Source organism: Cuculus canorus, chromosome 3 (genome assembly GCF_017976375.1).
Source record: "Cuculus canorus isolate bCucCan1 chromosome 3, bCucCan1.pri, whole genome shotgun sequence".
NCBI classification, from domain to species: domain Eukaryota; kingdom Metazoa; phylum Chordata; class Aves; order Cuculiformes; family Cuculidae; genus Cuculus; species Cuculus canorus.
Window position 1 is genome coordinate 95,525,533 of NC_071403.1, and position 103,401 is coordinate 95,628,933.

General features: G+C 44.0%; 3 protein-coding genes across 6 annotated transcripts; 1 reads left to right on the forward strand and 2 right to left on the reverse strand.

Annotated features, from left to right (window-relative positions):
* Positions 1-3,553: 3,553 nt before the first annotated feature.
* On the forward strand, positions 3,554-19,604 carry ANGEL2 (angel homolog 2). Of its 2 annotated transcripts, XM_054062029.1 has the most exons (9): positions 3,554-3,669; positions 5,119-5,552; positions 7,697-7,950; positions 10,402-10,471; positions 11,863-12,284; positions 13,151-13,277; positions 13,943-14,003; positions 15,878-16,041; positions 18,927-19,597. In XM_054062029.1, the coding sequence occupies exons 2-9, from the start codon at positions 5,126-5,128 to the stop codon at positions 19,079-19,081; spliced, it is 1,680 nt and encodes a 559-aa protein (XP_053918004.1). In that variant the 5' UTR covers positions 3,554-3,669; positions 5,119-5,125; the 3' UTR covers positions 19,082-19,597. The 2 variants fall into 2 exon arrangements, with proteins under 2 accessions (XP_053918004.1, XP_053918003.1); XM_054062028.1 differs by lacking the exon at positions 3,554-3,669 and adding an exon at positions 4,135-4,264 and having other exon boundaries at positions 15,878-19,604.
* Positions 19,604-68,730, reverse strand: VASH2 (vasohibin 2). Of its 2 annotated transcripts, XM_054062032.1 has the most exons (8): positions 64,615-68,730; positions 62,434-62,515; positions 52,599-52,687; positions 50,353-50,409; positions 40,878-40,952; positions 31,539-31,920; positions 29,511-29,626; positions 19,604-24,027 (listed from the first exon to the last, which is right to left on the reverse strand). In XM_054062032.1, exons 1-8 carry the CDS (start codon positions 64,632-64,634, stop codon positions 23,958-23,960), a joined length of 891 nt encoding a protein of 296 aa, XP_053918007.1. In that variant the 5' UTR covers positions 64,635-68,730; the 3' UTR covers positions 19,604-23,957. The 2 variants fall into 2 exon arrangements, with proteins under 2 accessions (XP_053918007.1, XP_053918005.1); XM_054062030.1 differs by lacking the exons at positions 62,434-62,515; positions 64,615-68,730 and adding an exon at positions 57,988-58,390.
* Positions 68,731-72,946: 4,216 nt separating this feature from the next.
* FLVCR1 (FLVCR heme transporter 1) lies at positions 72,947-84,457 on the reverse strand. Of its 2 annotated transcripts, XM_054063405.1 has the most exons (11): positions 83,822-84,457; positions 80,248-80,392; positions 79,564-79,704; positions 79,189-79,256; positions 78,853-78,956; positions 77,592-77,702; positions 76,430-76,535; positions 76,098-76,209; positions 75,356-75,423; positions 74,704-74,821; positions 72,947-73,948 (listed from the first exon to the last, which is right to left on the reverse strand). In XM_054063405.1, exons 1-11 carry the CDS (start codon positions 84,437-84,439, stop codon positions 73,938-73,940), a joined length of 1,602 nt encoding a protein of 533 aa, XP_053919380.1. In that variant the 5' UTR covers positions 84,440-84,457; the 3' UTR covers positions 72,947-73,937. The 2 variants fall into 2 exon arrangements, with proteins under 2 accessions (XP_053919380.1, XP_009557806.2); XM_009559511.2 differs by lacking the exon at positions 74,704-74,821 and having other exon boundaries at positions 83,822-84,454.
* Between the last annotated feature and the right edge of the window lie 18,944 nt (positions 84,458-103,401).

Consider the following 103,401-nt stretch of genomic DNA (forward strand, 5'->3'; position numbering starts at 1 on the left):
TACTCTTAGCCTTACTTTGTTGCTAACAGGCTGCTTGGATGTGGCTGCCTTTGCTGGACACTGGAAGCTTTCATGGCGTGGATGAGGACAAGATGTGATGACCAAATCACCCAAGTACAACCCGGCAGCTGCACAACCCTGCTCTGCAATTGAGAGAGACCTGGACAAGCTGGAGGAGTGGGGCTTGTGGAAAATTCATGGGGTTCAATAAGTAAAGTGCAAAGTCCTCTACCTGGCTTGGGGCAACCCTCGGTATCATTACAGGCTGGGAGATGAAGAGATTGAGAGCAGCCCTGCGGAGAAGGACCTGGAGGATGCGAAGCTGAACATGAGCCAGCAATGTGTGCTTGCAGCCCAGAAGGCCAACCATATCCTTGGCTGCATCAAAAGAAGTGTGACCAGCAGGTCCAGGGAGGTGGTTTTGCCCCTCTACTCCGCTCTAGTGAAACCACACCTGGGATACTGCATCCAGCCTGGGGGTCCTCAGCACAGGAAAGACATGGAGCTGTTGGAGTGAGTGCAGAGGAGGGCTACTAAAATGGTCAAAAGCCTGGAACACCTGCCCTATGAAGAGAGGCTGAGAGAGTTGGGGTTGTTCAGCCTTGAGATGAGAAGGCTCCAGGGAAACTTTGTTACAGCCTTTCAATACTTAAAGAAGGCATTTAATAAAGATGGGGGGAAACTTTTTAGCAGGGCTTTTAGCAATAGGACAAGGGGTAATGGTTTTAAACTAAAAGAGGAGAGAGGTTTAGGCTAGATATTAGGAAGAAATTTTTCACGCTTAGGGTGGTGAATCATGGAAACAGGTTGCCCACAGATGTGGTAGATGCCCCATCCCTGGAGATGTTCCAGGCCAGGTTGGAGGGGGTTTTGACTAACATGATCTAGTTGAAGATATCCCTGCTTGCCGCAGGGGGGTTGGACTAGATGACCTTCATGGTCCCTTCTCAATGAGGCTGGAGGGGGTTTTGAGTAACCTGATCTAGTCGAAGATATCCCTGCTCACTGCAGGGGGAGGTTGGAATAGATGACCTTCATCGTCCCTTCCCACTCAAACCATTCCACAATTCTAACACATTCTGCTCCAGGTCAGCCATGAGGGGATGGCATGCAGCAGTGGCCATCCAGCCCCTGCCAAACAGAGTTGTCCTATGGCATTGACAAATCTATAATGAGGCCTTCTACCAGCAGAGCTCATACACCGCTTCCAGCATCTGCTGTGGGCTCTTCTAAGATATGCTGCCCTAAACCTTAGGGCCTATAATACAGAAATTTCTCATGTACTTTAAAGAGGAATGTGAACAGAAAGGCAGGTTTGATAGTTACTGAATCACCATGTTTGGTGTTTTGTGTTTTCTCCAAACTCTTTAAGCTGTACCTGGATTCTCCCTGCAGGTGGGCTCTCATGTGCACAAAGGTATGCAAAACGCCAGGGTGTGAAGTGCACAGCTTCGGTCCAGAGGAGCTCAGCTTTGAGCTGCAAGACGTTCTCCTTTCATGGGTTCATAAGATTACAGGTACCTTCCATTACTTGGCTGTAGTGGGATCTATATCACCATAAATCGATATGAATACAGATCATGCTTCAGATCACATGAACTGCTAAGATTAATTTTTTTAATCAGTGTTTTCATTCATTTAATAGCAGGTATTAAAAATATCAGCTTTACATTACCAGGTTATTAATACCTCTGCTCTCATGCAGTTGGTCACTTTGCTCTCCTGTTACATTGTGAAAAAAAAATAATAGAAAACAGATGGGCATTTTTTCCTTTGGTTGTAAACTGTATTCAAGAAGTGAAAACCTAAAGTGGATTTCACACATTGCCCAACTAGCACACACTTAACATCCCCTCATTATTCCAGTTTCAGTCTTCCCTACCACTCCTACGAAAACTTTAAAATTATTTTTTATTCAAGTCACTTGTATGAAACAAGTAGAAGGCATGCAGAGAAACAGCATTTTAGCTGATCACAGCTCCTGCACAGTGTCTGCACTGTTCAGCACTATTGTATTTCATATGCTTTGTGCTACGTTTCCTTACAGGAAATAGAGCCAGCATTTGCTCTGCCCTCAGAAGACCTCAAGAAAGCATTTTAAGTGCTTATCCAAGCAACATTGACAGAGACAGAGAGGATTGTTTATGCAGCTGGTAAGCTGCTGAGGGTCCATCATTGGCGCTCTGGCATCTGTGGGTCCGTCATCGGCTCCCCACATGTCTCCTACACGGCCCTCAGGCCAGCTCTCCTCAGCAGAGCATCTGCAGGTGCATTTTTACCTGGAAACATTAAGCACTGTCTCAGGTGAGTGGGCTTTGTTTTTCTGTAAACAGTTAACATGGTGCTGAAATGGCATCTTGAAACACACAGCAGCTCTTCCTTGAGATGCTGTAAACCCTAAAGGGACACAAGGTAACCCCAGAGAGAAGAGCACTTACGCAAACTACTGCATTAGCACAGTATTACATCTGTGCGGGAGAACCCAAAGGCTGAAACCATGCAGCCTGCAGTTGTTTTTTTGCTGTGCTCTGGAGCTGGTGCTGCCCTGCTGATACGAGAAGCAGTTACTATTACAAAAAGTGGAACAATTTTTATTTAAGCTAAGGTAGAGATAAGCTTCATCTAAGTGGAATCATAGAATAGTTTGGGTTGGAAGGCATCTTAAAGATCATCTAGTTCCAACCCCCTGCCATCGGGTTCCACTGTTCCACTAGATCAGGCTGCCCAAGGCCCCATCCAGCCTGGCCTTGAACACCTCCAGGGATGGGGCATCCACAACTTCCCTGGGCAACCTGTGCCAGTGCCTCATCACTCTCATCATGAAGAAATTCCTCCTTATACCCTGTCTAAATATGCCCCTCTCCAATTTATAGCCATCCCCCCTTGCCCTATCACTACAAGCCTTTGTGAACAATCCCAGCTTTCCTGTAGCCCCTTCAGATACTTGGAAGGTCGCTATAAGATCTCCTCTGTGCCTTTTCTTCTCCAGGCTGAACAACCCCAACTCCCTCAGCCTGTCCTCGTATGGGAGGTTCTCCAGCCCTCTGATCATCTTTGTAGCCTCCTCTGGACCCGTTCCGACAGCTCCATATACTTCTTATGTTGAGGATTACAATAAGTAATTGTATTTTTTTTCAATTTAGAATGCCCCTCTGGTAGCATGTTTTCTTTAAAATGGTGCTTTTTTCCAGACACTGATCATTCTTTGGAGGTGATAATATCTTGTGTGAAGTATAATATGTGCTGAACAGATGTCTCTTCTTATGTTACTGCCTCTGTTTGGAGTTTTTTCCTATCTCAAAGGCAAGGCCAGGCAGAGACCTGGAGCCAGCTCCAAATCACCAAGAGTTTTGTCTGTTGTGAATCTTATAATAACGATAAAATTAGACCTTGGAAAGTAATAGGCTATGCATAAGATTTCTGAGAAAATTTATCCATATGCACGTAAGTGGGAAATAGATACCCTGTCCCGGATGGAGACGGAGGTCGCTCGCTCCCTGGAGCCCGCCCCCGCGGTTCATTGGCGCGCGGCGGCACCTCCCCCGCCCCTCCCTCCCAGTCCCGGCGGGCGGAGCTGGCGCTGCCGCTGGGCTGCGGGGACCCCCGCCGGGGGCGCGGGCGCTGCGCACACGGGGGAGCGGAGCCCCGCGGGACGGGGCCGGCCGGCAGGTACCGGGGCTGGGGAAGCGGGGGGCGGATGGGCGGCAGCAGGCGGCCCTCCTCCTGCGCCCTCCCTGCCTCCTGCTTTACTTCCTGCCTTTCCCTCTTGCCTGCCTTCCATCCTGCCTTCTTTCCTTTCCCCGCCCCTCCTTCCTGCTTTCCTTCCGTTTTCCCCTTCCCTCCTCCTGCCTGCCTTTTCCTTTCTCCTCCACCTCCCTCCCTGCCTGTTTCCTCCCTCCCTGCCTGTTTCCTCCCTCCCTGCCTGTTTCCTCCCTCCCTGCCTGTTTCCTCCCTCCCTACCTTTTCCCTCAACTTCCTTCTTTCCTCCCTGCCTGCCTTTTCCCTCCCCTCCTTCCTCCCTCCCTCCCTCCCTCCCTCCCTCCCTCCCTTCCTCCCTCCCTTCCTTCCTCCCTTCTTTCCTCCCTTCCTTCCTCCCTCCCTCCCTCCCTTCCTCCCTAGGTGGTCATGCGGGAGTGCTGGGCGTTTAGTAAGGGGATCTTTCTCGGTCCTTTTCCCGAAACGCCAAGGCGCCGCTCCCTCTCGGCTCCATTACTCTGGAAAGCGCCGTTTCGAACAAGCCGGTGGTGCTGGAAGTTGTCCTTTGGTTTGTTGTCTAGTTAGAGTGGCAGCTGGGAGGTTCCTACCAGTTCTGCTCCAAACATACTAAGCTTTGATACCTTTCTTCTACAGGCCCACAAATACCCCTTCTTGCTTAAACAAACGAAGCCGAGGCAGATTGATGTTGCTCATCTTTCCTTCCTGCTTTTTTTGTTGAGAGTTAAATTTTGTTTATTTTTTCTGGAGGAAAAAGTAAAAAAAAAACCAAACAACCAAAACCAAACAAACAACAAAACAACCCAGCTTATTTTCATGGCTTTAATCACTAAGCTGCGGTTTGCTCACCTGGAAAACAAATAAGAATACAAAACTACTCTATAAGCTGGTGCTAGAGGTGTGAGAGTTGGTACCTGTGCTTCCCTGTCTTCTTGGCATTGTGGTTTGAGCCAAGTCAGTGGCTTTTTAAACAAATTTCTGACTGCTTGAAGGAAAGAGATTTTCTGATCCCTTTCAAAGAGTCTTATCATAAATTTAATGCAGCATGCAAAAATAACCTTTTGTAAAGGTCATTCCACAGAGTGCTTGAAAGATCTGATAGTTGAATTCAACAAGGCAGAAAATAAATAGTTACCCGGATGGATAAAGTTTGAAAACTAAATGGCATTTGTAAATCTGGAAGCGGGGAAAAAATGTATAAGTAAAGTCCCACTTTTGCATATCATTTTGATAAACGTTTAAATATCTTGTATGTGTCTAAAAGGATTTTAATATCTTGCATGTGTTAACTTGTAGGGAAAGAATAACTTTTGTAAGTCATGACTTATCGCTTGCATCCATAGTCTTCTAGAGACGAACGTAGTTGTGTGTAAGTAATGAAGCCTGTGGTTTTTTTTTTGGTAGACACTCCATGCTGCCCCGTCATGTGCAGAGGCTGGGCAGAGACTGCATCGCCCACTGGAATGGTTCTCAGATGCTTGCCTTGAACAGCCCAGTTCCCAGCTGTACGAGATGGGCCGGGCACTATCCTTGGGCCTCGTTTCCACTTCCTGTTCCAACTGACTTCTCAGTAAACTGTAGAATCCCTCCATTTTTTGGACCTTGGAGACAATTTCAGAACTGTAATTGGCAGCTTGATAACTTCGTGCAGAGTTCTTGCTTCCACCTACCTAACCCCAGTATGAAATCTGAGGGAGAAGAGCCATTGACAAAGAAGAGAAAACTCGGTGACCAGCATGATACTTTAACTCTTGAAGAAGGAACAAATGTCTCTAATCAAGAGGAAGCATCAGGTCTTTCTGTAGCACAGATTGAAGAAAAACGTTGCAGCAAGAAAGGTAAAAGATGCTCTTTGTTCATGTCCTTTCTTTATTTGTAATGCCAAACACCTCTAACTAGTTATAAGCAATATTGCCTGTACATTTTGAGTTACTGTTTTTCTTGGCACCTCTCGAGAAAACATCTGTCTTAAAAATGTGACAGTTTTGTAATGCCATTTAGTCTGTAAACTTATGTTTTGTGCTGACAATCAATCTGCCAGAATGAAGTTCACTGCGCTTGGCATTAGAACACAGGCAATTATGCGAGGGATTTCCCAGCTAGGGAGTCCTGAGCTTGGTGCAGATGACTCTGTGTTGAGATACCTGTTACCTCAGATCAGGTCTGTTAACTTGGGAACTCTTACAGTGAAAAGATTTAGCTAAGTTGCTGTAGGGCTGAGTTAGCAGTTACAGAGCTGTACTCCTTGTACCTACCTGAGCTCATAAGCCCTAGTGGACCTGAATTGCCTTCTTTCTGAGCCAGTTGAGTTACCGGCAACCTAGATAGTGAGAATTAATGGACTGAGGTTTAATGGTGTTTGCTTCCAGTGTGATCATATGGTTGTGTTTTTACATCTGTGTTCTACCACTGACATATTAGCAAGTTTTGTGTCAGACCATGACTGGCAAATGTGCTTATCCAGGTGAGTACAATAAGAAGTGCAAAGATGTGTATCTAACTCTGTAACAGCCTTTCACGAAGCTGGGAAGTGTCTGCTTCAGCTTATTACAGATATGATCTTCTACATAGCATCCAAATATCTCATTGAGTATTGTGGATATTTGCAGCTTTGTCTACTGTGAAACAGATAGAGGGGCACAGTCAAAATTGGCCCCGTCTTGCATAAATTACTTCCTTAACAAAATAAACTGGATGTTTAATTGTGGCTGAAAAGGATGGCAGATGCCATGAGCACCTCAAAGGCATTTTTGGATGCAAATATCCCATAAGGCTTGGAAACATCATATCCATCTTCAGGAGTTGAAGGATTGAAGTTTGCTTTGTGCCTTTATTGCCAAGTCCTTTCTCAGACCCCTTAGCAAGTACTTTTTGACATACCTTTGTCTCAGAGAGTAGTTAGCATTGTTGTCCTTCCTAGTTATTTTTATTACTGTCACCTTACAATATGCAAACAAAATACCTGCTGAGGAGCAATGTGGCCTCTGCAACTATAGAAACAGTACTTAAAGCCTTGCTGTACTCATTGCAAATACTAGTCCTGAATAATTTAGGCACAGTGATGAAATTTACTACCCAAACAAGGCGGATCCTAACAGCTACATCTGCAGACTGCCACTATTTGATAGCACACTTAACTGGACCTCAGCGTGCTCTCTGAGGAGCTGGGACATAGCTGAAGGGTGTCTTTGTTCATGAGTTTTGTAAGTGGAGAAATACGTGTCCAAAAAATAATCAGACACTTTATGATAGGCAAATATATTCTTATAAACTTCCATATAATAATACTAAAAATAAGTATGAAACTAGAAATGGCAAAAAATTAAAGTAAGCGTTTTTGGAAGCTCTTGGTAATTCTGAACCTTATTAATTTTTTTTAAATTTCTCAACCTCACTGAGGGAAATCAGCTTCATTATCTGTTTTGGGACCCCTGTAATGGACCCTATTGTAGCTTATGGCTGAGTTTATCAGACTGTACATAGGCTAGAGGTGAACCCCTGTTCCTAACTCTTTCTTAGTCACAAATATAGGGATTGGCAATATGTCTGTATGTTTCTGTAAGAGTGTATCCTAAACTGACATACCCCATCTTCACTGAGGAGATTGAAGCAGAACATAGCTTAAGACAATGTCAACAGATTGGATTTTGGCTGACCAGTTTGACAGCCTTTCCACAGGGAGCAGCTTGGTGTAGCCTTACTGCAGTGATCTCTTAGAACATGCCAGTGCGCTATTTTCAGTGCAGCTTGAAATCAGGGGCATATAATGGTTTTGTGCTGTGTTTTGAGGTTTTTGTTTTTTTACTGATGCTTACATGAAGTTCATCTTAAACATAGGATCTAAATCACTGCTAATCAAATGAGCTTCTTGAATTACTTAAGCTATTTGAAAGACAACTTGTTGTCAGTAGAATGATTTCTAGGAACAGTAAGATCATATGGTGCATTACATAACTTTTTCTGTTTCATGTGCTTTTAACAGGAATCGTCAAAAGACGCTGGGAGTATTTCTGTCAGCACAGTAGAACAATGAAGATCTTTGAAAATAAACAAACTGACCTAAGCAATACAGAAAGTGAGGCAAAATTTGATTTTACAGTCATGTCCTACAATATCCTCTCACAGAATTTGTTGGAAGATAACTCCCACCTGTACAAACACTGCAGGCAACGCTTGCTAATCTGGGCATACAGATTTCCCAACATTTTACAAGAAATCAAACAGCTGGATGCAGATGTGAGTGGAAAACAAAACGCAGATATTTCTTAAGAAATGATTAAGTGGAGTAGCAAATTCTTGCTGTTCTTTTTGATAAGTGGGCTGTCTGGGGTCATGCTTAACAATAGTTTTGATTTATGCTTAAGCAGTTAGTGTATTCTGTGTGATCTGAACTTACAGAGAAGGCAAATTCCACTGTCCATATCGCTCCTAGTTGTTTTTCTTGTCCATTAGTTCCTGGAATGGTCTTTTTGACATGTTTTTGATAGTCTGCTGAAACACTGAATTTTTTTATAATTGCAAAACCTTCTTTCTTGGCATAAATCTTTCACAATCTCTGCCTAGAGCAGACTTGAGTAGAATACTGTAAATAGGGCATCAAACATAAGAACTGTTATACTTGCATAGGCTGAAGGTCCACCTAGTCTAGTGTCATATTGGTAACAATAGCTAGTGGTAGGTGGTTAGAGTGAGGTATAGGGCAACTTCCTGCACAATCGTTTCAGCTTCTGGGCCTGTTCAGTTTGGGAAGCTCCAAAGCTGGAGGCTGTCTTTAATTCTGCTATAAATTAGTACGAAGGACGTGCAAGATTGAATAGTCGTTATTTGCAAATACTTAAGTTTTCATGACAAATTCTTGTGGAGGAAAAATATTGCGCATGCACGTGGGAAGGTCAAATTAAGGCAACCTCCAGGACCGGTGTTTTCTAACTTTCAGGTGCCTGACTTTTGACTTCGTACTTGTTTAGGTGGTAGCAACACAAAGTGTCTGTATATTCAGTGAATCAAAAATAATTTTCTGAAATTTGGCTGCTGATCCTTTAGAGCCATATATTAGACCAGGTAAGGGAGAACTTAATTGAATTTGCCTTCCAAACAAAGAATTGTGTTTTACTTCTTTATTGTATGAGGACTTGGGTGATGAGGCTACTGTGTGGATTTCTGTTTTCTTGAGATTAATGTCCCAGGTTGAGAGACAGATGCAGATGTTAGTAGTATCCCTGTGAGACTGATCCAAAAGTATTCATCTCAGGTGTTCATTTCTCTCTTCATCTGGTACTCTGCACCATTTTACTTCTGAACAATCTTGCTTTTCTTCTCTACTGAGATGTAACTCTCAAGTTCTGCTTATATCAGGGTCTGAAAAAATACCTTACTGTGTAGGGCTCTGCATTGATTGTGGGGTTCTGTTGTTTGGTTTTAAGGACACCTATCGCTTATTGTTAATCTTAATCAGGAAGTCAAGTCAGTAAACTTTTAGCTTAAGTCATTGTTTGGACCAGTAAAAGTTTGATGATGGAATCTATCCTATTCGTGTCAGAAAACAGTATCAGAAAAAATCAAAGTAGTTGTATTAGAGAAGCCACAGAAAAACTGCCTTGTACCATTTGAAAACTGCGGTCATGTTAGTATGTAGGCAGGAAGCTGGAAATCAAAATCCCCTTCAAGCTCTTCCTTTCTTTGTTATAAATTTATAAATAAATTTATACGTGTCTGTATGTATGTTACTGTACAGTGAGATACATTAGTGGGCTTTCTGGGATGAGCATTGGGCAGAGGGGCTCTGGTGAGAATCTGCCTGGCACTATTAGTGGTAACATACAGTTTTCCAGGATGGAAGGGTTGGAGCCTAAGCCAACTTCTCTAGGAAAGAGCAGTTCAGTGCAGGATACTTCCTGAAGTCTTCAGAGCCACAGTGCTTGGGTAAAGAGGTGACACCTTGTTATTGCATACACTGACTTGTGAGGAACAGCTGCTTGCTCACAGACCCTAGTTGATGCAGGTGCCCTTTATACAGAGGAAGTTCTTGCTAGAAGACATAGTCAATTCATTGTTTTGAACTGTAAAGTGAAGCAGAGACCTCAGAATATTGCTTGAGGTTTAGTTCTCCTTTGAGACCTTGAATGAGCTAGTGTCAACTGTGTAAGGGAAGCCTGTTATTGCGGTTCTGCAGGCAGTGCTAATTCATTACCGTTCAGGAACACAATATTTTAGTCAGAGTTCCAAGGTGGTTGTAAATCTGTGTGTTACTGCAGTGTGCAGGGAGAAGGCTTCAGACACTGAGAACTTTCTTAATGGAGAATTTTGAGGTTGGTCTTTAGTTCAGGTTATCATAATATGGAAACTTGTCCATGCTGTAGTCAGTGAAGTGTTCCCTTGGCCTTTTCATCCCACTGCTCTGGCATTTACCCCACTCCTAAACTGCTGAGAATGTAGTAGCAGGTCACTATTTTGATTAAATTTAATTTCACATCTGAAAATGTGTGTCTGTCTTAAGAAAGGGTGGAAGGAATTGGGCCCCCCTTCACAATCTTAAGGAACATTTTCTGTAGGAGTGTGAATCCTTTTGCGAGGGAAAAACCCTCTGAATTATTTCTTTAAATACATGTGTGGAATGGCCAGCAGAGATGTGATACAGTAATATTTGATGTACTTATAATATCCTTCAATTGTAAATTTTTGCCTTAGGTACTCTGTTTGCAAGAAGTCCAAGAAGACCACTATAGAACAGAGATCAAGTCAAGTTTGGAATCCCTGGGTATGATAAACTCTTACGATGAATACAATGTCATCTTCCCTGCCCCAGTGCTATTTTCCTAAGAGGATTCTTTTAGATTATAGAATCAAGTCTCCTGCCATCGCATGCAACAGTGTTGTGTACCCCCTTCTATAAATTTGAGTGCTCTCTTGAAACTGTTAATGACCATATTCCTGGTGGCCAGCTTTTCTAGGGTTTTTTTTTTTTCTGTCTTGAAACCTTCCAAATATCAGCACTATTTTATCCATGGCCAGTTTATATTGATTAGTTTTTATACTAGTACTGTCAGTCAGCCTAAATAGCACTGGTTTATCTCTGTCCCATGTGAATTTATGGCAAGGAACATGCTGCTAGAAGTGTGATTTCATGGCAATTTAAATTGATCTACCTCTTTAGCGCCCTAAGCCTCCTTCCAGTCCTAGGCCTCTGCTCTATTCCTGGCACTGGTACTTGTCTGATGCCAGAAGGAGCCAGTTCAAGGAGCAGCACTGGACTTTCTCTTCCTTTTTTCTTAGTTAGTTGGTATTAGTCTAGCTCTCAATTGAGTGTTTGTAAAGAAGGCAGTGTAGTGGCAGTACTGATTTAGATCCATTTGAAACATGAAACAACACTGTAAGGCAAGGCTCCTGTGGGCAACTGAGCTTCCTGCGGCTATTTACAAATGGCATGGGCTGGGCAGTGAAGCATTTTGAAGTGGTGAAACCTAGGTATTGTTTCAAGATCATTAGTTTTTTTCTTACAAAGACACGTCTCATTAGTTCTGCTTTTCACCTCTACACAAACTAACTTGGCAAATTACTATTTTCAGGTGGACTTGTTTTAGCTGTGATGCTGTCAGTTGATAAGTGTTTCAGTTTCCCTCTTGAAAGCTTGTCTCTTGCAGCTAACTGGATAATTACATAATTGTGTAAATACATTTGAAAGCTTTGTTCTCTGAATTGTTTTAGACAGTGATTTACGACTTGTGGTGATTATCGCTTTTGATTGGAATGCTTCAGTGGTATTATTCCTAAACTGTTGTGGTAGCATCCAGAAAAAAATGGAAAACGTAGGCCCACTTTCATGTGATTTGTGGGCTTTTTTGTTGTTTGGTTTGGCCTTTTTTCCACATGACGAGAGGTGGACATGCTTGGTATCTTAAACTATGTAGATGCTTGCACATTCCAGAAGGTACTAGGCCAGGTTTTCTGTAGTATCTAAACATAAAGTAGACAGGACAGAAAGTCTCATGTTCAGTTTTCCATGTGAGCTTCACAGTGTCTTTGGTACTTTAGACTGGGTGGTGACTGTCGTGTGAGAAAAATAGTGTGAGGTTTTTTCTTCTTTTTAAAAAAAAAAATAATCTCAATTTATACAATGGTATTTTATGGTTTTAATTGCCTTTCTTGCAGGGTATCACTGTGAGTATAAAATGAGGACAGGGAGAAAACCTGATGGCTGTGCTGTTTGCTTCAAAACTTCCAAATTTAGCCTGATTTCATCAAACCCAGTGGAATTTTTTCGCCGGGATATTCCGCTCTTGGACAGGGACAACGTTGGACTGGTGTTGCTTTTGCAGCCTATATTTCACTGTAAAACTAATGCTGCAATCTGTATAGCCAATACGCATTTGCTGTACAACCCAAGGCGAGGAGACATCAAACTGACTCAACTTGCAATGCTCCTGGCCGAGATTGCTAGTGTTGCCCCTCAAAAGGATGGCACCTTCTGTCCAATTATCATCTGTGGTGACTTCAATTCTGTTCCCGGTTCTCCACTGTACAGATTTATAAAGGAAGGAAAGTTAAACTATGAAGGACTTTCGATAGGGAAGGTAGGCTATGCTTTTCACTTCTCATGAAAAGTTTAATGCTGATGAAAGAGAAATCTTTGAGTGGTGCTAGCATGTCATAACTGTGATTATTTCTGTTGCAGTACCAATCATAGTGCCCTTTCGCAATCTGCAAAGTGAAAGTTACTGTGGAGGTGCTAAAATAAGATTGAGTATATTTACTGTGCCTTACAGAATATTCTGTCTGCCTCTAGTATTCTGAAATAGACTCACAAACTAATTGTTCTTGAAAGGTAGTTATCCACAGGATGATTGTATCCCAGTGTTAAAGTGTCACAGTCTTTAAACAGGATAAAATAACTGGTTTGGGTTAGGTGTTTTTTGTTTTAAGCTCTTGTATGTAGCTGCTGGATGTTTGGATTGCTATTTAATATAAAGTAAGTGGAGTACATACAGTGAAAAAGGGTTAAAAAATAGACCCACTGGTGTTTGTTGCGGATGGGTAATTATTTCAAGCTGTGCTTTGACTTGAAGAAGAATATGCATCATGGAGATAAAGTGTCTACTGGGGAGCTGCATATGCTCAGTCCTGTTATGTTGCTAGAAGTATTCTTGGTAGTCTCTCAGCTTAGTGTCACAGAAACTATCTTGAAAAGTTAGTTCAAGTTGAGTAGATGTGAAAAACTTGGTAAGAGTAAGCAAATGGGATTTATATAGGGATGTTACTATTTTTACAGATTTGACAAGCCATTATCGAAATTTATTTGAAGGAGCTGGGGCTTTTCTTTTCTTTAACCTTAGAGCTTTACAAAGATTGTCCTCTTATTTCAGGTTTGGTTTAGTTGGTTTTGTTTGTTTGTTTTAAAATCAGATTTCTGCCTGAAAAAAAGCTCATGTTGTCATTTTAGGTCTCTGGACAAGAACAGTTTCCAAGGGGACAAAGAATCTTATCTATTCCAATTTGGCCAAAAAAATTAGGTATTTCACAAAACTGTGTGTATGAAACAAAACAACAACAAAAAGAAGAAAATGCAGGTCAGTGTCTGGGTCGAAGCACTCTGTGGTCCTTCGAAAATGTCATTCAGGTGGCACTGAAAAACAGATATTCTGTTCTAGTGGAAGAAAAACAGTGAGTCTTGAGATTGCCAAACTTCCTTGTTTGGGCTCATTAGACTGTAAAGTTACTTCTTCACATAAGCATTTGCAAATTTGAATCTTTAGAAGGTAATAGTTAAAATTGCCACTCAGGAGCTGGTGCATAATATTTAAACTACTGTGTTTGCATCCTGAAAGCTGCTTGTGCTCTGACTGAGAAAAGAGAGGTGCAGGGAAGTAGCACATGTATGTAGCATGAACCTACATTCTGCTTCAGAGTTTATGTATTATAGTGTAGGCACTTCATGGAACAAGTGGGAAAAGCAAGCGATTCCTTGCTGAGTATTATTACATTTTTCATCCACTGTTTTTCCTTTGGCTGAAAACCCAATTTTAAATGAATGGGACATAATTTGAAAGAATCTTTGGAGGAGATATTGCTAATGGAACAGAAGAATTTAATCCAGCTTTGAATTGTATCTTGCCTGCTGCAGAAAACAAATGTGCTTACAGAAAAGCTACAGAATAAAGTATCTTTATCTCCTCAGTATTGGTCTTCCCTACATCCTGGTTTTAGATGTAAATTGAATGTCTTTATTTTGCAGGAGAAAAATTGGAAACAGCAAAACTGGACAAGAGCCAAGAGATTGTCGTAGCATCTGAAAAGTACGTGTTAGGGGAAAAAAATGGAAGCCTTTGACTAGTTCCTGGTGTTCGGGGGTTTGTTTTAGATTTAGACCAAACTTTTATCTGAATCCAGACGTGGATACAAGATACTCACCCAGCCCAGCCTGTCCATCTGGCAAAAAAAAAATATCTGCCATTTAAACAGGAAAAAGCTGATCAGAAAGCAGAAGACTAGAATTGGAAATAATGGAGTCTTTGTTCTTGTGGGAACTTGCAGATATTTTTTCAGAATGCAGAGGTGAGGCATTAGTGCTGTCTAGAGGATACTTTCTGTCTGCTTATTAAAAGAATGCTTTTGACAAGTTCTTGTCACTTGACATAAACAGGACGTCCTACTCTGTACTGATATTGTAAGAAAGCTGTGAACATCAGTCCAATTGCAGAGACTGTTTTTTTCAAGAGGAAAAAAAACCCAACAAAAATCTCTTTTTACAGTTTTCGAGCTACTGATTTATGGATGCTATTAAAAACCTATAATACAATGTGAAATTGGGATAAAGGAGAGAAATGAACTGGAAAGATCATAAAATCTTGTCAAGAGATCTGTGAGAGAATTTAAATTCTTGGGGTTCCTGAAGTTTGGAGTATTATGTATTTGGTAGTACAACTCTTACTTGGATCAAAACATTTGCTTGTAAAACTGAAGGAGGAAGTCACCACTAGACTGCCGAGAAGGAAAATGTAACTGGTTTTTGAAAAGCATATGAAGAAAGGCACGGAAAAAGGAAACTGCCCGAAGTGTAAATGTGTGAAATCAGGCTCCAAGTCTGCCATTTCTTATCAGAAATGAGATCTTAGTATCACTGCAGAAAGTTGTACTAAAACTCTTCATGATCAAAAAGCTAAGTAACGGCATTTCTGGGAAAAAAAAAAAAGGATAACAAGATAGGACGCCCTATTCCATGTAGTAAATCAATGGTATGCCATGTGCTGAATGCTGCTTGCAGGGTGTTCTGTCTCATCTTAAAAAGGATGTTGTGTAACAGAAGCAGAAATTGCTGCCCTTCTGTGTTTTACTAAGTGGTGCGTTTCTCTCTCCTCTAAATGAGACAGATGACATATTTGATTTTGTTTTATTTTGTTTTGCTTTTTAAAATCACTTGCTTTTTAACCAGAGCGTTTTGCAGCTCAGGTTTGAAATGCAGTTGTGCAAAGTGAGGCAGGTACAGTTGATGGTTGATTTGCAGAACTTACGGGAGCAAATAGCTGGGAGGGAGAGAAGAGTTGTTTTGCTGAAAGGTTTTGCAGTTTTGTTTTCATGATGAAAAAACAGGTGAGACAAGATGGGCTGAACTGGAGGAACAGACTGATAGATGATGGGGAGAGACAAAATGGGAGCCTGAGTGGAGGAATGAAGATTAGGCATAGCCTAATTTGAAAACACTTGATATCTTTCAATAAGGGGAGAGAAAAAAAAAACAAAACTAAAAGGGTGAATGTCTCTATATGCTGAAGGGCCTGGTTAGATGAGTTCATAGCCTGTTGCTTGCTTATAAGCTACTCTCGTAGATGCTTTTACCCATGTGTTGAGAAATTGCTAAATGAGGACATGTGAAACCTTACGAAGTGTAAATGGAGGTGAAAGCTATGTGTATTTAAAGTGTGAGTTAAGCCAGTTTTGATAGGCTTTTAGGTGTCTGCCTTCTGCTTGAAAAAGTTGCCTGGATTTTGTCTGCAGAGGTTTATGCCACTAACATAAAAGGCTGTAGGATTGATTGCATGAGAGAAACACTGGTTTGCATAGCTAGATAATTAATTTTGTTTGTAACCAGGAGCTATTTGGTATTTCTTCTTTCCTTACTCTTTCTAGGAAAGACAAGAAAATTAATTTATTTCCTTTCCTTCCTGTTTAGGTTGTCATCAAAACTGCAGCACTGTTTTAAATTGTCTTCAGTCTATTCTCATTACTTTCCTGAAACTGGGATACCAGAAGTAACAACTTGTCACTCTCGAAGTGCTGTCACTGTGGATTACATTTTCTATTCTGCAGCATGTGATGATACTGCTGTCCAGCCAGGTAAAGAAACCAACATTTAATTATTTTTCACAAATGCTAAATGAGAGCATTCAGATGCTGTTTTAAGGGAAATATGGTAATTTAATGTGCCTGAGGTACCTCAGTGGTTTGTGGTGGTGCTTTGAATGTCAGATATTATCTTAGAAACGTGCCTGGCCTTGTCGACTTGCCTCAGTTGGACTTGTAGTGCCACACAGGGTAAACATTTTCAACTCATGGAATATTCCTGTAGTTGCCATCTCACCATGGAGGCAAGAGCTGAGGCTACAGAAAAGCGGCAATGTAAGTAGCACCTCAGAAATGCAGCTGTCAGTAACCCGTGCAGGACCTGAATGACCAGACCTACAACAAAGCAGTATTTCCAGTCATCTGATCAACAAAATAGTGAACAGTAATTTATGATGTGCATTAAAACTAATAGATGTTTCTTAGAAAGTTGCTTTTCAGGTAGTCTTGATGTAACGTCTGTCAAGTAAATGACCTCTGTGGCCCTTGCTCTAGGAGCAGTCACTTGCACATGCCCAGTTGTCACTCTCTTGGTTGCAGTTGCAGCTAAAACTCACCAGATGGTGCAAGAAAGACATAGTACCTCTGCGGGTGGATGTATGCGTGGGTAACAAACTGCTTATCTTTGCTGCATTTTTTTGTTCTTCCCACGGATACTTCTGAGTAGTGTGCTTCCAGTCTCATTGTTAGTTCTGTGTTTTATGCCATCATCAAAGGTCACTGCACAGTGCAGTGCTTTGAGAAATATGGCTCTGCAGAACTTGGAACAAAGAAACCTGGATTCCACTCCTGCTCCTAGTGTAGATTGTGGCTGATTTTTACAAATTAATAGTATTTTTGGTATGAAAAAAGAAAATACCATCTTCATCTCTCATACTTTGAGTTGTGATTGTTAAAATTCACTGAATCAATGCACAACAGTCTCATTTGTCATAAGGTGAACGGTAAATGCTATCTTAATGTAAAATATCAAATACCACAGCTTCACAATACAGAAATAAAAGTTTTGACTGAAAAACAGGGGTATGAGAAGTATCTAAATGACTTCTGAGTGCTTTGATTTAACAGAATGCTGTGTGATTTCAGAGTGCATCCCTGTGCAAAATTTAATTTGAATTCACCCACTTATATATTTTGTTGCACCATCATTGCCCTAGCAGAGCTGGAGCACTTTTCTTTCTGCATGTGTTTTTCAAATATTCTGTACCCCACGTCCGGGTACGGAATGGGACTGAAGTTGAATTCTCCAAGTAGTTTAAAGTGGTGTAGCTTTTATACATTTGTTCTTGGAAACTAAGTAATAGTCTGGATTTCCAGTTTCCTAATGACCTGGGCCTCTGTCCTAAAAGCTGTCAGTGTGTGAACAAGTGAGCATTACGTATGGTCTAGGCCGACTGATTGGTTTTTTTCCAGTTGAAGAGTTCGGGGTTATTTTGAAAGTTTTCATGCTTTGGTCTGTGTCATGCTTAGCCAAGGATTTGGTTTGCTATTCAGGATTTGCTGTGATGTCAGGGTTCAGTATCTACCTGAGTCCTGCAGGACTCAATTTTGCTAGTTTGAGAGTGCTCTGAGCTGACATTAATCACTGCATGTAGACCAGGCTTTCTGTAGCAACAAACTGCTGCTCTGTAGACATGCAGGTGCTGTGCCAAATCATAAGTGTAGCTCGAGAGCTGTTTGGGAGTGTGCTCTAGAGCTACCAAGGCATCTTTGCAGTAAAAAAGCGTTTCTTCAGAGCAGCAGTAAACAGCTGCTGGGTTGTTAGAGGACTGGAAAGCTGGCAGATGGCGAAAAGTGGAGCTGTTAAACTATCCAAGGAGTTTAACAGTTGCTGGATAATCCTCTAAAATACGCCTACTGGTAAGCCAGTACCAGGTTCAGCCAGGAAGTTCTGAATATTGCTGAGTGCTTCTGTACAGAAAATATTTTTGTCGAAGTTACAGCTGGTGTTTTGCTGGTCCTGAAAGCGCTCAACATGCTCAATATAATCTCCGCACTCTGAAAACAACAGCTAGGGTTGCTGAGTAGTCATCTCACTCAAATACAGAGCTCAAGAAGTCTAAAAGTTTAACAGGTTATGGAAGGACCTCATTCTCAATGGATTTTTTTAACTTGATTTGAAAAAAAGCTGGTTACTCTTTGATTTTCTGGTTTGTTTTTTTCTTTTTAAATGAGGAAGTATTTTAAGTACAGTGTAATAATAAGGTGTAATAATAGCATTGCTGTGAGTCGTCTTCCCCTCTTCCATGAGCAATGCAATGTTTCTTCTGTCTGTGTGGCAAGGGATTATTTTGTGTGTGTGTTTCTATTATTTTTTTTAATGCAATAATAGGAATAGTTGCAGGAAACACTGGAGGAAGATCCCTTTCTTATGATGAACAGTCAGGAGAGGAAATGCTAGGAAGCTGTCATCCTTGTGAGCAAGAGTTCCTGTATGACTTGCTTGATGGAGAGCTATGTGCTTGAGGATGAAGAAATAAAATATTGTGTGAACCAGTACCTCTCAAAAGATCCTTAATTTTGCAGCGTCACCTCTGTTTGGCAATGCTGTTGTGCTAGAGTATAGGACTGGATTGTGCGAGGCTTTTCCAGGGGAGTTACAATGAACAAATAAATCCCTTTCTCTTTATACCTCAACTCATCCCTCTGCGAAATGGAGGGATGGTGTCTTTCTGAGGACTTTGAGCTCTACTGATTGTAAGTCCTACAGCGAGTGTGTAATATTTAACAAAAATTTCCAAACTGCCTTATTGGTGATTTTGCATGGAACAATGACTCCAGACTATTTCTGCCATACTGTTTTCCTCTTTCTGGATATATATGACTGTGATTTTTAGCCCATGCTGATGAACGTTTCCACTTTTTTCTTTTTAAACCAGGAGCAGAAGATTCTTCTCATGGAGGTCTGAAACTGCTTGGCAGGCTGGCACTTCTCACAGAGAAAGATCTTTGGACTGTTAATGGTCTTCCCAATGAAAATAACTCATCTGACCACCTGCCATTGCTAGCAGAGTTCAGGCTTATTGAACGGTAATATACAAAGGACTTTTTGTGTGGGTAAAGCTACATTCACCCTCTCTCTTCATGCGATCATTACTATTTTTTTAAAGGTTAAGTCAAGCACTGCTGGTCCGGTTGAAATGTTTGCCTGCATCCTGATTTGTTAGTGTTGTGTAAAGTAGACTTTTTAAATAGGCTTTTTTTTTAAAAAAAATGTTTATATTCCTCTATCAAGTCTTCGAGGCAAAAAGAAAAAAAATTGTTAGGTTCCTCTTTGATAATGGAAAACATCTGTGCCAGTCTCAAAATGGCATTATTTTTCACAGAGATGCTGTAAAATGGTTTTTATTGTCAGTTACAGTAAAACTGATTATTCAGAGAATTGTGTGCTTCTTCAAGTAAAGGGTACTAAGTTTGTGTATGTGTCGCATTTTACAATGGGCTGAAAGTAATGTTTTACTGCAAAGTTGCTCTGTGGACACTATTATCTAAATACTTCTGAGAAGGCATTTCCTCACTTACCTACAGTGCAATCAGGGCAGAGGCCGCAAGGCTGGACTTCCGGACTTCCAAAGGAAGAAGATAAATATTTTACTTACTGCAAAGCTATGTTCTAAAAAGTTACTTCTTTAACTTATAAAAGCTTAAATACAGGTAGCATTCACTTGAATATTTTTAAAAGTATCTGAAGTAAAACTAAGTTTAATGAGCATGAAAACTTACAGGAAACTAATTGATAATGATAGAATCATTAGACCTTTGAGATCATCAACTCCATCTGTACCTGTCCACTACTCAATCGTATCTCCAAGCACATCATCTACCCACCTTTTAAACACTTCCAGGGATAGTGACTCAACCACCTCCCAGGGCAGCCTCTTCCAGTGCTTGATAACCCTTTCTGTGAAGAAATTTCTCCTAATGTCCAATGTGAACCTCTCCTGATGCAGCTTGAGGCCTTTCTCTCTTGTCCTATCACCTGTCACTTGGGAGAAGAGACCAACATGCACCTCTCTACACCCTCCTTTCAGATAGTTGTAGACAGTGATGAGGTCTCCCCGCCCAGCTAAACAACCCCAGCTCTCTCAGCTGCTCCTCATAAGACTTGTTCTCCAGCCCCTTCACCAGCTTCGTTGCTCTTCTCTGGACACGCTCCAGCACCTCAATGTCTTTCTTATATGGAGGGGCCCAAAACTGAACACATTTGATCTACTGTAGGAAAAAGAAATCAGTCCTTGACATCTTGAGGCTTTCTATATTGAACAACTGGAGAAGTTGTTTTCCATCTAGTTAATAAAAACATCAAGTTGTTCATTGAAATGACAGATTCTGAGGTATTAAATGATCAAGATACTATATTTAATCTTATAGTGCACTGATAAACATTCTGTGCAAAATGTGATTTACAAAACAAAACTAAAAGGTTGCCTGAATAGGAAACTTGCAGGGAGCCAGAGAGGCTGGAAACAAGTCTTCTAACTTCATCAAACTACATATGGATATATAAGTAAAACTGACACTTGGGAGAATTATCTTTCAGTGTAGTGCTAGAAAACCTGCATCAAATCACATTCTGGTGTGTTTGTCATATTTGTTCTTCTCCATCCTAATTTTTGGAATTTTCATCCAGGTTTCCTTTTCCTGACTACAGTATTACAACTGCAGTTACTTTGTGGTAGAGAAGTTCTGCTATTGAGAATAAGCCTTAACTTGAGCATTACTTCTTGGGCTTGTCTGAAACCCCATCTCCTCCAAAGCAGGGGTTTCATACCAGTTCCATTCTCTTTTACACAGAGCAGCACTTACTTAGGCCAGGCCAAGCACCTAGTCATTTACATTGCTGGTTTGAACATTAAGTTTTATGCTAATTTACAAGCAAATGCTTTGGACTTGCTGATGAATGGTTTCTATACTTGGCTTGTGTTCATATATTGTGTGTTGCTGGCCAAATTCCTCAAGGCAGTAAAGATGGCCTTCTGAAAACCGTATCGCCCCTTGCCTGCTACCTACGTGAGACCATTAAGGCCGTAAGAGATATTTCTTCTGCTTCACAGTGTATGTTATTATTAAAGGACAATAATAATTTACTTTCCTCTAATAAAAGAGGAAACTCACAAGTTTTTTCCCTTATTTTGATGGCAATAACATGGGGAAAGGGCCAAGGTACTACTGAAAGAAAAAAGCAACAGCTACTTAACATGATGCATTTATCAGTGCTGCTACTTCAGGGGTGTTTATTGTTCCATAACAATGTATTTTCAGGGTTTAGAGAGTTGTTTCAGTCTTTCCTTGTATAACCCCTTAATGGGTAGCTGTAGGGCTATATATTCAGTGTTTTTCTTCGTAGAATAATAAATGAGGTAGGTACTCAACTATCTTAAAAGAAATGCTTTAATTTGTTCCCGTCTTGATTCTAAAAACAACTTGGAATAGAAACCTGGGCAGGACAAAAAACACACCTTAAGTCATTTAAAAAAAAAAAGTACCATGATATTTTATTGAAATTTCATGCTGTGCATAAACATACAAGTGATTAAAAAAAGTCATGCATGTTTTCTACACTATTTGACCACTTTGCAGTAAGTTAGAACAGTCACTAGAACCACAGTTAAGACAAATGCCATCATAAGAAAGTTTCAAGAGAATATTTCAGTTGAACTTCAAAACAAGAACCAAAAGCAATTTGTCCCACACCTTTACCATATTAACAAGTTTCAGGGTAACTTGGAGGTTAAGAGAAGATAAATTGTGCTGGACAGTGGTAAAAACTATATACCACTCACCATTACTTGAGCTGAAGTAAACCATGACTTCATAGAAAAAGCCTCACAACGTGTCAGGTAACCTTGTGCTATAGGATACAGCTGATCAAAGTAAGTGTTTCACATTTTATCCATGAGAAATTTGAGGAATACATGAAAAATGGTGTAGGTCACAAGACACTGAGCAGCACAAAGTTTAAAACAAACTCTGCAGCTGATGTCAAATTACACAAGAATTTGTATCAAAAGAGTATTTTCCTCTCTCCAGTTTCACTCCTGAACCAAAACAATTCCTATTGTGGACACAGGAGTGGAAAAGTTTACAGAAAGAGGGATAGGAAAGTCTTCCCTGTAACTGATATGGTAATCTTGTATAAAAAAAGTGTAATACATTTCAAAAGTCTTCTTTCTAGACCTTCTGAAATCTAATTAGTAGAATGCCTTTCACTGTTTGTAGAAGGCTGTTGGGTCTCAGTGCTGTCTTCCTGTCCTAGGTGGGTGACAGAGTCATTGACTTTTTCGAGCAGAAGTCTGTGTACAAGCAATCATCTCCTTCTGTATCCATTCAATTGCTGGCTGATTTAAGTGTTGTACCAGGAGCTTAAATCATTCCATTTGAGAAAGCATCATTGTTGCTGTGTTACAATGTCCTGTCTTCAGGGGGATCCTCAAAAAGTAATTGCTCAGGAGGGGAGGTACACACAAGGCCCACGGCAGTATCATCAATAAGCACAGCACTAAGGGTACAGGCTGGACTTGCACAATAATCCAGTTATTAGGCACCTAATGAAGTATTTTCAGCAATGTAAGCACTCGAATGCTTCTAGAGAACTTCACAAATGCAAATGGTGGACCCCAATGAAAGTCTTACCGCGCCACTTGAGAACGCTGCAGTTCATAACAGGTCCTTAGCTAAGTCTTAGAACAAAAGGACTGAGTAGGGAGGAAGCGGACAAGCTTGATTTTCAGCTATTTCAGACACACAGTTTTATTTATTGCTGAAGTTGTTCCAACACAAGTTTCCTTATTAAGGTCTGACTAAGCTGTCATTGCTACAACGCATATAGGAAAAACTCCCTACAGCAGCATGGCAGAAGGCTAACTTCAGCCTGCCATGCCTGATCTTAATATAAGATGTCAAGGCATCACCATGGGAGATTAGCCCCTCAAAGACAAGGTTCAAAGTTACACAGAAATGGTGAAAGAAAAGCATATAGACTCAGGTTAGCAATTCTGACTTTTTTTTTTCCCTTATTCACAGAGCATATCTAAGAAACAAACTGAGCAGTCGGTGAACACTTGTCTCTACAAAACAGCAATCTCTACATTTTGTGCTTCAGCAGTGTAGTCCAGAAAGACTAAAAAGCTTTTGACAAAGTATAAAAAAATCCTGAAAGTTTAAAAATTCATTATTCATCAGTTATTCTCATTTAAAAAACCCAAATCTCATATTTTGCCTAATAAGATGTCAGTGTTTAAGAATACACTTGCGTATTACAATTACTTAACATCTTTCAGCATCATGCACAAAACAATAATACAGGTGGCAGTAAAACATCCAGTGCTGGTTTAATACTACCAGAAATGCTGGGAAACATTAGAAATCAGTTACAAAACAATAACACTGAAAGTTTTGCATATCTGTTAAGTTTAGTGAGGTAATATTTGATACTTTAAAAACTCATACCACTTCTGCACTGCTTTTTATTGCTGAATTAATACTGAATATGAATTTTTTTTAACTGCCCTGTGCTTCAGCACATCTTAACATGAAGAATACGATTTCTCAGTTATCCAAATGTCACTACCCAGCACAATGCCTAAATTCAATTAATACTTGTATCGGGAAATTATATTTGAAGAAACTGTCATACTACTGGAGTCATCTGCTTCATGGAGGGAAAGAAGTCTTATACCCTGATAAACATATTTTCAGGTTTGTGTTACTGATGCCTTTTCTATGAATTTAAAGAAAATAAATACTGCCACCAGAAAAAAAAAAATCCCCCCTTCTTTTTTCTAGGTAAATCTTTTATTGTAGGAGTTCACAAGTTATTAAGTAGTCCCATTCCTTTTTCCTTCCAATGGAGTGCCGGTAAAGTGCAGTGGGAAGCACCAGGGAAGCCTTCTGTCCAGCATATGGCTTTGTTAGATGCGGAGCTGGTAGCCTACCTCGTTGAGCGTAGCCAGGTCTCCTTTCTTGTCCACCACTGCAGGTCTGTCCAGAAAGGAGAGAAGAGGGCGCTGCTCACCAGCAATCCCACACTGCCGTGCAGGTGTGGAGAGAGCAGCTGTCAAATCAGGAACTGTTTACTTCAGAATAGGACTGACTAGATCTAATTTTCTTACCGTAAGCAGAAACCTGCTCAATTTGTCACATGAACTAGTGGGATCAAGCTGCCCTTGTGGGTTGCCTGTGAAGCCGGGCACCAGTGAAGAATAAGTCATCCCATCCTGGGGGCAGTGATCTGAGCCTGAGAGCGCTACTTTCCGAGAGAGGGCCTAGAGGAGTAGCTAAGACTAGACACACCCTGCCCTGACCTACCCCAGAACAGGGCTCTGGCTTTTAGAATAATGTGGAAACTGCTGAGAGCAAACACACAAAGCCTCTCATGGCCACAGCATGTTGTCTGTCTGAACCTGCCCTTTCCTCTTGGCTAGCTCTGTGTGAAGGGCTAGAGCCCACCAAATAGAAAACAGGAGATGAACTCCCTTCAGTCTCCAGGCATCATATATTCTAACACAGTCCAGCCATTCACTGAGGAATCGCACATCCATGTATGCTGTTGGGTCACTTAAGCGTGCCAACAACCTGAAACAAATGACTTGAAACTGAGCAATCGATCTTTCCTTATTTAGCAAGCAATTGGGAAAGCTCCAGCAACAAAGTTGTCAAACAAACAATCCTGGTGACTTATAGTCTATGGCAGTGTCTAATCTGAGATCTTATTCCAGGCTCTTAGCTGTTTTCCACATTAAGCCATATGTTTGCTTTCCTAAAGAAAATGAATGGCTAAAATACACATTTCTCCTAGTACACTCCACAGCATGTCCACTTCATGCAAAGGCTCAGCTAAAGCCCAATGTGAAGTTGGCAACAGCTCCGGTGCTTTCCTATAGCTCCTCAGACCTGGTTTCCAGCTCCTGCGCTTACTCGTTGCTCACTGGGCAGCATCTGTGACCCCTGAGTTTGTACACACAAGGTTGACACTTACCTCCTTGTTGCACGCTGCCCGCCTGTTTCTGCCAAAGCTGCTCTGGGCAGCCAGCACGGAGAGGCAGCGCGCAGCAGGCAGGCTGTCAGGCCAGGGAAACCCTTGCCCTGCCTCTGGCACGCGGCTAGGTGCATGAACTGCTCTCAAAGCTGTACCGCCGCAGCCCTACAAAGTGGCCATGTGTAGCTCACGAATATACACACATTCCCGTGTGCAGCAGAGGCTCAGAAGTATTTTTGAATTCTTTGATTCCAGAAGTGAGGTTTGGGTTTGTTTTTTTGAAGAGCAGAGCTGCTAACACCAGATCTCTGCTGAGAATCTGCACAGCAATTGAGAGCTGGGGACATTGCTATGGACAACTAATGCTCTTCTGCCGTCACACATTAAAGCACTTCTCTTAGTAACCCCATCACCCACTTGCAGTACTGCCCCGCGCTCTGCCTTGTGTTTGTCTCAGCTGTAAGTATTTCATAGAACTGCAGGGGGCCTTTCCTGGTCTCTGTCACTTGCAGGAAAGGATTGCATGGAAAAAGTCATTCTAAGATAGTTTGGATTTTTCTACTTTATTCTTTCAAAGCAGATGAGATTTGTCTAGCCAGAAAACACATTACAAGCTGCATCCCTCAGAGTTTACATAGGAGTTGAGGCCAGCAAGAGATTAAATGTATGTTCCCAAGTGTCCTTTTTTCCTCCCTCCCTCAGTTTAGGGATCCTCTTCCCTCCCTACACTTTCCTCCCCTTCCTCCCTTTAATTAAATCCAGAATATGAGTTAAATTAAAGCACACCTGGATGGTTCTAACTTCTCTGACTATCCAAGAGAGATGGGAGTCACTGCACACCTATTTCCACTCCATGACAATTCTCTAGCTTGTAGCTACAAACAGGCTGTCTTCCATAAGGTTTCTCTTCAGGGTTTTAGGAAAAGGTAAGGATTTGTTGGAGCAGAGGTACCATGGCTCCTCTTCTCCTTAACCGGCAAATGACCTGACACCAAACATTCCCTCTGAAGCAGGGCACCTCTGCTGTACTGGCCCATCAGATCACACCTCCCATCCAAAGTGCCGTGACGATGAGCATGTGAATAAGGTCTTCACAGCTGCTGGGTACATGAGTTGTCTGCACGGGAGCTGTCTAATTTTGTACATCCTAATATAACATAAACTTGCCCCCTTGTATATGCTCATATAAGAACAAACAGAATTTCCCTTTCAACTTGCAAATTAGGCCAGAAGCACGCAAGGCCAGTGTTGCTATGACACTCATAGAGAATGCACATGTTAAGCCTCGGTATGAAATTAAAAGGAAATGGATCTGGTGAACTGACATTTCAGAGCAGAGATGGCTTCAGGCTGCTGCATGACCCTCCCTTCCAAACTCCTATCAACACTCCGAAACAGGATAAAGCACTGTGTTCCCTGGTCCAGCACAGTGGCTTGTAATTTACCCTCCTGATTTGAGACTTCAGAGGATGGACAAGTGGACACAGAGTTACCAGACAGATTCACATCACCCTACATCCTCTTTATTCCGCCTGTCAGCTGGCCATCCTTAGCAGGATCACAGCAGCTGTGGGCTAAGAGCACAAGGACTATTACATAGCTCAGTGAATGAGCTGCAGTTCGACTACACACCAGTCTCCCAGACAGGGACATACTACTTACTGTATTGCCACCCATGTCCTGCAACGTACCCTGTCTGCTTTGTAGCTGTATTTCCTGGCTAAAACGTTATCGTGGGTCTGCTAGCAGCCACCATTGGCATTTACCTAACAAACCAGTACAAAACCAGGAGGAGAAGTTAAAGGATTGAGGCTGTAAAATCCACTTCTGTCCTTAAGCACTGCTCAGCCTTTGTCCTTCAGAAACAATCCAAAGACATTCCAGTTCTTTACTTTCTTATTTTTTACTTATTTTTTTAGTTTTTACTTATTTTATTATTTTTTTACTGGGAGATTTCTCCCAGCAGGCCCATAAAATGTTATTGTTGACAAAACCCAGGGTGTAATAACAGCTTGTCATCAGCAGGTGAGGCCTCTCAAACAAATGCATTATTCAGCCCCTGCCAGCTCACAGTAGAGCAAAATACTTCTTTCCCCCTCCCCTACAAGCTCTAAAAAGCTGTAATTACAGCGTGTGAGCAAGAGATCCACAAAGAAACAAAACAGTGTTGATAAGCACAGCCATTCTTTAGCTAGGATTTCAGACTAAAGCATAGCAAGCCTCAAAGTCTTTCCTCTTCTAAGCGTAACACAAAGGCCTCTCATGGCAACTAGGTTCTCAGAGATCCATCAACATACAGAAGAAAATACCCAATCCCCTCTTGTATTTCTTGCCCCACATCAACTGCTGCACACGCTGGTATGTGCTGGTCAGGTCTGCAAATGCCATTCCTCCCTTCGGATCCCAGAGATCTCGTGTTGCAGAAACCAGCAGATCTTGATTTTATAAATAAAAGGGTTTTATCACCAGAAGGCAACTCCCTCCAGCAGCACGCTGCCCTACAACATCGCTCCCGCTGAGGCAAGAGGCGCAGTCAGCCTTGGAGCCACTAGCGCCACTGCACAGAAGCATAATTTTAACATGAGGAACCCAGATCTGCCCCCTGGCATCACTTTTCTAACAGAGAGCAGCCTCCTGGGTCTGCTCAAAGGCCCTGGACCTGCCTTTCACCCCCTTTTGTTTCCAAGCGTACTGGCCAGGCTTGCAAGAGGGCTGTGCAGGGCCAGTAAGGCGGTCATGCAACGACAAAGCATGTGCTGCAAAAAGCTCCCACCCACTCTGAGATGCTTCAACACCTTCTACCAAAGCAGAGATTAAGGTCTTTCTGTTCTGGAAAAGCAAAGCTACCAAGGAGGAACCAGACACTGCAGAGCAGCCACGTGCTCAGCAGCTCCCTCAGGAAACCAGTCCAACTGGCGAGCCTCCAAGCACAGGGAGACTCGCTCGTCTCTCCAGTCATACGTGATCCACTCCAGCAACTGCAAAAGCACTATCAGAAACCCAAGAATGAAACCAACCTTCAAAGGGAATCTAGGAGGTGAAGACGGCTGCAGTAGCCAAGCCCATTACGACTATAATTATCCATGCACTAAACAAGGAGTTCCTGGTGATAAAGCCCAAAGTACAGCATCATGGACTGAGTGTGAATTCACATGTAAAAATAAAATCCTGCTGTGAAATCACCTGCTGCTGCTAAAGTATCTTGAAGTTATCTTTAGAAGGTTAGTCTAATGTCTTTGTTAGCTGCTTCAAAAATAAATAAATAAGTGCTGAGACAGTAGTCTGGGAGCCTATTTAAAAAATGATGATCATAAATATGTGACTAATCTGGGTTACGTATAGGCTTTCACAGTTGTCAGCATCCTGGCACGAAGCAGTACAGCTAAAACTTGACTCTTCCACACCTAAGGTATGGGAGTCTGAATTGCCAGTGACTGTAAAAGGCCTGTGATCTGGAAGCTCCGGTTTACCCATTTAGAGACTCGCATGCAGTTAGCCCATCCTTCATCGCACAGTTGAAGACAAACTATTAGCTACCACACATGAGGAAAGTGGTCTGGGTTTTTTAAGCTGATTAAAATCAAAGAACACAATGCAAGTGATGTTTCTGCTTTGGCAAGAAGAGAGAGGCTTGTTCACCATCCTGTAAGTCAGACAGTCCTCAGCGAAAACTACATCATCAGAACAGCTTTATATGAAGGCTCATCACGGAGAATGCAATTTCTGTCTCAGTGACCATGACAGCAGGACACACAGGACACTGCTAGCAAATGTATCCTCCTGTTTTTAATACCTATGTCTGAATGCCCTTAAAACGTGATCACACTACTTTCCCTCCTGTATGGGTTCCCTGCATGCCAGGCTGGGTTCATTTCTCCAGAAAGTGGATTGTATAAAGACTGAAAAAAAGAAAATGCGAAATCCACACTTCCACTTTCACAATTATCAAACACCTTGTAGTACTGAGCAAAGCAAAGGAGCCTCCAAGGACACTGCACGGGCAGCAGTTAATGCAAGGACACGGCAATGCAAGGAGAGCAGCAATACCAGCAGCCTCTAAGGCAAACAAGAAGCCTGTTGCAATATTCATATATAATTCAGTGTGGACATATAATCATGGAGTGGTTTGGGTTGGAAGGGACCTTAAATATCATCCAGTTGCAACCCTCCTGCCATGTGCAGGGACACCTCCCACTAGATCAGGTTGCCCAAGGCCCCGTCCAACCTGGCCTTCCAAGGAAGGGGCATCCACAACTTCCCTGGGCAACCTGTGCCAGCACCTCACCATCCTTATCCTGAAGATCTTCTTCCTAATGTCCAGTCTAAATCTTCCCCCTCCAATTTAAAGCCATTAAAACTTAGATCTGATTCTGACAAAGTAACACACTGACTAATTTTAACCAAGGTTACCATCAAGTTTTTTAAAGCAAAATATGTCATGGCCCTCAAGTTCTGACCCATCAATGATGGCAGCAGGAATACTCACGATTTGTCTCTTCTGCATGCCCGTCTCTGTGGGCTGGCTTGCCTTCGGCGAGGGGACAACGACTTACCCCGAGATCTCTCTTTCATTGGAGAATGGGCACTTGAGGGTTTCAGAATCTGTGAGAGAAGGGGGAGGGAAGAAAAAGGCATTCATTAAAGGCAATCATTCACTGAAAATAAAAAATATAAATAAAGGGCCTTATACAGTAGCAGGGATGGCACACAGAGAGCTTTCAGTCCTTTGGGGCTTATTCAAACCCTGCCCAGGTGAAAAGGAAACCAAAGCTGTCATCATGTGATAACTGCTCAGGGCTCCTCTGCAAAAACGAGTTGGTGTCACCAATTCAGTTCCCAGCTAAATACTGAAAAAAAAGATCTCATCCATGGCGTTCTTCAGAGCTGGCAACAGCAAAGGATAAGAAAACTGCTTTGAGCCTCAGCTGAAGGAAATGCACACAGCCAAATCACCCTTGCCCGCTTTCCTCTCCACAAACAAAGGCAATCACCTCTCAGGCTGGCAGCTGAACTCCCTGTGACAGTAGGGCTTTTCAGTAGTAGGTTCTCCAATTTGCTTGCATCCCCCAGGACCTCCAACCTCAGAAGTCAGCATGACACTCACACACCATGACACTCACACACTGGGCTATTTTTAAGACTTGATCCTCCCAAGTTATGCCCCTCACAATGGGAGACCTCTGAATAAGGTGGTTCAAATTCCAAATTAACTCAAGGGAAGAGTGAGATGCAGTGCCTTCAGCCTTCAAGGGTTCTCAAGGCCAGTGGTCCTGGCCTTGAGACACTTACAAGGACTGGATTCTATGTCATAGGTCATCACACAAACAGAGCTGGTCCCTCTACCAAAACCAAGTACCAAGTTCAGCAAGTCATCCACTCATAACCCATATGGACTTCTTCAAGCACAGCCTGCTTCAGCTCTTTGCTCTCTAGATGGTTTTAAAAGTGCATGAATAGAGAAGATGAGGGGGAAGGCTTCGTTACATCTGTAATCAAGCACATGTGCTTAAGAGGACAGTATGGTACAGCTTGGCCCGCAAAACTCCTTGGCAGGGCAGGACAGGTGGCAGCAGGACACAGGGGCTATGATGCCACTGGTGACACTCACCTCAAGGTCAGGGCAAGAGGGCAGGTGCCTCAGCCAAAAAGGCACAAAGCTGCTACGTAGGAGCCATTCCTCAGCAGGGCAGGGGACAGAAACGCAGAATAACTTGGACACGAAGCCACATGCCTTTCCATGAGAGCCAGCCCCATACTTAGCAACACACCTGCTCTGCTCCTGCTGCCAGCAACAGGCTGGAAAGGCACCAAATCCCCTTCCACCATGACCACAAACAGCTCCTCACCGACATCAGTGCTGAAGGCATGATTAGGGACACCTCATCCAAGGGCAGCCAAACCCTCCAGCCACCTGGCAGCCTACCCTATCTCCCTGTCATTTCCCTCCAGGCTTTTCAGTCCAACCAGCCAGGGGGAAAGCACTGACTTGTCAGACACTCACTTACCTCACCCTTCCCATGTAACCTACTTTGTCATTTAGCCAAGGGTGCTGGGCATGAGCTGGCACAGGGCAGGCCCACTGGCATGCCAAGCAACCGCTGACACAGCTGTCCCACAGCACCCCTTGCAGCTCAGGTGCAAAGAGCAGAAGTTCCTATCTGGGACCAGGCCACCCACCCCACCAGCTTCAGCCCCAGGCACACTGGTTCTTCCCACCCACATTCTTCTGAGTTCGGTGAGAAACGCAAACTGGGCAATATGACCAGGGATGAGCGTGGATTCAAGTGTTTCCCAGGCTGAAGGGGAGATCTTTGAACTGAAAAATAGCTGTAAATGCTTGAAAACACACCAAACCCAGTGGGAGAGCCACAGAGACAGATGTAAGCACGCCCCCAGCCCACCTGATACCACCTTAATCTCAGGCCGGGGCCAGTCTGCTGACATGAAGACCAGTCTCCGCAGTATGCGACTAGGGACCAACCTCCAAGTCCAGCACCCACACATGCAGACCTACCTTCATTCTCATATCCCTGGCAAACTTTTCCAGCTCCTTCCTGACTTCTGTGCGTGTCATTTTGGATACATTGAGGACCAGCTGTTTCCACTCAATGGGCTGAAAGCTGTGCGGCTCGTGCGGGACGTATAATCCAATTTTTACTTTTTTGACTGAATGCAAGTACTTTTTATAGGAGTCTTCAAATTCAAAGATGAGGTCACTTAGAGTTCGGTAAGTTAGAGGCTTGTCCATCAGATCTGATCGTCTGCTCATGCCCAGTGAGCCGTACCGGCCGTTGCAGTAAATCCCGAGCACCACATGATGAAAATAGTTCCCTGAGAAGTGGGTTTTAAAACTGATGGGGAATCGTTCCACAGAGGGCTGTCCATTCGTTAAGTATCTGGTGTGCACTGTGTCAAGGCAACAACTGCGCTGGGAAGGGAGCACACACGATTACACCTGTAAGACGTCTTCAGCAGGTTTTTTTTTAATTGCCAGGACAAGTGCTTTCTTGCAAATAAAGACTTAGTCTCACTGTGCCTCCAGAAACAGTCAATGCTGTCAAAGCCCATTTCACTGCTTGGAGAATAAGATGCAATGATTCAGGCAGGGAAGGGCCTGACTCTTAACCACACTTGGAGGGAAGGAAAAAAAACACAAGAGTTTTTGGTCCAGCACACCAGAAAAGAGACCACCCTCCCCAGATGTGTGAGAACTCCCTCATTTGATAAAACTCCCACGCTCCTAAAAGCTAATGGTGTTTTCCTCTTTCATGCTGGAGCTTGGTACAAGTCAGGTTATCGAATCTCATTTTCCCACATCTTCAAACAGTAAAAAAAAAAAGTAAAAATAATCTGAGTTTATTCCTGTGCACGGTGACAGCCTGCCCTTCCATCTATAAACCAGCCCCTGGCGTGGCTGCCACTCATACAGGAATGTATTTGCATGTAACACATTGTCGAGACAAACAAAGTAAAGCTCCCAGGCAGATAATTGATTAGATAAGCACAGAGACATGTTTAGGACCAAATGCTTTTAAAAAGCAAAATGTATCCTTTGAATCACTGACTGGCCATTTCAAAGGCATGGCTTGCGGAGGCCAGGGCCAAGCTCTGTAACAACGTAGTAGGTGATCTCAGAAGGGAACTACGCATGGGTCCCAGGTCATCCCTTCGGGAGGTTGCTGGCCTGTGCCAGGGGGAGGAGAGACTGAGACACCCTCACGCAAGCAGGTTTGCGTCAGTGTCTACATGGCACGTGGCTCCTTGCTGCTAATCCCTGGACAGCTGAAACCCACTCTGGCTCCTATGCTGACACCCAGCCCCTGGGACAGCAGGCGTCCTTCTCTTCTGCAGCGGAGGCCCCCACCCATCCCTCTGGAATGAAGGAGGGATGACCAGAAAAGGCTGCAGCAAGATGCTCCAGCCTGGCCTTACTCCAGCCAGAGGCATATGCTGTAACCTCAGAGCCATCCCCACCAGGGGCAGACAAGGTCAAGGCAGTCAGGCAGGGCAGTGCCACTACAAAATACACCATCCCCACGGGCAGTGCTGCCAGCACAGCGTCAGGGCAGCCTAAAGAACAGAGGAGTGGAGTCCAATACCTGCTAGAGCTGTAGGATTTGGCTCAGATCAGGGTCCTGCTCTAAGGATCTCCAGTACTCCCACATCCCCCCCGCCCCCAGGCACAAAAAAAAGGTCTTCAACAACAGCGAAACTGGAGCCACAGCACAGCTGACATGCCCTGGGATATTAATGCAGGCGGCCTTCCTTCCCTGTCTGCATAGCACAGCTGCCTGACAGCTGCTGGGAAACTCAGAACACAAAAAGCCTTTGTACCAATACCACGAAGCAATTCAGGCTCAGTTCTGGTTCTGCCCAGCCTGACACCCCACCTCGACTACCAGTGCAACTCCCTGGGATGCTGACCCCGCATTTCACTTCTTTCTACAGAGATGCAGGAAAAGCATCCAGCAGCTCTAACCTGTCTCTAAAGCATTTTCTCAAGGGAATATTTCACACACCTGACGCTTGTTGAGTTTCACATAGTCAAACTTTTGCCCTCCACGTGAATACAGGAACCCATTATTATGAGATTTATGAACTCCCCAGAATCTGAGGTTGATGAGCAAGGAGTTAAGCCTCTGTACAAAAAGGAAAAGAAAAAAAAAAAAAAAAGCAAGAAAAAGACATTGGCAAAAATATTTCAGAACAGCCACAGGGAAGCTTTTCTGTTCAATGTCAAACATATTTAATTGTGTTCAGTGCTAGATGTCATTAGCTTTAGCAGTCTGGAGAAAATGTATTAGAGGGCACAGGAACGGACAACACTATGGGCCCAGCTCCTGGTGCACTTCAGTATCTGCACGACAGTAAGTCTGGACAAGCATGCAAAGCAAAGCACGCACCTCCCTGCTGCGCACACAGCCCCTCACCCAGTCAATGCCGTGTGTACCGACCTCCACCCATCTGCTGCCCCATCAACATCAAGCATGGGCACCCTGCAGCAATTGTGGAAGTTCACCCCAGTATCAGCTACATCGACACAGAACAGAAGTAGTTCTATTGCCTTTGGTGGTCTCGCTGGATTGCTGTGGCATTAGGACTAGCTTCTCCAAGAAAAAGCCCACACCATCTGCAGAATTAAAGATTATAAATACACTGCAAGGTCAGAATGGGACCCAGTACCATTATACCAACTGGAAAACTCAGACAACAGTCACCTCATTTAAAAGGTCACCTTGCTCCAGGCCTTAAAAGGAACATCCTGGGTACATCAAAGTCACGCTACAATAATTTGTGTCCTACAGACAAATTCTTGCAGAAGCCCATTGTATTTATCATTCAGTGTAGCTGAAAAAGCAGTATCTTTTATTAACACCTATGAAGCTTTCAAACATCACCACTATTTTTCCCCCTCATTATAAAAGGTTTTCTCTCTGCTCTCTGACTGCCTTTCTATTAAGTCCACACAAAGCTTTGGTGGCCACCTGCCACACATACACATTTCTGCCACGAGGTCTTGGAGAAGTTGCAATTTAATCTCATTAAATACTAGGTAGGAGTAAAAGACTCTTTTGAGGATGGAAATGACCCACTATCAAATAACCCAGCAACAACCGCTGTGGAAATTAACCTTTAGGTACAGATTGCTTCTGCTGAGTGACTACTTAATGAAAGTGTCCCCCCGAGATGAAATACACAGCAAACAGGCTGGAAAGGCACATCAGATCTTCCCCTCTATCCATGCACCATTATTATTTCTCTTCCTTTCTGCTCTGCCCAAGAAGAGCTGTATTGTGGCAAACAAAAGGCAATGACACAGCAATGCCACAGCTGTAATCACACTTTTGAGCTGGGACTGTAACTGCAGGATGGAGAGTCAGGGAGTAAATTATGTGCCACAATACAGAAGCAGTGCAGAACAGGAGAGGGCAAAAGCAGACGTAACGAAAGCTCAGTGGTTTCTCAATCTCAGGTCTTCATGTAAATCACAGCAGCAGAAAAACAGCACTGAGGGATGCTTATTTTTCTTGGAGATGATACAAGAGGGACACTAACCTTCTGGCTGGCCACCTCTTCCCCCACACTCAGGAAATGCACAAGGGCAGTGCACAAGAACAGCTTCACCAGGGTTTCACAGCAATGGGTTGGTACAGCATGTTCCCATCCCTCAGATTCCCAAGCCCCTTCCAACCTGACTCTCAACTCCTCTGCAGCCTCACACTAGTCCTCCAACTACTTCTTCAATCTCCTCCACCCCACAGAGACACTAATGCTTGCCAGGCAGGGCTGCATGCATCAGGCAACTGATGAATTCTGCTCTCATACCGCTCCTGGGTGATTTTGAAACTGAGTGGCTTGGGTCAAAGTAGTGAGAGAAGAAGCATACAACATGCTTTGGGGGGGGTGACAGGCCACTGGGGTGAACCAGTATGGTTCTATTAAAAAGTTGGTTTTCTTGAGCACACCAATGCTGCTAGCAGCCTGGAGGAAGGGCCAGATCATAGAATGGCTCAGGTTGGAAAGGACCTTAAAGATCATCCAGTTCCAACTCCTCTGCCATGGGCAGGGACATCTCCCATCAGATCAGGCTGCTCAAGGGCCCATCCAACCTGGCCTTGAACACCTACAGGGATCTCCCATGCCAGCATGTAGCTCCAGACAGCAGCTGGCTCCCCATGGCTACGTGAACTTGGCTTACTTGCCACCAGCAGTTCTCCCACCACTAGGAACGGCAGCCAGCTGAACATGACGCAAGGGGACACAGCCCACTTGCATCTAAACCAGCCTCAGAAGCAGTTCAGCTGGAGGGGGCAAAAAAAAATCCAAAACTGGTGCCTTTGCCAAGCTGACAGGCAGCAACTATGCAAGGGTTACACGAGCTGCAGGCAGTGCACTGCACCCCATACCTGTAGCACCAACAGGGACCCAGAGCTGCAGGGACCCAGAGTCGCAGAGACCCCCAGGGACAGGGGACACAGGGAGATCTTCTTCCTTAGAGCCCTAAAGGAATAAAGCCCAAACATAAATCAGTGCAGTGAGGCCTTGCAGAGCCTGCTGCGCTTTGAAACAAACCCAGACATTCTCAGGTTTCAGAGGTAAGTGCCAGCATCAATCGTTTGACCAGACCAGCCTGTCGATGTTGATGTCCAAGCAGATCCAAGCACCCAGGCATCCCAGTGACCAGACTCACAAGTGTTTCTCCTCCAGCTGCAGGAAGATGCAGCAGCATGTCTGACACCTTCTGGTGTCTCCACTACAAGTCTCCCTCTGCCTTGTAGATCAAAGACAAAAAAGGGAAAGATGGATGAGCCTGGCATTGAGAAAAAGAGTGCCCTTTGCACCACCTGTGCTAATCAATGTTATTTATTGGTTGGAAATACTCCCTTATTTAACTCAGACATGATGACATTGCAGCCTTTCATGTCTTTGAGACTAACAAGGGTGTTTTTTGCTGAAGTCTGGTGAAGGTGAGCACAGAAGGCCACAGGGTATCTGGCCTCCTCCTCTCCTGCTGCTCACAAGGGCTGTGGAAGCATGAGCAGGCACCATGAGCCACAGCAGCAGGCTGTGCCACCGGGCACAAGCGAGCTGGAGGGGACGACAGCAGGCTGAGAGAAGTGAGGAGGCAGCTTTATTTATGCTAGCAATGCTGAAGCCGCTAGCTCAGAGTGAAGAGGAGGAAAATAAAACTCATGCTTCAAAACTGTCAGATAAGGCTTCAGCAAACAAAGAAGAGCTGTTTTTCTCAGCAACCGAGCAACTGCTCACAACATCAGAGGGCCTCCAACAGCCAGCAGTAAACACATGGAGAAGTTTCTAACCATAGTCTGGAGTCAGATGGCATTTCCCACAGGCTCCAGTAGTGCAGAGATCTCAGGTTTGGGATTGCTTATTGAGAGGCAGAGTGCTACTGAGCCCACATCTGGATGTCATCTGCATAGAGACCCCATGTTCCCCCAACAGCTCCAGTGCCCATGAAGTAACAGCTCAAGCAGCTGGTTCAGCCTCCCAAAGCAGGATGTAATGGTTATAGATTGGAGGGGAAGATTTAGACTAGACATTAGGAAGAAATTCTTCACAATGAGGGTGGTGAGGCACTGGCACAGGTTGCCCAGGGAAGTTGTGGATGCCCCACCCCTGGAGGTGTTCAAGGCCAGGCTGGATGGGGCCTTGAGCAGCCTGATCTAGTGGGACATGTCCCTGTCCATGGCAGGGGGGTGGAACTAGATGGTCTTTAAGGTCCCTTCCAACTCAAACCATTCTATGATTCTGACTGCTAGGCCAGCATCGCTCATTTTGAGGCACCTGTTCTCCAGCATCCAACTGCAGTCTAAGGTGATTAGCTTAAGATTAGACTGTGACAATGGAAGTGATTAAAAGGTTGCTTCCAGCTCTTTCTGGTTACCAGACGGGTTGTAGATACTAAGCAGGACCCTCTCCTTGCCCATATTTCAGTTAGTGAGTCGGTTGAGCTGTGGACAAGCATGCAGGATGTAAAGAAGGGCACTGCAGGGACATCAATATCCTGCAATAACTGCAGTAAGAAACCCTCCCCCTTACTGAAAACACTTGCTCCTAGCCCAGGGATGTACCGGCTAGGCAGGAGAAGCAGGATGGGCCTGCATCTCCAGCAGTGATAAATATCATCCACTGATTAAATGCACAGAAGGCATAGTGCAGAAGCTATTAAATCATTTCTCCCTCCTGAGGCACTGCTGCCGTCCTCTTCTTCATTTAATGATATTATTGGACAGTGGGAGGTTTAATACACTGCACGGGTCTGACTGTTACCTCACATGAACTGGGAGAGGCATACTGAAGGCAACAGTGAGTTACGTTTGCCCGACACAGACTCCCTGAGGATGGCTGCATCGTGCTGCTTCCTTCCCCCCCCCCCCCCCCCGCCGATATTCTGCCCTCCCTGTTAAAAGTGAGTACAGCACAGCCAAAATTCCCTCGGCACTTTTTAATGGGCTGAACACACCATTACTCAATTGATTTACAACTGAACTGAGAAATACCTTGGGGAAGGCAGCAGGAGGAATGTCTCTTGTTAGGCACTGAGAAGCAGACCACTTCAGCAGAGAGACACAAGCCAGTTCAGACAGCTACACAGAGAAGAGCTGTGCAGATTGATACAAAATAATATTGGAAGATCTGTAGGAGCTTTCAGTCATCTCACAGCAGCTGCTCCCTTGGTGTGTGCAGACAGGGTAGCTGAGTATTTTAACTCATCGCCCTATAAAAACACTTCAAGATCTGGTGCGAAGGCAATTATGCAAAACATAATTCTGCACCAAGAGGGATTATAGAAGCGTTTTAAAAGAAGTCGCATAATAAAAGGTAATTGCACGAGCCAGCAAGCAGCTCAATTAAAATGACATCTTGCTAAGCTGATCTGCGCGAGTCAGCCTGTGAATGAAGGCTCATGCCGAGGGTCTGCTGTAGCGGGCTGTGCTCTTTTTGGTATCCAGGCAACACAGTAAAGCCTCCCAGCACACAAATTACAAGTAGTACCTTATTTCCAGAGACAGAGGAAGGAACCAGAGGTTAACACACACGCTGAGGGATGCTCAGCTCACACATATGTGAAGACATTGGTTTGACAGTCAGGAGAGGGTAAGTACATCTCTTTTCTGATAACGGCTTGACCTTGGAAAGCAAGTCGCAGCTGCTGGCCTCACCGTGCCTGCATCCAGAAAGCAATGCTGAAGATCAACATCTCATGGCTGAGAAAAATCAGCAAGCCTCTCCACATGCTGTTAAAAAGGTGCCTCCCAAAAACCCACAGCATGGCCACATGAGTTTCTGCACAGACTTTGTACCTGCCACTTTCAAAGCACATATATTCAGACACCCATCCACTCCAGCAAAATATTTAAAGTTTAAAAGGTCAATGCAACATAAAACCTAGAGCATCTGGCACTGGACCACCGCTTCAGCAGACAGGCCTTGTTCTCACACAGGAGACTTCCAAGACAGCAAGTAGAAGTCATAAGATGACAGACCTGTCCCATACCCTCCCCTGCCTAAGACTTCTCATGAGGGAATCTCAATTTAAAAATCCAAAGTTTTCCATAACTTTTTTTTTTTAAAGTAGCATCTAGAGACAGAAAGATTGATTCAAATTTTAGAAGTCTACAGAAACTTCAGTTGACACCAACCAATATAAAACAGAGCTTTTTACTATTTTTCTTCCATGACTGTTCAAAAAGATCAGAAGTCAGGTTTGAGGCAAGCAGGAAAAACCCTCTTTCCAAACAAAAAATAGGATGGTCAAAACTTTCAGATCAGCAACAATACTTGTAGGTTATCATGGTCATCTGTACCCAACTAATCGCCCTCTGTTTGTATGGTATCTGGAATAATCTGTTCAACGCTAGAAATACAGCACTAGAAGCCAAATAGTTTGGGACACAACCCTGACACAAAGGTAAGCACAACAGACCCAATTATGAGATTTCTGGTTCTGGGAAAGCACCATTTTGTGTCTCTCACAGACAACAAGCCCCCAGCACCCCCACCCCTCTAGCTGCACGCAGTCCCTGCCAGCATTTGCTGGGGAAGCTCTGTCAGCCATAGCCACCTTTCAGACTCAGACGTGAAGCCCTCTTCCTGGCACACGGGGAGTTGTGAGCAGCACTCAGTGCACCACAGACCTCCTAGCACAGAGGGGGCCACAATCAGCACCTAGCATCACACATCATACACGACAGTTGCTCAGCCCAGGTCCCCTTCCCACCCCATAGCTGCCAGCTCTTCTCATGAACCAACACTGTGCTCTACCTGCCAGGCACTGCCAGATGCTTCTCCCACGAGAGGGGGCAGCAGCAGAAAGCAAAACACTGCGGAGAGATACCAGAAGTTGGTTTGCTTCAGGGGTTTATTTGGGGTTGGGTTTTTGTTTTGCTTTAAATCAAACTTGATTGGTGGTGGTAAGACGTAATCAGTACATTATTATTCCTGTAACCCTGCCTTGCCCTCCTCTAGGGTTTTAGGATGATGCAGGTTTATTTATCAGTGACAGCACAAGAGAGTCAAAACACAAGTCAGTCTCTAAATGAAAATATTCTTAGGGTCTTTCTCCCAAGACTGAATAGGAATCAACCATTAAATCATAGAATGGGTTGGGCTGGAAGGGACATTGAAGATCAACCAATTCCAACCCCCTTGCCATGCTCACGGACACCTTCCACCAGATCAGGTTGCTCAAACCCTTATACAACCTGGCCTTGGAACACCTCCAGGGACAGAACATCCACAACTTCCCGGGGCAACCTGTGCCAGTGCCTCACCACCCTCACAGTAAAACATTTCTTCCTAACATCTAACCTAAATCTACCCTCTTTCATGTTAAAACCATTAGCCATTATCCTATCGCGGCACTCCCTGACAGGCAAGCATTATGTTAAGGTAAAGCTTAAATGTTTAACTATAATACATACGTTACCACACAAAGCACAGTTGTGGGCCTAGACACAAAATCTAGCATGACTGTGCCATGTAAACAATAGACAAGCACAGGACAGAACTTGCATTCCTCAGGTGTTATCAAGTTCTGGTGATAACTGGCAGGGAAATACAAAGAAAGAAAACAGGGATTGTGTAGACAGGTACTTATCTGGGCACTTCGGGTCAGATCTTGACCTTATGCAGATTACCAGGGCAGGATGTAAAGTCAACACGGCCAGAGCATGACACTTGTGAACCGTGCACGTGGCATCCAAGCTCCTACCAACAAGCCTAAGCAACTCGGCAACTTGTTGATCAATACCACCGCAGTTACCTGAACTCACCTTTGGCTGTCATCATCTCCAACACCAAAAAATACCACAGGCATGTGAAAGGATACATCCCCAGGATAACTGCTTCAAGGCATTTGATAGGTAAGGACTCCCTGGTCATTTCTTTTGCTGTCTCCATTAACCTAGGACAGAAACAAAAAAGTTTTCAGGTCTTTCAGCTGGAGCAGTTGACAGGAATCAAAGGGTCCTCTTGTACACACAGAGCCAGGCGCTTCTGGTTCTTATCTCAGCAAGCACTGGAGAGCTTGATTCTCCTCTTCGATGACTTGCCAGAGCCCTGTTGAGTTCTGGAAAGTGACTGGCGGGGGGAGGAGAGGTGTTTGGCATCCCAGTGCCTTCCAGTCTCTAAAGATGGGTTGGAGGAATGCAGTCTGCTCTGCCACTCCAGCAACTCTATAAGCATCACTTCAGACTAACACAAAGTCCTGCAGAGCTGCAAGAGCTGGCAGTCCTGCAATATCCCACAGCAGGAAGAAGTTTAACTTATTTTCAAAATAACCCTGGCTCTCCTCCGGAAAAAAATAGGGGAGAGAGGATGGTTACACGATAGCCCCCTGAAAGCTACAAATGCCTTTGTGAGCCTACAGCTGTAGGTGCAGGCAAGAATTTAGTACCCTTTTACCAAAGCCTGCTCTGCACAGAGCACCAACACAGACACTTCAAACCGCTGCAAGCTGTTGCCCCCCTGCCTCCTGTTGCCTGGGAAAGTGGGAAAAACCACAAGATTTACTGCAGGAGTGCAGGAAACCATGCATGCCCAGGATCTTGCAAGTGCACAAAGTTCAATTGTAATCCGGACTCTAATCTTTGAAGTAGAGTTATCCGACAGGAACAACACTGATGAAACAAGCAACCTAATCTCAGCTCAGCTGAGAAAGCTGTTGTGTCAGATGGGCACTGTGCTATCAAACAACTAGGTATCCTATCCCCTTCCACAAGCAGATCCTGAAAACCTGGAGAGTTAAAAAAAAAACCAAACTGGAAGTAAATAGAAAAAAAAAGTCTGAAGGGTCATATTCAATGACATACTAAAAAAAAGCTAAAAACCAAACCAAAGGACGACTTCTATTTTGAAATCTTCTCTACCCATATCTTTTCCTTGAGAAGAGCTTTATAAACAGATCCCTACTCTAAGGAAAAACTGCATTAAATGACAAAAATATTTGTATTAGACAAGATAATGAAAATATGCAACTGAAACCATTAGAGTCTGTTCTTCCCACTTTGTAATTCACCCACCTCATGCATTTTAAACTTTGTGTTGAGTGCAAATGGCAATACAGCTTCCACTGCTATTACAGTCTGTCACAGTCGTTCTGTGTCCCATTTATCCAAGTTAGAAATTATCTTTTCATTTGTAAACAACCGCCCTTTACATTCTGCCTGCAGTACAGAAGACAAATTAGAGTTAGCCTGTCTCCCTCCTACATGCTCACAATCGGCCACAGAAACCCCACTGCTGGAAGAAGCCAGCAGCCCCAGCGAGGGCCCACAATGAAGCCTCTTCATCCCCGACAGTGGCTCCTCAGTGCCGATTGCAGCCGTAGCTGCTGCAAAGCCCTGTCTCCATCTGGAGAAGTATTAAACACTGATGATGCATGGGAGGTACCCACAAACAAGACAATCCATCAAATTTCTTTTCTTCTAACTCCCCACTGGTGGGAAGGTCACAGCTGATTACGACTGTGTATCAGAGGCAAGAAAAAGCTAAAGTTGAAACGCTATTTAGCTTCAAGCCATTTAGTGAGGTGAACGCTTGCTTAACACTGTCTGAGGGACATGGCCAGCATCTCCTCCTCAGGTCCATATCTAGACTGACCTCACTGACAGCAGGCAAACATTTATGGCACTGGAGCTGCTTTGTCACCATGTGCAGCACCAGGTCTCCTAGCACTTACTTTTACAACCTCATTGCTGTCACAATTTCAAGGTGTTGTCAACATGGAGAGAACATTAATGACTCCACAGCTATGGAGGAAGTCTCAAAAGTAATTGGCCTAAATGAGCAGTCAAATTACTCCTGACATCTGTGGCAGCAACACTCACTATTTAAATACTAAGTTCTACTTAACATGCACTCTGTTTGCAAGCCACATAGGTGGCTGGTTCTGAAGCACAGCTCTCCAGGATGCTATATAGTTATTCAGATAGAATCATAGAACCACTACGTTGGAAAAGACCTCTTGGATCATCGAGTCCAACCATTCCTATCTGCCACTAAACCATGTCCGTGAGCACCTCGTCTACCCGCCTTTTAAATACCTCCAGGCATGGGGACTCAACCACCACCCTGGGCAGCCTCTGCCAGTGCCTTATAACCCTTCCTGTGAAGAAATTTTTCCTGATATCCTGTCTGAACCTCCCCTGGCACAGCTTGAGGCCGTTCCCCCTTGTCCTGTCCCATGTCACTTGGGAGAAGAGGCCAGCACCCTCCTCTCCACAACCTCCTTTCAGGTAGTTGTAGAGAGCAATAAGGTCTCCCCTCAGCCTCCTCTTTTCCAGGCCAAACAACCCCAGTTCCCTCAGCCGCTCCTCCTAAGACTCGTCCTCCAGCCCCTTCACCAGCTTTGTTGCTCTTCTCTGGACAAAATCCAGAGCCTCAACATCCTTCTTGGTGCAAGTGGCTCGGAACTGAACACAGTATTCGAGGTGTGGTCTCACCAGTGTCGAGTACAGAGGGAGAATAACCTCCCTGGACCTGCTGGCCACACAGTTTCTGATACAAGCCAAGATGCCATTGGCCTTCTTGGCCACGTGGGCACACTGCTGCCTCATGTTCAGTCGGCTGTCAACCAACACCCCCAGGTCCTTCTCCTCCAGGCTGCTTTCTAGCCACTCTTCTCCTAGTCTGTAGCATTGCACAGGGCTGTTGTGCCCCAAGTGCAGGACCCGGCATTTGGCCTTCTTAAACTTCATGCCATTGGTCTCAGCCCAGCGGTCCAGCCTGGTCAGATCCCTTTGAAGAGCCTTCCTACCCTCAAGCAGATCAATACTTCCTCCCAGCTTAGTGTCTTCTGCAAACTTGCTGAAGGTGCATTCAATTCCTTCATCGAGGTCATTGATAAATATACTGAACAGGACTGGACGATAGATTTGAATCAAACAGGAAAGGCATTTTGCTTGCTTAGAAGCACAGTGCCTGCTAGTGCACAGCCTCAGAAGAGACAGCTGAGGTACTTACAATGAGCTGGGTTCAGAAGGGACCTCGGGAAGCCACCCTGTCCCACCTCCTGCTCAAAGAACCTTGGTCCAGGAGCTGCAGCAGCTGCCACGCAGGATCCGGCAACTCAGAGACAAGCACAGCCTCCAGACCATGACAGTGATGAGGATCCGTGCAAGGGGGTGCTGGTCAAGAAGCATCATCAAAGATCAGGTGTTCATACGCACCCAACAGGGCAGGTTGCACCCTCATGCATACTCATCCTAGAGTCCTGGGGAACACTCTGCAAACAGTTTGCTTTTTCCTGTGTGTTTGCAACACAGAACACAGGGTTTATGAAGATGACCCAGTTCAATAACCACTGAGAGAGTCCTTCTGCTTTTAACAAGCTTAAGATGAAGCATGGCCTTAAACTCTGTATTTCTGTTGGAAGCAAAGCCTTTGGAGAATCCCCAAGCCACCGCTCTGCCCAAGGTGGCATAAGCCAAATCTAAATCACCCCTTACAGATAATTTTCCAGCCTACTTTTAACTGGGTTCTCAAAGGCTCAGAAACCCAACAGTTAATCTATCCTTTACTTAACCTTCCATCTAAGAAGGTCCCCTATGTTTAAATTAAACCTTTCCTTTTTTGCAATTTAAATCAGAAGCTATTTCTGCTATCCACAGTAGGCACGGAGACCATTTACTATCTCTCCTCTTGCAACCAAAATCTGTATACACAACGGGCTCTAATCTACCCTCTCCTCTGCAAACATGAGGAAGCAGACACAAATCCTTTTATTTTCTTTTCTAATCCTTCACTTTCTCTTGCCCCAAATTTTCCCTTAAGTCATGTTTTCTAGACCTTTGGCAATGTTTGTTGCTTTTCTTTTAGATCCTGTTCAACTGACTTGCACCTCATGGTCCTTCAGCTGAGCCCACCACACCAAAACACCAACATAGACAAACCAATTTCCTTCCAAATCCAACTTTCAGTATATTTTTGCTACCAAGCCAGTATTTTTTTAAGATCAGCTCCATTTGTGCAAAACTAGCCCTTCATTCTGCACCGTGTATTCCCACAGCTGGCCAACTCCTTTTTACCCTTTGAGATCACTCTGAATCCCAACTGCACTTTGAAAGTCTTGTCCAGTCTGGACCACAAAGCACAGCTATTAACGATTACTTTTATCCGTACTGTTAACGAAGAAACATCGACCTGGGACAAAGACTGCACACCTCAACTGACAAACTCTGCTAGGCAAGAGCAAGCTATTGGTTAAGTACCATTTTCTAAATGCTGCTTTTCAGCAGGTTGGGTCCTTCTGTCAAAATAGTTTCACTTAGACTAAAAGTCTCTGCCTTATCTGGAGGCTGCCAAAAGCCATACTAAAGCAAAGAATTATCACAGCCACAACTTCTCCATGACTGACAAAAGCTCTTACACTCTCATACAAGGAAATTATCATCAACAAACCATGCCAAACTAAATTAATGTTGCCTGTCACTTACCACCTTGTTATGTTCTAGACACTTGCTTATTTACACTAGAACTTTTCCCTCAAACTGCGCATAAGTCTAGGAACTATTTAAGTTTATATTTTCTTTTTGTTTTTTTTTAAAGGCTGGTATTTGCTTTCCTCGGTTTCCAATAAGAGCAGTCCTGTTCCCCATACCTTCTAATAGAAGCAGAAATGGTTTGGATGTTGTTTGTCAGTTCTCTAAGAGACATGGATGCTGTTTGTCATCTCCTTTCCCTATTTGCTTTCATTCCGGAATTCTTACCATGCTGTCTCAGATGCTTGTTGTGACCAGAAAAGCTGCACCATTAAACTTGTGAATTAATAGTTAAGGAGGGGAAGCAAGAATTAAAAAACAGCATGAAGCATTTTGATCCCCTAAGCAAGCAGAGTTTGCTTCCAGGATTTTCTTTAAATCTTCACAGTTACCTGAACAGACTCCACATATATGATGCTCTAAAGCAGTATTTCTCCATCTCAAATCACAGTTAGCTGGGAACTAGCCCAAAGTCACCCTCTCCACAGACAACGGAGAGCACAGGGCAGCCTATCTCTTCCACTAACTCAGGGTAGGCTGCTACAGTCAAAAATAAGCATCACACAGTTTCTCTCTTTGTGGCATTTACACCACTCTCTAAAATCTGCCAGGCAGATCTCTATTCCAGACAACAGAGAACATTTCTGCCTCTAACAAAGAGGCTTCATGCTCCTCCCTCGAGATCTAGCCCTTGGCAGATGGTGATATTCCTTTGTAAATGGACTCAAATTTCTTTCAATGTTTTCACCGAAACCACCTAGATTATCTCCCTTGCTTTCTGCACTAAGAGAAGACCCAAAAAGGAGATGGCATTGCATTTTTCAATGCTTTCTGTTTAAAAATGCAGTGACTGCAGTCATTTGGGAGGAAACATGAACTCCTTTTGCTCCCAGATTTTTCTCTAGGGCACCGGATTTCATATAAAAGTTAGAAAAAGCTTCAAACATTGCAGCATGCCCAAACTGGAGGATCTCACCAGCTGACATCACACAGGAGTCAATTCAGAAATGACCACACTTAGGAGAGGTTGCCCATTACCTTTGCCAAAAAGGCTCCTACAGACTTCAATGAAATTTGTATTAATGCAAACATTTATGTAAATGTATTAATGCAACCTCCAACATGTTTTCCACAAAGTTCTCCTTCCCCAGGACACTGTACTTGCATGATGTCCATAAAATCTCCCTCTCCCAAGTTTTTCTAAGGTTTTATTCTTGCCTATGAAGCCAAGAAAGGTTGAAAGGCACCAAAAGGAGTGAAACGAGATGAAACAGCAGAGCGGCTACTGCTCTCATGAATCTTCTCAAAATCAGTTTGTTTCAGTGGCAAATGCACTTCTAGCACATGCTGAACATAGCATCATATCTGTAACATTCTCCCTTTGTGCGAGAAAGAAGCAGATGTTCAAAGACTGCCTTTTGCAGTCTATTGTCTGGAAATGGTATGAACCCCTTTTTTTCACAACGCCACCAGGGTTCCTTAATAACATGGTGTGTTGAAACAGTATTATTTTCCACCTCCTCCCCTTTGCTGTTATTTGGTTTCATCGTTCCCACGTGACTGCTTCTATCATGCTCTTTCACTGCAACTGATTACCCCTTATATTTGCAGTCACTGAATATCTCTCCATCATCACAGAGCAGCTTCTGAGCTGTAATTTCTCAAGGCCCCCAGAACCTACCCAAACAGCAGCTTTTTTTCAGTCATAGGTCCCACTGATCAGCAGCCACTTAACTGGAGCACAATACCACACCTATCTACAGTCTCCCCAGATATACCATGAAGGACAAAGATATTTGTTCCTCATTGTGGCTCATGCCTGCATCCTCGAACAGAAGCCTGCAGAGAGCTAATTGCTATTTGTAAAGCCAGTAATAAAAGTTGGTTGACACTGAAGTTACAGTTGGAGATATTACTAAACATCTAGATCTACTTTTTTTTTTTCCTGAAGCTCTTTCAAGGTCTAAGCTTATAAGTTTTAAAGAACGGCTATTTCAGTTAAAATATACCAATTTTTTTATCAGACTATCTGTACCAACAAGAGCTGTAATGTAGGTTTTGCTAGCATAATCCTATATGGAAAAAGAAAAACAAGGCCTATTGGTGTCTGAAATACTTGTATCGCGTGCACAGACACATTACACTCATACCATGATCAGTAGAGCTGAACTCCATACGGCACCCTTTAGCTGCTAGTACAAAAGGGTACATGACAAAGCCTACGTTAAGAACATCACCCCAGGTGATGATACCTATATACTCTACTAGCAAATCATTCCTATGGTGGATGTAGCTACACCCATAAATCTAGGTTTTGTGCAAGTACAGCAAACCCAGGCAAGATGAGATGCATTTTCAGACAGTTTGCGAGTACTAGAGGAATACAACCTGTAGTTTGCAGGATCACTCTCTACCACCCCAACTCACACAGTTACACCAACAGAAATCTAACACTTTGAAAAGTGATATCTGTAGTCTAGACAAACCCACAGAGTGTCTGGCAGTCTAGAAGCAAGTTGAGCTAAACAGTGGCTTTTTCTTAAGAGATATTGTAAATCCTGGATTACAGCAAGCACGTGTCCCTTAATGTTATGAGTTCCTATAGATAATTTATGCTTCTTCCTAAGCACAGCTAGGCATTTTTATTTTCTCATGCATCACACCGATGCTGACAGTAAATCTCCATAATATCTAGTCCTCCCTCGTAATAGAAAAACTCATTAATATGCCCCAGCTGCTTTAGGACACTTCCACATGAATTTATGAATATTCAATTTCCATCTTGTACTCAGCTTCTTTGTGTCCAGCCACTGCTCTCTTGAAGAGGCTGCCAAAGAGCTTGTAATACTTTCATTAGCTTTGAGCCTTCATATTATGAAATAAGCAATATGTTTAATATCAATAAATCACAGCTCTGGGATCAGCCTCAACTTCCAAGAGCTGGTGGCAATTGGAGGTGCTCAGCATCCTGCCCAATCAAACTGCAAATACAAACTGCATCTTTTAACAAGTGAGGCCTTTTACACCACAGGAATTTGCTCAGTGGCACTTGTCGCCTCAGCACAAGATGCCTGCTGTTGCCATGCTGGAAACACATTTCTTGCAAAGCGAAACACACCTCCCAGGAAAAAACTTCAGCTGTGGGTGACTCTTCAGCTCACATGAAAACGAGCCTGGCAGCAAGAGAAGATACCCTTAGCTGGCATGAACAGCCACACACCCCAGATGAAGGAAAGAAAAGCCTTGAGGGACACTTCTACATTACAGGCAATCAATGTGTTATTCCTCTTCTCAAAGTTGGAGAAACCAAGAAAGGACTCACCTACTCCTAGTACTCCCATCCGTCAGGTAAAGGAGCAAAGCAACGCAGGTCTTGGGACTTAACACTGTGCAAGTCCAGCACACACTAGGTGTGGGCAACTGTGCCTGGCAAGCTGGCAGCAGCTGTCCCAAGGGGTTGGACTATTTCCAGGGGCAACCTCCTTAACTCTGCAGAAGTCCTGCCACCACATACCAAGCTACAGAAGTCCTTAACAGCAACAGGACAAGGAGAGAAGTCAGACACTAGTCCCCAAGCAAACACTAAGGCAGGTAAATAGAGAAAATGGCTTAGGATCCTTAGGGCCACTTAGGAGACAATCCAAAACCATGGGTGCATCTCTAGCTGTTACCATTATGTTGGTCCCCTTCCAGGAAAGAGTATTATCTTCATAAACCAGGCTTTCATCCAGCCCAGGAGGATGCGGACCTTTCAAGTGATGAGTGCTCCACACAACTCATTTTCATCCTCCACTTCCTTGGAAAAAAGTAATGGGACAAATTTAAAAATGAGTAACCAGCGTGAAAATTGGTTTAAGCTTCCGTAAACCCATCTATCTTTCAAGGCACAAGACTTCTTCTAAACTAGTTCCATTGATGCGGTGAACATTACACAGAAAAAGGAAGTGGGAAAGACTGCTGTCAGCAAGATGAAAACCTGATGCACAGAGCTGGGATGGGAACTGGAATTCACAGTGACAGACCATTAGATTAATGACATATAGCTGGGGAGAGCTAGAGTCAGGCCAGTCTACAGGAGTAATTATATTCTGTTTATCTAAATTTCATCCTAAAATAAAAGCATAACATCGTCAACATTACTTCTCGCCCTAACCTGTTAATTTACTGGGTCCCGTTAAAGAGCTGTCTTAAGTATGATGCAGCTCTTACATGCACGGGAACCTGAGTCTCTGCCACCAGGCTCCCTGAACAACTCATTGCCAAACAGCATAAGAGTCCACCATTTGGAAGGAATGGCAAGATAAGCAGCAATGGGAGAAGCAAGGTGATAAGTCAAACAGTTCATTGTGATCCTCGGGGGGAAAGGACTGTAGCTGTGACAACGTCAAAATTTCTGCAGTGTTTTCACAGTTGATCTCTTCCTACCATCAGCAAAGGGCATTACTGTGCAACCAGAATATCAGGACTTACCTAATTTCCATAAAAGCAGCCCAGCTCTCCCAGCCCAACACTAACAAGTGAGAACTGAGTTTTCCCAGCCTTGTGCACTGGGCTTTGGCCTGCAGCTATGCAGCTCCCGTGTGTCTGCTGAGCAAGACCAGCCCTTCCACTTGTTGGCTCTTCATAGGTCTTTTTGCCTCTTGGCAATAATATGGGACCCTCCTTGCAAAGGCAGCAACACACACAGCTTTGGTCCTGCCAGAGAAGCCGTGGCATGGAGGAGACAGCCCTCCAGTGCCATGGTGCTACAGTGTTTAAATGCCCAAGATGATCAGCTGGCATGCTATGGGACAAGGGCACTAGACCATTTCCAGAGACACTTACCCACTTAGAGGTCTGCTTTTTCTAATCTCGAAGAATTGTGTTCCTGTGTGATTGTATCTGAATTTTGTCTGTTAAAGGAAAGTAACTTGAACAGTCAGACAACAACATAATGTTCAAAGGGTGAATTTCTGTTGCAATTTCCTGTTGAAACATAAAAAAAAGCAGTAAAAGCCAGAGATTAACACTTAAATTTGGCATTTGAGGGTTACGAATTCAACTTTCCTCTTGGTCCCACTCGCAATGAGGTTACAAGTTTGAAAAAAGTCTCCCATTTGGGCAAGAGAAAGCTTTTATAGTCTAGCCAAACCATTCAATATCATTCATGGTTTGAAAGAACTTATTTCCTTTGTGAGTGTGACCTGTGAACCAAAAGCACAGCATGTGCATCCATTTACATCCAGGAAATATAAATAACCCTTTAAAAAACGCAATGCACTTGCGACACAAAACATTTAAGTGCGACTCAAGAACATTAGTTAACATTACGAACATTAGAGAAATGTTTATCACAAAAGACGCCAGCTGACAGTCACCCAGCAACCAAGCCCCAGCACCAGCTGTCTAGAGGCAAAAGCTACCAGGCAGCAGCAGCACCACCAATAGCAGCCTTTTGCCTGCAGCTTAAGCATAGTTGTTCAAGCAGTAAAGCAGAAAATCAGATCGGGAAACTAATCTGTCCAGTAAAAACAACAAAAATTAAAAAAAAAAAAAAAATCCCACCATCCACTTACTTTTGCTAGATCATTTTTCCAGTTGACTCTGTTCTGCAGCCTAGCTCCCAACATGACCTCAAGAACATTCACACCAGCAAAACAGCGGTGTTGATACCAGGGCAGAAACAGGTGACCCCATGGAGGCAAAGGGTACCTTATGAGGTATACATAGCACTGCTGCTGACTGTATAACCATGGTCTAAATAAAAACTCCAGCTCGCACCAGGATACTCTGAACTGACTTCAATTAAAGTTCAGAGTTCTCTGGAAACAAGGCTTTGCTTCTATCCTGCCTTCAAAACCTACTTCATGAGGCCCTTTCAGAGTGCTCTGAACAAAGCATACAGCCTTTTAGCCAACAAAGGAAGCCCAGGCCCTGTTCCCCAGCCCACACTGAAGCTTTTTGGAACACAGATCCAAACCCCATGCCTAAGTCCTGCTCCTGCTACATAGCACAGTACAGGATTTCAAGACTGCTAGGGGAAAACAAACAAAAAGAAAGAATATAATTTTTGGCGCTCTGTGTGACAAATTCCACTGAGCAGCAAGCCTCTCATCCTGTCCAAGTGTCCAATATGTGGAAGAGAAATGTGCCAACCCCCCACCCTGAGCAGGCTGGCCCCAGCCTCCCTCCCCACAGCAGCTGCTGCAACTTCAGCCCCTGCTGCTGCCTTGATCCCAACCACCGGTCCCCAGCAGGCTAAATGTCCCTGCTATTTTTGGATGCTATTCCAGCTGCCGCCCATATCCTTTCTTAATCCTTACCAGGACTTTACATTCCTTCCTCATCCCCACTGCTTACACACTCACACACACACATACATGCACACACAAAAAGGGAGAGTTTAGAAAAAAGGAAAACAGAGAAGAACAGCATCTGGGCCAGCAATCATCTCCTCTGACATTATCTGTATGCAACAGAAACAGTCAGGTATTAGGCATGAGGCAGCGACAGGAAGGCTGGATAGATGCGTACATCTCTGATCAACCTCCTTAGCAAGGTGGGGTATCTGGAAGGGGGAATTCCTTTGTTCCATTCCTGTGGCACAGACAAACCTTCCCACCTCAGAGTCAGGACAGTTGTTTGTGCCCCCAACTCAGATGACAAGCACCTCCTGCAAGCTGAGCACGTAGGCAGTCCTCAGGGAGACCACAGGGACTGCCAGGGCAGAGAGAGAAAGGGTTTGCCACAACATTGTCTCCCCCTTAATCACTTACACCATATTATCTTTGCAGGCATCACAATCCAGTCATAATATCCTCATAAACCAAGTGCAAAATAAGCATTTCTACACCCACCAACATCACATCAGTTAAATTCTTCAGTATCATTTAAAGTTAATCACATCTCCCAGAGGATTGCTGTGACAAGCTCAGTGCTGCAGGTGCTATCACAAATCCTCAGAAGCATCCTTTCAACCCTGAGTGATCCCAAGCCCTTGAAACCAGCTAGCACTTAGGTAAAGCCCCTGTTAATTCATGCCAGGCACAACCCAACCTTCTCTCCGGAGGCCACGCATTGGAGAAGGATACTGCAGCATCTTCATGTAGGTCTGTATTGCCTGGAGCCATTCTGGGATTGACATAGAGAGCTTGTAGTTTGGCACCGGTGGCACTGAGGGCTGGACACAAAAAAAAGATAAAGAGGTTAGACAGTTACAGCTCCCTGCAGAGCAGATAAGTGATTTACTTGGGCAGTGGCGTGTGCTTAGTGCAACACAATGTGGCAGCACAGATGGCTCAAACCTCATGTGAACTCAGGCATTGGGCAAAGTCATCCCACTGACAATGGGAGATGCCTGTGCACTGGAGCCAGCCCCATCCCTGCCAGCGTGGAGAGACCAGAGCAGGCCACGTCATGGCATGATGTTCATCCCAGCCACTGACATCCTTCAAACACCACCCTATGTAGGCAGGCAGTCCATGCAGAAGGCAGACACTTCCCATTTTTCCCTTCTAGCACAGGGCAGTTTGGATGAGCAAAGTCCCAGCACTGGCTCTGCTGTCATCCCTCCCACGAGAAGCCATTTCAAGTTTTAATTTTTGGGTTCCTCTACCATGAGAGAAAGATAAAAGGAGACAAGGATCTCAGGCTGCATAATTCCCCATCTGCCACACGACAGCGGCACCCTTGCTGGGCAGGGAGCACATGGTACCTAGAAAACCACCTGGGACCCAGATACTTAATATTAAGACACTTAAAGATATAGACTGGCACCATAATGGGATTCTTCCAAAATCCCATAAGACATCTGCTTGTGCCTAAGAACTTTAAGAAGCCGGGCCCTCAATCCATATTTAATCCCCAAAGCTACATGGCTCCTGAGCCTGTAACCACACAGGAAAAGGGCCGGGTCTTGGCCCAAGTCCCCTTATTTTAGGGGCGAGACTGGAAAAGACAGGGTCAGCAGATGGTGAAGTGGGCAGAGTGGCTAAAAGAAGTTAGTACAACTCTCACAAACAGTGAACGGATTATGTAAATATTAATGCAGATGCAAATTCTGGAACCAGCAAGTTGGGCAGCTGTGACATAAGGCACAAAGGAAAGTGTGCGCTAGCCGTAGACTTGTGATTTTGTTACAGTAGTCTAAGGATCACAAAAGTGATATCGCTGTTCTAAATACACTTCAGGTCAGGGAGTACAGATAAGAAAGGCAAGTTCAGGCAGCAGAAGGCTATCTCTGCAACACATACTTTTCCCTACAGCTCCCACCCCCACTGAAACACGGTGATTGTGTGTTTTCTTTCAGAGAGTGAGCACCAAGTCCCAAGCCGACCAAAACACAACATTTACTACACGCAGCTAGTTACTACAGTCAAATAGTAAATAGGAAAAAAAAAAACCAAAATAGACACTCCTACGTTACTGGCACACAGAAATGTATTTTAAGTGGCAAGGAAACAGATGGCCAGGCCTTCAGCATGCTGCCACCATTCCCAGCGCCACACAGAAGACAACCACGCACACAGGGCTTTTCTCTCTGAGCAAGTGGGAGTTATGAACAAGGTTCATTAACGTCTCTTAATCACAATTTCCACACCTATCCTCTTCATTAGAAGGTGATTTTTCAGTTTCACAAGTTTCTTCCGCCCTCAGCTCCTTCAGTCTGAATGAATTATTCACCCATCTTTCTTGGCACTGAGGCAGCCTGGGACTCAACACACCAGACAGGGCTCGATTTTCAGGAGCAACAAGCAGCTGAAAGAGGAAATCAAAGCATATCCTTCTAAGAGTAGTCATTCCTGCTCTGATATAAACTCTCCTTTGCTTTAAATATAAAAAAATCCAGGTGTTGACGTCGCACATACACGTGCCAAGGCAGTTGGAGTCCCAGCCAACAGAGGCTGCAGAGCTGCTGGGGAGATAGCACCTCCATCCCTGCCATCATCCAGCTGTGAGACAGGACAGCATCGCACAGGGATCACACCAGTGCAGAAGGATGCAGCCCTTGCTGTAACCCACAGCTGCCATCCTTTCCATGGGGGTCAGGTTTGGACCTCCAGGCAAGGTGCTTCCCTGTCTCCAAGGTGGAGGAGAATCGTGTCAGCCACCACAGCGTGCTCAAGTAAACCAGAGAGAGAACCAGGGCTTTCCCAACAGCCGACAAATATCCCATCACCTGTCTATTAAAGACACACTACGTTAAAGACATTACCACGCCACCAGCCAGCAAAGAGCCACCCACCACTCTCACTCCCTCCAAACAAAACCCATTTTTTTCTCCAAAAATTCTTGCCCTGGCTGCAGGAGCACTGATCCTGGGCACCCAGCCAGCACAAAGCAGAAGCCAGTGCTGTGCCATACCACAAAGGGAGGAAAGCACGATGTTGTTGCAGTTGAGGTTGCAGCCCTTCAGCTACCGGTGCACATCCCAGCGCAGTAGCCAGGAGTCCGCAAAGGTTTGCAGTAGAATGCCAGAGCTGCCGAGAGGAAACACAGACACAGCATTACAGACCATGAATTGATAAAGCCACTGAAATTCAGAGACCAGGCAGATGAAAAAGCTTTGATCCAATATCAGCTTTTCCAAGCACTGGCAGCTCCAGACACAGCAAAGCCTCTGCAGTGCAAGACCTTGTGGCAGAGCTGGAGATCATCATCATGTGGCTGTAAACTCTGTAGTCTCAGTTCTCCACAGACGTCCTTTGTGAAACTCATCTTGCCTAACTCCACTGTGTCTCATTTAATGACAAATTCTCTTAGCTCGCCCTGCAAGTACCCTGTTAGTCATCATGGGTGAAGCTGGCAGACTAGAGCCCTCAAAGCCGGTCAGAGATTTAATTCCTTAAGATCTGCAAGTATCTCCAAGACCACAGGCCATGTAAAGGATTGCGCAGACCTTCCAAACCAGGAGCCCCCACCTTTCCCAGAGTTCAAGCCAAAAGTCAGAGGTGGGGGGTGCAACCAAGAGACCCCTCTGGTTCCAAATTCACCCCCCTTGCAGACAAGCCAGCTTTTTGTGAGGACTGTTCCTCCCAGAAAAGAGCCCTGCAGTTTGTTTGTTTCAGTAAGGACAACCTCAGCAATACAGTAAGAAGCTACTTAGCACCCTGCGTGTATGATCGCTGAGACTAATACCAAGACGATTAGAGCAATCAAGTGGAGCTTCTTGGGAAGGGGATGAAAACTCTCTCCCATCACTGGGGATTAAGAACAGATCAGATGCAAAAATGGAGCGCTTGCACACACTGCTCACTCAAGCTCTACCAACACAGGTGGCTACAAGCTATCTTCTCACAGGCACAAGTTTCTTTCCTCACTCCAGACCAGCATTACCTGGTCTTCTGCAGGGTTCCACATACTCAGCAGTACAAGCAACTTTAAAAAGCCATTACTCCAGGAACAACTCTCCACTCACATTCCTACTTTGACCCAGAAATTACCATCACAGCTTTAGCAACCCACCACCACTTTGTGGCAAACACACCGGCTCCTACCCGTTTTTGTCCACCTGAGCTGTGCTGGCCAGGTGACCCTCAAACTACCCTCTGATCCCAGAGGTCCCAGGCTTAGCCAGCAAGAGCTAATAGGTCACAGGAGAGGCCAGGACGTTCTTCCTTTGAAGAAGTTAATCACTGCAATGAGAGGTTTGCTGCTGGACAGCACTGGAGGAACTCAATACAACTTTTCTACAGCACCCTCCACCCATCAGCAACCAGTAACTAACATAAAATTATTTATCTGAGCAGATTTCAAAACATTTTTTCCTCCTACCCAGCTTCAGCACACACAGCACTGAGTCAGCCTCATGCTTCAACACCAAGGAAGAAGCCATGGGTGACACTTGCCGGGGAACTCTGGCAAACGGCATGCCAGCACATTGGAGCCACTAGCACGTCTCTCAGTTAGGCTGCTGAAATGAGAAGCTCTGCCCTCTCCCTGCCCCTCCATTTGTAGCTCAAGCACTTGTGCAAGTATGGGATGAACCACATCAGGGAACCGCAAACAAACCCAGCAAAACCAGATTATTCTTTATCTGAATCTGCTCCCCCATCCAAACAAAGACTGGTGCCAGCACGAGGGAAGCAGGGGAACAGAGACAGAGATCGCCCCTTTTCCACTCACACTGAATTAAATATCACAAGAGAGATAAAAGGCCTTTTCAGTTTGTATTTTACTCGACAAGCGCCTTTGCAAGACGGCTCTACTCAATATACTTCCAAATTCTTCAGGCACAGAATTTTTCCTTTCTACCACATGTAAAGAACAAGCATACATATCACTGACAACCAGGACTGGGAAAACGCAACCCATCCAGCGTGCAGAGGGGTACAAATCTACGCCGAGTTCAGCGATCAGGTCAGATTAATACTGCCCGGTGGGAGTAGCTAATCAAGCTCCAAGCCTGCCAAAGCTGAACACGTTAAAGACACTGTGATCAGTAATGCAGCATAATCGTGAGAAGCCTTGGAACATCAGCAGACAACATTTTATTTGCTGTCTGGAGGAAAAAGAAAAGAGTTGGGTCAGGCAAAGCTGTTTGGAGCCTGTACTGAGCAACATACAAGACAAAAGTGTTTGGAATCTTTCCACGTACTGGAGATGAAACATCTGGGTTTTAAATCCCTTATTACATTTCAGGAGTAAGGCTGTGTTTCAGGAACTGCCCGTGTTCCAAAGAGCTGAGTAAAGTGTGCACAAAGCACTTCATTCTGTTCCTGAAGATTTCTTTTCATTCTTGTTTTCCTATCTCTCCTCCCCAGGATAAAAGAAAAAAAAAAAAGAAACAACAAAAAAAAAGGCAATTTTCTTCCTACTTGTTTCTGAAGACACCAAGTCCAAGTCCTGAGCATCCCGCCCCAGTACCCCGTTTCCATGCGCTTCCAAACAGTAGATGTTCCAGCTCTCTCCTAGCAGTGGCGGGGCCCGAAAGCATCCTTGGGGATGGAGAGAGCATCTTTGGGGGATAAAGAGAGCACCTCATGGGGATGCCAAGTGCATCTTTCGGGGATGGAGAGCATCCTTGGGGATGCCGAGCATCCTCAGGGGTGGAGAGAGCACCTTACGGGGATGCCGAGTGTATCTTTTGGGGATGCCAAGCATCTTTCAGGGATGCCGAGCACCTTTTGGGGATGCCAAGCATCCTAAGGGATGGAGAGCATCTTTTGGGGATGCCGAGCATCGTCGGAGATGGAGAGCATCTTTTGGGAATGGAAAGCATCTTTTGGGGATGCCGAGCATACTCGGGCATGGAAAGCATCTTTTGGGGATGCCAAGCATCCTCGGGGACGGAGAGCAGCTTTCGCGGATGCCGAGAGCATCCTCGGGGATGCAGCGCGACGCCCTCCTGCTCAGCCCTCGGTCCCCTCCGTCCCTCCGACGCCCAGAAATGCCGGCGACCGCGGGATGAGCCGGGTTGGGCTTTGCGGGAGCGTCTCTTTTTATAAAAGGGAGGGGAATTCTCGGGGGGCTTCGCCTTACCCGAGGCAGGCAGGCGGCGCTCCGGATGGCCGCGGCCACCGCGCCGCCGTCGGGATGCACCCGCTCCACGTGGCCCCACATCCGCTCCCACGTCTGCCCGTCCATCGGGAAGCCGCTCTTGTTCACCAAGAAGAGCGACCCGCCGTCCCTCTGGTCCTCCTCCTCCGAGCCGCCGCTGCCTCCTCCTCCCGCCGCCCGCGGCTGGGCGCTGCGCGATCGCCCCCCCGCCTTGCCGCCCGTCATCGCCCCGCGCCCATGGAATGCTGCGGTCCCGCTGCCGCTCGGGAGGAACGCTGTGTGTGTGTTAAGTGCGTGCCGGGCGCGGGGACTGGTCCGTGTCCGCCCTTAGCCACGGCCGCTCGGCTGTCCCCGCCGCCGCCGCCCAAGCCCGTCCCCGGGGGCGCGCCCCGCTCCATGCTCCGCGGTGCCGCGCTCCCGCCCCGCCGCGCGCCCATTGGCCGCCGCAACAAAGAGGGGCGGAGCGAGCCGCGAGCGGCGCGGGGCGCGGCCCCTGCCGGGCGGAGAGGGCACTGCACGGGGGGCGCCCGGCGTGTGTCCTGCTGCCCCGTGTGCTGCCTCCGAGTCATAGAATCATAGCATCACTCGGTTGGAAAGGACCTCCTGGATCATCGAGTCCAACCATTCCTATCTGCCACTAAACTATGCCCCTGAGCACCTCATCTACCCGTCTTTTAAACACCTCCAGAGATGGGGACTCAACCACCTCCCTGGGCAGCCTCTGCCAATGCCCCATGACCCTTTCTGTGAAAAATGTTTTCCTGATATCCAGCCTGAATCTCCCCTGGCTCAGCCTGAGGCCGTTCCCCCGTGTCCTGTCCCCTGTCACTTGGGAGAGGAGGCCAGCATCCACCTCTCTACAACCTCCTTTCAGGTAATTGTAGAGAGCAATAAGGTTTTCCCTCAGCCTCCTCTTCTCCAGGCTAAACAACCCCAGTTCCTTCAGCCTCTCCTCATAAGACTTGTTCTCCAGCCCCTTCACCAGCTTCATTGCTCTTCTCTGGACACAATCCAGAGTCTCAACATCCTTCTTGTGGTGAGGGGCCCAGAACTGAACACAGTATTTGAGGTGTGGTCTCATCAGAGCCGAGTACAGAGGGAGAATAACCTCCCTGGACCTGCTGGTCACACAGTTTCTGATACAACCCAAGATACCATTGACCTTCTTGGCCACATGGGCACACTGCTGGCTCATATTCAATTGGCTGTCAATCAACACCCTCAGGTCCTTCTCCAGCATGTCCTGAAGCTCCCTGTCCTGCAGCCCCATGCTCTGCAGCCCTGTGTCCTCAGCTCCGTGCGATGCTGCCCTGTGTCCTGTCACCTTGTGTCCTGCCACACCATGTCCTGCAGCCCCGTGGCCTGCTGTCCCATGGCCTGCAGCCAGCCTCAGTGAGAGCTGAAAAATTCATGGTCTGTTGGAAGGTGTCCCTGCCCACTGAGCTGTGCCATTTTTCCTAAGAGACATGGGAATCCACCCTTAGAACGTCTGCAGGTGACACCGAGCTGAGCGGTGCAGATCACACCAGAAGGGTGGGTTGTCATGCAGAGGGACTTGGACAAGCTGGAAGAGTGGGGCTCTGAGAACTTCATGAGGTTCAACAAGGGCACGTGCAGGGTCCTACACCTGGGTCAGGGCAACTCGCTGTTTCAGTACAGAATAGGGGATGACGTGATGGAGAGTAGCTGTGCAGAGAAGGACTTGGGGGTGCTGGTGGGTGAGAAGATGGACATGAGCGGACAATGTGCTCTCACAGCCCAAAGGCCAACAGCATCCTGAGCTGTATCAAAAGAAGCACAGCCAGTGGGGTGAGGAAGGGGATTCTGCCCCTCTGCTTTGCTCTTGTGAGACATCACCTGGAGTATTGTGTCCAGCTCTGGAATCCACAGCATGAGAAGGATATGGAGCTGCTGGAACAGGTCCAGAGCAGGGCTACAAGGATCATGAGAGGGCTGGAGCATCTCCCCTATGACGACAGGCTGAGAGAGTTGGGCTTGTTCGGCCTGGAGAAGAGAAGGCTCTGAGAAGACCTTACAGCAACCTTCTCGTATCTGAATGGGCTACGGGAAACCTGGGGAGGGACTTTTACAAGGGCATGTAGTGATAGGACAAGGGAGAATGGAAGGAAGATTTAGATTGGACATTAGGAAGAAATTCTTCACAAAGAGGGTGATGAGGCACTGGCACAGGTTGCTCAGGAAAGCTGTGGATGCTCCATCCCTGGAGGGGTTCAAGGCCAGGCTGGATGGGGCCTTGAGCAGCCTGGTCTGGTGGGAGGTGCCCCTGCCCATGGCAGGGGGGGTGGAACTGGATGATCTTTAAGGTCTCTTCCAACCCAAACCATTGATTCTATGATTCTATGAATTCATGGTTAACCATGGAGGGCTATGTTGCTGGCAGCAAGATCCCAGCTTGAAGGTGAGGGCTGCTGGGAAAGGCTATAGGGCTCTTCTGTTGAGGAGGAGAGGAGCACCCCAGACCTGGGCGAGCCCTGTCCCAGTGATGAGTGGCTGCAGTCTCATCACTGCCCACAGCCTCCCTTTGCCATGGATGGCTCACAGCAAGGTGCTTGTCTTCCCGGGGAATATTTCCTGCTCCAGTAGTAAGAGCACTGGGCGCCTGACTACTGAGTAGGAGAGGGTAGTCACAGTGTGGCCCTTCTCAGAGTGTTTGTGTGCCACAGAGACTCTCAGAGAACCAAGTGAGTGGTCCATGACTCAGGGTTATGCACAGCAGCGATGTCCTGCCTCTACCCCCTGCAGCAGGCAGATGTACCATCCTCATGCGTCTGCATGTACTGATACCACAGAAACAACAGCGCTGTGGGTGCCTGGAGTGATGGTGCTGTGGATGAAAGCAACGAGGAACTTGTCTGTCCCCCAGGGCTTTGCCCAGATGCCTTGCTGGCTTTGTAGCACCTCCTAGGCAAGCACCTGCCTGGCTGCTGCTGCAATCTCCACAGCTTGTGTCAGTCCCGTGATGCTTATTTTCATACTTGGAGGGTGTGTTTTAACTCTTGATATCAAGCTCAACAGTGTCCACCTAATAGATGTCCTAGAGCAAGAGGTGACTCCCCGTCAGAACTAAATAATAGTTTGAAAAATAGTGTTTCCATCCCCTGGCTATGCACTCAGATGCCACCACCACTCTGATCTCCTGTGCTCCCAGCAAGGCTGAGTGCATACCTGTGCATCTCCTCAGCAGCTGCAAGCACTGATTTTCATCTGTCACCATAAATAAATCTCTCCAGTGCCCTAATCAGCTTCCTGAAGGCTCTGACGAGAGATGGCTATATGCTGAGTTGCTAATCACTCTCTGCAGGAGTTGACGTCTCTGTGAATCCTACCAGTAAACCTGCCAGTAAACCTCTGTGAGTCCTACCAGTCCTTTCTGCTGCATCCTGGCCATATGGTATGCCTGATTCTCATCAGGAGGTTTAATGTAAGGGAGACCAGAGAAAGGTTGTTCCATCAGCTGAAGCAAACCAGGGGCTTCGGCTTACACAGCTTGCCCAGTGCCAGCTTTTAGCCCAGGAGACTTTGGTCTAGGGATCCCCATAAGATGAACAGCTACCAATGAAGAGTAAAAATTGAAGAATGCTGCCTTGGTTTAGCCCCGATGGTGAGGTAAACACTGCAACTGGAGAATAAATGTTCCCCCATGTTGGCCAGAGGTGATTCACATCCCTCTGTTGTATTTTAGAGCAGGATCCCAGGGGAAGTGCAGTCCCTCTGGAGTGCAGATGAGGCTGCACATTAGCAAGTGAGAGCAATGAGATGAACTCCAGATGGGAGCTGATGAAGGACAGAGACCCAGAAGAGGCTACAGATGGCTGCAGCCACAAAGAAGAGGGCTCTTGAGGAGCAGAGGGAGGCCCCAGCAAGTCAGCACAAAGAAAGGGAGGCCAAGAAAGTCTGCAAGTTCACTGGAGCAGAGCCAGCTTGAAAATCATTCAGACCTGGATCTTGGGACTAATCAGACTGTGCAGGAAGTGACAGCCCAGGGGCATGCTGCATGTGACAGAGCCTGAAGCAATGGGACAGTCATCATCAACAATGCTGATAGTCACATATATCCCAGAACCTTGTTCACTGTTGGAACAGGCAACGATGGTGAGACTGTTACAGCCTCACTCAGTGCTGCGCCACTGCCCAGGGCAGCCAGAAACCCTCAGGTCATGCTTTCTTACATCCACCCATTTCTTCAGCACTCTGAAGGGATGAAGACCAGAGTAAGGCTATGTGCTTTGCAGTTCAAAGCCTTCTGGATCCACCATGCCAGGGCATGCTCTGTGCCAGAGGGAAGGACTCTCCCTGTCCGGACACATAAGGGGCACAGAAAATTTGGAACACTACAGCCCTGTCCATAGTAGATCTTTGCAGCACCCAGACGTCTTCTGATCAGGAATGAAAGAAAAAAAGTCTTACCAGCTCCTCCTTGACACTCAGGCTGAAGAGGGACAAGTTGAACTCCCAGAGGCCAGTCAGTGCAGCCAAGGTGAGCTGTGGGCTGGACAGGCAGGGCAGAAGTTAGCTGAGGTCCTGAAGCAACTTTGAAAAAATAGCCAAAGGGGATAAAAGCAGTGTCCCAATGGCCCTACAGGTAAGGGAAAGCCTTAATTACCCTCTTCCCAGCTACCAATGAAGAGTAAAAATTGAAGAATGCTGCCTTGGTTTAGCCCAAGTCATTCTCAGTATTAGTTATGAGCAGACATTGAAGATGAGTGAGAGCAGGGTAGGACATGCAGCATGCCCCCTTGGATCCCTCCAGCATCCAATGGCTTTCATCTTGTGTGACTCCCTTAGTTTGATATCGCAACTCTCAGCAGAGCTGCCTTATTTCCTGCTCTGTTGGCAGCTCTTCCTCTGCCCTGCCACTGCTGCCATTCCCCTCACACCCAGGCCACTGCCCAGCCTCTGCTCCAGACCCTTTTCATTTTGAAATTTACTCACTTTGTGTGGAGGTGCTTTTCTAAAGCTAGCTCCGAATAACACCTTAAACCTATGGTCTTGTTCCTAGTGCAGCACTTGTTGCTGCCACAGCTGCTTTCTGGGTCAAAAGAACTAATTTGATCATAAAATCATGTAAGAGGGTTTTAACCTTCATTATTTCCAACTGCAGGCTAATTTAAATGCAGCATTCAAAAGGCCCTGCAGTGCAATTACACAACCAACTGCAGGAAAATTAATAGCTCTTAATTGTACCATGGCAGCCAGGTGATATCAGCATCACCACTTTTTCTAAGATTTCTTCTCCAAGTGTCACCTCCACACTCCCACAAGGAGTCCCACTAGCTCCTTCCCTAGGCAGCACCTTCTTGCACACAGCGACGACTCCATCGATGACTCCATCGCTGCTGCAGAGCAAACCCTGACTGCCCCACGATATTCCACACACACATTAAGTTAAATTATGTATTCATTTGGGCTTACTTGGGAAAATACTTCCTCTATTACCTATTGTTTTCAAGTAGCTTTTCTTGCTGGCTTGATGCAGCTGCTAGGACCAAGCAGGAGAAGGCTTTCCTGGCCAGCAGCTCCAGCCTGGCCTGGAGGCAGGGAGCTGTGGCCAAGCTGGGGAAGGACCCACTGGCTTTGCTGGGGGATGGACCACTAGTGTGATGAGTGCCTGCAAGGTCTCATGCACCAGCCATGCTCCTGCTCCACTCGTTTGAATTTCAGAGGTTTTCTGCTCTGCAGATTCTCTGCTAGCAGCTCCAGCCTTTTGTGATCTTGGGAAGGCCTTGTCCCAACTCAGCTGTCAACAGGCCCGTATTAAAACATCTCTCACTGTGAACAGCAGTACTGCTCTGTGCTGCCAGGGCACACGTGAGGTGGGTTGAGCAAGACCAGAAGTAGCACTACAGCAAAAGGTGGGCTGGTTGGCACATTGCTTCTGCCCTGCCTGGCCATTCCTACTTCTGCAGCCCAGCTTCCCGACCCCTCTGTCCCAGGCTCTGTAGTGGTTCCCCTGGTCTCAGTCCACACCAGCGCTCTTAGTGCCACAAAGCTGCTCTTGATGCATTGGTGCCCCAGCAGTCAACTCTGCAAGGGCAGGAGACACTACTCATATTGTTCCAGCCCCTCTAAGGGGCAGCTGGGGTTTGCTTTTCTGCAAGAAGGGGAGCTCAAATCTGCTGTTATTGCTGGGAAGCAATAGCCAAGAAATAGTCTCACAGCACCTGAGTAAAAGCTTGACAGTTTATCTTTCCTTTGAATCAGATGCAAATGGATGGCAGCATGATAGATCTGGGCCTGTGCTGTTATCCTGGTCAGCAAAAGTGGATGCTAAGAGTTCATCACTCAATGAAGGTCCCTGTACTAGCACTGAGCACATAAGAGGCAAGCTGGTTACTGGTGGAGCAGGAAACACCCAATACCTCCAGAAGGCAGTAGTCAAAGCTGAAGTCAGTGCAAAAGCCTGCATTCTGGGTACCTTACAAGCATCCCTTCTGCTAAAGCCAGGCCAAATGATTTTAATGGCCTTTTCTGAATTTAGGAACCACTGTATGTTCAGAAAAGCAGCAGCAGTCTGAAATGTTTAATCCTACAAAGGTACTTCACAGCTTTGGAGAGGGAAGCAAGAAAACACAGGTCAAGAAGGTTTACCTGCCGCAATTGAATTGCATTATTGCTTTGCAAACATTAGCTCTCTTCCTGAAAAGACCATAGTGACCTCATTTGATCCTGGAAAAGGAAAATAAAACTTGTTTGCTTGGGACTTTTTCCTAAACTGGAAGTTACAGTGGGATGAGATTTGTTTAGTAATGAAATGCAAGTTTAAATTATAAGAAGGATGTAACCAGGGTAATATGGGAATGGCTGCTAACGCAAGTTTGCAGGAGTGATCTGCATAACCTTTAAGAATGATAACTTTACGTATTCAGCAATGTGATCATTGGGAAAATAAATATGTAAAGCCAACTTGAAAAAAACCACAACCCAAACCCAACTAAGCTATAAAAGGAATATATAAGGGTGTGCTTCCTTGGAGCTTCCACCGAGGCAGCCCTTTCTGGAAAGGCTTAACACTATTTATTTTGCAATGGTCCAGCAGAAAAAATAACCATCAGCTGCTTTGGCTTTAGCAATGAATAATACCAGCAATATCTTTTGATTTCTGCCTGAGCAAGTACAGGATGTCCTACAGTAATTCTACTGCAGCAAATCGTCACAGCATTTATTTTAGATGGGGTTGTTTAACTGGGCTTCAGTCGATCCCACACTAATCCTACAGGCAAGATTTCCAGCACAGGAAAACCCTGACGTGGCAGAAAAAGCCTAGAAATCAGGCCTCCCCAAAACTGTTTTGTAAGTTTTCTCTTACCAACCCCTTTGCAGGTCAGGATGTCCTACTTGGCCTGAGCATTTGCTGACAGTGAAAATAGCCCTTTCTCTTCCATACTAATTATAGTCACCTCACTCTGATCTACAACTGATAGCATGAGGTACAGATTAAATTGTTGTTTCTCACTGCTACAGCATCAGCATCCCTATAAGCCCACTTTACTCTTTCCATCTTGTTCCAAGGTTTAAGTCTCAAATACTGCTGTAGCTTGGGAAAATAATTAGTCAATACAGTTCACTACAAAGGTTACTTGCGAGCCTGTCAAATCATGTAGTCTCTGCAGCAAGCTCTGCTTATGAAAACAAAGAAATGCTAATGTAATCTTCCATAAATCTTCGCAATCTATCTTTTCTGAACTAAATACTTCTTGAACCTTAGTCAGACGGTAAACTACCCAGCACAATCACTTCTCTTCGGTGGAACCGCATGATGAAAGTACAGCTAATAAAGAAAAGCAGTGGCTAAATAAAATCTGCTACCGGGAACAAGATGTCTTTTCATTGCAATTATCAGCACCTGCAGCCCTTGTCACAGGGGAGCTGCTGGTGGCGGCTCCAAAGGTGAGAGGCTGGACTTAACCTCCACTGCCAAGTAAGCACCCGAGTCATTCCCACCCACATGGAGAGAGTAGCGTACTGCAATAAAACCCCTGCCTGCTTAAGATTAGAAGTATAATTCTTGGTGCTGTTTAGTAATTCATTAAGCAATGTAGTTCTGTTACTGGACACCTTGTGCCTTCTAGGAATAGCATGATGCTCATTAGGAAACACTCTGAACAAACATTGACCTTAGGTATAAAAGCTCCTCAAATGCATCTTCTTTCCACGCAGTACTTGAAAGTGGACTGAAAAAGCTATTAAGTTTAGCAATAGAATATGCCACAAGCCCAGAAACCACAACCCCTTGAATTTAGGTGCTGTGTGAAACCAGCACAGAGAGAAATGCAAAATACATTGTTCTCAGTGTCATGGTACAACAAGGTATCATCACAACACTGATGATTTCATCAGTTTTTCATCTGAAGCATTTCTGGCAGGCAACACTCTGCAGATTCAGATTCCCCCTCTCTAAAGAGCAACTGAACAGTAACCAAAACAGTGCAGAAGCCCTCAAAAGTGAGAGTAATTTCAAATATTGTGGTCAATTAAAAAACTTAAAACTCCTAGAGGAATTACAGTCATCTTCATTGCTTGCCATCACGTGACTGATACCAATTTTTAGAGGAAACTATCAAACTCAAGAAGCCTACAGAGCATTTTCTGACTTTGGAATCAAACTCAGGAACATCTTAACTCTGATGACACAAGCTGCAGACTTCAAGGAGGCTCCATAATGCTCCATGTTCTTCATGCAGACAGACATTTCAATCCTCATGAAATTATAACAGCTCAAGTCTGAACAGATGGAGCAAGTCAGAAGAACAGCACAACAAGCATGGGGCTCTTTATTCCTCAAAAGCTGGCAGCAGTCTGGTTTGGTTAACTTTTTCAAGCTTCTGAGCCTCTGAGGGCTCCTTTACCCTTTTGAAGCTTCTGTGGAGCAGTGACAAGGTAAGAAATCATGAGATTTCTAGGTTTTAGGCATTAGCCTCTAAGTGAATTTTAGGTTCTTAGCACTGGGCCCCTATGTGAATTTCAGTTGTTCTCTGGGTGCAGAAGATAGACAAATTCAGGTCCCATAGAACCAGTTAGTTAATCATCCAAAGATGAGTCACTTTCACCCTAGCAAGAAAATGCTTCTTCACTAAGCACAAAATGTAGGTTTTGCTGAATGCCTGTAGGGTTGTTCAGAGTAAGCTGATGAATTATTCTGAAGAAATTGAATTACCTTGCAGGAATTAAGGGAGAAAACAGTTATATACAGGCTTAGAAATGGCACTGTTACATTTTAATGTCTTTTTTTCCTTGGCAGTAGCTGGATAATTTAATTTCTAAAACAATAAGTAACTTTGCTGTCATCTGCAGTCCCTCTTCTACCTTATCCAAACTAGTGATCAGTATATGTGCAACCTTAGGACTGCCCCATTTTGCAAAACAATAAAATTAGTAAGTTTCTGGTTCAGCCTAGCACAGGCTGAGGAAACTTCTGAAGCCTTGAATACTTCCCTGGGCATTTTTCCAGCAAAGCAACCCCGTGCTCTAAGAACCAGGGTTAATCCCTGACACCCCCAAGTCATGCTGCTCACCAAGAAGCTGGGTGTATGACATGCTACAACATTTTTGAAACACACACAAGTACAGGTAGAACATTAAGGCAGTAAAACCAGTAAAAAGTTGGTATTACAGTGATAAAACAGACATCATCAACCGAAGTCACCTAGGCATGGAAAAAGAGACTTTTAATTACACCTTCCCATTTTCCAAAACCAGCTCACTGGGATGCACATTCACTGCCTCGTCTACAAAGCTGATGAACTCTTGAGCTGCAGAGCTGCAGCTGCAGTGACAGCGCTTCCAGGCTCAGATGAGGCATCTTTAACCAATTCTTTTAAAAAAAACCAATCGCTTTCATAGCAGTTTTCTATCTACGTGGAATTTATAGCTTTCGTAGGGTCTAGTCTCTATTTATATAATTCATAATGCAAGACCACAATCCTGACAATGCCCCTCAGATACTATTTATTTACCACCTTTTCTAATGGCCTAAGCATTGTTATAAGCAGTAGCATTTTATGTAGGAACCACTGGAAATCAGCATCCTAGAGGCTGAAATTTGACCTGATAATAAACAGGTATTTCCCAGCCTCACAGATCAGTAACTACACATAACCACTGCTGGTACTTAGCCTTTTGTTTTTTCTTACCGTGATACACCTGCTGGAGACCTTTTTACAAAGTTCAGGATATTATTGTTTTATCTTCTAAAAAATGGAAGCAGCTACACACTGTTAGGCACATGCATGTTTTATCCATGCACAACCCACATCACTTTCTGGAAGAGGTAACGCCTGTTAAGTTTGGATACATAGTACCTCCCCCCAGCTATAGAAACAAAAATAATTAGTATTTTCCCTCAAAAATGCCTTTGACTAATCGCAACCACGAGGGCTTCACAACTCCCACTCACCTGATGAGTTTTCTAGTGGGTTTTTTCAAGAAAAACTGAGAAAGAATGAACTTTAAGGCAATTATAATTTTCTGTGACTGTTGCTCCCCAGCTGTGGGAACGTTTAAATTGCAATGCAAACTGGGGATACAGCCTACAGCTTTCATAGAGATAATACAAGAGGAATATGACCTTACAGTCTTGGTTGTAAAATGAGGAGCCCATCTTAAAGTTCAGTTGAGCTGGATGCTAATGTTGCTTTATGACAAAAGGCTTATCTTTCTTGTGCTCTGCAGCACCTGCAGCCTCTCCTGCATAAAAGCAGCTGAGGTGATTCCAGTTTTGAAAGGGAGATAAAAAAAAGCAACAAACAAAGAAAACAAAAAAAAAACCACCTCAAACCACTAAAACATTTTCTTAACTCTACTTTCTTTGAAGCTGGTTCCTCAAATTTACCTGGCTCACAGTTGTTGTGCTGGGGATCAACACTAAATGTCTGAGCGTGACAGAAACCTTGCAGAGTGTTCACAAGGGTCCTACTGAGCTCCCAGTGAAGACAACTCTGGTTTTAGAAACAAAAATTGGGCCATAATTGAATGTAATGTCTCACTCTATCCTCTCTAAGAAGTTACCCTACCCTGTCTCCCCTGATAATCTCTCTACAGCTGGGTGCCTTTTTAAAAATCATATTTGCACTATCCTTAAGGAGATGACACTGGATTGCTGTGCCTTAGGTGTTACCTGCACTTTCTAATCCTCACAGACCTTTTCCAAAGCAAAGAAGGAGAAATCACTGTGCTAGAGCTTGCAACTCAACTGCTGATGCAATTAACATTAATTTCCTGCCCTGAGAAAATGTCTCCATAAGCCAATACTCTTGTATATAACACATTTATATACTCTGCATACACACGTGCATGCAAGTTTATTAACGGCACGTGAATCATTCACTTATGAAGTTTTCCTGCACTAAACAGCAACTTTTATGGGAAAAAAATGAATCATTTCTAGACCATCAGCTGTACCAGAAACTGTCAAAAATTGTAATCTTGGTTTCAATCATGTTACACGTTATACACTTTATTAGTAAGGGATGATGTCACCCACATATACACATATGAACAATATTGCAATTGGAGAACATTCATAAGGAATTTTTCATTTTCTTGTGAAACAAAGAATGGGACACTAACGAAACCAAAATATTACAACAAAAATCTTTGTGATCTTCATGAGAAGGACAAAGACATGAACAGTAAGTAACATGGCTCTTACATAGAAAAACATTTCTTTAAGGAATATTTTTTCCTAATTCATTCTAGTTCATGCATTAACATCACTCCTCCCTCTTCACAGACTTAAGACCAAATGGTGGAGGGGGAGAAATAACATGGGATACAATAACTTTAGCTTGTGGTCTATGAATTAGTAGCTTATAACACTTAAGGCAGTACATTCACTTATTGAAAGACAACAACCGTAAAGGTCACACATACCCATTTGCAAAGGAAAACTCACCAGTTCACAGAACGGAAAATGAAAGCTATAAATGCTTATAGCTTAATGCAATTTCACTTGTCTGTAGGTGCATAAGACAGACTCACAGAATCATTTAGGTTAAAAAAGGCTTTTAAGACCTTCAAGTCCAACCTTTAACCTAGCACTGACAACTCCACCACTAAACCATGTCCCTAAGCACCACACCTACACATCTTTTAAATACCTCCAGGGATGGTGACTCTACCACTCCCCTGAGCACCCACCTCACTACAACCTCCTTTCAGGTAGTTGTAGAGAGCAATAAGGTCTCCCCTCAGCCTCCTTTTCTCCAGACTAAACAACCCCAGTTCCTTCAACACAGGACTTGTGCTCTAAAAGCAAAATAGGTAGTCCAAAGATTTCTCAAAAAGCATTTTTTCATTAGGCAAGGGGCTGGCAGCTCTAAGTACACATTCCAGTGATTGTCTCTGAAACAACGACACGCTATCTTGAACAAAAGAGATGACCAAGAGGATGAAGTTAGGAAAGTCCGATTAACCTGAAATGACTCATATGAATTCTTCCCACTTCTTCCCTTATTCTTTCATCCTCATAAAACATGAGCATTCAGCAACAGAAACAGATATTAAAGACAAGCACCCCTCTACAAAGTAAATTATCCAAAGACTAATCTACCAAGCTGAGGAGGAAGAAAGGTCCCTATTGCAGCAATTCCAGACTATGCCTTATAGGTCTGATATTTTCACATCCAGCCAAGCGAATCGAGGGTTTAAGGCCATATGAGGAATCCTAAATAAAAATGGGTCAACATTCTCTGAGTCTTTCCCACTGAAGTTAGGAAAAGTTAACATGGTCTGGAAGAAACAAAGAAGGACAAAAGTTATTTTAACAGCTGCCTGGGGGGCAGTCCCCTTGCTTAGGCTCACCATTACAGCAGTTCTCTTGCAGCCTCTAGAGGCTTCTCTCAAAGCAATTAGAAAAAAAGCACACTGAAAAGCAAAAGCTGATGCATGGGATTGGGATGCCTCTCCTCACTTGGGTTTCCCACTCCATCCTCGCATAGTTGACACGCAATTCCATTCACTAAATGATCACTTCCTTAAGCAGTTGTGATTTTTAGCCCCCACCTCTACTCTTACTAGAGAGCTGAGCCAGGATCCCAGTGCTGAGAAAGTCAGAAACCCTACTTCCAATTTCAGATGAATGTTTGATTGGGTGGAAATTGTTTAAAACAAAAAAATAAAAGCAAAAAGACCAAAGCCCCAACTACTCTAAACTTATTTCTGCCATGAGCTAGAACCCTTTGACAGACAGATAAGATTATCGCATAAAATACTGACTTGTTCTTTGTTCGCCCTTGTAGTTTTGCCGCTGAGCCTTTTATTTAAACACTATGATTGTCTGGAAAATGCTCACAGGTTTCCAACTTTCAGTCTCCTTTTATAGGGAGAGTATTAAATCCAGGACACAATTAAGCCTTCATTATTAAGAATATTTTCTTTTCAGGAACCCAGCAGGGTTTCCAGCACGCCAAGATCTTGTTTGGACCTTTTCACAGGGTAGCCAAGTAATTTGGCAGAAGATAAAAAACACAAGGAGCCAGAAGGGTTGGAATATTTTTTCAACAATCAGCTACTCGTAACTAAAGGAACTGGAAACTAGCAGTGAGGAAAGAAATTAAAAAATAAGTTTTAAAAGGGAAGAAAACCCCCTCAATCTTCAAATTTGAAGAATGTGTATTGGACATTTCAGAAAGCATTCCAGATACTACCAAAGACTTTCTATTGGACATTTGAAAACAATTCCCCAAAATTGCAAAGATATTCTCTTGTTAAGATTTTTCAACAGCAGAAATACACAGCAACCACGGCCCATGAACATAAATATTTGCTCAATCTGTACTTTGCAAAGAATTTATATATTTTGGCACAGATTATTAACATTTTTCCAAAGGGAAAAGACACCCACTGATATCAAAAGGTGTGAACTTTCACTTTGCTTGCTCAGGCTGAAAATATGCACATCTATTGATGGGACGGCTCATGTCACAAGAAGTCATTAAATGTAAAGCACTGACAACGTAAGCATGTCTACTTCCACTCCTTACTCTTGCCTGCCGTTCAAATACCTATGAGTTACTTTTCCTGTATTCTGCTACCACGCCAGAGGACCCCTCCCGTAGAGCTTGCCTCTCCAGGAGCAGCAGGGTGTGCCCATTGTGTCTGTAGCACTGGACCTGGCAGAAAGACATGGATCCTTTTTGGAAAGGACAGTGCTCCAAACCTGCTTGGCTTATTGTGATATGTACATTGCCATTCAGTCTTCCCATGCTTGAAACATTCATCATACAAAATGTTAAATCAAAATAATCGAGTTTAGAGGCTAAGTTAAGAAAGCTAAGACTACAGGATCCTTTTATATAAAGGAGTTTCTTGAAATCTGCAGAGAAATAAGAAAAAGAAAGTCATTTAACAATACTCATCAAACTGAAAGACTATCTTGGAGCTAAGAAGCTCCCCATAACCAACTGCAATAACTTAATACTTTAAGTAGAATTCCACCTTCTGGATGGCACTACATCCGTGGGAACTCAAAGAGACAGCATCATTGATGGTCCTGAACCTGCAGGCTCAGCTTAAAGACTGTTAAAGCTTAAATGTTTGCAAAAAGTCTGCTAACTCAGGTCTGACTTTTTCAGTAATAGTAGGGCCTCAGTATTATCACAGTGCTATCAATTCTGTAGGTGTGCAGATAGAATACAAGGTAAAGGAGAATACTTGCAGAAACTCTGCAGTGAGAAATCCACAACTTAAATTCAGGTCAATGTAATAACTTCACGAAGTCTGCTGCTTTTGTAGCTAAGATGTGTGATATAAACAGCAAATATTTCAATCAGACAAAGTGAAACATGACTATTTTCCTTCAAGTCACCCCTACAGCTTTTTACAAACTGCAAAAGACAGGATTTAAGTTATACAAGCACAAAAACTTCAAGACGAATTATACAGTTCATAACACAGAAATAAATGCGAAAAAGGATATAACACATTTTCGGATACTCCACAAATATTCAGAGGTTTAATACATAAAATGGAATTTCTTTAGCAGCACTGCTTTAACTCAAGATGAGGCAAGGATCTTCTTTACAAAGTAAAGGCACCAGCTCTTTGTAAACACATACGCCTCTCACTTTAACTGAGAAAGCACTCAAAATATTCCATGGAGGCAACCTGTGTGATAGCGTTCCATCGCCTATAACTACTTCACAGTAAAGATATCAAAGGCCTTTCTCCTCTTTTTTACTGTATTTAATAAAAAATGTTTTTACATCTCTTTATCTAGTGGGAAACTTTAAAGCTCCACAGAAATGTTAAAATAAATCTATAAGATAGTGTTTTCTCTTATCTGCCTTCTGATATCTATCAAGAAGTTTCAAGGCAAAAGAACTGTCAGATGCCAGTATGAAACATGTTTGCAGTCATCTCTTGTTTTCAGTATTGTGCTATAGACAGTATCCCAGAAGGAACCGTTGAACTATATTAAAACTATAGATACATTTTAAAAAAAGAACTTGTGAACAACCTCCAGTTGTGCAGCTACCTACTCTCTGATTCTCAAATGCACTAGCAAAAACTGAACAATAAAAGATTTGATACTTCTGATCACGATGACTGTACTTCAGGATTCCAGCTTTTTTACCAAGTTAGCATCCTGAATGTACATGTCTCCCTAGTGTGGGGACTATTCATACAGTTCCTCACTAATGAAACTGCAGAACTTCAAAACTGTTAAAATAAATATTCCATACAAAGGTGAATTGTTTGCTCTTTGGGCAAAATGAACCAAGCATCTTCATAGTTTCCATCGCACAACTATCATCAATATCACCGAACACATTTTGCTACTCATACACACAAATCCAGTGGTTACACTAAGGAATATTGTTCAGCATCCAACAAAACTTGTGCGTTTCATCTTCTTTCAGCTTTATAAAGCTGACTGAACTTTTAATGTAGTATTTTCGGGTTCTACAGGACTGTCAACTGGTACCTGGAGAGGTGAACAAAAAAGCAGGAAGTAAGCAGTTGTTCAACAGAAGTTATTCTCGCATTCAGTATTCTTTGGTAATTATACTATAGGGGTCTAACCTAATATGTAGTTAACTAGCCAAATCAGGCATTTCTAGAAAGCCCTCTTTTCTCTCCTCTCTGTAATGGAAAAAAAAAAAAACCCAAACCCCACAGAATTGAGTTTCTTAGTTTGAAGTATACATAGATATTTATCACGTGGAGATTAACTTTCAGGTTTTTTTGTCCATTATATTTAAACACAGTACAAACTTGACGATCAAGGTTTTCTATCAAAGGTTTTCTATTGTACTCTATTAACACAGGCAGCAACAAATATTTATGTTAATATCAGAGCAAGGACTCCAGGCTTTTGTTATGTCCTGGCTAATATAAACAAAGCTGTGCAATACCGTAGGCTTATTAACAAGGTGACAACAGAAAACAGGGAAGTCATGGACCACTGCCTACAGTCAGCATGCACACCCCAGAGACAGCCCCAAACCAGACTGGTAAACCCACAGGGTACCATGCTGCACACACACAGCTGCACAGGTTTCAGGTTCAAGTTAGTTCATATAGCACCAGCCTGGAAGTTTCTGAACCTTACGCAAACATTAGTGATGTGCACCCGGTCACAGATGATCAAATGCTGCTACATACGCAAGACACCTATGCCTAAAAAGAAGTGTGACAGAGGACCTTGCAGTATCTGACTCCAAAAAGCTGTTTCATTACCTTGATCCAAATGATCAAAAAACTCAGAGCAGAGAAAAAAAAGTTTCCAATGAAGCCTCATTTCTACTAGTACTTGTGATAATTTGGAAAAGCTGCTGAAACGTGGTCTTGAGACTTCCTGAGAAGCAGAAAGCGCAATGCTCGCTCTTCATCTAAATTCACAGCGTGCTCAGCAAAAGAATGGACCCAGCTCTTCATGTAGCACAGTATAGAAACTGCAGCATGATTTCTGTTCATCAGACATGGACTTCACTTAAAAAGACTGCATTTAAATGGACTGTATTTAAAAAACAAAATGTAACCTATAGCACAGCCTCCTACCCCAATACACAAAAAGGCTTCACAATTTACAATGCTACCTGCAAATATGAAAAAGCAAGATTCAAGCAACAAAATCAGAGAGTAATATTAGCTCCTCTAAAATTCAGGAAAATCTGAAAGCAGAAGGTTTTTCACTTTTTTCCATGGGAGCTAAGGAGAGAAACAGATATTCAGGGGCAGCATCTCAAGTGGCTCTGTTGTTCCAAAACAGCATGGAAACACTCATACTATAAGTTTTTGTCAATTACTCTTTTGCTATTAATGTTATTAAGCCAACAGAAGCCAAGTATTCAAGTACAGTAATGCAATCATGGTAAGAGTCGCCACTTACAGCTTTAACATCCAAATTCATAATCCCCGAATTCACATTATGTCTTCGCAAATCTGATTTTATTAAGGCTGAAACAAAAGAATAAAAAGAGAAAGCTGGTTCACAACTTTGCAGTGACACGTTTCAAGAAAAATGTTTGTACAGTGCAAGCACACAGAAGCTGCTTTCAGCATATATACAAAATACCTGTGCTCACTCTTTTGTAATTTAAAATTACCAACAATTTGAACTTGCTCCTCACGAAGCACAAAAAGACAATAAAAATAGAAGCATTTAAGCCTCGAGTACTTAAAGCAAAGTTTGATGGTTTTAGCGCACTCGGCAAGTTTGTAAGTACCAGCATGTGCAAGTCACTAGTACAGCTTAGGAATACATCAGTGGTTTCTCGCATTTGAAAATCTGCCAACTGTCTCTGTTTATGTATTTCAGATAATAATGGAGATAGACACCTGCCTTGAATTCAAGGCATGACTCAAAACATGGGTGACAGATGGCTGTCCACAGATTAACATCGTCCTTAAAACAAAGGATATGCACACAGCAAGTATTTAAAGAGCAAAACAACAAAAAAAACTTCTTAAATCTTGAATTTATAACTTCTGTCAGCTCAGACAGGAAGCCACATATTTAAAATCCCAGATGCCTGGAACACCTAAAAACTACCCAGAAGAGCACTATCTCAAAAAAACTTCTCATTTTTTACATTAAAGAAAAATCATTACTTACATTTCTGATTAATTACCTGTTAAGATAATGCCCACAAAAATCCAAGCACAAAGAAAGAGGTTTCCTGCACGAGGACTGTAGTCTGTTGTGAGTTTTCCTTGAACCAGCGTAAAGACAATTCCAAATATCTAACAACAAACAAGTCACTTCATCAGGCTCACAGAGAAAAGAATTATCACTTTACCTTGCAAAGTTTCAGGTCACATCTTATAGAAACTGAATTTTAAAATATTAAGACTACAGGAACACAATAGAGACTTAGCAGCAGAGTCCAAAAAAGCCTTCTTAGTTTCAAGCACAGTGGTCTTCCTGAACATTACTTTGCTTGAACAAATAAAATGATACAACCTGTGCCGATGCATTAAGGAGACCCGAGGAAGTGCCTTCAGACTCTGGGTATGTAATTTCCACAGCAAATTCAAACCCAAGCGGGAGATAGCCAGTCATGAAGAACCTGATGATGAGGAGAGGAAAAGGATGACAGATGTGGCCTTCACCTATTATTATGGCTAAGAAAATCAAACATAAACGTGGTATAATGAAGTAACTGGTATTCCAAACTGTTTTCATGACCTAACACGATACTATACTTGCTTTGCCTGCTTTGTTCCCCTGAGCTCATCCAACAATGTTAGCCATACTTCTCTCTTTTTAGGATAAAGATGTTCTAACATATTTGCCCTGTGCCACATAACCACCTGTACTCCATTCCAAACACATGAAGCAACCTTCTCTGACCAGTCCTCAAGCCACTCCATAATTGAAGCCAATAACTTTCAAATTAAAGACATGCAGAAACATCACTGTTTGATCAGCCCAAACAACCACACTGGAAAACAAAAAGAGACCATCAGTATGGAGTGAGGCTGGATGCTGGAATGTCTGCTAGAAGCTGCTGTGGGAGAAGCTGAGGGAACTGAGAGGTGACAGGAAGAGCAGGGCCTTAATGCAGTTGAGGTTGGTTGATTGGTTTACTAACTGGAACTGTCAAGACATTTCTGTCTCTACCTTGACTGCAGTGTCTGGATACAGCACCGTTCCCTCAGTGTCTTATGGGGCTTTAAGATTATGTATCTATAAGAAAAGCTCATGTTTTTCTGAGCAAAGCACCCAGCACATTGCTTGGCTAACAAATCCTAGATTAATCAAAATGAACAGAAGCCAGACTTCGTAGATTTGCTCAGTTAAACTCTAATCACTTATCCACTTGTCAACAGAAAGATTCAGCTTCACTGCAGACAGTTTTTTGAATTGGAACCAAAGTCACCATACAGACTTCTGTTAGGTTTATAAAAACGTTAAATGAAATTCACTGAAAAGTAAGTTACTTTAGATTTACTCTGATGTAGCAGAAGGTGAAACGCTAGTAAACCCTATCTGTACTGTGAGCTAGAGGCACAGGTTTAGAGCATGGCCACATAATATACAGTAGAATAATTTAGTTAAAACAGTTAAATATTGTTTCTGAACAGAACCACAGTAAGTCTTCTAGTCCTCTTTAATTGCTCACCCAAGTACTCCTCCAGTGATGAACACTATTATAAGGTATCCGAGGTCCAGGGTAAAAGTAAATACCAGCAACCCAATGAAAGACAGAATGTAGACAATCAAAGTAGTTTGCCTAAAACCCAACCAAGAAAAAAAAAACAACAACATTGTTAACCTAAGGTCATGGCACATCGCTGAAGCATGGAAGAGTAACATAAATATTACTTATTCTCTAACAACTGACATTCCACAGCTATAAAATTTGCTTCACATAATTCTGACTCAAACGTGTCATGCAATAAGAACATATCCCTTCCCAAACTCTCTACTACCTCGGTTACACAGCTGCTTCACTCATGGCTAAAAAGACTTACTCAGACTCTCAAAGGGTGGACAATCACAGCAGACGCTATTACCTTAAGACTATTTCATTTCTCCACTATGTTGTACCTCTTGGCCAATCTGCAAGCACTGCCCATTATGCAGAATATCAGTACATCAGCAGCCAAACTGAACACTATTAGCAATAAAAGTCAACCTAAAAGGCAACTCAAACAAATCTCATTACAATGTTCTGTTTATTTTAAATCTGGAGTAAGGGACGTCATATCACTTACTTATAGGCCAAAACACACACCCCAATCTACAGCATTAACATCCATTAGGTTTCTAGAGCTCTTGCACATAATGTACCAAGAGTCACAGGGGAGAACTACTCCACTGCAAGCAGTGCTCCAGGGCACTGCTCACTTCTGGGGAGCACCACACAATGGCTGCAGGACCCTAGAGCTCCTACCCCAGAATGGAGTTCTGCTCCATGATCACCCCACGAATTAAAGCAAATGTTATGCTTCCTAATACCAGGAGTAGTATTAAAAAAAAAAAAAAAAAGATAAAATCCATCAACTGTCCATTTTACAAACCAATGCAGAGTAGGTTTTTGAGCCTTTACACTTTTCTAGCAGAAGGAACCCACTGGGCTACCTGACCACTGTATGTAGGATGTACAATTCTTTCCTTGTTAGCCTTAGACTCATGAAGAGACAGGAGTTGATGAAAAACCTCTTTGCACCCTTCTCTGTCATTTCTTTTAGCCAAGAACCAGTAAGAGTCTCAAGCATTTACTGTAGCCTCAGAAGCTAAGCTCCATCAAGGCTGCTAAAAGATCAGGGATGAACTGTATTTTATCATCAGTTCACTTCAGCCCTTACATTGCATTATTTTTCTAAAGCAATTGCACCACTCTCCTACCCCTAAACCCATACATGCCTACCCACACTTACTTGTATGTTTTAGTGTAATCCAGCCACAAACCACAAATAATCGAACCCACCATTCCTGCCACCACCAGTGTCAAGCCAATTCTCCCAGCGTTCACTTCTTCTCCCTTTCAACAAATATTTATATGGTGCTCATTAATAACTTGCTTCCACTCAGAGTCAAGTTCAGACCTCTTGGCAGTCATAAGCGCAAACAAACATTCCTATGATTCCCATAGCTGTACGGTGCAGGGGGGTATAAAGGAACATTTGAGCGCACATAGCACCTACATAATAATAAACATCACCTCTGACAATGTACAGTAAACAAAAAATACAAAGAAGATCCAAGAAACTTACCTCATAATGAGTTACTATCATCTGGTTTAATAATGTGGAGACAGAATAAAATGCCCCAGTCATAATACCTGCAGTACCAAAAGAAGAGCTCCAGTCATTCCACGTGTGGCCACATAAATCTGCTAGCCCAATGAGTTAATCTTCCGATAATTAAGACTCATATCAAAGGCAAAACCTTTTATCTGCCAGGCAAGATCTCTTCACCAGACCTACAAATGGTACTTTGAATTCTGTCGGATTTTCTGGCACTGGCTGCCGGATAAGTAAAAGTTTGACAGTCCCTCCTCCATAAACAATCACCACAACTACAATTCAATGTGCTATCGACATACATTCAACTGTTCTGCCAGGCCACAGCCAGACACCATCACTTACCATAACTGATCAGCAAAAGTACAAATGGAATATTTTTGAACAAGTTGATAATCGACTTCTTGTAGGAGTAATCCTCGGGAGGCACAGCTAGCAGGACTGCTTGAGAGTGACTAGGAGGGTATTTAGGCTTTTCTTCAAACACTGCAGAAGAAGAAGAAGGAACAATCCTTATTTGTCTTTACCAGACTAATGCTTTTTATTCTTGAAGTGTTTCACTTTGATGTATTTCAAAAGATTAACTTTAGCGTTTTAACACTTAAGTGAAAGAAATATTCTAGATTTTCTCATGGACGAATAAAGTCACAGTCACAAAGGATATGCTAATTATTTGGCCACGTCTCATTGCTACCAACATATGGTCAAAGACAGACTTCATCTGCAAGGTCTCTAGACCTTCATATTTGAACTGTAAGAATAACAGAGAGAAATCATATTGTATCATAATGCTCCTGCGACTAGTAGAAAAAAGCCTAAGTGAGCTGCATATCCTGGTCAGGGCTGTTCCACGTGAAGCACGACACACACTAAACTGGTTGTTGCTTAATCCCAGCACAACACATAGTCAAGCACCAGTAAATCTGAAAATGTAACTTCAACTACTCTGAGTGAAATCAGATGGTCAAAGTGAAATGCTGTAAACGCTCCCTATGGACAACATTTAAACTACAAGAATAGAACACTTACCAACTCCTGTTAAGAAGAACAAAAGTGTGGACACCATTGCTGTTCCGTAGAACATGATGCTGATGTTATGTGCCATTAAATTGATATCATTAGGTGTATTTGGAACCAAAACAGGTGGCAACAAAAAGCCAATTGCAGTGCCAAGCTGTAAAGCACGAAAAGAAAATAAAATCTTATTTCCCTGTGAATAAAAAAATTAACAGAAGTTCAAAGCTTTACCAGGTAGAATTCAGAATTTATATCGTAATACATACTATTAAATCTATGAAGGAAAAGTGTTCCTTTAGTATCATACTTCTGAGCCATTTGGTCTCAATGATATTTCACAATCGGGTCTTCCATAATCAAGTTTTAACCTTGTCATTGCTAAATTAAAGTACAATACTACACTGTACACAGTATATAGCACATTTAACAACTAAGCATTAAGGATGGGGTTTTTTTTCCAGAAGAATCTTTCAGGGGAAAATACTGTGCACGCACATACATTTTTAATGGTCATCCTGCATCTGAAGACCTAGAGATGTCAGAAGACTCACTCCAGCTACTCTTGCAGAAACACTCCTCTCTTTTTCTCAATCAAAATGCTTCACAATTCTGCCACTACAGTAACAAAAGACTGCCATGAAAGTCTATTCCAGAACCGACAGAGCAGATAAGAGCAAGAAAAAGAGAACATCCTTATTAAGAAACACAAACCCAGAACCTACACCTGCAAGCGTTGTTAAGGAAATAAAGAAAAATCACAAAATAAAGGAGTAGTAGGTTTGTATCTGGAGTCAATTCCAGCGTAGCAATTGATTTTGTATTAAAAAGAGAAAAAAACAAGGACTGAAGTTTTGGGTATATATAAAGCATTGTAAAACATAAAGGAACAACAGTCTTGGACTACTTTCCAATTAATCTCTGTTGCTCCTTCAGAACTGAACTACATTTTGAAGTGTTAGAACAGTTTTTCTTTCTTTTTTTTTTTTAAAGGAAGAAAATGTGCATCTGCTTCAGGTAAAAAAATTAAAATAAACAGAGTGTCAAAGACTGTTACAGTAACAAGTCCAACACTCAGAAAGTACTCAAATTAAAGGTGTGCCAATGTGCTCACAAAGCGCCCTTTGTGCATGTGCCCTATGAGGGTTTTTCCGCTTTTTTTTTTTTCCCACAGACCATCAGATTTGCACAGTTTCTAGTGCTCACCTGAAGATTCTGTCTCTTTTTATCCTCACCCTTTGGTATAAGAATGCTACAAACACGAACTGAGTATGCAATTACTCTTTTTGTTAAAATATGGGGTTTCTTCCCTAATGTGAGCCAATACAGTACCCACAGTATTCCAAGTCAAGAGATCATTTCTCACCTTCTGTATCTAGATAGGGTAAGGTCAGAAGGATCGAGAGTTCCTATGACTCTGGTATGTCCAGTTTAAGATGCTAAATATTTGTGGAAATCTGGCTCTCCCCTTGACAGGTACGTCACTGCATTGCCAGTGACTGCTGTTTCAATTGCAAAAGATCAGCATCTCAAGGGATAATAGGTGCGATCTGATTTTTTATAGCCACTCTATCCCCCCCGCCTGTGGTCGCAGCGCTGTTTGCTGTCGCTTTGAAGTTATGCAAAGTATCTGATAAGAAGTAGGACGACCAACAGCCCCGTTGGTTATAGGAACCCGATTCTGTCGCATAGTTCACCTTCTGCAATTAAACAAGTCCAGCAAGACCATATCGTAACGTGAATGCGGAAGTGAACTGCACTGGGACAGAGTAATAACATTACTTCTTAGTGCCTGATTAGCAATTTCATTACTCTTTCAATCTAGCTTTTAAGAGGTTTTTTTAACAAAGCAAAAAATTGTTTGACACCATTAAGGGTCACAAGCAGGAATGGGATCTTAAGACCTACCTAGCAGGCTGCAACACATATTAAGCCATTATCCTTCATGCAGGACTGCTGGAGGAAGATGAAACACACTTTGTAAATGCATTTTGCAGGTATTTCCCTGGCAGAGGACCACCAAGCATGGTGGTACGCCAAGATCAATGCTGGCTTCTGGAGAAATAACTAAGGTTTATTTTGTTCCCACCTGTGCTCTTGTCTTCCTTCTTCATCTTTCTCCTGGTTCCTATCCACACAATCCCTGTGCTCCTGCCCCTGTTCTTCTCCACTTCAACCCTAGCATTTCAGCATCTGAGCATTTCAGACTCCTGGCTGGATCCTTGGCATTGTACTGCAGCACAGAAACCCCAGTAACTCTTTGCTACTGGGAGGACTGGTCCACGTCAGGAAGAGTGGAAAGTTAGTGCCAAAGAAACCTTTAGCCTAATTCCAGGATGCAGATTTTTGCTCAAATGCAAAAACAACCAAGCAACAACCCCAAAAGTCTTCAGTCCAAACGGGACAGCTGACTTGTCCCGTGGAAGACTCAACACAAAAAAAATTGTTTCAGAAAAGAATTTAGAAAACTGCAGATAGGCAGAAGATAAGGACCAACCCTAAATGTAAATACGTAACGCTAATATTACTGCTGTAATAATCCAAAGTGCACAAACATAAAATCATTAAACTTGCATGAGGGAAAACAAAACCCTCGTTACCTTAATCAAACTGTACCTATGACCCTCTGCCAGTGATGTTGATGGGAATCTTAACATTTTGTTGCCACAAATAAGCACAGACAGTGGCAGGAGGCAAGAACAAGGGCGTTGCAGGGCAAACCACTTCTTGGAGAACGTTTTTCACCACTTAACTTACTTTCAAACCCACGCCACGCCAAACTGTAAGTAAGCTCCCTTCTCCAAAGCCTCACAGAATCCCTGCCCACGGCAAGGGGGTCGGAACCAGATGATCTTGAAGGTCCCTTTCAACCCAAACTATTCTATGATTTGGAACTGTTCACAAAGGCTTGTAGCGATAGGACTGGTGGCAATGGCTCTAAACTGGAAAGGGGCAGATTTAGACTAGACATAAGGAAAAATTTCTTCACCATGAGAGTGGTGAGGCACTGCCACAAGTTGCGCGGGGAAGCTGTGGATGCCCCATCCCTGGAGGTGTTCAAGGCCAGGTTGGATGGGGCCTTGGGCAGCCTGATCTAGTGGGACGTGCCCCTGCCCATGGCAGGGGGACTGGAACTGGATGATCTTTAAGGTCCCTTCCAACCCAAACTATTCTGTGATTCTATGATATATACACATATTTGTATATATACTTACATACGTACACATATCTGTGTATATACAAGTATATAGATGAGTATATATGTATGTATATACAAGTACGTATATATACACACGACACCTGTGTATATATATATATATAACCAGTATATACTTATATATATATATATATTTATATATACACAGACCCCTGTCCACTACTAAACCTAAGCACCTTGTCTTCTAAACACCTCCAAGGATGGGGACTCAACCACCTCTTCCAGTGCTTGACAACCCTTTTAGTGAAGAGATTTTCTCTAATGTCCAGTCTGAACCTCCCCTGCTGCAACTTGAGGCCGTTTGCTCTTGTTGGATCATATCTTAGACGGGAGAAGAGACCGAGACCCACCTCCCCACGCCCTCTCCCCTACCTGGTTGCCCAGCACAGCCACGGCGCAGGCGGTGGAGACCTCGGTGGGTCCGAACCAGACGGAAGCGATGCGAGAAGGCAGCCCCAGGATGAAGACCTGCGCGACGGCGCAGACGGCCTGTGCGGCCAGGGTGAGGGGGTACCTGCCGGGGGCGATGCTGGCGCACTTGGTCCAAGCCCCCAGCGCGTTGAGCCCCGCGCCCAGCAGCGCCGTGAGCCGCAGCCCCCGCGCGTCCAGCAGCCAGGTGGCCGGCAGGATGAGCGGCACGTAGGCGACCATGTAGACCATGGAGAGCCAGTCTATCTCCGTGAAGGAGACGCCGTAGAAGCCGGAGAACACGTTGCTGAGGATGCTGTACTGGATCCACTGGAAGGCGTTCACCAGCGAGTAGCAGCTGAACACAGCCAGCACCGCCAGGCGCCGCCGCGATAGGCGCGTCTCCGGCAGCATCGCCTCGCCCTCCTCCCGCACCGCCCGCGCCTCCCGCGCCTCCGCCGCCCGCTCCCCGCTCCCCGCCGCCTCCTTGCCGGGGAGGAACCCGTTGCAGCGCTGCACAGCGCCCGCCGGCATCTCCCCGCTCTCCCCCTCCTCTTCTTCCTCCTCTCCTTCCTCCACCATCTCGGCCGTCTCCCCACCCAGCTTCCCCGGTGGCAGCGCGCTCTGCACAAGGTCACCGCCTCCCGCTCCGGCACCGAGACCACGCCGGCACCGCCCCGGGCGGAGCGAGGAGGGAGGCGGAGCCGGGGGGAGGCGGGACAGCGGGGAGGGGCGGGGGGAGCGGGGAGGGGGGCGGGTACAGGGGCTGCGGGGTGGTTCATTGTAGACGTATGTGTCGACGAATGAATGGATGTGTATACAAGTATATTTACTTACATATGTACACATATCTGTGTAGAGGTGTATGTATATACAAGTGTATATCTACAAGTAGATATATACATGTATGTATATATGTATGTATATTTTAATATACACAGATATGTGTATATATGTAAGTATATATACAGATATGTGTACATATAAAAGTATATATACAGATATGCTTATATATGTATGTGTATATGTACAGGTAGATATATATATGTATGTATATACTTGAATATGTACGGATATGTGTGTATATACATATGTATATGCGTGTATATATACAGAGATGTGTGTATATATGTATATACATATACATATATACAAGTATATGCATAGATATACTTGTATATGCACAGATGTGTATATATACAAGTATATATACATATATACTGGAATCTTTGGCCTAAGAAGGATATAGAGCTGTTGGAATGGGTCCAGAGGAGGGCTACAAAGGTGATCTACAAGTAGATATATACATGTCTGTATATATGTATGTATATTTTAATATACACAGATATGTGTATATATGTAAGTATATATACAGATATGTGTACATATAAAAGTATATATACAGATATGCTTACATATGTATGTGTATATATACAGGTAGATATATATATGTATGTATATACTTGAATATATACAGATATGTGTGTATATATATGTATATGCGTGTATATATACAGAGATGTGTGTATATATGTATATACATATACATATACATATACATATATACAAGTATATGTATAGATATACTTGTATATGCACAGATGTGTATATATACAAGTATATATACATATATACTGGAACCCTCGGCCTAAGAAGGATATGGAGCTGTTGGAATGGGTCCAGAGGAGGCTACAAAGGTGATCAGAGGCCTGGGGTACCTGTGCTATGAGGACAGGCTGAGAGAGTTGGGGTTGTTCAGCCTGGAAAAGAGAAGGGTCCGATGAGACCCTATAGCTTCCTTCCAGTACCTGAAGGGGCTACACGAAATCTGGGGAGGGACTATTCGCAAAGGCTTGTACTGATAGGACTAGGGGGAATGGGTATGAACTGGAGAGGGGCAGATTTAGACTAGACATAAGGAAGAATTTCTTCACCGTGAGAGTGGTGAGGCACTGGCACAGGTTGCCCAGGGAAGGTGTGGATGCTCCACACCTGGAGGTGTTCAAGGACAGGTTGTATGGGGCCTTGGGCAGCCTGGTGTAGTGGGAGGTGTCCCTGCCTGTGGCGAGGGGTTGGACTGGATGATCTTTTAGGACCCTTTCAACGCAAACACTTCTATGATTCTATGATGTGTATATATATGTATGTGTATGCTTGTATATATACAGATATGTGTGTGTATATGTGTATGTATATACTTTTCTATACACAGATATGTGTACATATACAAGTATATATCTAGATATGTGTATATATATATGCATGTATATCATAGAAAAACTTTCTAAGATATGATCTAAATCTCCCCTCTTTCAGCTTAAAACCTTTACCCCCCCATCCTATCAGCGCATACTCTGATAAAGAGCACCTTCCCAGGTTTTCTGTAGCCCCCCTTTAAGTACTACCAGGCCTCTACAAGGTTTCCCCTGGATTATTCTCCTCTCCAGGCTGAACAACCTCAACCTTCTCAGCCTGTCCTCATGTAGCAGGTGCTCCAGCCCTATGATCTTCTTCATGTCCCTGCTCTGGACTTGCTTTAACAAATCCATGTCCTTCCTGTTCATTTCTGGGCTACGGAACTAAACACAGTACTCCAGGTGGGGTCTCTCAAGAGCAGAGAAGAGGGCCCAAATCACCTCCCTTGATCTGCTGGTCACACTTCTTTTGATACAGCCCGAGATACCGTTGGCTTTCTGGGCTGCAAGTGCACATATATGTGTACACACACACACTTCTTGCAGCCTTTTACACTGAACCTACGAGGGTTGTCCGTGTGGGTGACTGAGAACCGTACAGAGACAGGAATGATGTAAATCATCCCCACAACGTCCCCATGGAAGAAGCAGCACAATCTAATTCCTGTCACCCCTTTCTTGGCTGCGTGTCCCACACAGGCGTGGCCAAGGGCTCACAGAGCTGTGCACGGACAGCTCGTCCCCCACCAGCCTTGCATAGGGCACGCCACAGGCTGCATCGGCTGTACCAATCCCAGGATTTTCAGGGAAAATTTCTGGCCTCCCCTTATGATAGTTAGATTAGTCTCTTCGCAGTGTTGGTGCAGAGAAATGTACTGAAGTGATAGGAGACGGATGGGCAGAGGCAGAGGCCTGGATTGCAGTGGAAGGTGGCCAGGACGCGAGCATTGCAAGGGCATGCGCATCCACACCAGCCCTTCATTGTCGCTGGAGCCGCAGGCAAAACATTCCTTGTTTCCACTCAGTCTCTGAAATTTGATTTGACACATACCCCAGAAAACTGTCTGTCTGGCTCATGTGTGGAGGCGGTTAGAGATCACTTCAGTAAGCAATCTTCCTTCCAACCCTGCTTAGGTTGCTCAGCAGCAGTGTCTGGCAGCCCCCATCACCGTTTGTAATTCTGCTGCTGCAGACACCCTGCCCTAATAAAAAGACAGATTGTTCTCCAAGGAGTATTAGGAAAATAAAGAAATATTTGTTAACGACATTAGAAATATTTTACTGGCATCTGTGAGAAATCGTTTGGTGTGGGTTCAGCAAATAATGCTCCATTGTTCAGGGATGTGGTAGAGCCTAATCAGAGCTGTGTCTGTGTGGTAGGTGTGATACAAGAAGTAGTTACTATTACTAAAAGTGGAATATTTTTTGTTTAAGCTAAAGCATAACTAAGTTTCATTTAAGTAATTGTGTTCCTTGAAAGTCAGACAGAAAGTCTCTCAGAGAGCATGTTTCCTTTTAGACATGTTTTTTCCAGACTCTTCATTCTTTGAAAATGATAATGTCTTGTGTGAAGTATAATATGTGCTGAACAGATGTCTCTCCTTCTGTGATCACCTCTATTTGGGGTTTTATTCCTATCTCAAAACCAAGCTCAGGCAGTGACCTGGACCCAGCTCCAAATCAGCAAGAGTTTTGGCTATTGTGAAGTCTCAGAATAACATTAAAATTAGACCTTGGAAAGTAATAGAATATGCACAAGATTTCTGGGGAAAATTATCCATATGAGTGTAAGTGGGAAACATATTCTGTCCCCAGCCCTTGTCTCATTGCACATGGTGGATGGAGATCATTCCCGCATGTTGCCCAGGCCTGATAAAGGATGCTTGCTTTCTAAAACTCCAAAACGAGTCTTAGAGAGTTTATTTGCTGGCGTTTTCAATATCAGATGTACCTAGCCACTGGTCTGAAGTTCCTTCACTAATTATGAGTTGGTATTTTACTCAAGATCAGGTAATCGGTATAACCACATTTCCTGACTTTATTTACAGCATGAATATGAGCACATGCTTCACAATATTATTTGGCCATGTTTGCTTTCCCTGTGCACTTAGCTGAGCAATAGTAGTGATGCTTGCAGGCACCATGGATTTTAGAGACTACTGGAAGTGAATTGTGAATTTACAGATATGTTTTAGAAACCTGCTTTCTAAAAGTAAAGTTACTTTGTCAGATTCAGGCCCGTCTTGCCTCTTTCATTCACACCAAGAAAAAGCCTGGTTGATTTCTACTTTTCCTGTGAAAAACCATAAGCTGGCTAAATTCTTCTGAATTCCTCTTCACAGTTCGAATGCTGTGCACTGTGGCAACAAAGCCTTTTTTAAAACAGGACCTAAAGAGGAAGAAGTGTAGTGGAAACTGAAACAAACGTTATCAAAGCAACAGAATAGCTGGCTTTCACTTTAGGAACATGTATCTGTATTACACATTGGTAGAAATATGCTGAAAGCACACCTCAGACTGTTGTCTACCCTAGCACTCCCGGCAGCATCTACTCGTGGTCACTGGATCCCAGTCATCCACACTGCTGAACAGCACAGCAACCTCTGGTACAGGCTGTGGGTTGGCCTTGGGACCTGGGGAAGGACCATGACACTTGGGTTGTATAGATGTAGCATTAGCATCCTAAACAACACTTGTTCTTTTGAAAGAAAAGGTAAATATTGATCTATGACTGCTTTCATTGAATGTTCCCCCTCCTCCCCTCAGCTATTGAATTTTGGATGACCTTGATGTCCATGCAAAGATAACTTTTACTCCTGGAAGGCTTTGTCCTTCTCTCGTTCTTCCTTTTCCTACTGTTACACCCTTGGCTCCATACAGCAGGCAGAGCTGCTGCCACCTAATACCATCAGCGAAAGGATTGAATCCAGCCTGTTCCAGAGTGGCTGGCACACCTCGGGTTTCACTGCCACAGAGTCCACAAAGCATTGTCTTCTGCATTCACCTGACCATGCAGCACACAGAGCATCATCTGCTTCCTGCAGAGATCCTGCATGGAAGAGAAAAATAGACATTAGGGAACTGCAGAGAAAAAGAGGCTAAGCCTGGCAGTGGAAGGAGCAGCTGGATGAATTCTAACTCCCATAGGGAGAGTAGACTTTTTCCAGAAAGAAGTAACTTTATTTACAACAGATCAACACAAAACCAAGTCAACCTTTGCTACAGCTGCACTGATCTCAGTGAGTTAAAACCAGGTTTTGATAAGGTATGGTCAATAGAATTCCACCCTTGGGAACATTTGTCTCCGGAAGTGCCTTCTTAAACAAAAAAGGAGTAGGCAAAGCAAATTGACAGCATCAAGGCAAAGCTTTGATCCTTCTCTCTTGACATTTCATAGGCTTCACAACTATTACTTCTGATTTACACCCATGTTTATAAGAAGAAGGGCCAAGGATGTAGTTGCCCAGTGAGAAACATACATTGCAAGATTTGACTTAAAACGTGCCTCCTCAGATTTTCATGGACAATTTATTAAGCTAAAACCAGACCAGAAATGTCAAGGTTTACAGCATAAGTTTAGCTTAAAACTGTCACTGTTCCTTTTCACTCTACTGTCTAACTGAAAATTTAGGCTCTACTGAATATTCTGATTAATGATAGAACCAGAAATTGCTCATGTATATCCACATGCTAGCAAAGTTGTTTTCCTGAATACTGTAAAAAGGCCAAAATATACTTTCTGTATCAGGCAGTCACTGTGAAGTACCTTATACTAATTTACAGCAATTATTTTCTTGTGCCCAAACTCCAGAAGTCAGGCAGAGGCTGAGCACTCATATTTTTTAAAAAGCGGTGAGAAATGCAGTATCTTTATTTGTAGTGGTAATATTGTTCCTCCTGTAGCGTATATTCCATTGAAAGAACAAGATGTTTTCATAACTATTTCCAAACTTTAATTTTATCTTGCAGATGGTGCCAACTTTGTGCAAAAAACAGCTCAGGAGATCTCTCTTTGTTTCAGTCCAGGGCATTTAACAAAATAAGTGAAACCCAGGTATGAAGTGCTGCTTTCAGGGTGTAATTAATTAGCTTTCTGACTCTCCTAGCTGGATTTCTTCAGTGATTCTATTTCCTAGCTTTGTCCTTCTTCCAAACCTCAAAACGGTATCTAAACTGCTAAAAACCAAAAAAATTCACAAGTCAATCCATCTTTGTAAATCTTCAGCCAAGGTTTGGAGCCTGAAATTAACAATGTAGAATGTTGCCAAAATATCAACACTTCTAAAATAAAACTAGAGTTTTTATGGACAGCAGTCACACAGTTCAGATTTCCAGATTTCCAGATTTTCTTCTTGTAATATTTAGCTCATTGAAAATATTGATTTTCAATGCAAAAGTTGATCTCTCAATGCAGAGGAACCCCACATGGCTGAAGTGCACCATGTACTTGTCTTCCAAATTGTTTAAACCAGAAAACTACAGCAGGTTGAGGAAGAGATTTCATAACAAAAGATCTGAAGTTCCAGCTGAGCTAGAAATGAACTATTTTAGCAGGATATTAAACAAACCTCAATAAGCTGGACTTGAAACAAAATATAGTCAGTTGTTTAAAATTCTTGATTGAAAGCTATTAGAGAATACAGGGGAAAATGTAAACATCCTCTTCCTCCTATGCAGTCCTCATTCCAACAATATTTGTCAACTCTTCCCACAAGATAGAATCATAGAATCACTAGGTTGGAAGTGACCCACTAGGTCATCGAGTCCAACCATAAAGCCATAATCCCATTCAGAGAAGGAACATTTGCAACACAAGGTCTGGCCACGTCAATTTTGGTATACAACTGCTTACAGCTGACATGTTTGCTAATGACCTGGGTTCAATTTTTGGTGCACTGACAGGCATAAGGAAATATTGTCATAGAATCGTAAAATCATAGAATCGTTTGGGTCAGAAAGGACCTTAAAGACCATCCAGTTCCAACTTCCCCGGCAGGGGCAGGGACACCTTCCACTGGGTCAGGCTGCTCAATGTCTCATCCAGCCCAGCCTTGAATACCTCCAGAGATGTGGCATTCATGACTTGTCTGGGCAACATGTGAATGAATTCAGTTGGTAAAGTTTATTGTGTTCTTATTCATTGAGATTAACAGGCTCTTCATGTATTACAAAAAGTATTACCTCCATCTGAATCCTCTATACATAGTAAGAAAAGTCTATATGCCCACAAAAATTAATAAAAAGCATGATCTGCCTGATTGGATGAACCTTCTCATTTTTAACAAGCACTTATTCAGTCAAACATTGGTTATCTTTCGGGAAAAGCCTAAAGGCATTTTTTCTTGTTATTTCACAGACTCTTTCCACTGATACTTGCCTCTCACTGCAGCAAAGTACTGGCAGACAGTCCTGATCTCTGGTTCATTTCTTTCCTAAAATATAATCAACAAAGTACTTGAGTAAGAGAGATCAAGTAATACCAACCTGACCCATCAATGAACAGAGAGACAGAAGTGATTAGAGAAGCCATGCAGAGGCAGCCAGCAGCACCCGAGCAGGCTAGGTCGGTTCACCTATATCCAGAGGAACAGCTAATCTGCAGTTCATTCCATCCTAAATAGTACAACAGAGAGACATTGCAGGTTTCCACTAATGCAACCCATTTATCAACTCAGCGTATACAAATTCAGCAAAGCGAGAGGAATTGCTTCTGAAGAGTTTTCTCTACTGGCTATCCAAAGCGACTAACTCAGGCGTAGCTTTCTGTAGATGCACATTGTCCACTGAGAGCTTCTACTCCCTGCCCTGTCTACATAAGAACATAGAGCAATGTTGAAGCAATCAGCTGGTGAAACCGCCATTCAGAGCAACAAGGATAAAATGCCCTCTCCACTTCTAGGAGGTCTTGTAACTTAAGAGTTACAGCAATTTAAAGCACTATACTCATGAAAAAACATCATAACGTAACGTAAGTTTTCCAACTCTTTTTCACTACTTGATTCTTTGTAATTTACCTGCCTGGAAGGGACATGTGGATTTGGAGACACTAAGAGCCCAGTACAGAAATGTGCTTGTGTTTTAGAGATAGATTGCTCACCCAAGACTGAGAAATGTCGCTACTTTTACTGTTGAGGAAACTCAAATATTTAGTAACAGCTTGAGGTTCCAAATTTCCATCTGAAGAGTTTATCAGCAGGAAGAGAGCCATGTTCTTTAAAGGTCTACATTCATTCAGTGGGGATGATGCTGTCTGACTTCAGCTTAACTAAAAATCAGCAGGATTTTTGTTTGTTTAGACTGAATAACAATAAAAGTTGCCTGCCCAAGACCCTGGCTGTGACAGTACATTATGGAAAATGCATTAACATTCCAGTAGTGTTAATAATTTTAACAGGAAGGCAGACAGACAGACACCAAGAGGAACTCTCCTTGTTGAAGCTCCTGTGTTGGGAAAGCACTCCAATGGTTCTCCAAAGACCCTTTTGAACAGTTGTCTTTTGCAGCACACCTAGCAAGATATAAACTATTTCAGATTAGCTACAAACCGAGAATCTCTCACAGAAAATTCCTTTACTTTTATTATCAGGGGAGACAGGCCTAGTGCCCGGCGGGCAGCTCCTCTACTAGGGTAACCTGAGAGCATCCAGCGTGTTTTGCATGTGAGTGACAACTTCTACCTCATCCCGATATTTAGAGAGCAGGGGAGACCCTGGCCTCCTACTTCCACCTGCTGCCTGTGCACTGACTCACTCAACAGTGCGCCCAGCTTCTGATGGCACCGCTGGCTCTCCCTCAACACCTGACATCCCTGAAATGTTCACAAATACCATCATCAGTGTGTTTTACTGGAGGCCACAGAATACCAGCCCAACAGCTGAAGTGTTGACTTACAAATTGTTTCTCTGTCTTGTGGGATCCCTGTAACTCTTAGGTGTGTGTTGAATCACAGAATCATTTAGGTTGGAAAAGACCTTTAAGATCATTGAGTCCAACCATTAACCTAACTCTGCCAAATCCACCACTAAACTATGTCCCATCTACACTTCTTCTAAACACCTCTGGGGATGGTGACTTCCCTAGGCAGCCTGTCCCAGTGCTTGACAACTCTTTCAGAGAAGACATTTTTCCTAATATCCATTCTAAACATGCCTTGCTGCAACATGACACTTACCTGCGTTTATATATGTATGTATATTAGGGTGGGGTTTTTTTTAAATAATGAGAGCAGGCCAGTACAAAGAACATAGGTGAATGTTACATAGCCCTAAGGCTCTTAAAGTGCGTGAACTTTAAAGAAAATATAAGAAAAGGATTGGAAAGGAAAATAAATGTAGGGACTAATCTACATGCTTTCGACTATACCTCTTTGTTTGGAGCGAGGGAAGGGGAATCAGTCTCCAAGCAAATGTTCTCCTGTGGAATCTGTTTGATTAACTTCTCTCACCAAGACAGCAAGGAAAATAAACAAGACAGAGTAGCTTGTGAGAAAGTCAGCCTTACTGCAGCAATCAATATAGCAACATGCAAAATATGTACCAGATCTGGCAGAATGGCATTCAGATTGTTTAAGCCTTTGGAGATAATCCTGTATTTCCAATGAACTGCAAACACAGGCTGAACAGAGTATTTATGTTCCTTAAGACCCTAGACAGTACCAACAGCTTATAGCTTTTAGAAACCTTTGGAGGGGAATGAAGAGGAAATAACTTGCGTCCTTAGAATAATTCTACTTTGCTAGCTATACAACAACCTCAGGTTCCTAGGAGCTATGCACAGGACAAAAGTGATGTTGGATGTGAGAAAGCAGATTCACAAAGATGTTGAAATGGTACAAATCAGTTTAACACACTAGTGAAAGAACAGCACAGCCACAGCCCAGCTGGCAGCTCGGGAGCACCGTGCTTACAAACATCTCAGCATCCCTCTTCCTAGCTGAAGCGAAGAGGTAGAGACCACTCTTCATTTCCTGTGCAGGTTTATCACATTCAGTGCCTCTCCTGTCAGTTCAGCTCTTCCCAGGGTAAATGTCTAAATTCCCAGGGTAAAAGTGCTGGAAACAAAAGACTTTGTGCCTCCATCAGGTTGGAGGAAGGTGGGGGAGCAGCTGGAGTCTAGGGCAAGAGCAGAGCTGTGCAATGTTTGGATTGAAGGCGGTGAAGGTGAAGTTTCCATTACTCCCTAACAAGACGTTGGCCTGGGAGTCTGGAGAGGCTGCATTTTGAGGGGCCAAAGTTACTTACATGGTTGGGAAACTTTTTTTTTTTAAATAATAAACATTTTTTTAAATTTATAAACATTTCACTGTAAATGTCATATTGAGCTTTCAGTTTAGAAGTATTGAAGTGTTTGGTTTTACCTGAGAAATACTGAAAAAAAATCAGCCTCTAATTTTAAAATGGGCAGTTTTGTTTGAAAACAACAGCCTGTGGGAGGCTCAGCTTCAATCTGCTATGCAAGGTGTCTTTCTCATGTGTTTTTCCAAAATGCAAAAAATCCCAGTGTCTCATCTTCACTCCAAAGGAAAATAAGTTTATGGGGGCATTGACATTTTCATGGGATGGAAGTCACCCCCCAGACAGCCACAGCCAACCCCCGAACCCTGCTAGTATCACTTTTCCTTCTGCATTGATTCAGATACTGGAAAATGGTAGTTGGAAGAGAAGGCAAAAGCACGAGGCTCACGCAATCCAATTATAACCCTGCTGAAATGGCTTCCAGGAACTCTGCAAGGACTAACTTCATCATGCCTTGTAACAGCTGGAAGAAAAGAAAAATAATATCCAGCTTGTACCTCTTCCAGAATCACAGGCTGTCTCCCAGCAAAGTTATGGAGCAGTACATCCTGAACACTTACAGTATACGCAAGAAGCCTGGGGAGCCGAGATCAGGCTGCAGAGTTGAGCAACCCAAACACAACGTATCAGGTTTTCTTATAGCAGGACAAGAAGACTCCACGATTACAGACACAGAAAATGCAAAGCCCGGATTTGCTATCCTTGCCCTCTATATGGTGAAATGGCTGCTGAGATTCCCTTAGCCTTCTGATAGATAGGCAAGTGCCACCAAATTAACTTATCAGTCACCAGAGAACCAGAGGCACGTTTTTCAATTAGCACCTGCCTGGTGCTTATTGGGACTTGTAAATGTAGGAAAAACTCTTTGCTGTAATTGCTTAGCTACCTTTTTTCCAGGTCCACAGCCCCTTTTTTCTCTCCTGTTGTCTTCTGCCATACTTATCTTTTAAGATATGAATAAACCTAACTGTTTTTTAAACAAATGCAAAGTGTATGCATTTTTTACTCATTAGGTAAGTAAAATTTGGAATATACATATCTACTTAGGGTAGTCCACAGGGAGAAAAAAACTTATGAAATCATACTTTCTTACCCTAAAAAAAATCCCAACACCGTATTGGGCAATGCTGAGGCAGTAGCTGCTTTACTCCATTGCCTTCACTGTTTCTTCCGGCAAGGTTACAGTACTTTCCTTGGTTTCTATTTCACTAATTTTTCATCTGACATACTTGCTCAGGTGTATTTTGTGATTACTTATGTTACTAGGTCAGTACTAAGTAGTACCCCTGTGCTTTCCCACCAGTTCTCTTGACATTATTAAGTCTCAAGACATACATTCAGGGCAAAGATGCATTACCATCACCTCTGCTTAAGCAAAGGCAATGGGTGCACTTCTTTTATGTGAGCAGAGTCACCTCACAGATCACTTCTAAAAAATAATTTCTTTCTAAGCTGAGGTCCTATATCTGCTGCTAAAAGAATCAGGAGCAACACCTACCTCCTCCCTCCTGGAAAGTAATTGGTTGTCTGCCTAATGCAAACACATTAGTCTGCCTTAGAAAAGCAGACTGATACTGAACAAGCTAATTTTTATTTTAAATACTGGTTTGTTTACTTTTAAAAAGCAATAGCCTTCCATTAGCAATAAAGAGCAGCTGTGGGGGTGACCAGAGTTAAACTTGGCACTGGGAGCGCAGTGGAGAGATATGAGCACAAGTCACTCAGGAAGACAGCCATGTGCAGTTCAGAGGAAGGCTTTGCACTCGCTCACTGCATTCAGCCACTGTAGCTGTGGAGAAGCAAAGCAGACCTGTTGTTTTTCCTTCTAGTTTCCCTTCTAATTCCATCAGTTTTGGTCATGGTACATGTCCACCAAACACATATTTAGATGATGGTACTGAACAGTTACCATGGAGAGCACTGCTTGATCTGCATCCTTTTGCTATTAGAAGTGTGAGAGAAGGGACCTCACTTGGTTTGCAATTACAGAATGATTCTATAGGGCAGGCACTCTAGAGGAAGAATACTATCCTACAATAATTTCCAATCCCAAACATAGGCAGATCTCCCTTTCCATGGATCCAGATCCCTATATTTTGTGGATTTAGCATGTCAGAAGTCACATGCAATGGTAGTTTCATGAGGCCCTTTAAACTGACTCAGTTCTGATGCTGTTTTGAGCAAGCCTTTACAGCTGGAGGGCACAGGGTAAGCAAGAGCTGCTCTGACTCACCCTGGACTAGACAAGAGACCAAAAGCAGCAGGCTGAGATAAACACATAGGCCTTTTTTTCCAGCCCCACTTTCGTATCTACTATGCCAGTTCCAAAGAGTACAAGTGGAATAGCTGGCAATGGACTATACCCAAAACATCCTCTCCTAATCACTCAGACTGGCATATGGCCACATTACATAGATGGTGGCAGCAAAGCACTAGTGCTCCAGAAAATCTGACCTTTGATTTCCTCCAAATATTTGCCTGCAATCACTCCTGGTCACATTATTTCATTTTGTTGCTATTGGCATCTATCTGAAGTTTAAGAGAGTTTTTCGCAAGTGTTAGATTTAACTCATTTTTATTCTGTCAGTGCCCTTGAAATCTATGCGAATACAGCTGTGACCCTTCCCCATGTACATAAACTGTGTTCAGCATGCTTATCTATATTAAGAAGATAAGCTTCTTTGTCCCATCTTCCGTTCTCCTTTGCAAGTTACATATTGACGGCTGAAACCTGAACTTGAGCGAAGGAGGAGTTTTTAAGGATAACTGGAAGCACATCTGCTCCTGGGCATCATGTGCAAATCACTAGCTAAGTTCCCTGGAGGTGAAAGTAGGCCTTCTTTCAATTCGCTCCCCTTGTTTCAATGGATACCTTTCCTCTTGGTACGTCATGTTGCAGGAGAGAAAGTGAAGCCTTGAGAGTAATTATCACAAGTCTAAAACCTGAGTGATCCTTTCAGGGAAGCATAACCCGGTTATCACTGAGTGGATGGTGTGGGTACTAACAGAAAAAGGTGAAGAACCATAAAAAGAAGTTTCCTTTGGAAGAAAAGCTAGGAAGTCTCCCATATCCTTAGCAGAAGCACAGCTGGAAAGAAAGATTTTTCCGTTTCATGTTTGGCAAAGATGCCATGGTCCTAGATGTAAGTGCTCATAAGTATTTTTATGTATTCATCTCAAGCCATTGAACACTTGGATAAACTCAAACTTCAAAACAACCTCTAGTGTTCTTTAGAGGATGCCTGTGGAGCTGTGATGCAGGAAACAGGTGTTCAGCCTAGTTAAAGTCCCATGTATGAAGGAGGCACTGTGTGAAAGGTTTCTGGCTCACACCAGAAAGTCCAGTTGTTTTGCTGTGGTCAGCTGCAACACAAGGACTCTCTGCTGCTCTTCTCAGTGCTGAGGTGTGGACATGAGCCATAGAGTGAAGTCCAGCCCAACCAGCACAAAGAGACAGTTAAGACTTCACGAAATGCAACGAATTTCAGACTGTGGGGATCTAATGCCTTCACTAGTTTCATTTTCTCAAGAGAGTGGCAGAAGCTCTTAGCAATGTAGAAACAGCAGAAAACAGCACCTTCCAAACAGCAACATATGTGGAAATACAGTAACACATGAATAATAAAAATCAAGAAAATGTGACATCAGCTACAAACTCACTCCTGGTAAAGATCTAAAGTAGCTTCTCTAGCTTCCCTACAGTGTCTTCATTGCAGAACACACAGCCTTTCAGAAATTTATTGATATACCCTCCTTGTGGGATTTTGCAGTTTTTGTTTTACTCCTGCACAGATATTTAGCCAGGAAAACAAAGTTTTAATCCCAATTAATTTCATGTCCATCTATGCAGAGGAATGTAAGCAGCCAGAGATTACAACATGTTACACACATGTTAAGACAGTTTGCATATAGTCAAACCAGGCAAACTCCGGTTATGCAGAAATCAGAGCTGATTACCTAGCCAATGGCCATCAGTTTCAATTTGTATTTTTCAAAGACTGAGAGGACAGATTCCATGTCCTGTAATAAGCCAGCTCATGCGCTTTGTAAAGACTCCTAGGTGCTAAGCTAAGCCACAGCAAACAAAACCATAGGCAACTCTTATTTTTGTGCATCTTGAAATGCAAGTTGTGAAAATGACAGTCTGAGGCAGGGGGAACCAGTCTACTGTGTTACTGACAGCTTCTAAACAACCTAATTACTCAGCCCTTTGAGAAGAAAATCAGAAGAGAGATTCAGAAAGGGCTGGAAGGATCCTAGTCCAGGTAACTCTGCTAGTGAGCAGAAGAAAGACCCCATTCTTCCTATTTTGGCTGAACTGAGCCTCGTCTTTTAAGAACTGTGAAACTTCTAAGAAAGACATCTTGGCAACTTAATATGTCTCTGGCAGTCTGGTCCTGGGTGGTGGCCCTCCCAGAGGAAAGGCAGTTGTTAGCGCCAGGGAACAGGTCTCATTGAACCAACCTAACAGATCAGTCCCATGAATCTCTGCCTTTTCATCTAAGTCCTTCATCACTCTGGGCTATTCAAGAGCAGAAGGCCATGTTCAGGAGCTGCATCAACAAAAAGCACATAGACACAACAATTTCCCATGCACCCTGTCTTCAGCTTGGTAAAACTTCACTGTGGTCTTCCAGCAATGAGGCCCCTACCCAATGCCACATGGGACAGAGGCTAGGAGGGAAGAAGGCTTCTCCCTATCACTGGAAGATGAGGGCAAGACAGCCTCTACCAGCAGGGCCTCTGCTTAACCTCAACATTATCTACCACTGGTGGCCACAGGTTCAGCACTTACTCCCCTCATGTTATGCCCCAATGTTCACCCTTCCCTCTCACAACCTGCACCCACTAAGACAGTAGAAATGAAGCAAAACCACGGTGTGTAGATGCACCTCTCCAAAAAAGGGCAATCTAAGGACTCCAGGAAGAAGCTCTGATCGTCCTGATACCACGAGCAGCCTCCACATGCTGGTCAAGAAACAACCTCTTTGGATTAATGGTGTCACACACTCACAGAGATTGTCAATAGATGTGCTGCACTCACTAGGAGCGCAGATTATTTCGGAGAGTGCAGACATCTGCTCGTGCATATTATATACATTAGCCCACTGTGCAAGCACTTGCCATTGCCTTGGCTCAGAGCAGAGGTCCTGTGTAGCAGAGAGCTGAGTTTCCACCCTGACTTTTCCAGGCAGGAATAATGACCCCTAAAGAAAAGAGAAGTCATCTAGCAGTGCTTTGATTAGAATTCCCCAAATAGCGCTCTATTTAACTTCTTCCCACAGCGCTCCATTTGTTTGCTTCCTCCTGCTTTGTTGTGCATCCAGAAATGTTCTGAGAGCACAAAAATGCTCTCTCTGTATATTTACAGCAATAAGTCAGTGCCAATCAGGACTTCAAAGCCACCCTCTCCAGACAGTGCGCTTCACAAAGACAGACCTTCCTGCTAGATAATCCCAGGTCTTCCCCATTTCATGGGTTCCCCAGTGGTCATGCGCTGAGCAGACCTAGGAGGTCCCAAGCAGCAGGTCCAATTCTACCTGGAAGATGCAGTATTTGACCTATGCACGTTCCCATGGAAATCAGTTAAGATGATTGTGCTGTCTCCCGGTCCGTATCTACAACGCACTGTTTTTGACAGCAATCAACAAAATTTGGCAGATGGACAGAGCTCTTGGAGATACAAAGTTGCTACAAGGTTGGTGAGAGTTAGTGGCCATGTAAATGATATTGATCCTCTCCATTCCTCTTCAAGGCCATCAAGAGAAGACACATACCCATCTGCTTAGTCCGAAGCCAACAGCTATCCAAACGTGATGCATCCAGCTCTGGACTAATCTCAGCATGTGCTGTTTCTTGCCTAAATGGCAATCTAACAAGCACAGGGAGGCAACATGGGAGAGAGCTGGGGAATTACAGAGAGGCAACAGGGATCCAAAAGAAATCCTAAGTACTGTGGTGGGCAGGGCCCAGAGGATACACAGAGGAGCTGGTGGTACCATGGCAGGGATCAGGGAGATACACGGGGAGCTGGAAATGCTGGCACCAGAAGTGATGGGCCATAATGGGAGCATCACAGGACACAGGTAGGAGAATGAGATTGCTGTGGTGAGAAGGTCATAAATCCCCAAAGGATAAAAAGCTCTATGGGCTTTGCTACTTGCAAGATAACTTACGTTCTGTCAATGTGGGATGTGTGTGCTTTATCTAAACTGCAGCTGGGCACTGACAAGAAGCCAAGTGTCTGTTTGCATTCTTTGATGACAGGGCATACAGCCCTGGCACAGCCAAAATAGCGGATGCAAAATCTCAATGTGTGTGTAAAAGATGTTAAACACAGCATCCACACTCTGTCACGGAGATACAAAAATACATGTGGGAAGGAGCCAAGCATCACACCTGGACCACAGTACCGCACTGCCTGTCTGCTCTGCTCTGAATCAGACGAACCCCAAAAGACATACTGAAGGAGTCAGGATGTCTTTGGGGGGTGGGAGGAGGCAGGGATACATCAGCTGTTATCTCCCGCCTGCAAGCGTGACCCAGGTGCAGTATGTGCCAGCATCCGTGGGGACCTTGCAGCAGATGGAGAGGACACCTGTCACAGTGCCTCAGGGCACAGCTTCGCTGCTGTTCAGCACAATGGGCTTTGTCAATAGGGACTAAGCAGGGTGAGGAGCACAAATAGCTTTCTCACCTCTGCAGGGAAGGTCTGCACCGACACAGTCGATGCACTGATTCAGCCTGCCCGGGAGGTGATACCTCTGGGGCATCACAGATTTGATCACAGTACCAATGTTGTGACTTATCCATGTCTCACCCTCTGCACTTCCAAAACAGGGGAATGTGGCCGTGCTTCCCCCCATGTCAGTGCTGCTCCCTGTTCTTTCAGGCTACACCCTTCTGTGCCAGGAAGCAGAAGGTTTGTTCAGCCAAGCCATAGGACCGGTGCTCTGCCATGGCAGGTCAGGCTCATCTGTATGCAGCCACCAACCGCCTGGGGAAGCCACACAGCTGCTTCACCTGCCCTTGAAGTCAGTGCACATAGACATACTACCTCACTCAGGCATTTCAAACAAAATCCATATATTTTGATGTTGACTGCTTCTTTGGTAGAACATCAGATATGTCCCCAAGTGCAAAAGCAGAAGTAAGTTGCTCTTCAGACCACAGCCCTTGGAAAACAAGCCAGATCTTCCTATTCCTTGTATGTGCCACTTCTCTACACGTTTTTTTCAGCTTTGTCTCAAGTTCCTTTATGCCACCTATGCACTTGCTACACAACAAGTGCTCCACACACCAATGGCTCTATGCACCAAAGCCCTCTGTGGCAGCCAAGTCAAACACAGGCACTATGCATTATGCCATTTTCTAGGGCACAGAGGGACTACACCTTGCTCCTACAGACTCCTTGCCCCAGTCACTCATAGTTTATGCTTTTTTGAGTGAGCCATGTCACCATTTCCATCAGCAGACCTGGGCGCAGCAGCATCACCACTGTTTGCGTTAAGCACTCTGTCAGCAGCATTGCTCTGTGCATAGCACCAAGCGTTTAGGGAAATGGGTACCGGTTCTGACCGAAATGGGTATCCTGCCTCTGACACGGGTTCAGCGGGGCTCTGATCCTCAATATGCTCTCTCACTCTATTTTTTTTTCATTCACAGCAGCTCAAAGAGGGGGAAGAAAAATCTGCCAGGCCCTGGGGGGGGTACTTTGCACTCACTGCACAGTGGAGCCAGTGAGGGTAATCATGCCTCTGCCCCAACCAATGCGCACTGACAGAAAAGGCAACCCCAGCAGGGGGAATGAATGGATGGATAACCACCTGCTGAAGAGGAAAATGCTGAGACAACTAGATCCTATGGCAATTCATATCCTTTCTTTGATCTCAGCTATATCTTTGTACTGCATATAGAAAGCAAAGAGAAGAACAACAAACCTTTCTGCTAAGCCACTGACTCTCCCAAATTAATTTTCCTGCTCCGTAATGGGAACAGAGGCTCAATCCCCAGCCTGCATTAATGTAAAAACAAACAAAAGTAGAAGTTCATTAGTGATGAAAGTTGCATTTCCAACCAATTATTCATTTGCTTTGCATAGGAGGCTGTTAGAAGCACATCCAGTAAAAGTCTTTGGTCAATTGGTTAGAACTCTTATCACAATAAACAGCAGGATTAAACAGTGTATTATCCACTCAGCCTCATCACCATCTCCTTGCTTCTTCCCATGTTGAAACCTGGAAAAACTCATTGCCCTTGCAGTTCGTCCCAAAGTTAAGCAAATTCACACCCTGTAAGTCCATGACTAAAACCAGGTTTCAGATGAGAGGCATTGGGAGGATGCTCCACTTGCAGCCCTCCAGAAACTATTTGAGTCAGCAGAGATAGAGCCCTTAGACAGATCCTTACCTATAAGTCCTGAACTCAGAGGACATTTCCAGGATGTGATGAGTTCAAGTGACTTATGCTAGTTCTACTATAGCAACCTCTCTCTTGCGCGTAACTTGGCCTTAAGGCAAAATCACTTCACTCTTGTCCCACATGAGTCCTGCACGCAGCTCGCCATGTGTGGTAAAAGGGCAACTGCACCAGCCAGCTAAGAACCGGCCATTTCAGCATTCTTCCAGACCCTACTACTAGGTGGCTACTTCAAGATGCTCATTGAATAAGGAAGGGGCAAAGTACCTCTATGTGAGCTCATAGCCATTGGTAGCATACACCGCTCCACTATTTTTTTCTCTGTACATAGACAAATCCACTTTAGAAGCTCTCCAGATCTACAAGCTCTGCACCTCAGCCTATAGAAGGTACCTTCACATCATTACCGTCACCCTGCAGCCCCCTCATTACTTCTGCCTGGTGTTAAGCAATGCACTCACTGCAAGTCCTTGCACATGTGGGAGTTCCCAGTGCACACACTACACCTGCGTGCATTAGTTTAAGCCTGGAAAGAACTGAGGGGCGTGGGGCTTTTTTTTTCTGGCAGAATCTGCACCAGCCAGAGCTGTATCAATGACACAGTACTGACTAACAAGCCAGGCACTCTGAGGGCACT

Coding starts and splice junctions, on each gene's coding strand:
- ANGEL2 (XM_054062029.1), top strand. CDS start 5,126: ATGCTGCCCCGTCATGTGCAGAGGCTGGGCAGAGACTGCATCGCCCAC. Junction 5,553..7,696: donor AAAACGTTGCAGCAAGAAAG/GTAAAAGATGCT, acceptor TGCTTTTAACAG/GAATCGTCAAAAGACGCTGG. Junction 16,042..18,926: donor TGATACTGCTGTCCAGCCAG/GTAAAGAAACCA, acceptor TTTTTAAACCAG/GAGCAGAAGATTCTTCTCAT.
- FLVCR1 (XM_054063405.1), bottom strand. CDS start 84,439: ATGGTGGAGGAAGGAGAGGAGGAAGAAGAGGAGGGGGAGAGCGGGGAG. Junction 76,536..77,591: donor ATCACTGGAGGAGTACTTGG/GTGAGCAATTAA, acceptor CCTCATCATCAG/GTTCTTCATGACTGGCTATC. Junction 74,822..75,355: donor TGAATTTGGATGTTAAAGCT/GTAAGTGGCGAC, acceptor TCTGCTTCTCAG/GAAGTCTCAAGACCACGTTT.
- VASH2 (XM_054062030.1), bottom strand. CDS start 58,230: ATGACGGGCGGCAAGGCGGGGGGGCGATCGCGCAGCGCCCAGCCGCGG. Junction 50,410..52,598: donor ACCTACATGAAGATGCTGCA/GTATCCTTCTCC, acceptor GACAAAATTCAG/ATACAATCACACAGGAACAC. Junction 24,028..29,510: donor GCATGCAGAAGAGACAAATC/GTGAGTATTCCT, acceptor CTTTCTGGACAG/ACCTGCAGTGGTGGACAAGA.